Source organism: Bos mutus, chromosome 28 (assembly GCF_027580195.1).
Source record: "Bos mutus isolate GX-2022 chromosome 28, NWIPB_WYAK_1.1, whole genome shotgun sequence".
In the NCBI taxonomy this organism is placed as follows: Eukaryota; Metazoa; Chordata; class Mammalia; order Artiodactyla; family Bovidae; genus Bos; species Bos mutus.
The window spans coordinates 41,442,380-41,564,275 of NC_091644.1; the positions used below are offsets into that span (position 1 = coordinate 41,442,380).

Sequence of the window (121,896 nt, forward strand, 5' to 3'; positions counted from 1 at the left end):
AAGCAGAAATAGATGTTTTTCTGGAACTCTCTTGCTTTTTCCATGATCCAGCAGATGTTGGCAATTTGATCTCTGGTTCCTCTGCCTTTTCTAAAACCAGCTTGAACAACAGGAAGTTCATGGTTCACATATTGCTGAAGCCTGGCTTGGAGAATTTTGAGCATTACTTTACTAGCGTGTGAGATGAGTGCAATTGTGAATGTGAGCATTCTTTGGCATTGCCTTTCTTTAGACTGGAATGAAAACTGACCTTTTCCAGTCTTATGGCCACTGCTGAGTTTTCCAAATTTGCTGGCATACTGAGTGCAGCACTTTCATAGCATCATCTTTTAGTATTTGAAATAGCTCAACTGAAATTCCATCACCTCCACTAGCTTTGTTCATAGTGATGCTTCCTAATGCCCACTTGACTTCACATTCCAGGATGTCTGGCTGTAGGTCAGTGATCACACCAGTGTGATTATCTGGTCCTATCACTTCATGGCAAATAGATGGGGAAACAATGGAAACAGTGACAGACTTTATTTTCTTGGGCTCCAAAATCACTGCAGATGGTGACTGCAGCCATGAAAGTAAAAGATGATTGGTCCTTGGAAGAAAAGTTATGACCAACATAGACAGCATATTAAAAAGCAGAGACATTACTTTGCCAACATAGGTCCCATCTAGTCAAAGCTGTGGTTTCTCCAGTAGTCATGTATGGATGTGAGAGTTGTACTATAAAGAAAGCTGAGTGCTGAAGAATTGATACTTTGGAATTGTGGTGTTGGAGAAGACTCTTGAGAGTCCCTTGGACTCTAAGGAGACATATACAGTCAATTCTAAAGGAAATCAGTCCTGAATATTCATTGAAAGGACTGATGCTGAAGCTGAAACTCCAGTACTTTGGCTACCTGATGTGAAGAACTGACTCACTGAAAAAGACCCTGATGCTGGGAAAGATCTAAGGCAGGAAGAGAAGGGACAACAGAGGATGAGATGGTTGGATGGCATCACCAACTTGATGGACATGAGTTTGAGCAAGCTTCAGGAGCTGGTGAGGGACAGAGAAGCCTGGTGTGCTGCAGTCCATGGGATTGCAAAGAGTCGGACACGACTGAGTGACTGAACTGAACTGAAATATACAATACAGTGGCATTAATTACATTCACAGTATTGTGCAACCATCACAACAATTTACAGAATTTTTCATCACTGCAAACAGAAACTTTGTACCCATTAAACAAATCCTGTCCATTTCCCCTCACCTGAGAGCCTGGGAACATCTAATCTACTTGTCTCTGGTCTATTCTAGATATTTAATGTAAGTGGAGTCATACAATATTTGTCCTTTTGTGTCTGGCTTATTTCACTTAGCATAATGTTTTCAAGGTTCATCTATGTTACAGCATGTGCCAGTATTTCATTGCCTTTTATGGCTATATAATTCTCCACTATATGTATAAATTACATTTTCTTTATTCATCTGTTGGACACAGTTTTGCTATTTTGAATGATGTTACTATGAACATTTCGGTATACAAATTCATTAGATAGCCCTTTTTGATTCTTTTGCAAATATACCTAGAGGTAGTACTGCTGAATCATGTGGTAATTATGTGTTTAACTTTTTGGAGGAACCTCCAATCTATTTTCCACAGTGGCTGTGCCATATTGTATTCCCATCAGCAATGTATGAGGGTTCTTATTTATCCACAACCTCACCAATAGTTTACTTTTTTCTTTTTATTAGAGACATACTAGTGAGTGTGAAGTGGTGCTTTTCAGTTTGCATTTCTTTAATCACCAAGGATTTTGAGAAACTGTTCACATGCTTTTTGACCATGTGTACAGCTTCTTTGGAGAAATTAACCATTCAAATTTTTTGCCTAGTTTTTAATTGTTTGTCTTTTTACATTTCACTAATGTATAATGATGTTGAACATTTATCTTTTCATGTACTGTGTATATCTTCTTTGGAAATGTGGCTGTTAAAGTTTGTCCCCATTTTTTATTTGAGTTGTCCTTTTCAATTGAAATATAATTGATTTATACTGTTGTGCTACTTTCTGGTATATAGCAAAGTGATTCAGACAGATATAGATATATTCTTTTTCATATTCTTTTCCATTATGATTTATTACAGGATATTGAATATATTTTTCCTGTGCTATACAGTAGGATCCAAAGGATAATATAAAATGTATCCATTTTATATGCAGTAGTTTGTTTTCGGTGATTTACATCATACATATAGCAATGGACAATATATAGCACTCACTGTAGCACACACAAAAACACATTGTGTGTCTGTGTTTGTGTGTGTACACAGAAATGGCTATGGGAATCCCATACTACGTATATACATGCTGTAATTGAAGTCATCATACACTCCTATAATAGGATATACACATATATATCCCATTATATATATATTACATATGTACATCTAATGTGTGTGTAGACAGGTAGCTGTATAGCGTTGTACATGACTATATATACAATACTTACAGATGTATACACACACACACTATGCTGCTGCTGCTGCTTAGTCTCTTCAGTTGTGTCCGACTCTTTGCGACCCTATGAACTGCAGCCCACCAGGCTCCTCTGTCCTTGGGATTCTCTAGGCAAGAGTACGAGAGTGGGTTGCCATGCCCTCCTCAAGGGAATCTTGCTGATGGAGGGACTGAACTCTGGTCTCCTACACTGCTGGGAGAGTCTTAACTGCTGAACTGCCAGGGAAGCCCACACACACTCTATCTGTATCCATACAGTACGCACTACAGCAACACATGTCAGCTCCAACAGGGACGAAGTGTAAACATCGCATGTGAAAGTGTTAGTCACTCAGTTGTGTCCCACTCTGTGTGACCCCATGGACTAAAGCCGACCAGGCTCCTGCGTTCATGGAATTCTCCAGGCAAGAATACTGGAGTGGGTTGCCATTCCCTTCTTCAGGGGATCTTCGTGACCCAGGGATCAAACCCCAGTCTCCCGCATTGCAGGCAGATTCTTTACCATCTGAACCTCCAAGGAAGTAAACATCTTACATGCAGTTAAGTAATGCTGAAAATTCTCCAAGCCAGGCTTCAGCAATATGTGAACCATGAACTTCCTGGTGTTCAAGCTGGTTTTAGAAAAGGCAGAGGAACCAGAGATCAAATTGCCAACATCGCTGGATCATGGAAAAAGCAAGAGAGTTCCAGAAAAACATCTATTTCTGCTTTAGTGACTATGCCAAAGCCTTTGACTGTGTGGATCACAATAAACTGTGGAAAATTCTGAAAGAGATGGGAATACCAGACCACCTGACTTGCCTCTTGAGAAATCTGTATGCAGGTCAGGAAGCAACAGTTAGGACTGGACATGGAACAACAGACTGGTTCCAAATAAGGAAAGGAGTTCGTCAAGGCTGTATATTGTCACCCTGTTTATTTAACTTATATGCAGAGTATATCATGAGAAATGCTGAACTGGAAGAAACACAAGCTGGAATCAAGATTGCCGGGAGAAATCTCAATAACCTCAGATATGCAGATGACACCACCCTTATGGCAGAAAGTGAAGAGGAACTAAAAAGCCTCTTGCTGAAAGTGAAAGTGGAGTGAAAAAGTTGGCTTAAAGCTCAACATTCAGAAGACAAAGATCATGGCATCTGGTCTCATCACTTCATGGGAAATAGATGGGGAAACAGTGGGAACAGTGTCAGACTTTATTTTTCTGGGCTCCAAAATCACTGCAGATGGTGACTGCAGCCATGAAATTAAAAGACGCTTACTCCTTGGAAGAAAAGTTCTGACCAACCTAGACAGCATATTCAAAAGCAGAGTCATTACTTTGCCAACAAAGGTCCGTCTAGTCAAGGCTATGGTTTTTCCTGTGGTCAGGTATGGATGTGAGAGTTGGACTGTGAAGAAGGCTGAGCGCTGAAGAATTGATGCTTTTGAACTGTGGTGTTGGAGAAGACTCTTGAGAGTCCCTTGGACTGCAAGGAGATCCAACCAGTCCATTCTGAAGGAGATCAGCCCTGGGATTTCTTTGGAAGGAAAGATGCTAAAGCTGAAACTCCACTACTCTGGCCACCTCATGCAAAGAGTTGACTCATTGGAAAAGACTCTGATGCTGGGAGGGAGGGATTGGGGGCAGGAGGAGAAGGGGATGACAGAGGATGAGATGACTGGATGGCATCACTGTCCCTATGGACGTGAGTCTCAGTGAACTCCGGGAGTTGCTGATGGACAGGGAGGCCTGGCGTGCTGTGATTCATGGGGTCACAAAGAGTCGGACATGACTGAGCAACTGATCTGATGTGATCTGATCTGATAAAAGCAATAACTGAAAATAAGCATTACATAGTATGCCAAGGCTCTTTAACAAATGGACCATGATTAATTCTGAACAAAATCTTAATCACCAACAACAACCACATCCACAGCTGCTCTGTAGTACAAATTGTGGCTGCCCTCAAGAGATCACTTGCAATTTAATTCCCTCCCCTGCCTCTACTGTCACCCTAACATTCTGAGGTCACTGTTACTCATTCTTTTTATGAAGATTCCCTAGATCATTCTTATTGGCAAACATGTTTTTGCTCTCATCTTTCCGAAAATCCCTTGCCAGCTTCCACCACTCCCTTCAATTACTGCCCTATTTCTTTTCACTTCAGAGTGAAAATTCTATGCTGGTTCTCTCCAGTTCTCTCTTTCTACTCTCTCTTGAACCTACTACAATCAGGTGTGCATTGTGCCCAGTCCTAAACTGCTCTCCTCAGGGCACAGAATAATCGCCACTTTTTCAAAGCCCCTGGACACCCTCCAGTCTTTATCTTACTCCCCTATCAGCTACATTTGTCATGGGTGGTCACCTTCTCTTCCTTGAGTCACTTGAATTACTCAGCTCGCAGGACATTGCTTTCTCCTGGTCCTTTCCGCAATCTCCTGCCCAATCTTCCTCAGTATTTTTTTTTTTTTTCAGTCCTCCTCATCTCTCTAACCTGTAAATGTAGGAGTTCCCTTAACCACAGTCGTTAGTCTTCTTGTTTTTAAAAAAATAATTTTTATTTCTTTTCAGCTGTGCTGCATGGGCTTTTCTCTCATTGCAGTAGTGGGGCTTGCTCTCTAGTTATGGTGCATGGGCTTCTCAGCATGGTGGCCTCTCTTGTGGAGCACAGGCTCTAGGGCGTGTGGGCTTCAGTTGCTGTGGCATGTGGGCTCAGTAGATGCCACTCCCGGGCTCTAGAGCATAGGCTTAATAGTTGTGGTGCACGGGCTTAGTTGCTCCATGACCTGTGGGATCTTTCCAGATCAGGGATTGAAGCCGAGTCTCCTGTACCAGCAGGCAAATTCTTTACCACTAAGCCACCAGGGAAACCCCTCTTCTCTTTCTTATTTATACCCACTCACTTGGTGATTTTTGTTGAGTCTCATGTCTTTATATACCATCTATATGCAGGGGATTCCTAATTTATATCTCCAGCCTGGACCTCTCCCCAAGTTCTACCACAGTCCTTGATCCTCTTCTCTTTTTTCACCTTAAAAAAAATTTGTTTTTGATTTATCTATTTTCAGCCATGTATGTCCAACTGTATGCTTGACATCACCATTTAGAGTAGTAATACATATATCAAACCTTACAAGTCTAAAATAGATCTCTTGATAGCTGCCCCCCCGGAACAGCATCTCCAACAGTCCTCCTTCCCTCAGCTCATGGAAACTCCATTCTACTAGTTGCTCATGTTAAAAAAAAAAAATGTTGATGTCATTTGAGGTGAACTCAGTGTACTCACTCTCTTTCTCTCATCTCAGGGCTGATCTGTCAGTAAATCCTGTCAGTTCCACCTAGAAAACAACTGGGACACTTCTCACAATCTCATATTCACCACCATGGCTCAGGCCACCACTCTCTCTAGCCCAGATGATTGCGACAGCCTCCCAGGTGTTTTCCACATGTCTGCCCTTGCTCCTACAGTCTTTTCCTGCTAAAATGTGAGTCAGACCTTATTACTCCTCTGTTGTGAACTCTCTCTGATTTCTCATTGCATTCAGAATAAAAGCCAGAGTTCCTTATAACAAGCCACCAAGCCCTACATAATCCGGCTGCCTGTCATTGACATCTATCAGCTGATCTCCTATTAGTTTATCCCGTTTTCTCTACCCAGCTACACTGGCCTCCTCGAAACACCAGGCACAATTCTACCTGCTCTTTCCTCTTTCTGGGGTGCTCCTCATTAAATATCTGTATGTAAGCTCCTCACATACATAAATACATACATACATAAATACATAAATCCTTCCGAAGAAATGGAGTAGCCATCATGGTCAACAAAATCCCTCCAAAGAAGGGATCATGGTCAACATAAATCCCTCTGAAGAAATGGAGTAGCCATCATGGTCAACAAAAGAGTCCATAATGCAGTGCTTGGATGCAATCTCAAAAACGACAGAATGATCTCTGTTCAAATCCAAGGCAAACCATTCAATATCACAGTAATCCAAGTCTATGCCCCAACCAGTAACACTGAAGAAGCTGAAGTTGAACGGTTCAATGAAGACCTACAAGACCTTTTAGAACTAACACCCAAAAAAGATGTCCTTTTCATTATCGGGGAATGGAATGCAAAAGTAGGAAGTCAAGAAACACCTGGAGTAACAGGCAAATTTGGCCTTGGAATACGGAATGAAGCAGGGCAAAGACTAATAGAGTTTTGCCAAGAAAATGCACTGGTCATAGCAAACACCCTCTTCCAACAACACAAGAGAAGACTCTACACATGGACATCAGCAGATGGTCAACACCGAAATCAGATTGATTATGTTCTTTGCAGCCAAAGATGGAGAAACTCTATACAGTCAACAAAAACAAGACCGGGAGCTGACTGTGGCTCAAATCATGAACTCCTTATTACCAAATTCAGACTTAAATTGAAGAATGTAGGGAAAACCACTAGACCACTCAAGTATGACCTAAATCAAATCCCTTATGATTATACAGTGGAAGTGAGAAATAGATTTAAGGGCCTAGATCTGATAGATAGAGTGCCTGATGAACTATGGAATGAGGTTCGTGACATTGCACAGGAGACAGGGATCAGGACCATCCCCATAGAAAAGAAATGCAAAAAACCAAAATGGCTGTTTGGGGAGGCCTTACAAACAGCTGTGAAAAGAAGAGAAGCGAAAAGCAAAGGAGCAAAGGAAAGATATAAACATCTGAATGCAGAGTTCCAAAGAATAGCAAGAAGAGATTAAAAAAGCCTTTCCCAGCGATCAGTGCAAAGAAATAGAGGAAAACAACAGAATGGGAAAGACTAGAGATCTCTTCAAGAAAATTAGAGATACCAAGGGAACATTTCACGCAAAGATGGGCTCGATAAAGGACAGAAATGGTATGGACCTAACAGAAGCAGAAGATATTAAGAAGAGGTGGCAACAATACACAGAAGAACTGTACAAAAAAGATCTTCATGATCTAGATAATCATGATGGTGTGATCACTGACCTAGAGCCAGACATCCTGGCATGTGAGGTCAAGTGGGCTTTAGAAAGCATCACTATGAACAAAGCTAGTGGAGGTGATGGAATTCCAGTGGAGCTATTCCAAATCCTGAAAGATGATGCCGTGGAAGTGTTGCACTCAATATGCCAGCAAATTTGGAAAACACAGCAGTGGCCACAGAACTAGAAAAGGTCAGTTTTTATTTCAATCCCAAAGAAAGGCAATACCAAAGAATGCTCAAACTACTGCACAATTGCCCTCATCTCCCATGCTAGTAAAGTAATGCTCAAAATTCTCCAAGCCAGGCTTCAGCAGTATGTGAACCGTGAACATCCTGATGTTCAAGCTGGTTTTAGAAAAGGCAGAGGAATCAGAGATCAAATTGCCAACATCCACTGGGTCATGGAAAAAGCAAGAGAGTTCCAGAAAAACATGTATTTCTGCTTTATTGACTATGCCAAAGCCTTTGACTGTGTGGATCACAACAAACTGTGGAAAATTCTGAAAGAGATGGGAATACCAGACCACCTGATCTGCCTCTTGAGAAATCTGTATGCAGGTCAGGAAGCAACAGTTAGAACTGAACATGGAACAACAGACTGGTTCCAAATAGGAAAAGGAGTACGTCAAGGCTGTATATTGTCACCCTGCTTATTTAACTTCTATGCAGAGTACATCATGAGAAAAGCTGGGCTGGAAGAAGCACAAGCTGGAATCAAGATTGCCGGGAGAAATATCAATAACCTCAGATATGCAGATGACACCACCCTTATGGCAGAAAGTGAAGAGGAACTAAAAAGCCTCTTGATCAAAATGAAAGTGGAGAATGAAAAAGTTGGCTTAAAGCTCAACATTCAGAAAACGAAGATCATGGCATCTGGTCCCATCACTTCATGGGAATAGATGGGGAAACAGTGGAAACAGTGGCAGACTTTATTTTTGGGGGTTCCAAAATCACTGCAGATGGTAACTCAGCCATGAAATTAAAAGACACTTACTCCTTGGAAGGAAAGTTATGGCCAACCTAGATAGCATATTGAAAAGCAGAGACATTACTTAGCCAACAAAGGTCCGTCTAGTCAAGGCTATGGTTTTTCCTGTGGTCAGGTATGGATGTGAGAGTTGGACTGTGAAGAAGGCTGAGCGCTGAAGAATTGATGCTTTTGAACTGTGGTGTTGGAGAAGACTCTTGAGAGTCCCTTGGACTGCAAGGAGATCCAACCAGTCCATTCTGAAGGAGATCAGCCCTGGGATTTCTTTGGAAGGAAAGATGCTAAAGCTGAAACTCCACTACTCTGGCCACCTCATGCAAAGAGTTGACTCATTGGAAAAGACTCTGATGGTGGGAGGGATTGGGGGCAGGAGGAGAAGGGGATGACAGAGGATGAGATGGATGGCATCACTGACTCGATGGACGTGAGTCTGGGTGAACTCTGGGAGTTGGTCATGGACAGGGAGGCCTGGCGTGCTGCGATTCATGGGGTCACAAAGAGTCGGACACGACTGAGCGATTGAACTCAACTAAACTCCTCACTCCTCTCCACTTCTGTTCACAAGTCACCTTCACAGCGATGACTTTCCTGACCATTCTATTCAACAATTCAATCTTCCTGAATATTTGTTTTACTTTTGTTTAGCATTATCAGAGTGTAACATGCCATAATTATATTTATCTCTTTCATTGCCTTTCTCACTATGAGTCACATACAAGTGAAGATCATTTTTCTGTTTTATTCACTACTGTATCCCTTGTGACTAGAACAACAGCACATGCTAGGCACACACAAAAATATTTACTGAATAAATGAAAGAAAAAGTAAATTTAAAAAACATTTCACATACATTCAACCTTATATTAGCAAGTAGACCCACATGAGTGGGATTATAAAAATTATTGTAAAATATTCGTAAATATGTTTATCAAAACAATGACTACCCACACTACTGATTCCAGATCTAATTACACTTAAGGAGTAAAGTTAAATTATAAGTAATTGCTTTATGTTCTGCTTCAGAGCTTCTGAAACGTATAGCATTAGGATGTTGATATTACCTCCTAACCAATAAAATGATGTTGCTTCTTCATGTAAGTTAAACATAATTAGAATCTTTGCTGCTATGCTGCTTAGTCACTCAGTTGTGTCCCACTCTTTGCAATCCCATGGACTGTAGCCTTCCAGGCTCCCCTGTCCATGGGGTTTTTCAGAGAAATATACTGGAGTAGGTTGCCATTTCCTCCTCCAGGAGATCTTCCTGACCCAGGGATCAAACCCCACTCTCCTGTGTCTCCTGCATTGCAGGCAGATTCGTTACCACTGAGCCATTGGGAAAGCCCCAGATAGAATGTTTAGCAGGCCAATTTTGATGAAGCTGATTTTTCTCTTCTAGTATCAGATTCACTTAATACAAAATGACATTATCTTTATAGATCATTTAAATTTTAAATGGATTACCTTTATAAGATATTTCTAAAACAAAGTCATTTCATCATTACACCATTACTCATGGATTAGTCAAGATCCACTTGTTCAGTTTAGTTCACTCACTCAGTCGTGCCTGACTCTTTGTGACCCCACAGACTTTAGCACACCAGGCCTCCCTGTCCATCACCAACTGCCAGAGTTTACTCAAACTCATGTCCATCGAGTCGGTGATGCCATCCAACCATCTCATCCTCTGTCGTCCCCTTCTCCTCCTGCCTTCAATCTTTCCCAGCATCAGGGTCTTTTCAAATGAGTCAGCTCTTCCCATCAGGTGGCCAAAGTACTTGAGTTTTGGCTTCAACACCAGTCCTTCCAGGACTGATTTCCCTTAGGATGGACTGGTTGGATCTCCTTGCAGTCCAAGGGACTCTCAAGAGTCTTCTCCAAAACCACAGTTCAAAAGCATCAATTCTTCGGAGCTCAGCTTTCTTTATAGTCCAACTCTCACATCCATACGTGACTACTGGAAAAACCATAGCTTTGACTAGACAGACCTTTGTTGGCAAAGTAATGTCTCTGCTTTTTATTTTTTTTTTTTCTAGTATTGATTTCCCCCTAGACACACTATATTATACGGGCAAGGTTCTACTTTATGTAAATAATTAAATATGAGGAATGTCAAAGAAGAGGACTAGGGAGTAATTCATCAGTTGATTCATAAAATATTTGCTAAATGCCTATCTTACATTTGGACAAATTGCTTAACTTCTGACAGGTGAGCTTCGTTTCCTTAAACGTGAAGATAATGTCTATCACAGGGGGATTAAATAAGACAAAGTATGTGAAATTGCCTTGCATATCACCTGCTCAATATGGGATTTCAGTGGTGATTTTTTTTTTTTTATTGCCATACCTCATTTTACTGTGCTTTGCTTTAGTGAGCTTTATAGATACATGTTTTTTTTTTTTCCTTGTTAATTTTCTGTTTAGTTGATCTATCCATAAGTGTGAGTGGGGTATTAAAGTCTCCCACTATTATTGTGTTATTGTTAATTTCTCCTTTCATACTTGTTAGGATTTGTCTTACATACTGCGGTGCTCCCATGTTGGGTGGATATATATTTATAATTGTTATATCTTCTTCTTGGATTGTCTCTGCTTTTTAATATGCTGTCTAGGTTGGTCAGAACTTTCCTTCCAAGGAGCAAGCGTCTTTTAATTTCATGGCTATAGTCACCATCTGCAGTGCTTTCAGAGCCCCCAAAAATAAAGTCTGACACTATTTCCACTGTTTCCCCATCTGTTTCCCATGAAGTGATGGGACCAGATGCCATGATCTTAGTTTTCTGAATGTTGAGCTTTAAGCCAGCTTTTTCACTCTCCTCTTTCACTTTCATCAAGACGCTCTTCAGTTCTTCACTTTCTGCCATAAGAGTGGTGTCATCTGCGTATCTGAGATTACTGATATTTCTCTTGGCAATCTCAATTCCAGCTTGTGCTTTATCCAGCCCAGTGTTTCTCATGATGTACTCTGCATAGAAGTTAAATAAGCAGGGTAAGAATATACAGGCTTGATGTACTCCTTTTCCTATTTGGAACCAGTCTGTTGTTCCATGTCCAGTCCTAACTGTTGCTTCCTGACCTGCATACAGGTTTCTCAAGAGGCAGGTCAAGTGGTCTGGTATTCCCATCTCTTTCAGAATTTTCCACAGTTTGTTGTGATCCACACAGTCAAAGGCTTTGGCATAGTCACTAAAGCAGAAATAGATGTTTTTCTGGAACTCTTGTTTTTTCCATGATCCAGCAGATGTTGGCAATTTGATCTCTGGTTCCTCTGGCTTTTCTAAATTCAGCTTGAACATGTGGAAGTTCACGGTTCATGTATTGTTGAAGCCTGGCTTGGAGAATTTTGAGTATTGCTTTGTTAGCCTGTGAGATGAGTGCAATTGTGCGGTAGTTTGAGCATTCTTTGGTAGTTTGAGATCCACTTGAGGAAGTCTCTATTTCTACTTCCCTCTGAAATACAGCATTCATAAAACTTATCAGAGACCATGGGAAATGTCACACATATCTCAATGACATAAACATTGCTGAAGGGTTCTGAAGTATTTTGATTATTTTGAAAATAATTTTAAAATCCAGTTAATAAAGTGCATGCAACATAAGTAGCAAAGGAAATTCTTTTTTTTTTTAAGTTTCTCAATATACATTTTATTTATTTATTTGCTTTGACCACACTATACCAGGGACCAAACCTGTGTCCCCAACATTGGAATCGCAGGGTCTTGACCACTGGACAACCAAGTAAGTCCAGGAAATTCTTCGGAAAATTTTTTTTAAACACTTTGTTCAAGAAGTAAGTCTTGGGACTTCGCTGGTGGTCCAGTGGTTAAGAATTTACCTTCCAACTCAGAGGATGGAGGTTTGACCCCTGGTCAGGGAACTACGATCCCACATGCTGTGGGACAACTACGCCCGTGGGCTTCAACTAGAGAAGTCAGCAAGTTGCAACCAGAGAGAAGCACCCGCGAGCTACAGCAAACAGCCTGCACACCACACTGAAGACCCAGTGCAGCCAAAGAAAAAAAGGGACTTCTCTGCAGCAACGAATCTCTCATCATCTTCACTTGTTTATTATATTCAGGTGATTGGCATTAATCTTCCCCTTCTTTCTTTTCGCACCTTCATTTTAAAGTCTGAGTGGAAATCGTTGTGTACAGAAGATAATTTTATTTTCATTGAGACCTTTTCAGACTACAGATATCTGCAAAAAATATCAAAGGAATGATCCAAAGCTCCAGCTACTGCAAAGGAAGGCTCTTTGTTGGAAACCTGAATACAGAGAGCATCCAAAGCTATTAATCATTTTCTTAATCCTTTCCACATCCCTGCCAGTGACTCCTAGGATATAATACTAGTAATATTTACTCTAACACTGGCATTACTTTAACAAAAACTCCCTTTATATAATAACATTGACTTAATTGGGAGTCAAGCACTGAGAAATATTTTTGGAGGCCACTGCTTGCAAAAGTTTTTGAAATTGCCTTTTTACAGTTTTTGAAATTGACATACAGAAGCAAAATTTGATCAACAGGAAAGAAATTGTGATGGGCATTTTGCAAGGTCCCAATAGTTCTAACGGCAAGAGAGAAAAGAAATGGTCTAGTGAAAAAGCAATCTGCAGATCGATATGTAAGCATGTAATATCATATCTGTGAAAAATTCAGGTATGCAAAACTATATCCTTCTATCACCTACATCTAATGGTGGTTGTAGCAAGTACGTGGGTAGCAGTTTCCAGAAGCACGCTGGAATTCTTTTGGTACTCTTTTGATGTATGGGTTGGACATTATACATAAGCATTCACAGCATTAAAAGATGTAGAGATTATATATAAATCATTCAGATGATTGTAGAAGAAAAGACAAAATGGATCAAAACCCAAATCAAAACAAATTTTTGAAGGTGGCTCTAAGGAATTGGGGCTTCCCTGGTGACTCTGATGGTAAAGAATCTGCCTGCAATGTAGGAGACCGGATTCCATCCCTGGGTCGAGAAGATCTTCTGGAGAAGGGAATGGCTACCTACTCCAGTGTTCTTGCCTGGAGAATTCTATGGGCAGAGGAGCCTGGCAGGCTACAGTCCACGGGGTCACAAAGAGTTGGACAAGATTGAGTGACTAATACTTTGACTTTCTTTCACTAAGGAATTGATTTGGAAAGCCACTGGAGAGTGCTACAGAGCACTCTGAATTAGTTGTGTAAATTGCCTCTTAATTCTTACCACAAGATTGAGGCAGTAATATTATTTCCTCTTTATAGATGGGCAAACTGAGACTCAGGAAGGTGTCTCATCTTCAAATTTTGCATAAATATTAAGGGAGTTTGAATTTGAATTCAGTTCTTTCTCCAAAATCCATTCTTCTCCCAGTAGACCATCTAGTCAAGGCTATGTTTTTCCAGCAGTCATGAATGGATGTGAGAGTTGGACTATAAAGAAAGCTGAGCACTGAAGAATTGATGCTTTTGAACTGTGGTGTTGGAGAAGACTCTTGAGAGTCCCTTGGACTGCAAGGAGATCCAACCAGTCAATCCTAAAGGAAATCAGTCCTGATATTCATTGGAAGGACTGATGCTGAAGCTGAAACTCCAATACTTTGGCCACCTGATGGGAAGAGCTGACTCATTTGAAAAGACCCTGATGCTGGGAAAGATTGAAGGCAGGAGGAGAAGGGGATGACAGAGGATGAGATTATTGGATGGCATCACCGACTTGATGGACATGAGTTTGAGTAAGTCCCGGGACTTGGTAATGGACAGGGAAGCTTGGCATGCTGCAGTCCGTGGGGTCGAAAAGAGTCAGACACGACTGAGTGACTGAGCTGAACTGACTGAATCATGTCAATTCTCTTCTGTGACCATCTACTAAAACATCTTTTGTTTTTAAGTCTTCTAATCCTTTCATTATTTGAACACTGTTATTCTATTACAAACAAATGATTATAATATTGCTTTGTTTTTTTAGATCAAAACAAATGTATTTAATAAATGTTTTACACATTTATCATAGAATCACTGCAGAATAAGAAAAGATTAAAGAAGGAAAAGAGCTGTACATGTCATACCATTTAAAACTATTTACTGTTAACATTTTTGTAAACATCTTTTCAGTCTCTTGAAGATCAGGTTGCAGTATGGTTTTGTAGTCAGGTTTTAAGAATTACTCATTCAACAAGCATTAACTGAATGCTGAAATGTCTGATTATATTACAATATATTGTAAACATCTTCCCATTATTGAATATCTTCTATGGTCACAGTTGTTACATTGTAAAATTTTAAGATAAATTTATTTATTGGAGGATAAAAGCTAATATTTTTGTATTTAATGAGAAACTCCAGAGAAATTAAATTATTATTTTATGCTGCAGTCCATGGGGTCACAAAGAGTCAGACATGACTGAGGAACTGAACAGCAGAGTCTGAGTTTTCTACACAACCATCCATCATAACATTTGTAATTTCTCTGCTTTGAAGCTATTTCCTATGGGTTGCTATATACCAGTGGTTGGCAAACTATGGCCTGAGGGTAAGACCTGACCTACTATCTGTTTTTGTGATAAATGTTATAGAAACTCAGCCACATTCATTTAGTTGCTTGTCTTTTGCTATTTTAGTTGCTGGCCAACAGTTAATTATTAAATATATTTAATATCCGGGCCTTTACAGAAAAGATTTGCTGATCTACAGTGATCTACACCACTAATACTACAGTGGTGATTCCTGCTCAAAGCTTCTCTGGCCCATATGATCACAAATCACCATATGTTGGTACTAAGGACACAATTCCAAATAGAGCATCCAGGTCTAGAACATAATGTCAGATGCCCAGATCAGAATCAATCTATGCAACTTCCACCATAAAATCAACAAAATGCAAATAAAACCATACATTACCAGCCTTCAGAATTAGTAGGAGACAGAACAACTCACACTTCTAATTAACTGTAAGTTACTGTTGTTCGGTAGCTCAGTCGTGTCTGACTCTTTGCAACCCCATGGATTGCAACACACCAGGCTTCCCTTCCCTTCACATCTCCCTGAATTTGCTCAAACTCATGTCCATTGAGTCAGTGATGCCATCTAACCATCGCATCCTCTCATGTCCCCTTCTCCTTCTATCTTCAATCTTTCCCAGCATCAAGGTCTTTTCTAATGAGTCAGCTCTTCGCATCAGGTGGCCAAAGTACTGGAGCTTCAGCTTCAGTATCAGTCTTTCCAATGAATATTCAGAATTGATTTCCTTTAGGATTGACTGGTTTGATCTCCTTGCAGTCCACCCTCTAGAGTCTCTAGAGTCTTCTCCAATACCACAGTTCAAAAGCATCAATTCTTTGGTGCTCAGCCTTCTTTGTGGTCCAACTCTCACATCCATACATGACTACTGGAAAAACCACAGCTTTGACTAGATGCACATTTGTTGTCAAAGTAATGTCTCTGCTTTCTAATACACTCTTTAGGTTTGTCATAGCTTTTCTTCCAAGGAGCAAGCATCTTTTAATTTCATGGCTACAGTCTCCATCTGCAGTGATTTTGGAGCCCAAGAAAATAGTCTGTCACTGTTTCCATTGTTTCCCCATCTATTTGCCATGAACTGATGGAACCAGAGGCCATGATCTTAGTTTTTGGAATTTTGAGTTTTAATCCAGCTTTTCACTCTCCTCTTTCACCTTCATCAAGAGGCTCTTATTTCAATAGAACTCCTGATTCTACAAGCCTCTGGGGGCTAAGAGTAAGGGGACAGTGGCTTAAACAGCTCCATTCAAAAGAAAAGAGGGGAGCAAAGGACTTAAACAAAGCATTGACCAAAGTCACCCCAGGGAGAAATCATTCTACACTGAGTGTCAGAACTCAGGTCTGGGAGGTGATCGTTGATAGTTGTGGGTACTTGAAAGATGTTTGAAGGTGACAGGGCTAAAAGCAGCTGCCTCCAAACAGTGAGAGTGTCTGTGAAAAGAGAAGGTGGGGGGCACTTTGGAGACACCACAGTGAGGGGAATAAACAAAGCTAAGGATTTTAAAAATTAGGCACACCAACACTCCCATGCTCCTACACTACCATAAACTCATTTATTTAAAAGAAACTGTGTGTCCATATCCTTACTGAACTGGGTATTGACACTCGTGTTAAATGCCTCAGTTCAGTTCAGTTCAGTCACTCAGTTGTGTCCAACTCTTTGTGACCCCATGAATTGCAGCACGCCAAGCCTCCCTGTCCATCACCAAATCCCAGAGTTCACTCAAACTCACCTCCATCAAGTTGGTGATGCCATCCAGCCATCTCGTGCTCTGTCATCCCCTTCTCCTCCTGCCCCCAATCCCTCCCACCATCAGTCTTTTCCAATGAGTCAACTCTTTCCATGAGGTGGCCAAAGTACTGGAGTTTCAGCTTTAGCATCATTCCTTCCAAAGAAATCCCAGGGCTGATCTCCTTTAGAATGGACTGGTTGGATCTCCTTGCAGTCCAAGGGACTCTCAAGAGTCTTCTCCAACACCGCAGTTCAAAAGCATCAATTCTTCAGCGCTCAGCTTTCTTCACAGTCCAACTTTCACATCCATACATGACCACTAGAAAAACCATAGCCTTGACTACACAGACATTTGTTGGCAAAGTAATGTCTCTGCTTTTGAATATGCTATCTAGGTTGGTCATAACTTTCCTTCCAAGGAGTAAGTGTCTTTTAATTTCATGGCTGCAGTCACCATTTGCAGTGATTTTGGAGCCCCCCCAAAATAAAGTCTGCCACTGTTTCCACTGTTTCCCCATCTATTCCCATGAAGTGATGGGACCAGATGCCATGATCTTTGTTTTCTGAATGTTGAGCTTTAAGCCAACTTTTTCACTCTTCACTTTCATTTTGATCAAGAGGCTTTTTAGTTCCTCTTCACTGTCTGCCATAAGGGTGGTGTCATCTGCATATCTGAGGTTATTGATATTTCTCCCGGCAATCTTGATTCCAGCTTGTGCTTCTTCCAGCCCAGCTTTTCTCATGATGTACTCTGCATATAAGTTAAATAAGCATGGTGACAATATACAGCCTTGATGTACTTCCTTTCCTATTTGGAGCCAGTCTGTTGTTCCATGTCCAGTTCTAACTGTTGCTTCCTGACCTGCATACAGATTTCTCAAGAGGCAGGTCAGGTGGTCTGGTATTCTCATCTCTTTCAGAATTTTCCACAGTTTGTTGTGATCCAGTCAAAGGCTTTGACATAGTCAATAAAGCAGAAATAGATGTTTTTCTGGAACTGTTTTGCTTTTTCGATGATCCAGCAGATATTGGCAATTTGATCTCTGGTTCCTCTCCCTTTTCTAAAACCAGCTTGAACATCTGGAAGTTCACGGTTCATGTATTGCTGAAGCTTGGCTTGGAGAATTTTGAGCATTACTTTACAAGCGTGTGAGAGCAAAAACTTAAACCAACTCCATACAAAGAAACTGTAAGGACATAAAACAAAACAAGCAAACCAAGAATCACTTTTTAGTTGATGAAAACTCACTCCCCAAAACCAACCAGAAAGTAGTATGCTGTGACATAAAACTATGAATTATATATTCTCAAAAAATCCTGTAAAGAAAATTTTAGAAAAACAACTTAGAATCATAATTCAAACACTAATAAGAAATATGGACTCCTTATCCCTTACAAATAAACAAACCAAACCAAAAAAAAAAAAAAGAAGTGCAATAAGAATTGATCAAATTTAGCAAAGTAATTGAAGAAAAAAGCATAAGATCTAAAAAATGAAAGACTATAAAATGCCACAGAAGAAGGAATTCAAATAAAGATCTGATAAGAAACAAAACATAGAGAACAAATCTATGGACACCAAGGAGGAAAAGGAAGGATGGGATGAATTGGGAGATTGGGATTGACATATATATATACTATTGATAACATGTATAAAATAGACAAGTAATGTATGACACAGGAAACTCCACTCAGGGCTCTGTGGTGACCTCAATGGGAAGGAAATCCAAAAAAGAAGCTATATATATATATATATATATATATATATATATATATATACACACATATGATTCACTTTGCTGTACAGTAGAGATTAAGACAACATTGTAAAGCAACTATCATGTGTATATGCATGCTCAATCTTGTCCAACTCTTTGCAACCCCGTGGACTGCCCCCCGCCAGGCTCCTCTGTCCATGGAACTTTCCAGGCAAGAACATCAGAGTGGGTTTCCCTTTCCTCCTCCAGGGAATCTTCCCCAGTTAGGAATCGAACTTGAGTCTCCTGAGTTTCCTTCATTGTCAAGAAGATTCTTTGCCACTGGGCCACCAAGGAAGCCCCCAGAAAACAACTATACTTCAGTAAAAATTAAAAAAATAAAACAATAAAGAAACAAGAGAATTAAACTGAGGTCAAGATATTTTAAAAGGGATTAGAGAGAATATGATGGGAATGGAAAACAGCCACACACAAAATCAACATATACATAACTGGAATCTCTAAGAAGAGAAATGAAACAGTAGAATAACACTAGTGTTTAAAATGAAAAAGACACAACTTTGCAAAAGTGAGAACACTTAAATATAAACATTGAAAAGGTTCAAAACATATGTGGGAAAAATGACCTGTTATGATGAACTCTGAGATATAGCTTAGAAAAAATCAACAATGAAATACTCCAATGTTTAAAATGCATTTTAAAATGCAGTAAAAATTACTGTACACTAGAAGCTAACACAATATTATAAATCAACTATACTTCAATGAAAATTATAAATTACTAAAGAAGCAGGGAAATGTAATCCATAAACAAAGAAAAACTAATCCAATTGCAACATACCCATAAACAGTGTGGAACAGACAATCTTTCTTATTTTATTGAAGTATAGTTGATTTACAATGTTATGTTAGTTTCAGATGTACATCAGAATATATATGCATATTCTTTTTCAGAGTCTTTTCTCTTATAGGTTATTACAAAATACTGAGTATAGTTCCCTGTGCTATACAGTAGGTCCTTGTTGATTATCTTTTTTATACATAGTAGTGTGTATATGTTAATCCCAAATTCCTAACTAATCCCTTCTCCTCTTACTCATTGGTAACCATGAGTTAGTTTTCTATGAGCAGATCCAGTTGTACACTATCTCCAAGAAACATGCTTAAAATATAGAGACATAAGGAAAAGGACGAAAATAATATACCACATGTGTGTGCATGTTAAGTCACTTCAGTCATGTCCAGCTTTTTGTGATCATGTGGACTGTAGCCCACCAGACGACTCTGTCCATGGGATTCTCCAGGCAAGAATACTGGAGTGGGTTGCCATGCCCTCTTCCAAGGGATCTTCCTGACCCAGGGACTGAACTCACATCTCTTATGCCTCCTGTACTGGCAGGTGGGTTCTTTACCACTAGCGCCACCTTGGAAGGAATACACCACACAAACACTAACTGTAAGATAGTTGAAGTGGCTATTTTAATACCAAAGTAAGCTTTGGGAAAGGTATAGTTAGCAGGAATAAAAGGGGGCATTTCCTAATGATAAAAAGATCCATTCAGTAAGAAGACATACAATGTTAATTGCATATTTAACAGAGCATTAAAATATACAAGGCAAAACCTCAGAGAGAACAAGAAAAACCCATAAGTATAGCAGGAGATTTCAAAATCCTTTCTCAACATCTGATACTACATAGAAAGAAATTTAACCAAGGAGTTGAAAGACCTTTACATTGAAAACTAGAAGACACTGAAGAAAGAGATTGAATAAGATACAAATAAATAGAAAGATATTCCATGTTCTTGAAAGAATTAATGTTGTGAATATGTCCATACTACCAAAGACAATCCACAGATGCAGTGTCATCCTGATAAAAATGCCAATGGCATATTTTCACTAAAACAGAAAAAATAACACTGGAGAAGGGAATGGCAAACCACTTCAGTATTCTTGCCTTGAGAACCCCATGAACAGTATGAAAAAGCAAAATGATAGGATACTGAAAGAGGAACTCCCCAGGTCAGTAGGTGTCCAATATGCTACTGGAGATCACTGGAGAAATAACTCCAGAAAGAATGAAGGGATGGAGCCAAAGCAAAAACAACACCCAGTTGTGGATGGGACTGGTGATAGAAGCAAGGTCCGATGCTTAAAGAGCAATATTGTTTAGGAACCTGGAATGTCAGGTCCATGAATCAAGGCAAATTGGAAGTGGTCAAACAAGAGATGGCAAGAGTGAATGTTGACATTCTAGGGATCAGCGAACTCAAATGGACTGGAATGGGTGAATTTAACTCAGATAACCATTATATCTACTACTGAGGGCAGGAATCCCTCAGAAGAAATGGAGTAGCCATCATGGTCAACAAAAGAGTCCAAAATGCAGTACTTGGATGCAATCTCAAAAATGACAGAATGATCTCTGTTCGTTTCCAAGGCAAACCATTCAATATCACAGTAATCCAAGTCTATACCTCAACCAGTAATGCTGAACAAGCTGAAGTTGAATGGTTCAATTAAGACCTACAAGACCTTTTAGAACTAACACCCAAAAAAGATGTCCTTTCCATTATAGGGGACTGGAATGCAAAAGTAGGAAGTCAAGAAACACCTGGAGTAACAGGCAAATTTGGCCTTGGAATACGGAATGAAGCAGGGCAAACACTAATAGAGTTTTGCCAAGAAAATGCACTGGTCAAAGCAAACACCCCCTTCCAACAACACAAGAGAAGACTCTACACATGGACATCACCAGATGGTCAACACCAAAATCAGATTGATTATGTTCTTTGCAGCCAAAGATGGAGAAGCTCTATACAGTCAACAAAAACAAGACCGGGAGCTGACTGTGGCTCAAATCATGAACTCCTTATTACCAAATTCAGACTTAAATTGAAGAATGTAGGGAAAACCACTAGACAATTCAGGTATGACCTAAATCAAATCCCTTATGATTATACAGGGGAAGTGAGAAATAGATTTAAGGGGCTAGATCTGATAGAGTGCCTGATGAACTATGGACTGAGGTTCGTGACATTGTACAGGAGACAGGGATCAAGACCATCCCCATGGAAAAGAAATGCAAAAAAGCAAAATGGCTGTCTGGGGAAGCCTTACAAATAGCTGTGAAAAGAAGAGAAGCCAAAAGCAAAGCAGAAAAGGAAAGATATAAGCATCTGAATGCAGAGTTCCAAAGAATAGCAAGAAGAGACAAGAAAGCCTTCCTCAGTGATTAATGCAAAGAAATAGAGAAAAACAATAGAATGGGAAAGACTAGAGATCTCTTCAAGAAAATTAGAGATACCAAGGGAACATTTCATGCAAAGATAGGCTCAATAAAGGACAGAAATGGTATGGACCTAACAAGCAGAAGATATCAAGAAGAGGTGGCAAGAATACACAGAAGAACTGTACAAAAAAGATCTTCACCACCTAGATAATAACGATGGTGTGATCACTGACCTAGAGCCAGACATCCTGGAATGTGAAGTCTAGTGGGCTTTAGAAAGCATCACTATGAACAAAGGTAGTGGAGGTGATGGAATTCCAGTTGAGCTATTCCAAATCCTGAAAGATGATGCTGTGAAAGTGCTGCACTCAATATGCCAGCAAATTTGGAAAACTCAGCAGTGGCCACAGGACTGGAAAAGGTCAGTTTTCATTCCAATCCCAAAGAAAGGCAATGCCAAAGAATGCTCAAACTAGCACACAATTGCACTCATCTCACACGCTAGTAAAGTAATGCTCTAAATTTTCCATGCCAGGCTTCAGCAATACATGAACCATGAACTTCCTGATATTCAAGCTGGTTTTAGAAAAGGCAGAGGAACTAGAGATCAAATTGCCAATATCTGCTGGATCATGGAAAAAGCAAGAGAGTTCCAGAAAAACATCTATTTCTGCTTTATTGACTATGCCAAAGCCTTTGTGTGGATCACAATAAACTGTGGAAAATTCTGAAAGAGATGGAAATACCAGACCACCTGACCTGCCTCTTGAGAAATCTGTATGCAGGTCAGGAAGCAACAGTTAGAACTGGACATGGAACAACAGACTGGTTTCAAATAGGAAAAGGAATACGTCAAGGTTGTATATTGTCACCCTGCTTATTTAACTTCTATGCAGAGTACATCATGAGAAATGCTGGGGTGGAAGAAGCACAAGCTGGAATCAAGATTGCCGGGAGAAATCTCAATAACCTCAGATATGCAGATGACACCACCCTTATGGCAGAAAGTGAAGAGGAACTAAAAAGCCTCTTGCTGAAAGTGAAAGTGGAGAGTGAAAAAGTTGGCTTAAAGCTCAACATTTAGAAAACGAAGATCATGGCATCTGGTCCCATCACTTCATGGGAAATAGATGGGGAAACAGTGGAAACAGTGTCAGACTTTATTTTTCTGGGCTCCAAAGTCACTGCCGATGGTGACTGCAGCCATGAAATTAAAAGACGCTTACTCCTTGGAAGGAAAGTTATGACCAACCTAGATAGCATATTCAAAAGCAGAGACATTACTTTGCCAACAAAGGTCTGTCTAGTCAAGGCTGTGGTTTTTCCTGTGGTCATGTATGGATGTGAGAGTTGGACTGTGAAGAAGGCTGAGCACCGAAGAATTGATGCTTTTGAACTGTGGTTTTGGAGAAGACTCTTGAGAGTCCCTTGGACTGCAAGGAGATCCAACCAGTCCATTCTGAAGGAGATCAGCCCTGGGATTTCTTTGGAAGGAATGATGCTAAAGCTGAAACTCCAGTACTTTGGCCATCTCATGCGAAGAGTTGACTCATTGGAAAAGACTCTGATGGTGGGAGGGATTGGGGGCAGGAGGAGAAGGGGACGACAGAGGATGAGATGGCTGGATGGCATCACTGACTCAATGGACATGAGTCTGGGTGAACTCCTGGAGTTGATGATGGACAGCGAGGCCTGGCGTGCTGGGATTCATGGGGTCGCAAAGCGTCGGACACGACTGAGCGACTGAACTGAACTGAATATTTTTGTGAAACCACAAAAGACTCCAGATAGCTGAAGCAATCTAAAGAAAGATGAACAATGCTGGAGCCCTCACAATACTGGATTTCCAGCTCTATATTACAAAGCTAAAGTAATCAAAACCATACGGTCCTAGTCAACTAGTTTTTGAGAAGGGTGCCAAGAACACACAATGAAGAAAGGGTACTCTATTAAATACATGATGTTGGGGGAAATATTGACAGGCGAAAGAATGAAACTGGACACCTGTATTTCACCACTAATCATCAGGGAAATGCAAATCAAAACTACAATGAGTTATTACCTTACATTTGTTATGCTTTTATCAAACAGACAGGAGATAACAAACATTGGCCATAATGTGTAGAAAAGGAAACCCTTACTATTGGTGGAAATATAAATTGGTACTGCTGTTATGGAAAACTATATGGCAGTTCCTCAAAAAAATTTTTAAATTGAATTAACATAATGATTCAACAGTCCCACTTGTGGAGCACACATTTGACGGAATTGAAATCAGTATCTCAAAGACATCTGCATACCCGTGTTCACTGCAGCATTATTCCCAATAGCCAAGATACGGAAACAGCTTGTTTGTCCACCAATGAATAGATAAAGAAGTTATGGGATATATGTGTGTGTGTGTATGTGTATAATTCAGCCATGAGAAAGGAAAAAATTCTGCCGTTTGGAGGAACATAGGTGGACCCTAAGGGCATTATGCTAAGTGAAATAAATCAGGTAAGTCAGAGAAAGACAAATATTGTATGATATCACTTATATGTGGAATCTATAAAAGCTGAACTCATAAAAACAGAGAATAGTATGGTGGTTTCTAGGGGCTGGGGATGAGAAAATTGGAAAAATGTTTATGGATACAAACTTGCAACTAGCAAGTAATTAAGTTCTGTAGCTCTAATGCACAACAGAGTGTTTATGATCCACAATACTGTACTATAAACTGCAGAGTTAAGACTGCATCTTAGTTGTCCTCAACACAGAAAAAGAAAGTTCTGCCACGTGGTAAAGGTGTCAGGAGCACTAATCACACTGTAATATATAAATGTATCAAATTAACACACTGTGGGCCTCAAACCTACATGATGTTATATGTCAACTATAATTCAATACAAAAATATACGATGGATACAGAGCCCCTGTTTGAGTTTCCTGAACCATATAGCAAATTCCCATTGGCTATCTATTTTATACATTCATGTTGAGATTTGACAGAAAACAGCAAAATTCTATAAAGCCATTATCCTTCAATAAAAATAAATAAATTTAAAAATATATATAGGATGGATAAAGCAGAAAATAATAAGACTGTTTACTCACAGAGGCAGGGAGGTGAAGTAGATAGATGGAAGGAATAGGGAGGGATAGACACTTATCTGAATGTAACTTTTCTTATAGTTTCCCTTTTAAAACCATGTTAACATTTTACATATCTAAAAAATTAAATCAACAAGGAAATGTATGCAAATAGCAATGAGTGCAAACACAACCAAACAACCCCAGCAGAATTGCAAATTCATAACACAACTGCACTGAAGGGAATAAAAATGAAAACTAAATCAATAACTTTTGAAAATAGTACTTCGACCATTTTCAATCTAGGAGGGAAAAAAGAACTTCAAACAAATCTTGAACTCAATATTTGCTTTTATTTGTAGTAGTAGTAGTAGATGTGTGGTAATTACGAAACTATTTTACTTGTAGCAAATTGTGTTAACATCAGTAGCCACAGTTCACTCTACAGAAGAAAGAATATACAAATAAAGTACAGGGGAAGGAAAGGAAGGACCTTGTGGTATTACATGAGAACTGGAGGTATCAGTATGAACTCATGATTACCTAGATCTGTGGGCTGAAATGGTCTAGAAGCAATGATTCCCAGGCTGCAATAAGCACATTTAGCATCTGGATCTTGTTTTCCAGATACCATTACTCACTAAAATGATGCAGGGCTTACTGATGAAATGACTGGTACCAGGGTTGAGGCAGGGAACGTGCAAGTTGGGCCTGGAACATCTTGTTGAACCAGAGGGTAATAACATGCTCAAACCAAAAAAAACACAAACCCATGCAGCATGGAAAAGACACAGAAGTCAGCTTGAAGGGACTGCTGGGATATTTTGGGCACAAAACAAAACACCTGGGATACTTTGAGCACAAAATAAATAAGGATTCAGTTCAGTTCAATTCAGTCTCTCAGTCGTGTCCGACTCTTTGTGACCCCATGAATCGCAGCACGCCAGGCCTCCCTGTCCATCACCAAATCTCGAAGTTCACTCAGACTCATGTCCATGGAGTCAGTGATGCCATCCAGCCATCTCATCCTCTGTCGTCCCCTTCTCCTCCTGCCCTCAATCCCTCCCAGCATCAGAGTCTTTTCCAATGAGTCAACTCTTCACAAGAGTGGCCGAAGTACTGGAGTTTCAGCTTTAGCATCATTCCTTCCAAAGAAATCCCAGGGCTGATCTCCTTCACAATGGATTGGTTGGATCTCCTTGCAGTCGAAGGGACTCTCAAGAGTCTTCTCCAACACCACAGTTCAAAAGCATCAATTCTTCGGTGCTCAGCTTTCTTCACAGTCAAACTCTCACATCCACACATGACTGCAGGAAAAGTCCATAGCCTTGACTAGACGGACCTTTGTTGGCAAAGTAATGACTCTGCTTTTGAATATGCTATCTAGGTTGGTCATAACTTTCCTTCCAAGGAGTAAGCTTCTTTTAATTCCATGGCTGCAGTCACCATCTGCAGTGATTTTGGAGCCCAAGAAAATAAAGTCTGACACTGTTTCCACTGTTTCCCCATCTATTTCCCATGAAGTGATGGGACCAGATGCCATGATCTTCATTTTCTAAATGTTGAGCTTTAAGCCAACTTTTTCACTCTCCTCTTTCACTTTCACCAAGAGGCTTTTTACTTCCTCTTCACTTTCTGCCATAAGGGTGGTGTCATCTGCATATCTGAGGTTATTGATATTTCTCCCGGCAATCTTGATTCCAGCTTGTGCTTCTTCCACCCCAGCATTTCTCATGATGTACTCTGCATAGAAGTTAAATAAGCAGGGTGACAATATACAGCCTTGATGTACTCCTTTTCCTATTTGGACCCAGTCTGTTGTTCCATGTCCAGTTCTAACTGTTGCTTCCTGACCTGCATACAGATTTCTCAAGAGGCAGATCAGGTGTCTGGTATTTCCATCTCTTTCAGAATTTTCCACAGTTTGTTGTGATCCACACAGTCAAAGGCTTTGGCATAGTCAGTAAAGCAGAAATAGATGTTTTTCTGGAACTCTCTTGCTTTTTCCATGATCCAGCAGATATTGGCAATTTGATCTCTGGTTCCTCTACCTTTTCTAAAACCAGCTTGAACATCAGGAAGTTCACAGTTCACGTATTGCTGAAGCCTGGCTTGAAGAATTTTGAGCATTACTTTACTAGCATGTGAGATAAGTGCAATTGTGTGGTAGTTTGAGCATTCTTTGGCATTGCCTTTCTTTGGGATTGGAATAAAAACTGACCTTTTCCAGTCCTGTGGCCACTGCTGAGTTTTCCAAATTTGCTGGCATATTGAGTGCAGCACTTTCACAGTATCATCTTCCAGGATTTGGAATAGCTCAACTGGAATTCCATCACCTCCACTAGCTTTGTTCGTAGTGATGCTTCCTAAGGCCCACTTGACTTCACATTCCAGGATGTCTGGCTCTAGGTCAGTGATCACACCATCGTGATTATCTGGGTCGTGAAGTTCTTTTTTGTACAATTCTGTGTATTCTTGCCACCTCTTCTTAATATCTTCTGCTTCTGTTAGGTCCATACCATTTCTGTCTTTTATTGAGGCTATCTTTGCATGAAATGTTCCTTGGTATATCTAATTTTCTTGAAGAGATCTCTAGTCTTTCCCATTCTGTTGTTTTCCTCTATTTCTTTGCTTTGATCACTAAGGAAGGCTTTCTTATCTCTTCTTGCTATTCTTTGGAACTCTGCATCCAGATGTTTATATCTTTCCTTTTCTCCTTTGCCTTTCACTTCTCTTCTTTTCACAGCTATTTGTAAGGCCACCCTAGACAGCCATTTTGCTTTTTTGCATTTCTTTTCCATGGGGATGGTCTTGATCCCTGTCTCCTGTACAATGTCATGAACCTCAGTTCATCAGGCACTCTATCTATCAGATCTCGGCCCTTAAATCTATTTCTCACTTCCCCTTATAATCATAAGGGATTTGATTTAGGTCATACCTGAATCGTCTAGTGGTTTTCCCTACTTTCTTCAATTTAAGTCTGAATTTGGCAATAAGGAGTTCATGATCTGAGCCACAGTCAGATCCTGGTCTTGTTTTTGTTGAGTGTATAGAGCCTCTCCATCTTGGCTGCAAAGAACATAATCAATCTGATTTTGGTGTTGACCATCTGGTGATGTCCATGTGTAGAGTCTTCTCTTGTGTTGTTGGAAGAGGGTGTTTGCTATGACCAGTGCATTTTCTTGGCAAAACTCCATTAGTCTTTGCCCTGCTTCATTCTGTATTCCAAGGCCAAATTTGCCTGTTACTCCAGTTTCTTGACTTCCTACTTTTGCACTCCAGTCCGCCATAATGAAAAGGACATCTTTTTTGGGTGTTAGTTCTAAAAGGTCTTGTAGGTCTTCATAGAACCGTTCAACTTCAGGTTCTTCAGCCTTACTGGTTGGGGCATAGACTTGGATTACTGTGATATTGAATAAGGATTCAATGTATTATAAATTACTGAATTAAATAAGATCCATGAATCTATATTGATGATCAAATAAAGAAAGGAAGGCTTCTCCTTAAAGTAGAATGCTCACTAATTAGTGAGGAGGGAGTGGTGGTGTTGGATAAATACTATTTGGTTCAGGCAAGAATTACTAAGGAATGTTCTGTGTAGTTTGATGAGGTCTTAAAAAGTGTCTCCTCACAAATTACTTATTAGTTCCACAGAGGAAAGTAGTAACTGTACTAGTGGAGACACAATAGTGGAGACAATAGTGGAGATATCTTGACCATATGATAAAAATTAGTATTACAAGTTAACAATAGAACGACACCATGGATCTCCAAATACGATACACAGAGAAAGACATGACATTACTTCTTTAGTATTTTGACCAGAGAGTCATTTGGAACAAAATCTGAATCTAGATCGAGTCATGAGGAAGACAAATCCAAACTGAAGGACATTCTATAAAATAACGGACATATATTCTTTGAAACAATCCATGTCATAAAAGAAAGTTAAAAACTGAGAACAAAATAAAAATGCCTTTTAAATCTAACAACTGGAAAATCACTGACAACTTTAGTAGCAAAGGAGTTAGAAACGAGATCCAAGTGGGCTCAAAAAGGGAATTAAATGTGAACTAAAAACATAGCATTCAGATAACTCCTATGAGCAAAGGAAACAGGGTTAACAAGGTACACCAAGGGTTTATATAAATGGTTAATAATATACTTTTATGGGGGACCTATTAGGGGGACATATTAGGTTGAATGACATGAACATGCTTTCTTTATGGATCACAAACAGTCAAATATGAGAAATTTCAGGTGCAAATGGTGTTGAAAAACTATATACTTACATTCAAAAGAATAAAATTAGATGGATCCTTTGAGTCCTTTGCTCATAGGAGTTACCTGAATGCTGCATTTTTAGTTCCCATTTAGTTCCCTTTTTTAGGGAATGTTAGCTAGGAAATGATTTCTTATCTATTACACACAAAGGCTAAGCACCAAAAGCAAAAATAGACAGATGGCTCTATATCTCACTAAAAAGCTTCTGCACAGCAAAGGAAACATAAAATAGTGAAAAAGTAGCCTGTGGAATGAAAGAAATATTTGCTGGCTATATATCTAAGGTGCTAATATCCTCACACAAGGAACTCCTGCAACTACAACTCAATAACAAAAAAAGCCCAAATAACCCAATTGAAAAATGGACAATAAACTTCATTTCTCCAATGAAGATATATAAATGACCAATAGGTACATGAAAAAGTGCTCAATATCACTAACCATCAGGGAAATTTAAATCAAACCCACAATGAGATATCAACTCAAACCTGTTAGGATGGCTATTATCAAAAACAAAACAAAAAAATTAAAAGTGTTGTCAAGGATGTGGAGAAATTATAATCCTTGTACACCTTTGAGGAGAATGAAAAATGGTGATATCAGTATGGAAAACATTAGGGAGGGTCTTCCAAAAAATTAAAATAGATCCAGCAATCCCACTTCTGGTATATATCCAAAAAATTGAATCATGATCTTGAAGAGATATCTAGACTCCCATGTTCACTGCAGTTTTAACCATGATAGCCAAGATAGGAAAACAATCTACATAACCGTGGATGAGTGAATGGTTAAAGAAAATGTGATAAAAGCATACAGCAGAATATTATTCAGTCTTAAGGAAAGAAGTAAATCAAGCCTTTTGCAACAATATGGATGAACCTGGAGGACATGATGCCAACTGAAATAAGCTAGACACAGAAGGACAAATCTTACATGATATCCCTTATATGAAGTGTTTAAAATAGTTAAACTCACAACAGTAGAGGGGAGAATGGTGGTTGCCAGCGATTAAGGGGAGGAGGAAACAAGGAGGTATTAGTCAAAGGATACAAAGTTTCAGTTACACAAAATGAGTAAGACCTAGAGATCTACCATACAGCATAGTGAGTGTAGTTAACAATACTGTATCGTGTATTTAAAAATTTGCCAAGAGGGTAGATCTTAAGTATTCCATCATAAAATATAAAAGTAATAAATAATTAGGGAAGGAGGAGATTTTTGGAGATGGGTTTTTTTACAGCATAATCTTTGGTGATGTTTTCATGGATGTATACTTATATTCAAGCTCACCTTTTGTATATATGAAACATATACAGCTTTTTATGAATTAATAATACGTCAATAAAATGGTTTCTTAAAAATACATTATAGAATAAAAATCTATGTTATTTTTTAAATAAAAAGAGAAACTTTGGGAAAAAATTTGAAAATATTGAAAAGAAAGAAATAGTAAAATGCAGAGATCCAGTCCTGCAAAGTAAAAGGACATTGACCTCACCTCCCCTCATGAAAACATCAAAACTACATTACATATAGAGTGATCCTCACTGAAATTGATCTGAGGACTAGCAGAACAGCTCCTGTACGATCAAGTCTATAAATAAAGAGCCACACAGAGTCTGGTAGGAATGGAGGAAAAGTGACCTGATTGGGATCCACATCCCTAGTAGGAAACACAGAAGAGGAGGATGTTGCAAGCTCAGGGATCCTCCCTGGGGAGCAAAGGGTTTGAGGCATCTTCCCAGGCATCTGCATCTTCCCTGATGGCTCATCTGGTAAAGAATCTGCCTGCAATGCGGGAGCCCTAGGTTCAATCCCTGGTTTGGGAAGATCCCCTGGAGAAGGGAAGGGCTACCCACTCCAGTATTCTGGCCTGGAGAATTCCATGGACTGTATAGTCACAAAGAGTCGGACACAACTGAACAACTTTCGCACCAGACCTGAGGCCTGACCCGAGGAAGACAAGTACCCTTAGCTGGTTTGAAAGCCAGTGGGGCTCACCAGAGAAACCTGAGCCTCCTGGGCACACACAGCAAGGAGGCAACAGACTGAACACTGCCTGGGCTCTGGCTGGCCTGCCAGGACCACTCCAGTGCACACCGCACAGCTCACACCAGGCTCCTGCTCAGCCAATGCCCAATGCCCTTGCTCTGGCATTGCTGCCCACTAACCTTTAGCCAAGGCTTGCACACTAGGGAAAAAGTGAAACCAGCACAGTTCAGCCCTAAGCCCTTAAGCCTCAGCACATCACAGATCAAGGTGGAGACTACCATCACATCCAGGAAAAACCTAATTCCCTCAGGGTTTCTGTTCCTGACCTCACATCTGATAGGACTGGATTGACCACTGAGCACAGCAGAAGCACTGGCTAGCCCCTCTGACCCCAGCCCTACTTCCCACTTGACAAAGGCTGCCAGCACACCACACAGAAATATGCATCCCTGCTCACTTCAAATCCAGCTCTTTCACCAAAATTGCTAGGTACATGTAGACTGCACAGGGCCACTCACATGCAAGGACACACCTTCAAGACCAGAAAGGTGACTGTTTCAACTATTTTCATAAAGACAGAGAAAGTTAAACAGAATGGGAAGACAGAGAAATATGTTTCAAAGAAAAGCATAAAGAAAAAAACCTGAAAAGACCCTAATGAAGCAGAGATAAATAATTTATCTGATGAAGAGTTCAAAGTAAAAGTAATTAAGAATGCTATTGAACTGAGGAAAAGAACAGATGAATATAGTGAGAATGTTGACAAAGGACTGGAAAACATAAGAGAATCAGTCAGGACTGCCCTGGTGGTCCAGTGATTGAGAATCAGCCTGCCAAAGCAGGAGACACCGGTTCAATCCCTGGTCCAAGAAGATCCCACATGCCGCAGGGCGACTAAGCCCATGTGTCACCACTATGGAGCCTGCGCGCTACAGCCTGTGCTCTGCAACAAGAGAGGCCACCACGATGAGAAGCCTGCACACGACAACTAGAGAGCAGCCCCTGCCTGCCACAACTAAAAAGACCGTGCGGCAATGAAGACGCAGTGCAGCAATACATAAATAAGTAAATTTATTTTTTTAAAACAGCATTGGTCAGGCTGAGGAGTACAACAACTGAAATGAAAAAATACACTAGAGGAAACTAACAACAAGTTAGGAGATACAGAAGAACATGCTGATCTGAAAATCAAATAATGAAAATGATCCAATCAGAATAGCAAAAAGAAAAACAAATTTTAAAAATAAGAACAGTTTAAGGGACATCTGAAATAACATCAGCTTACTAACATTTCATTGTTAGGGTCCAAGAAGGAGGAGAGAGAAAAAGGAGATAGAAAATGAAATGATGACAGAAAAAGTCCCAAACCTGAAAAAGGAAACTGATATCCAGGTACAGGAAGTACAGGGAATCCCAAACAAGATGAACTCAGAACCATACCAAGAGACATGATAATTAAAAAGGCAAAGTTAAAGGGATAAAGAGAGAATTATAAAGGCAAGAAGAGAAAAACATTTATATACAAGGGGATCCTCATAAAGCTATCAGATGATTTTTTAGCAGAAATTCTGTAGGCCAGCGGGAGTGGCGTGATATATTTAAAGTACTGAAAAGAAAAAACCTGCAACCTGGGACATTCCACCTAACACTGTCATTCAGAATTGAAGGAGTGATAAATAACCACCCAAACAACCAAAAACTAAAGGAGTTTGAGACTTCCCTGGTGGCCCAGTGGTTTAGAATCTGCCTTGCAATGCAGCGAATATGAGTTCAATCCCTGGTTGGGGAACTGAGTTCCCACATGCCACAGGGCAACTAAGCCCAGGCGCCACAACTACTGAGTCTGTAAGCCACAACCAGAGAGGCTGTGCACCACCACAAAAGATCCCACATGGCACAGCAAAGACCAGGCATGCCGCAGCTAGGACCCAACACAGTCAGATAAGTAATAAATACCAAAAAGATAACTAAAGGAGTTCATCAATACCTAACCAACCTTACCAGATGTGCTGCTGCTGCTGCTAAGTCACTTCAGTCATGTCCGACTCTGTGCAACCCCAGAGACGGCAGCCCACCAGGCTCCCCCGTCCCTGGGATTCTCCAGGCAAGAACACTGAAGTGGATTGCCATTTCCTTCTCCAATGCATGAAAGTGAAAAGTGAAAGGGAAGTCGCTCAGTCGTGTCTGACTCTTAGTGACCCCACGGATTACAGCCTACTAGGCTCCTCCATCCATGGGTTTTTCCAGGCAAGAGTACTGGAGTGGGATGCCGTTGCCTTCTCCGACCAGATGTGCTAAAGGGTCATATTTAAGTGAAAAACAAAAGACTACTGTAAGAAAGAAGAAATCATAGGAAGGTTGAAATCCCACTAGTAAAGAAAAATATATAATAAAGGCTATGGAACAACTATTTATATAGCTTATACAAAAGTTAAAAGGAAAAGTTATAAAACCAACTAAAACTATAATAAATAGCTAAGGGATAGACATGAAGATGTAAAATATGACATTAAAAAAAACACAAAACGTAGGGGTGGGAGGTAACAAATGTGGAGCTTTTAGAATGTTGAACTTATATGATAACCAGTTTAAAAAGTAGATACAGGTCAATACATATGAACTACATAGTGACCACAAATCAAAAACCTATAACAGATATACAAAATCTAGAGAGAAAGGAACAAAAACATAACACAAAACATTAGAAAACCACCATGGAAGAGACTAAAACAAGAACAGAGAACTACAAAAACAACCAGAAAACAGATAACAGAATGTCAATAAATATACACCTATCAATGATGGCTTTAAATGTCAATGGACTAAATGCTCCAATCAAAAGACTAAGGGTGACTGATTAAAAAACAAAACTCATTTATATGCTACCTACAAGACACTCTCTTCAGAGCTAAAGTCACACAGACTGAAAGTGAGAGGATAGAAAAAGATGATGCATGCAAGTGGAAATAAAAAGAAATCTTCAGTTGCAATACTCATAACAGACAAAGTAGACTTTAAAACAAGTCTACAATAAAAGAAAAGAAAGACATTATATAAAGATAAAAGAATCAACTCAAGAAGAGTGTAAAACATTTATAAACATTTAGGAACCTAGTATAGGAGCATCTAAATATGTAAAGCAAATATTAACAGACATAAAGAAATTAACAATAATACAATCATAGCAGAGAAGTTTAATACCCCAATTCATTAATAAACAGATCTTCCAGAGAGAAAATCAACAAGGAAATAGCGGTTGTCTTAAATGACACATTAGACCAGCTTGACTTAACAGATATCTGTAAGACATTCTGTCCAAAACCAGAAGAATACACATTCTTGTCAAGTACTCATATAATGTTGTCCAAGATAGATCACAAATAGGCCACAAAACTAAGCTAAAAAATTAAAGACAGTAGAAATTATACCAAGAATCTTTTCCTTCCATAATGATATAAAACTAAAAATCAGTTATGTAAGAAAAATGGGAAACCAAAAACATGTGGACACTAAACAATATGCTACTAAACTAATGAAAAAATCAAAGGAAATCAGAAATAAAGAAATCAAAGAAGATATCAGAAAATACCCTTGAGATCAATGCAAATAAAAACACAACTTTCCAAAATCTATCAATCAGTTCAGTTCAGTTGCTCAGTTGTGTCCAGCTCTTTTGTAACCCCATGGACTGCAGCATGCCAGGCTTCCCTGTCCATCACCAATTCCCAGAGCTTGCTCAAACTCAGGTCCATTGAGTTAGTGATGCCATCCAACCATCTCATCTTCTGTCATCCCCTTCTCCTCCCACCTTCGATCTTTCCCAGCATCAGGGTCTTTTCCAATGAATCAGTTCTTCGCACCAGGTGGTCAAAATATTGGAGTTTCAGCTTCAGCATCAGTCCTTCCAATGAATATTCAGGACTGATTCCCTTTAGGGTGGACTGGTTTGATATCCTTGTAGTCCAGCGACTCTCAAGAGTCTTCTCCAACATCACAGTTCAAAAGCATCAATTCTTAGGTGCTCAGCTTTCTTTGTAGTCCAACTCTCACATCCATACATGACTAATGGAAAAAGTAGATGGAACTTTGTTGGCAAAGTAATGTCTCTGCATTTTGGTATGGTGTCTAGGTTGGTCATCGCTTTTCTGCCAAGGAGCAAGCATCTTTTAATTTCATGGCTGTAGTCACCATCTGCAGTGATTTTGGAGCCCAAGAAAACAAAGTCTGTCACTATTTCCATTGTTTCCCCATCTATATGCCATGAAGTGATGGGACAGGATCCCATGACTTAGTTTTTTGAATGCTGAATTTCAAGCCAACATTTTCACTCTCCTCTTTCACTTTCATCAAGAGGCTCTTTAGTTCCTCTTCATTTTCTAACATAAGGGTGGTATTATCTGTGTATCTGACATTATTGAGATTTCTCCAAAATCCATGGGATCCAGCAAAAGCAGTTCTAAGAGGGAAGTTTATAGTAACAGAAGCATACTTCAAGAAGAAAGAAAAATCTCAAATAAGCAACCTAATCTACCATCTTATGACCAACCTAGATAGCATATTAAAAAGCAGATATATTACCTTGCCAACAAAGGTCCATCTAGTCAAGGCTATGGTTTTTCTAGTGGTCATGTATGGATGTGAGAGTTGGACTGTGAAGAAGGCTGAGCGCCGAAGAATTGATGCTTTTGAACTGTGGTATTGGAGAAGACTCCTGAGAGTCCCTTGGACTGCAAGGAGGTCCAACCAGTCCATCCTAATCGAGATCAGTCCTGGGTGTTCATTGGAAGGACTGCTGCTAAAGCTGAAACTCCAATACTTTGGCCACCTCATGCCAAGAGTTGACTCATTGGAAAAGACCTTAATGCTGGGAGGGATTGGGGGCAGGAGGAGAAGGGGATGACAGAGGATGAGATGGCTGGATGGCATCACTGACTCAATGGACGTGAGTCTGAGTGAACTCTGGGAGTTGGTGAGGGACAGGGAGGCCTGGTGTGCTGCGATTCGTGGGGTCGCAAAGAGTTGGACACGACTGAGTGACTGAACTGAACTGAACTGAATCTACCATCTAAGGGAATTAGGAAAAAAGAACAAACAAAGTCAGCAGAAGGAAGGATATAAGATCAGATAGGAAATAAAATAGAGATCAAAAAAGAAAAGAAAAGATCAATGAAAATAAGACCTTTTTAAAAAAAAAAAGATAAAATTGATTCAGTCAGGTTTATTAAGAAAAAGGAATCAGAGGAACCAGAGATCAAATTGCCAATATCCATTGGATCATTGGAAAAGCACAAGAGTTCCAGAAAAACATCTGCTTTACTGATTACACTAAAGCCTTTGACTGTGTAGATCACAACAAACTGGAAAACTCTAAAAGAGATAGGAATAACAGACCACCTTACCTGCCTCCTGAGAAATCTGTATGCAGGTCAAGAAGCAACAGTTAAAACTGGACTTGGAACAATAGACTGGTTCCAAATTGGGAAGCAGTCAAGGATGTATATTTTCACCCAGCATATTTAACTTATATACAGAGTACATCAGGCAAAATGTCGGGTTGGATGAAGCACCAGCAGGAATCAAGATTGCTGGGAGAAATATCAGTAACCTCAGATACTCAAATGACACCACTGTTGTGGCAGAAAGTGAAGAAGAACTAAAGAGTGTCTTGATGAAAGTGAAAGAGGAGAGTGAAAAAGTTGGCTTAAAACTCAACATTCAAAGAACTAATATCGTGGCATCTGGTCCCATCACTTCATGGCAAATAGATGGGGAAACAAGGGAAACACTGACAGACTTTATTTTATTGGGCTCCAAAATCACTGCAGATGGTGACTACAGCCATGAAGTTAAAAGATGGTTGCTCCTTGGAAGAAAATCTGTGACCAACCTAGACAGCATATTAAAAAGCAGAGACATTACTTTGTCAACAAAGGTCCATCTAGTCAAAGCTGTGGTTTTTCCAGTAGTCATGTATGGATATGAGAGTTGGACTATAAAAGCTGAGTGCTGAACAATTGATGCTACTGAACTGTGGTGTTGGAGAAGACTCTTGAGAGTCCCTTGGACTGCAAGGAGATCAAATCAGTCCATCTTAAAGGAAATCAATCCTGAATATTCATTGGAAGGACTGATGCTGAAGCTGAAACTCCAATACTTTGGTTACCTGGTGCAAAGAACTGTTTCATTGGAAAAGACCCTGATGCTGGGAAAGATTGAAGGCCGGAGGAGAAGGGGACAACAGAGGATGAGATGGTTGGATGGCATCACTGCCTCAATGGACATGAGTGTTTGAGCAAGCTCTGGGAGTTGGTGATGGAGAGGGAAGCTTGGCATGCTGCAGTCCATGGGGTCACAAGGAGTCAGACATGACTGAGAGACTGAAATGACTTGAACTGATTAAGAAAAAGAGGACCTAAATAAATAAAATAAGAAATGAAAGTGGAGAAATACTAAGCAATATATCACAGAAACACAAACAATCATAAGAGAATACTGTAAAGAATTGTATGTGAACAAACTGGACAATTTAGAAGAAATGGATAAATTCCCTGGAACATAAATCTTCCAAGACTGAATGAGGAAGAAATAAATAATCTAAACAAATTACTAGCATTAAAATTGAATCAGTAATCAAAAAACTCCCAAGAAACAAAAGTCCAGGACCAAACAGATTCACAGGGGAATTCTACCAAACAGAAGAAGATGAGTTAAAAAGCTATCCTTCTCAAATTGTTTTAAAAAAATATAGAGGGAATACTCCCAGATTGATTCTACAGAGTCAGCATTACTCTGATACCAAACCAGACAAAGACTCTACCAAAAAAAAATACTAAAGGCCAGTATCCATGATGACCGTAGATGCAAAAATTTTTAACAAAATATAAGCAGATAGAATTCAATAATATATAGATCAGATCAGATAAGTCGCTCAGTCGTGTCCGACACTTTGCGACCCCATGAATCCCAGCACGCCAGGCCTCCCTGTCCATCACCAACTCCTGGAGTTCACCCAGACTCACATCCATCGAGTCAGTGATGCCATCCAGCCATCTGATCCTCTGTCGTCCCCTTCTCCTCCTGCCCCCAATCCCTCCCAGCATCAGAGTCTTTTCCAATTCAGTCAACTCTTCACATGAGGTGGCCAAAGTACTGGAGTTTCAGCTTTAGTATCATTCCTTCCAAAGAAATCCCAGGGCTGATCTCCTTCAGGATGGACTGGTTGGACCTCCTTGCAGTCCAAGGGACTCTCAAGAGTCTTCTCCAACACCACAGTTCAAAAGCATCAATTCTTCGGTGCTCAGTCCTCTTCACAGTCCAACTCTCACATCCATACCTGACCACAGGAAAAACCATAGCCTTGACTAGATGAACCTTTGTTGGCAAAGTAACGTCTCTGCTTTTGAATATGTTATCTAGGTTGGTCATAACTTTCCTTCCAAGGAGTAAGTGTCTTTTAATTTCATGGCTGCAGTCACCATATGTAGTGATTTTGGAGCCCAGAAAAATAAAGTCTGACATTGTTTCCACTGTTTCTCCATCTATTTCCCACGAAGTGGTGGGACCGGATGCCATGATCTTCGTTTTCTGAACGTTGAGCTTTAAGCCAACTTTTTCCTCTTCACTTTCATTTTCATCAAGAGGCTTTTTAGTTCCTCTTCACTTTCTGCCATAAGGGTGGTGTCATCTGCATATCTGAGGTTATTGATATTTCTCCCAGCAATCTTGATTCCAGCTTGTGCTTCTTCCAGTCCAGCGTTTCTCATGATATACTCTGCATATAAGTTAAATAAACAGGGTGACAATATACAGCCTTGACGAACTCCTTTTTCTATTTGGAACCAGTCTATTGTTCCATGTCCAGTTCTAACTATTGCTTCCTGACCTGCATACAGATTTCTCAAGAGGGAGGTCAGGTGGTCTGGTATTCCCATCTCTTTCAGAATTTTCCACAGTTTATTGTGATCCACACAATCAAAGGCTTTGGCATAGTCAATAAAGCAGAAATAGATGTTTTTCTGGAACTCTCTTGCTTTTTCCATGATCCAGCAGATATTGGCAATTTGATGTCTGGTTCCTCTGCCTTTTCTAAAACCAGCTTGAACATCAGGAAGTTCACAGTTCACGTATTGCTGAAACCTGGCTTGGAGAATTTTGAGCATTACTTTACTAGCGTGTGAGATGAGTGCAATTGCGCAGTAGTTTGAGCATTCTTTGGCATTGCCTTTCTTTGGGATTGGAATGAAAACTGACCTCTTCCATTCCTGTGGCCACTGCTGAGTTTTCCAATTTTGCTGGCATATTGAGTGCAGCAAAATTTTCAAATACCTTGATCAAGTGGGATTTATTCCAGGGATGCAGGCATGGTTCAATATCTGCAAATCAATCAATTAAATACCATGCATTAACAAAATGAAGAAGAAGAACAACAACAAAATCACATGATTATCTCAATCAGTTGAGTTCAGTTCACTCGCTCAGTCATGTCCAACTCTTTGCAACCCCATGGACTGCAGCACACCAGGCCTCCCTGTCCATCACCAACTCCCAGAGTTCACTCAAACTTCTGTCCACTGAGTCAGTGATGCCATCCAACCATCTCATCCTCTGTCATCCCCTTCTCCTCCTGCCTTCAATCTTTCCCAGCATCAGGGGCTTTTCAAATGAGTCAGCTCTTCCCATCAGGTGGCCAAAATATTGGTGTTTCAGCTTCAGCATCAGTCCTTCCAGTGAATATTCAAGACTGATTTCCTTTAGGATGGACTGGTTGGATCTCCTTGCAGTGCAAGGGACTCTCAAGAGTTTTCTCCAACACCTCAGTTCAAAAACATCAATTCTTCGGTTCTCAGCTTTCTTTATAGTCCAACTCTCACATACATACATGACTACTGGAAAACCATAGCTTTGACTAGACGGACCTTTGTTGGCAAAGTAACGTCCCTGCTTTTTAACATGCTGTCTAGGTTGGTCATAGCTTTCCTTCCAAGGAGTAAGCGTCTTTTAATTTCATGGCTGCAGTCATCATCTGCAGTGATTTTGGAGCCCCAAAATAAAGTCTGCCACTCTTTCCCCATCTATTTGCCATGAAGTGATGGGACCAGATGCCATGATCTTAGTTGTCTGAATGTTGAGCTTTAAGCCAGCTTTTTCACTCTCCTCTTTCACTTTCATCAAGAGGCTCTTTAGTTCTTCACTTTCTGCCATAAGGGTGGTATCATCTGCCATATCTGAGGTTATTGATATTTCTCCTGGCAATTTTTTTCCAACTTGTGCTTCATCCAGTCCAGCGTTTCTCATGATGTACACTGCATATAAGTTAAATAAGCAGGGTGACAATATACAGGCTTGACATACTCCTTTTCCTATTTGCAATCAGTCTGTTGTTCCATGTCCAGTTCTAACTATTGCTTCCTGACCTGCATACAGATTTCTCAAGAGGCAGATCAGGTGGTCTGGTGTTCCCATCTCTTTCAGAATTTCCCACAGTTTATTGTGATCCACACGGTCAAAGGCTTTGGCATAGTCACTAAAGCAGAAATAGATGTTTTTCTGGAACTCTCTTGCTTTTTCCATGATCCAGCGGATGTTGGCAATTTGATCTCTGGTTCCTCTGCCTTTTCTAAAAACAGCTTGAACATCTGGTAGTTCACGGTTCACATATTGCTGAAGCCTGGCTTGGAGAATTTTGAGCATTACTTTACTAGCATGTGAGATGAGTACAACTGTGTGGTAGTTTGAGCATTCTTTGGCATTGCCTTTCTTTGGGATTGGAATGGAAACTGACCTTTTTCAGTTTATCTCAATAGACACAGAAAAAGCACTTGGAAAAATCAATATTCATTCATGATAAAAAAAAAAAAAAACTTTCAACAAATTTGGTATAGAGAGAACATATCTCAACATAATAAAGGCCACCTATGACAACCCACAGCTAATATCATACTGAACAGTAAAAACTGCAAGCTTTTCCTCTAAAATCTGGAACAAGACAAAAATGCCCACTCTTGCCACCATTTCCTACTAAGAAGAGTCAGGACTCTGAAAAAATGACTGATTCCAGGTCAGGGACAGTAAATGCACAAGATAAGTCGGGCCATCTTGTGCCGGAAAGCAAGAAAGTTATCAAAAATTAAGGTGAACAAATCTAAAATACATAGGAACCAACTTAATAATTTTTCATTGGCCAAAATGGGACAATTTAATCATCAAAAATAATAATTAAAGCAATTCAAATATATGAAAATCAGTGCATTCACAATAATATTTAAAAGCCCTCATTTGTCACAACTGGAAGTTGCTGGAACACCAGTTCATTATTCTGAAAATTGATAAATAAAAAATAATCATTGATTCTATTTTCCATCTACAAATTGTTTTCAGGGCAACCAAAAAAAATGATGAAAAAGTTCTATACGGTAGGATTTTAGTTAGCAAATTCAGAAGGAATGATAGATTTAGAAACTCTTTTTTTTTTAACTTCTAAAGAAATGTTGACAAAATGTGGTCCACTGGATTGCCACTGAATGGCAAACCACTTCACTATTTTTGCCTGAGAATCTCATGAATAGTATGAAAAGGCAAAAAGATATGACACTGAAAGATGAACTCCCCCACGTCGGTAGGTGCCCAATATGCTATTGCAGAAGAGTGGAGAAACAGCTGCAAAAAGAATGAAGAGACAGAGCCAAAGTGAAAACAACAGCCAGCTGTGGATGTGACTGGTGATGGAAGTAAAGTCCGATGTTGTAAGGAACAATATTGCATGGGAATCTGGAATGTTATGTCAATGAAACAAGATGAATTGGAAGTGGTCAAACAGGAGATGGCAAGAGTTAACATCCATATTTTAGGAATCAGTGAACTAAAATGGACTGGAGTAGGTGAATTTAACTCAGATGATCATTATATCTACTACTGTGGGCAGAAATCCCTTAGAAGAAATGGAGTAGCCCTCATAGTCAACAAAAGACTCCAAAATGCAGTACTTGGATGCAATCTCAAAAACAGCAGAATGATCTCTGTTCATTTCCAAGGCAAACCATTCAATATCACGGCATCCAAGTCTCTGCCCCAACTAATTATGCCAAAGAAGCTGAAGTTGAACAGTTCTATGAAGTCCTACAGGACCTTCTAACACCAAAACAGATTCCCTTTTCATTACAGGGGACTGGAATGAAACAGTAGGAAGTTAAGAGATACATGGAGTAACAGGCAAGTTTGGCCTTGGAGTACAAAATGAAGCAGGTCAAAGGCTAACAGAGTTTTGCCAAGAGAATGCACTGGTCATAGCAAACACCCTCTTCCAACAACCCAAGAGACAATTCTACACATGACCATCACTACATGGCCAATACCAAAATCAGATTGATTATATTCTTTGCAGCCAAAGATGAAGAAGCTCTATATAGTCAGCAAAAACAAGACCAGGAGCTGACTGTGGCTCAGGTCATGAACTCCTTATTGCCAAATTCAGACTTAAATTGAAGAAAGTAGGGAAAACCACTAGACCATTCAGGTATGACCTAAATCAAATCCTTTTCCATTATACAGTGGAAATGACAAATACATTCAAGGGATTAGATCTGATAGACAGAGTGCCTGAAGAACTATGGAATGAGGTTCGTGACATTGGACAGGAGGTAGTGATCAAGACCATCCCCAAGAAAAAGAAATGCAAAAAGGCAAAATGGTTGTCTGAGGAGGCCTTACAAATAGCTGTGAAAAGACGAGAAGCAAAAGTGAAAGGAGAAAAGGAGATATACCCATCTGAATGCAGAGTTTCAAAGAATAGCAAGGAGAGATAAGAAAGCCTTCCTCAGTGAGCAATGCAAAGAAATAGAGGAAAATAACAGAATGGGAAAGACTAGAGATCTCTTCAAGAAAATTAGAGATACCAAGGGAACATTTCATGCAAAGATGGGCACAATAAAGGACTGAAATGGTATGGATCTAACAGAAGCAGGAGATATTAAGAAGAGGTGGCAAGAATACACAGAAGAACTACACAAGAAAGATCTTCATGACCCAGATAACCATGATGGTGTGATCACTCATCTAGAGCCAGACATCCTGGAATGTGAAGTCAAATGGGCCTTAGGAAGCATCACTACGAACAAAGCTAGTGGAGGTGATAGAATTCCAGTTGAGCTATTTCAAATCCTGAAGATGATGCTGTGAAAGTGCTGCACTCAATATGCCAGCAAATTTGGAAAACTCAGCAGTAGCCACAGGACTGGAAAGGTCAATCTTCATTCCAATCCCAAAGAAAGGCACTGCCAAAGAATGTTGAAACTATCACAGAATTTCACTCAACCCATGTGCTAGCAAAGTAATGCTCAAAATTCTCCAAGCCAGGCTTCAACAGTAGGTGATTTGTGAACTTCCAGATGTTCAAGCTGGATTTAGAAAAGGCATAGAAACCTGAGATCAAATTGCCAATATCCATTGGATAATAGAAAAAAGCGAAAGAGTTCCAGAAAAACATCTACTTCTGCTTTATTGATTACACCAAAGCCTTTGACTGTGTGAATCACAAAAAACTGTGGAAAATTCTTTGACAGATGAGAATACCAGATCACCAGACCTGCCTCCTGAGAAATCTGTATGCATGTTAAGAAGAAATAGTTAGAAATGTATGTGGAAAAATGGACTGGTTCCAAATTGGGAAAGGAGTACATCAAGGCTATATATTGTCACCCTACTTATTTAACTTATATGCAGAGTACATCAGGCGAAACGCTGGGCTGGATGAAGCACCAGCTGGAATCAAGATTTCTGGGAGAAATATCAGTAACCTCAGATACTCAGATGACACCACCATTATGGCAGAAAATTAAGAAGAACTAAAGAGCATCTTGATGAAAGTGAAAGAGGAGAGTGAAAAGTTGACTTAAAATTCAACATTCAAAAAACTAAGATCATGGCATCTGGTCCCATCACTTCATGGCAGATGGGTAAAAAGGAGAAACAGTGAGAGACTATTTTCTTGGGCTCCAAAATCACTGCAGATGGTGACTGAAGACATGAAATTAAAAGACACTTGCTCCTTGGAAGAAAAGCTATGACCAACCTAGACAGCGTATTAAAAAGCAGAGACATAACCTTTGCTGACAAAGGTTTGTCTAGTCAAAGCTATAGTTTTTCCAGTAGTCATGTATGGATGTGAGAATTGGACTATAAAGAAAGCTGAGCGCTGAAGGATTGATGCTTTTGAACTGTGGTGTTGGAGAAGACTCTTGAGAGTCCCTTGAACTGCAAGAAGATTGAACCAGTCACTCCTAAAGGAAATCAATCCTGAATATTCATAGGAAGGACTGCTGCTGAAGCTGAAATTCCAATACTTTGGCCTCTGATGCAGAGAACTGACTCATTGGAAAAGACCCTGATTCTGGGAAAGAGTGAAGGCAGGAGAAGCGGATGATAGGGAATGAGTGGTTGGATGGCATCATTGACTTGATGGACATCAGTTTGAGCAGGCTCTAGGAGTTGGTGACAGACAAAGAAGCTTGGCTTGCTACAGTCCATGGGGTCGCAAAGAGTTGGACTCAACTGAGTGACTAAACTGAACTGAACTGAAAGAAATGCTGGATCTATTCACAATTATCAATTGTTAAAACAGGTGAAAAGTTGATGAAAAATATTCTAAATAGGAATGAAGCTGGTATCATTTAAATCCATGAACCATATTTCATCATGAAACATGAAACTATCAGACATTATGTTTCCAACAGGTGATGAAATAGGAAATACATACCAAGCACTATGACGTATTCTTACATAAAATATATAGCCTAAATTTAATAAACATTCCAGATCTAACTATCTAAAAAAATAAGAGGAATATCATAAGGAAACAATCAGCTGTAAATTCAGGGAATATTCTACAGTGCAAGTGATATTATTTCTCCAGTAAATTAATGGTATGGGAAAAAACGGCAGGGTAGTAGTTAAATTGAGTAAAAGGAACTTAAGACATGACAGTCAAGTGCAAGGTGTAAACTCTGCTTAGCTCTTAAATAAGATAAAGCAACAGCAGAGAGAATCTGTGAGACAATCATACGAATTCTAATATCTGCTGGATGATGGGTCGTATGAGGAGATTTTCTTAATTTTGGTGTGTCTGATAATGATATGGGGATATGATTTTATTTAAGTCCTTATTGGACATGCATACTGAAATTGAGTATGCTTTATAATACTTTAGCCAAAAAAAAAAGGATAAAATTGGAAAATACTATGAATTAAATGCCAACAAATTGCACAACTAGAAAAAATGGACAAATTCCTAGAAACTGACAACCTACCAAGACTAAATCATGGAGAAATAGAATATTTGAACAGACTGATTATTTGTAAGGAGACTGAAACAGTAATCAAAAACCTCCCAACAAACAAAAGTCTAGGATGACATCTCCTGGTGTATTCTAACAAGCACTTAAATAAGACTTATTACCCATCCTTCTCAAACTCTTTTAAAAAAATGAAGAGGAAGGAACACTTTCAAACTCCTTTTATGAAGCCAAACAAAAACCACACAAGGATATCACACAAAAAAGAAAATTCAAGACCAATATTCCTGATGAACATAGATGCAAAATCCTCAACAAAATATTAGGAAACCAAACTCAGCAATACATTAAAAGTATACATCATGATCAAGTGAGATTTATTCCAGGGATGCAAGGATGGTTCATTGTCCACAAATGAATCAATGTGATACATTATGTTAACAAAATGAAGGATAAAAACCATAAAATCATATCAGTAGATGCAGAAAAAGCTTTTGACAAAATTCAACATCCATTCATGATAAAAACTCTCAAACTGGGTAGCAAGGGAAACATCAGTTCAGTTCAGTTCAGTTGCTCAGTTGTGTCTGACTCTTTGCGACCCCATGAATCGCAGCACACCAGGCCTCCCTGTCCATCACCAACTCCCGGAGTTCACTCAAGCTCATGTCCATTGTAGATGCCATCCAGCCATCTACATCAACATAATAAAGGCTTACATGAGAAGCCCACAGCTAACCAGTCAATCCTAAAGGAAATGAACCCTGAATTGGAAGGACTGTTGCTGAAGCTGAAGCTCCAGTACTTTGGCCACCTGATGCGAAGAGTTGACTCACTGGAAAAGACCCCAATTCTGGGAAAGATTGAGGGCAGGAGGAGAAGAGGGAAACAGAGGATGAGATGGTTGGATGGTATCACTGACTCAATGAACATGAGTTTGAGCAAATCCTGGGAGATAGTGAAGGACAAGGAAGCCTGGCATGCTGGAGTCCATGGGGTCACAAAGAGTCGGACATGACTTAGCAACTGAACAACAACAACAGTAACAGATAACATCATATTCAATGGTGAAAAGTAGAAAGCTTTTCTTCTAAGATCGGAAACAAAAAAGGAATGCTCACTCTCATCACTTTCATTCAGCAGAGCATTGGAAATCCTAGCCACAGTAACTGGGCAAGAAAAAGAAAAGGAATCCAAATCACAGAGAGTTCTCTATTTGCAGATGCCATGATATTATGTATATAGAAAACTCTGAAGACTCCACCAAATAACTATTAGAACAAAGAAACCAATTCAGTGAAGTTTCAGGATACAAGATCTATATACATATACATCAGTTTGTTTCTATACACCAATAACAAACTATCAGAAGGAGAAGTTAATAAAACAATGTCATTTAAAATTGCATCAAAAAGAATAAAATGCTTAGGAATAAATTTAACCAGGAGGTGAAAGACTTATACACTGAAAACTGTAAGATATTGATGAAAGAGACTGAAGAAGATACAAATAAGTGGAAACATGTTCCATGCTCATAAATTGGAAGAATTAGTATTTTCAAAATGTCCATACAACCCAAAACATTCTACAGTTTCAATGTGATCTCTATGAAAATTCCCATGGCATTTTCCCACAGACATGCTCCTCAGTCACTCACTTGTGTCAATTTGTGTCCCCATGGACTGCAGCACGCCAGGCTTCCTTGTCCTTCACTGTCTCCCAGAGTTTGCTCAAACTCATGTCCATGGAATCGGTGATGCCATCCAATCATCCCCTTCTTTTCCTGCCTTCAGTCTTTCCCAGCATCAGGGTCTTTTGCAGTGAGTCAGTTCTTTCCATCAGGTGGCTGAAGTATTGGAGTTTCAGCTTCAGCATCAGTCCTTCCAATGAATATTCAGGATTGATTTCCTTTAGAATTGATTGTTTTGATCTCCTTGCAGTCCAAGGGACTTTCAAGAGTCTTCTCCAGAACCACAATTGCAAAGCATCAATTCTTCAGCACTCAGCCTTCTTTATGGTCCAACTCTCACATCTATGTATGACTACTGGAAAAATCATAGTTTTGACTGGACCTTTGCTGGCAAAGTGATGTCTCTGTTTTTTAATATGCTGTCTAAGTTTATCATAGCTTTTCTACCAAGGAGCAAGCGTCTTTTAATTTCATGGCTGCAGTCACCATCCACAGTGAGCCCAAGAAAATAAAGTCTGTTACTGTTCCATTTTTCCCCCAATCTATTTGCCATGAAGTGATGGGACCAGATGCCATGATCTTAGTTTTTTGAATGTAGAGTTTTAAGCCAACTTTTCAGTCTCCTCTTTCACTTTCATCAAGAGGCTCTTTAGTTCTTCTTCACTTTCTGCCATAACGGTGGTGTCATCTGCATATCTGAGGTTACTGATATGTTTCCTGGCAATTTTGATTTCAGCCTGAGCTTCATCCAGTCTGGCATTTCACATGATGCACTCTGCAGAGAAGTTATAAGTCACTGTGCAGGAGGCTGCCATTAGGCCCACTATTGAGCCACCAGGTGGGGGATATACCAACTGCAGCACCATTACACCAAAGCAGTTCTCACACTGTTGTGAAAGTTCTAGGCTTCCCATCCTGGATATCTGACAAAGGGACTGGGAAGCCCCTGGGAATCTGACTTTGAAGGTCAGTGGGATTTGACTACACAACTTCCACAGGACTGGGGAAACAGAGACTCTTAGAGGGCACAAACAAAACCCAGTGTGCACCAGGACCCAAGAGACAGGAGCAGTGACCCCACAGGAGACTTCCATAGAAACAGAAAAAAACAAATCTAAAATTTGTGTGGAACCACAAAAGACCCTGAATAACCAAAGTAATCCTGTGAAAGAAGAACAAAGTTGGAGACGTCACAGTTTCTGATTTCAAACTATATTGCAAAGCTACAGTAAATGCCAACAACTAAAAAACAAACAGGCCTTGAGTGAAGGGGTCAAAAGGTAAAAGGCAAACAGATCTTTTCCCTGAAATGCGAAACTGTAGAGAAGGAAGTGGCACCCACTCCAGTGTTCTTGCCTGGAGAATCCCAGGGACGGGGGAGCCTGGTGTGTTGCTGTCTATGGGGTCACACAGAGTCGGACACGACTGAAGCAACTTAGCAGCAGCAGCTCCAGTCAATTTAACTGTATATCCTTGGGTTAGTTGTTCGGTTGCACAAAGATTGAATTTTCTCTTATGTAAAATGAAAGTCCTAACAACATCGAGAGCATCAAATGAGAATTTGTATGTGCAAGTCCTTTGTGAAGTGTAAAAAACTACATTAAGATTAGTGGGGTGTTTATTTACACAAGCTTTTGTATACACACATTTTGTGAGAGAAACGGGATTTCAGATGATCTTTGTTGAGTGAGTAGGAGTTAGATTTGCAGAAAAGAGATCAGTCAGCTGTGGGGAAATGGTATGATATAATAATGAGTAATTTAAAAAAAAGAATGAGCTGAGAAAATATTTTAATAAAATAAAATAATGACTAAATATTAATAAGAAGAAATGTAATGGAGGAAAAATCTTATTTTAAACTATGACTACTTTTGCCTCCTGAAGGTGGAGGAAGAGTGTATAAATACCATATGAGTAGGAATATAAATCGCATATCATTTTCTTCCATATGAAAGGGTGAAATTTCAAATTCATCCAGTTCTGGGCTACTCAAGAGAAAGTCCCTGAGTATACTGCCTTAGAGATAATGTTAGTGAGCAGCCTGATATCTGAAGGCCAGCCCAGAGCCCAGGGATTAAGCTATATAACAAGAAAGTTCCGTTTCCTGCAGAGTTTAGTGCGAAGGGTACCCTAAAATGGAGTAGCCAAAACAATGTGAAAAGACTCCCAAGGAGGAACAGAAGAAAAAGACCTTTAAAAAGAGTTGAGGTTTTTAAAAAATTATTTTATTATTATTTTTTAAATATAAATGTATTTATTTTAATTGGAGGCTAATTACTTTACAATATTGTATTGGTGTTGCCATACATCAACATGAATCCGCCACAGGTGTACATGTGTTCCCCATCCTGAACCCCCTCCCACCTCCCTCCCCATATCATCCCTCTGGGTCATCCCAGTGTACCAGCCCCAAGCATCCTGTATCCTGCATCGAACCTGGACTGGCGATTTGTTTCTTATATGATATTATACATGTTTCAATGCCATTCTCCCAAATCATCCCACCCTGGCCCTCTCCCACAGAGTCCAAAAGTAATCGAGGGTCTTTTCAGAGCAGAAGAAAGAGAACAAGGAAAAGAGTGAGAACTTTAGATTTATGAGAGCAGAAATTCAGAGTCAAGGATGGTTGTAAGAATGAAAACTGTGCTCCCCCTGCCCAACTTCCCCCATCTTTTTGCTCCTGCTCAGAGATTTGCAGACCCCTAGGGAGAGAACTGGACCTTCCATTTGATGTGGGTAGGACTGTCAAGCATATTTAAATAAGAATGTCTCCTGACAAAGAGATGGGATCAGGGAAAATGTATATAAAAGATGAAAAATACACACAAACATATGGTATTAGCATAAAAACAGACACATAGGTCAAAGGAATAGAACAGAAAGCCTAGAAAGAAACCCACATATATGGTCAATTAATTTATGACAAAGGAATCAAGAATATATAATGGGGAGAAGATAGTCTCTTTAATAAGTTGTGTTGGGAAAATTAAACAGCCACATACAAAAGAATGTAACAGGACTCCTATCTTACACCACACGCAAAATTAGCTCAAAATGGATTAAAAACTTGAATGTAATACCTGAAGCCATAAAACTCTCGGAAGAAAATACGGCGGGGGGGCGTTCTCTGACATTTGCCTCGGCAGTGATTTTTTTGGATTTAACACCAAAAACAATGCAACGAAATAAAGTAACACGTGGGACTGCATGCTTACTAAAAAGATCTGTACAGCAAAAGAAACCATCAACAAAATAAAAAAGCCTTTACAGAATGGGAGAAAATATTTGCAAATCATGTATCTGATATGCTATATATATTACAGAAAAAGAATAAACAATTCAACTAAAAAGTGGGCAGACGGTCTGAATAGCCATTTTCCCAAAGAAGACGTACAGTTGGTCACAGGTATATGAAAAGGTGCCCAACGTCACTGATCATCAGGGAAACGTAAGTCAAAAGCACCATGAAATATCATCTCACATCTGTTAGAACAGCTGTTATCAGAGACAAGAAATGCGTGTTGGCGAGGATATGATAAAAAGAGAACCTTTTGTGCACTTTTCATGGGGATGTAAATTGGTGCAGCCACTGTGAAAAACTGTATGGCGGTTCCCCAGAAAAATAAAAGTAGAATTTACAAATGATCTAGCAATTACACTTCTGGGTATTTATCTGAAGAAAAGGAAAACACTACCTGGAAAAGATATCTGCACCTTCGTGTTCATAGCAACATTACATAAAATTACCAAGATATAGATGCAACCTAGATGACCATTGATAGATGAATGACAAATAAAATGTGATGTATAACTATAAATATATATATGTGAATATTATTCATCCATAAAAATAAAGTATATTTTGCCTTTTGCAATAACACTGATGGACTGCAAGGGCATTATCCTGAGTGAAATGTCAGAGAAGGACAAATACTGTGTGATTCCATTTGCATGTGATTTCTAAAAAACTAAAATAAAAAACTGACTCACAGATACCAAGAAAAGATTAATGGTTGCCAGAAGTGGTAGGTAGAGGGTAGGTGAAATGGTCCAAACCTGTAAACTTTCAGTTATACATAAGTAAGTCTTGGAGCTCTAATGTACAGAATAGTGTCTATAGCTAACAACACTGTATTGCAGGTTTAAAAGTTGGTAAGAGAGCATGAGAAACGCTGGACTGGAAGAAACACAAGCTGGAATCAAGATTGCTGGGAGAAATATCAATAACCTCAGACATGCAGATGACACCACCCTTATGCTAGAAAGTGTGGAATGGAAGAGCCTCTTGATGAAAGTGAAAAAGGAGAGAGAAAAGTTGGCTTAAAACTTAACATTCAGAAAACTAAGACCATGGTATCTGGTCCCATAACTTCATGGCAAATAGATGGGGAAACATTGGAAACAGTGTCAGACTTTATTTTTTTGAGGTCCAAAATCACTGCAGATGGTGATTGCAGCCATGAAATTAAAAGACTCTTACTCCTTGAAAGGAAAGTTATGACCAACCTAGACAGCATATTCAAAAGCAGAGACATTACTTTGCCAACAAAGGTCTATCTAGTCAACGCTATGGTTTTTCCAGCGGTCACGTATGGATGTGAGAGTTGGACTGTGAAGAAAGCTGAGTGCCAAAGAATTGATGCTTTTGTACTGTGGTGTTGAAGAAGACTCTTGAGAGTCCCTTGGACTGCAAGGAGATCCAACCAGTCCATTCTGAAGGAGATCAGCCCTGGGATTTCTTTGGAAGGAATGATGCTAAAGCTGAAACTCCAGTACTTTGGCCACCTCAATTGAAGAGTTGACTCATTGGAAAAGACTCTGATGCTGGGAGGGAGGGATTGGGGGCAGGAGGAGAAGGGGACGACAGAGGATGAGATGGCTGGATGGCATTACTGACTCGATGGACGTTGAGTTTGAGTGAACTCCGGGAGTTGGTGATGGGCAGGGAGGCCTGGCGTGCTGGGATTCATGGGGTCGCAAAGAGTCGGACACGACTGAGCGACTGAACTGAATTGAACTGGAGAGTAGATCTTAAAAGTTCTCACCACACACAAAAAATTGTAATTGTGTGGGATGATGACTGTTAGCTACACTTACTGTGGTAATTGTTTCACAAAATGTACACATATTAAGTCATTATATTGTACATCTAAAATGAATACAATTGTCATATATCAATTATAACCCAAAAAAATAAATTTAAATAAAAAGATGAAATGGAGGGAATTCCCTGGCAGTCCAGTGGTTAGGACTCCACACTTTCACTGCCATGGGCCTGAGTTCAATCCCTGGTCAGGGAAACAAGATCTCCCAAGCCACACAGTGCAGCCCTCTCCCCAAAATAAAAGGCAAGGTAGGGAGGCCACAAGAGTATAAAAATGTTGATAATTGTTGAAGCTGATAATTATTGACCTAATTAGGACTGAGGTTGATTATACTATTATCTCTATTTTGGTGTATGTTTATGTTTTTCTACAAAAAAAGTTACAGAAAAAATGGAGCTGTTTTTAACCTGGGATGGTGTAAGTTACTGATTGGGACTACATTAAAAGGTGGTTCAACATTAAGGTAATGTTTGTTAACAGCAAAAACACAACTCACAGTGTAATTACATCAACCGATTATATTTACTCATATTTTATAAATAAATAAGTGAATGAAAGTGGAAATCACTCAGTTGTGTCGAACTCTTTGTGACCCCCTTTGGAATTCTCCAGGCCAGAATACTGGAGTGGGTAGTCTTTCCCTTCTCCCGGAGATCTTCCCAACCCAGGGATTGAACCCAGGTCTCCCGCATGGCAGAATTATAAATCATTATAATGAGCAATGGTTGTAAAGTTTCACGTTATATTTCCTGAGATGAGATGATTGATTATTAACTGGATTAGTGGGTAAGTTTTAAACCATTAGCTGATAAGGTGGGTGATAGATAAATTTTCCTGCGTATACAGAAAGTCTATCTAAATATTTTATTTTCATAAGGAAACAAGCCCGGTGAGCAGTAAAGCTGGTTCAACTACGTGGAAAAACTCATAGCTCATGTGTGCCACTGGCAGAACCCCCAGTACAGGGAAGAGCAGGTGCTGTTTTCCAACAACACCTCCTTGTGTGTGTCCCGATACTATAGTTAGAAAATGGCTCGAATTTTTAGTTGCTTTTCCCAGAACTCAAAGATCGCTTTCCTGTTTATCTTGGTGGGATGCCTATATTATACTTGTGATTTTTCTGCTCTCTGTAACCTATTAAAACAAGATTGTCACAGATGGGAAAACAAGAGGTCATTAGTTAATAATCAGATGTTTGATTTCCTGAGCAGAAAAGACACTCTGTTGTGCATTTTAAACATTTTTAAAGGAGAAATAGGACTAGTCCCTTGATGACAAAGCCTGTTCACTGGGTTTTCCTCAAGAGTCAACATAGTCGCTCTAAATTCATTTCCTCATTTAACTCTGTCCTTTGCATTTAACCTCAGCTCTGCCTCTTTTTTTTGTTTTTGGAAGACTCTTGTCAGTTCATAGAGGTTACTGCTTTGTAGTTTCAGTAAACATTGCCAGAAGAACACAGGAAAACCAAAGAGGTGTTGGTCCAAGTTGGTCTGATATGGTGATGACAGCAGTTCTACTTTTTTAATTCTTCCTTCAATTTTTAGAACAGTTGATTTTGATTAGGTTGGGGGAAGGGAATGAGTTGTACTAATTCCTGGCTTGGGGAAGACACAAGCTCTTGTTCTCCCCGAAGCATTAGGTAACACTTCTAGTGCTACTCACCTCATTGCCTTACTCGTTTCATTTTCTATAAATGGACATAAGAATAGTCATCTCATGGTCATTATAAAGATTAAATGAGTTAATACTTGTAAAATGTTTAGAACAGAGATTTTGGCACAAAGTACCCTCTATAGGGTTTATAACATAAATTCCTGCATGGCAGTGTAGATCTTCTCTATAATATTTGAATAAATGACAACAGCTACATTGTTAGGAGTTCTAGGATCTCCTTGGTGAACAGGTCATTCACTGGCTATTGCATGGTCAGCAGATAGTTTGGTGAAACTTCACTAATTTGGAATGAGTTCACAGATTATTAAACCCGAATAAGTGAAAACTCTGAAATCACTGATCTTTGCAAATATTTGAAACATTTTATATTCGTTCTACTCATGGAAATGTTGAAAGTGTCACATTTGACTAAGTATCTTCAACATACATACATGTTTATCAACATACATACATACTAAACATACATGTTTAGTTTGTGATTTTGTATACTTAATTGGAACAAAATGAAAGCTAATAAAGGTTTTGATATGGACAGCTATTAAGTAGATATCAGTGAAATATATGGAAAAAAAACACATCAGTTCAGTTCAGTTGCTCAGTCGTGTCCGACTCTTTGCGACCCCATGAATCCCAGCACGCCAGGCCTCCCTGCCCATCACCAACTCCCGGAGTTCACTCAAACTCAACGTCCATCGAGTCAGTGATGCCATCCAGCCATCTCATCCTCTGTCGTCCCCTTCTCCTCCTGCCCCCAATCCCTCCCTCCCAGCATCAGAGTCTTTTCCAATGAGTCAACTCTTCAATTGAGGTGGCCAAAGTACTGGAGTTTCAGCTTTAGCATCATTCCTTCCAAAGAAATCCCAGGGCTGATCTTCAGAATGGACTGGTTGGATCTCCTTGCAGTCCAAGGGACTCTCAAGAGTCTTCTCCAACACCACAGTTCAAAAGCATCAATTCTTCGGCGCTCAGCCTTCTTCATAGTCCAACTTTCACATCCATATATGACCACAGGAAAAACCATAGCCTTGACTAGACGAACATTTGTTGGCAAAGTAATGTCTCTGCTTTTGAATATGCTGTCTAGGTTGGTCATAACTTTCCTTTCAAGGAGTAAGCGTCTTTTAATTTCATGGCTGCAGTCACCATCTGTAGTGATTTTGAAGCCCCCAAAAATAAAGTCTGACACTGTTTCCACTGTTTCCCCATCTATTTCCCATGAAGTGATGGGACCAGATGCCATGATCTTCGTTTTCTGAATGTTGAGCTTTAAGCCAACTTTTTCACTCTCCTCTTTCACTTTCATCAAGAGGCTTTTTAGTTCCTCTTCACTTTCTCCCATAAGTGTATGTGTCATCTGCATGTCTGAGGTTATTGATATTTCTCCCGGCAATCTTGATTCCAGCTTGTGCTTCTTCCACCCCAGCGTTCCTCATGATGTACTTTGCATACAAGTTAAATAAGTAGGGTGACAATATACAGCCTTGACGTACTCCTTTTCCTATTTGGAACCAGTCTGTTGTTCAATGTCCAGTTCTAACTGTTGCTTCCTGACCTTCATACAGATTTCTCAAGAGGCAGGTCAGGTGGTCTGGTATTCCCTTCTCTTTCAGAATTTTCCACAGTTTATTGTGATCCACACTGTCAAAGGCTTTGGCATAGTCAATAAAGCAGAAATAGATGTTTTTCTGGAACTCTCTTGCTTTTTCCATGATCCAGCAGATGTTGGCAATTTGATCTCTGGTTTCTCTGCCTTTTCTAAAACCAGCTTGAACATCAGGAAGTTCACAGTTCACGTATTGCTGAAGCCTGGCTTGGAGAATTTTGAGCATTACTTTACTAGCGTGTGAGATGAGTGCAATTGTGTGGTAGTTTGAGCATTCTTTGGCATTGCCTTTCTTTGGGATTGGAATGAAAACTGACCTCTTCCAGTCCTGTGGCCACTGCTGAGTTTTCCAAATTTGCTGGCATATTGAATGCTTCTTTGAATGCCATAGACCTAATATGAAGTTTCAAAGATACAGCTGGACTACTTTTTAATATCTACAAAAAATTAAATTTAGAAGAATCAAAGTCTTTGTAGAATAATTATCTTAGTAAATGTGAGAATTGTTAAGAATCAGTTATCATTATTATGCAAAAGGAAGTCAAAGAAGTTTTAGATTTCACTTGTATTGAAATTATTTTATTTTTATAATTCACATACATCAAAATGTTTTAAAAGCTAACTTTTAAAAGCCATTTTTAAGACTTTCTAAATTAATCTATTTGAAATCTTGATTAGTGCAATGGCCAGGGCCCTGCTTAGTCGCTCAGTCATCTCTGACTCTTTGTGACCCCATGGACTGTAGCCCACCAGGCTTCTCTGTCCATGGGATTCTCCAGGCAAGAATACTGGGTGGGTTAACATGCTCTTCTCCAGGGGATCTTTCCCACCTAGGGATCCAACCCAGGAATCCCATGTTGCAGGCAGATTCTTTACCATCTGAGCAATTCCTTTTTCTTCTTTCCCATCCCACCCTACCCGGATCTCTCTCTTAAGGCATTTACTCTGAACTCCAGGTTGTCATTATTTGTTTACACTTCTGCCTCCTGCATTGAACTATATACCTCCTGAGTGTATGTAGAGTAGCTATTTCACTGGTGTGACACTGGACTCTCTGGCAGGCAGCATTCTCCTAGTACACTGCCAGGTTTCTCTGTACCTGGAATTCTCCAGGCAAGAACACAAAGTGGGTAGCCATTCCCTTCTCCAGGGGCTCTTCCTGACCCAGGGATGGAACCTGGGTCTCCTGCATTACATGCAGATTACCACCTGAGCCGCAAGGGAAGCCCAATACACTGTTAAACAGTCGAATCAGTAATATATGAAACAATGACACTTTATTTAATAAAGCTCTGAGAAAAATTGGATATACATCTGAGATAGATCCAAGTATTTATTTTTTACAGAGTTGGATTTTTAGTTTGGTTTGGAATTTGAAGCTGTGGACAAAAAAATACTTGAGTATTCCAAAGGTCAAGCTAATTGCAATTACTTTCACCAGATTGGATCCCCAATATACTGTTTACTTATACAGCAGAATTTAATGACAGTTTTAAGTTCTGTGTAGTTGATCAAGAGTTTTTGGATTCAGACCAGTTTTTCTAAAAATATTCTATAAAGTGAATTATAATTCCTTATGGTCTTCTGCTTTTAACCTCACACATTTCAGCTCTTGTGTTGTTCATCTCAAGGACTGCTGGAGTTACCTGCAGTCTATTCAAATGATACACAAGTCTAACACAGCACTTCCCACATTAGCATGTGCTCAAAAGACTGTAAAAATCTAAATCACAGCCCTTTTTATTCTAAAAATAAATGGCAGGCAGAAAGAAACACCCTTGGCTTATTTCTGGTAAGGTTTTTATGTTCTATAAAAGAAAGAATTGTATTCATCAGCATAGCAAATATTTTAGTAACATATTTTTGTTTAAGAAGTCGTAAATGTAGTAACGCCCGCCGCCCCCATCCACTTTTCAGGAGTCGTTGCAGCAGTCTGAGCTTCAGTGCCTGAATGTGGACACTGAAGTGAGCATTGATTACCTTAATTAACCAGGTAGCCAAACATTTTTTTCACGAGGTTTTAAACTCGGCAAGATTTCACAGGGCTTAAAAATGATTAAAAAAAAAAAAATCACACTTCAGTACCTTTAAATTTGGCTCAAAATGGGCACAGGGGCTTGGGTTGACACCACACAGATTGACACCATACATTTTTGCTTTTAACCATTCCAGGCCTTCTTGAAATACAATACACCTTGTTTTACATCTTGTTTACAATACACCAAGGAAAAGGAGCCTTGGAATCTTGCAGAATCTGATTCCTGGATTCAGTTTCAGTTCTGCGTGACCTTGGGCAAGTTTCTTTACTTCTCTGAATTTCCGTTTCCTCCGACGCGACACGACGATGGCAACAGCCACCTTGCAACCTAGTCTGGAGCGCGCCTGGAACACAGCCAGTTGGTCCCACACAAACAGCAGCCATATTAAGGCCGCCCAGCTCCGCGGCGATTCCGCGGCCGCGCTCTGCCCAGCAGGTGTAGGCACCGTGCGGGGCGCGGGCCCTGCTGCGGCGGCGCGGCCCCCACCCTTCCGCCGCTCGCAGGCCTGCCCCTCAGCGTCCCGGGCTCGCTCGGGGCGCGGTCAGCGGGGGCGGGAGGGGGGCCGGAGCCGGCTCTGAGGCCCGGCTGGCCGAGTGCGGGAGCGCGGAGGCGGCCCCGGCGCCGCCCGGGCCCAGGCGCGAACGCGCGGCGGCTGCTCCTTCGGCCCTCCCCTCGCCCTGCCCCGCCCCCCGCCCGCCCGGGTCGTCGCGGGGCCGTGGTGTACGTGCAGAGCGCGCCGAGCGAGTGGCGCCCGCACGCCCTGCGCTGCTCCGCCGGCCGGGCCCGGCCGCCCGGAACGCTGAGGCGGCGGCGGCCAAGGTGGCGGGTCTCGCGCGCCGGGCCCGCGTGCCCGAGCGGAAGTCGCCGTCCGCCGCGCAGGCCGCGCTCCCTCAGCCCGCGGCAGTGATGAGGCGCTGAGGCGGCGGCCGGCGCTGTGCGGCGCGACCAAAGGACGAGGAAGCGGCCGGGCCGAGGGCGCGGGCGCCGGTCTCCTGAGGCGAGGGGCGGCGGGCGCATGGCGCAGTGACGGCCCCTGCTGCTCCGCCCGCTCCCCGGCCCCAGGGTAGGCCGTCCGGCCGCCACCCCTCTTGCTCGGCCGCCGCCTCCACTGCCGCCGCAGTCGCCGCCATGGCCAATGACAGCGGCGGGCCCGGCGGGCCGAGCCCGAGCGAGCGAGACCGGCAGTACTGCGAGCTGTGCGGGAAGATGGAGAACCTGCTGCGCTGTAGCCGCTGCCGCAGCTCCTTCTACTGCAGCAAGGAGCACCAGCGCCAGGACTGGAAGAAGCACAAGCTCGTGTGCCAGGTCGGCGAGAACGTTCCTGCCCCCGGAACGGGCGAACAGCAGCAGCCGGGCCCCGCGCCGCTGCCCAGGGCCACCGGAGCCAGGGAGGCCAGGAAGGCGGCGCCGCGCCGGGATCGAGCCGTCGAGACCGCGGGCCCGCGGGCCCCCGGAGACGCGGCCAAGGCCAAGGCGAAGGCCAAGCCCACGGCCGACCCCGCGGCGGCCGCGTCCCCGCCCCGCGCGGCCCCGGGTGGTCAGGGTCGGGTAGCGGCGGCTGCCGAGGCGGAGCCCGCGAAGGAGGACCTGCTGTCCCGCTCGTTGCTTAGCACGCCGGGCGACGGGCTGAGCCACGGCGGTGGCCTGCGGCCCAACGGGCAGACGAAGCCGCTGCCGGCACTGAAGCTGGCGCTGGAGTACATCGTGCCCTGCATGAACAAGCACGGCATCTGCGTGGTGGACGACTTCCTCGGCAAGGAGACCGGGCAGCAGATCGGCGACGAGGTGCGCGCCCTGCACGACACCGGCAAGTTCACGGACGGGCAGCTGGTCAGCCAGAAGAGCGACTCGTCCAAGGACATCCGAGGCGATAAGATCACCTGGATCGAGGGCAAGGAGCCCGGCTGCGAAACCATCGGGCTGCTCATGAACAACATGGACGACCTGATCCGTCACTGTAACGGGAAGCTGGGCAACTACAAAATCAATGGCCGGACGAAAGTAAGTGTGTGCTAGGGGTGGGCGCGGGGCGAGGAACGCAGTTTGTGTGTGTAAAAGGGATTTCCTTCTTGTGCAGCAACCCGTGGAGAAAACGGATATCATCCACCTACTACCGGTTCACGCACTTGGTCTAATTGTCTGGTCTTCTGTCTAAATTTAGGCTCCCCTTGAACGCTGCTGTTTTGTCTCCTCCATTACACTGTTTTAGTCGCTTCAAACGTCGCAGGAGTTGTAGCCGCGCGATGGGGATTATCGGAGTGCAACCCAGAGCAAGTGCTGGGTTCTACCTCCGGCTGATGTTTGCATCGGCTCTTCAAGTCCCCATGCGCTTTGAACCACTCATCAGACTCTGGCTTACACAGTCCAACGTTGTGTGTTTAGTTAAGAATCTGCCAGCTGACCACAAAAAGGTACATTTAAAATAAGCATGTAGGCCAAAGACTCCTTGCATTCAGGAAGAGCTTGGTTTCTCCCCTCCCCCTCTTAGAGCTCGCATCCATCTCCCTGTCCCTACTCTTTTGAAACCCATTACTTAACAGGAGAAGAAGTATTTCCGTTTTCAGACCTCTCTGTGTAGGTAGGTTACATTTTTAGCATGGGTTTCCTTTATTTGCTTTTGTTAGTATAATCCCTTCTGTTGAAAAAGAACTGTTTAGCTTTCTGGAAAAAATACGGAATTGGATCATGAGGGAGGGCTCACTCTAACGTCTCAATTTGATGAAATCTCTTTGTTTTCTCTTGTAGATTTTTCCCTAACAGATTCTTTCATTCCTACCTGGTCTAATCCCTCTTCCCTCCTCAGTGCAGTAAATGATAAACTCTTTCCTTCTTTATACTCTCCGTTTGACTCCCCAGGTCTTAGTCTTTTCTTTGTATCCAGTTCCACTCCAGGCCACTCTACTCCACCTTCTTCCACCATCCATCTCTGTCCGATATTGTGAGTTTGAGGAGATTGTTTAAAGAGGTCATCACACGTGGGTGTTTATACACAGACACTGAATCTTCCCAGTAGTTCTTTTGTGTGTGTCGCATCATCTGTTTTGGCAGTCATTATGTGTGACTCAAGGCTGAGCATAGGCAATAAGGAAAGTTCTAAACATGAAAATTCGGTGAGAAAATACAATATAAAGTCGAATTTGTGAACTGCTGCTTCGCTGTTGGATGAAGGCACACGTCTTAATATCATACAGTCTCAAAGAAAAAAGTTGAACGCTTACTAAACTTTAAGCTGGAAGGAAAAAAGGGCCTGATTAAACCTCAACTGTGGTCTTTAATGAAATTTTCATTTATATGCATGTATATTTTTCAACTTTATTATGGACCAAATGTGAATATAGTCATGAACTCTAGAGCAGGAGCAGCTTGAAGGTGTATTAATGTAACAGTGCAAAACTGACCCAAGTATGTATGTGGTTGGGGCACAAGCTTAATGTGAAGTCATGAAAAAGATAGTGTCCTAAATCTTCCTTGAGCTGCTTTCCTTAGTTAATTTAGCTTTCCAAATTAAGCTAAATCCTCTTCTCTCCGATCTTCCTGTTTTTAACTGTCCTTCTCAGGGAAGGAATAGCAGTCAGCCCAGCTGTTACAAAAGTGTCTCCTAATGGGAGGCTGTTAGAAAAGAGCTACCCCCTTCCTGGGAGTGCTTGTGGCTGAAGGGCCATTGAGGTTTTAAATCACCTGACTACACAGATCATGTGAAGGAAGGATGGATTTTAAACTCTTGAGATTTGATCTTAGGCTTGCTTACCTTAATTTTAGAGACACAGTTTCAGGATCTGTGAATAGTCTCAGGGACTCCCTTTCATTGTACTTCTTGGATGAGAGAGGTTTTGGTAATCTTGTTGGTGTGTGATTTTAAGCATTCCTAAAAGAAATTGAAGATGCTTACTTTCAGGAATGGGAAGGTAGTCAAAGTACCAGCCACCATATAATTAGCACTTAGTGTTCTGTTACCAGATTAGGCTCAATACAGACATGGTCGCAGTAATTTTAATCCTATGAAGTAGGTAGTATTATTCTTACTTTATGTTTGAGGATGTTTTAGCTTCTAGCTGGTGAAGACCTACCACTTAAAATAACCTAGCTGGGATTCAAACTTAGGTCATTCAGACATCAAGCCTGGTGCTTTTTCTACCATACTGGATATGGGGAGGATATTAAATGAGAAGATACAGATTGCTTAGCACACTATTGGAACTAAAATTTGGTGTACATATTTTGTGAGAGCATTAGCCTTGTATGTGAATAATTGTAGTTTATATTAGCACTATATAAACAGTTTTAATAGGTGACTATACAGTATTTGTTTCAGGTAGTGACTGAAAAGCCAGTTAAATTTATCTGCCTCATCATGCTTATTTCAGTATCTCTCTCTCTCTTTAAAAAAAAAATAAGTTTTGGCTGTGCTGAGTCTTCATTGCTCTGCGGGCTTTCTCTGGTTGTGACGAGTGGGGGCTACTCTAGTATTCATTGCTGTGAATTCGCTTGTTGCAGAGTATGGCCTCTGGGGTGCGCGGGCTTAGTTGACCCATGGCATGTGGAATCTTTCTAGACCAGGGATCAAACCTGCATCCCCTGCATTGGCAGGCAGATTTTTTAACCACTGGACACCAGGGAAGTCTGTTCGGTGTAACTCTTAAGAGAGGCATAATATATATGGGTGCTGGATATTCAGAACGAATAACAACAACAATTTGATTGCAAGAGAGGGTCTTCAGTTAAGTATTTTATTATCCTTTACAACATTATGGTGACTCTGAAAGGTACTTGCCTCGAATATGTGGTATTTTTCTCAGATTTTCACAGCAGCTCTGTAAAATATTTAGGTTGTTGGTGTATTATACCTGTTTATAGATTAGAAAAGTGAGCCTCAGAAAAGTTAGGTCATTTGTTGGAAATCCTGCAGCGTGTGTGTGTGTGAGTGAGTCTCTCAGTTGTGTCCGACCCTTTATGATGCCTTGGACTGTAGCCTGCCAGGCTCCTCTGTCCGTGGGATTCTCCAGGCAAGAGTACTGGAGTGGGTTGCCATTTCCTTCTAATCCTGAAGCATACCAGGACTTAAATTCAGGTTTTCTGACCAAGATTTTATATTCTTCATTTACATTATCTGTTCTGTATGGTCTTTGTATATGTCAGGGCGTGCTGATGAGATGATGTATAACTTATAATTGGCTGTGGCTCTTTTGGTATTTTTTTCAATGTCTCCCAAGTTTCTGCTTCCGGTATGCTTATCTGGCCACTGTTTGTCCAGCTACTTTAAAAGAGGAACTGGAAGGGAAGGATGAAAAAAGTACAGGAACATGAAGGAGAAAAAAAGGAACATGATTGTAGTCACTGAGTTCCAGTTTCCATTTTCTCTGGTCCTTTCTTGGGATTTTCCTCCTTTCTGTCCTTAAACTGCCCTTTAATCCTTTAATTAATGGATTTTAATGCTTTTTCATACCCTTTCTTTCGTCAAGACGACTTGCTGTGGTGTCCAAGAGGAGGGAATCATGGCCAGCTGATTGTGAAGGGTAATGTTGTGTGGGCTACAAGAAATCATAGGTTCCTTTAACTTGTGGGGTAGAGGAAGAATAATTCAGAGGAATGCAAGTCCTGGGGAAACGAGGAACTGTTCAGTGGGAGCTTCTTAACCACTCTGAAGGAAACCATTTGCCTGTTAAAATAAAACTGCCAGGATCGTATACGTATTTTTCTAATTTTGTCTAAAGCTTACTCTAAGGAATGATAAAACAAGACCATTAACCAGCAGATTGTATTCCTGAGATTTTCCACCAGTCCCACAATTAATTGGGCAGCTCTAGCTGATGATGGCACCCCACTCCAGTACTCCTGCCTGGAAAATCCCATGGATGGAGGAGCCTGATAGGCTGCAGTCCATGGGGTCGTTGAGGGTCGGACAGACTGAGTGACTTCACTTTCACTTTTCACTTTCATGCATTGGAGAAGGAAATGGCAACCCACTCCAGTGTTCTTGCCTGGAGAATCCCAGGGACGGGGGAGCCTGGTGGGCTGCCGTCAATGGGGTCACACAGATTTGGACACGACTGAAACGACTTAGCAGCAGCAGCTGATGATGGCTTTTAGAGCAAAGGACCGACCTGATCCTTTATCATCACTACCACAGAGATGTGGTGTCAGTCCTTTTAGATACTACAAAGAAAACCAAACAAAACTGCAGTGTGTGGGCTCAGTAGTTGGGGTTCCCTGGCTCTAGAGCGTAGACTTAGTAGCTGTGGTGCATGGGCTCAGTTGCTGTGGGGAATGTGGCTTCCTCCTGGATCAGGGATCAGTGTCTCCTGCATTAGCAGGCAGAGTCTTTACCACTGAGCCACCAGGGAAGCCCCTGAAAGAATAGTCTTAATAGGTTATGACAAACAAGTTCAACTTTGTAGGAAATAGTTTTGTATGGTGAAGTAGTTTACATATAGGGTTCAGTTCAGTTCAGTCGCTGAGTCGTGTCTGACTCTTCGCGACCCCATGAATCGCAGCACGCCAGGCCTCCCTGTCCATTACCAACTCCCGGAGTTCACTCAGACTCACGTCCATCGAGTCAGTGATGCCATCCAGCCATCTCATCCTCTGTCATCCCCTTCTCCTCCTGCCCCCAATCCCTCCCAGCATCAGAGTCTTTTCCAGTGAGTCAACTCTTCGATTGACGTGGCCAAAGTACTGGAGTTTCAGCTTTAACATCATTCCTTCCAAAGAAATCCCGGGGCTGATCTCCTTCAGAATGGACTGGTTGGATCTTCTTGCAGTCCAAGGGACTCTCAAGAGTTTCTTTAATTCTAAAGGAGTTTCATTTTAAATTAACAGATTGTTGTTTAAATGTGTATAACTCTTCCCTTATCTACTATCTAATAAGCCTCAGAAACGTCCTGAAACACCTTAGTCACCCAGGAGGAGGCCATCTGAACTCAGAAGGATAGTGGACTTTGTGCTGCGATGACACCTGGGTTGGATCCTGGATCTGCCAGTGTTTCTGTGTCCTTGAGCCAGTTGCTTAAGCTTTCTGAGCCTCAGTTACTCCATTTGGAAAATAGTGTTAAATGATGCCTGCATTTTCTGTCTCTCAGGCTTCCTGTGAGGAGTGTGTATAATCAAGCCTGTAAAAGCACTTTTTAAATTGTAAAGCACTATGCAAAACTCTTTAACTTTTCTTATTAAAAAAAATTTCTCCTTTTCTGATTTCTTTCTTTAAAAGAGTTCTGTGCTTTTCTTGTCTTTCCCTCTTTAATAAGCTGGAGGAAAAAAAGACTTAGAATGATCACCCATTTTTTACTTCCCCCTACACACACACACACACACACGCACACACATACACACACACACTCTTTTTTAAAGAGAGGAAATAAGTCCCGGAGAGGTTAAGTGACTTGTTCAAGGTCAGAGGGCTGGTGAGTGACAAAACTGACTGACTTTTTGACTTACTTCATTCTTGTATCTGCAACTTGATGCCGCATCTCCTATAAAAGTTAACTATTCCCACTTAACTAATTTTGGCGTGTTTTGTGCCATTTTTGAGGCTATGCTTGAACATTTATGACTTCCTTCTCCCTTTTATTCCCATCACTCTATGGTTTGTTTGGCTTATCTTATAGTCTAGTTAAACTTTCCTCCTCTCTCTAACTCCTCCCTGACCGCCCTAGGTGTTCTTTATCCACCTCTTTTTTTTTGCTCTGCTGTTAAAGCCGTTTTCCCTGAAGCAGGCCTACTGTCTCTCACTTCCTTAGTTGGAACTGTCTTCCTGCTCTGTGTTTCTGATTTATGTGTTCATTCTCTGCTTTCCTTTCCCCCTTTTCCCCTATCAGGCATGAAATCTGTCTTTGTTCATCTTCTAGCACGTTTTCTGAAGCCTGAGCCTTCCCAGTATGCCTTTGGATTGATGTTATCAGCTTAGTTGTTTTTATTTAATTTTTCTCTTTAGGCTTTTAAAGCAGCACCCACTGTTTCAGTCTGCCTTTCATTTGCACACATTCCTGGACAGCGTTTCATAGATGCATTTTAATGCTGCGTTTGTATTCTACCTCCCTTTCCACTTTGCCCTGTGTCTGCACTTGAAACATTGTTTGTGACTACAGGATGGCCTTCAGATCATATTGAACCATATTCATAGCTTGTCTTTGACTCTTTCTGTTCCAGCTAAAAACTTTCCATTCTAAGAAACAGTTTAAAAAAAAACTGACAAATGATTAACCAAAGTCTTCCCTTACTTTGGTTTGTTTCATACCGTATTTCTTAATCCAGACTCTTTATTTTCAGAACCAAGTCACAGTTTTTATTTCTTTTTTAAAAGCGTGCTTATTTCTTTTTGGCTATGCTGGGTCTTGGTTCTTGCACCCGGGCCTTCTCCAGTTGTGATGAGCAGGGGCTTGTCGTAGCTGCGGTGCGTGGGCTTCTCACTGTGGGAGTTTCTCTTGCTGGGGAGCACGGCTCTAGAGAGAGTGCTCAGCAGTTGCGGTGCAAAGCTTCGTTGCTCCGCAGCATGTGGGATCTTCCCAGATCAGGGATTGAATCCATGTCCCCTGCATTGGCAGGTCGATTCTTAACCACTAGACTCCTAGGGAAGCCCCACAGTTTTATTTCTGAAGAGCTTGGATAGTATCTGTACCCTTTGTCTGTTTGCTCATAGAAATCACTATAAAATTTTCTTAGGTTTGGATTTTTCATTTTCTTTATTTAGTGTCCCCAGTCGTTTTCTTTTCCAAAGCAAAATACATGTACTCTTGGCTCCTCCTTGTCATATTCTCTGAGTCCCGTCTTGATAATCTTTTCATTTGTTTGTTGATTCACCAGACAATATGAAGTAAGTACTTTCTATGCACAGGTGCTATCCTCAGGACTAGGAGTACCTGAACAACGGGAACAAAAATGCCCCCATTCTCATGGAGCGTAAATTCCCCTTGAGGTGTGGGGTGGGGAGAGGGAGTTAATAAAGAGATGTGTAAGTAAGTACATGATATGTTAGATGGTAAACATTAAGACAAGAAATTGAACCGGGTAAGGACCGAGTGATGATCAAGGCGGGTATTTTTTTACGTAGGATTGATTAAATGATATATTTATAAAAGACTTGAATGAGGTGAAGGGGTCTGGGTTCTAGGGAAACATGGGAGAAGAACATTCCAAGTAAAAGTATTAAATAGCCAGAACAGTGACCCTGACGTGAAACGTGCTTGGTGTGTTTAGAAAACAGTGAGGAGAAAGTCACTGCAGTCACAGTGGAGGGAGAGGGGGAGGGGGCATGATAGACGTGGTCAGTGAAGAGGGGGCTGGGAAACAGGGTCATTTATGGAATATTTCGACTCTAAGCCATGGCGAGAGCCCTGGGTTCTATCCTGGGTGCTGTGGAAGGCCACTGGAGAGTTTGTTCTGGAAGATCTTGGTGGCTGCTGTGTGAGAGTACACACAGAACCAGGAAGGAAATTCTTGCAGTAGCCTTGGCTCTAGGAGGTGGTGGCTTTCGTTAGTAGCTGCAGACCTGCGAAGAATTAGTTGAATTCTGGGTGTATTTTGAAAGTAGAGTCAGTGAGATTTGTTTATGGATTAGATGGAGGAAGGAGAGAAAGGAAGGAGTTGAGGACGTCTCAGGTTTTGGCTTGAGCAATTGGAAGGAAATAATTACTGTTTTATCTTGCTCTGACTCTCCTGCATTTCTCCTCTTGCCCCACTTTTTAACCTTCCATTTATAGCAGAAATTGTTGACACTTATTTCGCAGCCAAAGCCAGAAGAAAAAAGTTCCATGCTCTACTCCACATTCCTTTAAGCTGGCTGTGCTCACTGCTACCGCTGCTGACCTCCCAGCGCCATCCTCCCCTTTCCAGAGGCTTTCTGGCATCTTCACCCTGTGCTCCACGTGCCCGCCCTGGGGCTGCTGTGGGATCCCTGCAGGACGTCTTGAGGTGCTTCTGGTGCTGTCCACAAGTAGGGTTGTGCTCACTCAAGATGGCTTGTAGATACAGATCCACGTAAAAAGAATTGTATAGATTCTGAAATTTAGGGAAAATTGTAGAAAATTGGATGGTTCAACGTGAGAGACAAGCATGCTGCTGCTGCTGCTAAGTCGCTTCAGTCGTGTCCGACTCTGTGCGACCCCATAGACGGAAGCCCACCAGGCTCCCCTGTCCCTGGGATTCTCCAGGCAAGAACACTGGAGTGGGTTGCCATTTCCTCCTCCAGTGCGTGAAAGTGAAAAGTGAAAGTGAAGTCGCTCAGTCGTGTCTCAGTGCGTGAAAGTGAAAAGTGAAAGTGAAGTCGCTCAGTCGTGTCTGACTCTTAGCGACCCCATGGACTGCAGCCTACCAGGCTCCTCCATCCATGGGATTTTCCAGGCAAGAGTACTGGAGTGGGGTGCCATTGCCTTCTCCGGAGAGACAAGCATAGATTTAGATTAAACTTCAGAATAAAATTAGGAACAGAACATCTTCATTTAAGCCTGCTGTTGGAAGTAAAGTCACTGTAGAAAATTGAGGGAGAATGACCATAAAATATCAAAAGTAATTCCTGATATATTGGTGCAAACAACTATTTTCTGCCTTTTTGCTTCCCTTCTCTCTCCTCTCAGTACATTTGTGAGTTCTTTGACTGCTTTATGCTCCCACAATTCAGATCTTCCACATTCCTTTGCATCTAGCTTAAGTCCCGTTCCCCATCCCCGTTGTCTCCCTCAACTCTGAACCTCCATTGATCTTGCTTTTCTCAAAAACTGTATATATCTTTTATTCCTGAAGTATCTTCTTCAGAAAGTTCTAAGGACAAGGCACTGTTTTATACTCTTCTGTCTTACACAAGACAGAAAACCTTTCATTGTTCTTGTTATTTATTACTCACATGTTAACATTCAGGGAATTGCCCTCAACCTGTACCTCTCTCCTCTGCTGCCCCTCTTTCCATGTCATCTGACTACAGTCAGACTTTTTGAAAGTCTATGAGCATTTTCAGCCTATTGTGGTCAACTCTCCTTTCTATGCTTACTATGCTATTTCTAGTCCCTATTTTCCAGATAAAAATAACCCAGGCCAACATGGCCTGAACTATTTTTAACTGCAAGTACTGGGAGAAAGTTCTGAAAGTGAAATGAAGTTATAGCCACTGTGGTAGAACCCTACACATCCATGAATCTCCTGGGGAAAGGCATGTACATCTCTCCTCCTTCAACCCCCAGTGAGAATCCCCAGGGAACATGTGTCACTTTAGAACAAAGCTACATAGTAGACGTGACATTGAAAGTGACCTGTCACACGCTCCTCTTGAAGCTTGTGCCTAGCAAGCTGACACAGAGCTCATCATGTTTATACCATGGGATTGATGTGCAAAATAAGTTTTTCAAGAGCAAAATTATCATAGTTTTGATTTGGTTTTAGTATTTGGTAATTTATTCAGAATTTCGGATCACATTAAAGGAGGTTTAAGAGTTTTTTTTTTTAACAAGAGAAGGCATGAGTGAGTTAAACAAGATGAGAAATATTTCTTTATGATCAGAAAATCTGTGGGTTTAGCCACGTTCATGTGTTTACTCAGCTTCGGGGAGACGGTTGATTTGCTTGTGTTAAAGGGGGCGGTGCACATGATAGAGACTGTGCGGTATAAAGGTCATTTGAGTTTGGTCTTGAAGTGCATTCATACATTTTATGCTTAAAAAGAATTTCACTTTCCAATTTTGCTTAACTGTGGTATTTAAAATGTATTTTCATTCTCTGAGAACAATTTTTTAGGTGGAAGAAAGAAGCCAGAAGATGTACTATTTCACCACAGATAATACGTGTGCAAAGAATGGGCATAGTTGTGGATGATTACATCCAGAGTATTTGGAATCAAATCTCTAAAAAAAAATTTCAGCTAAAAATCATGTACAGTAATAAAATAGCACCCTCTATAATAGTTTACAGGGGTTTTTTTCCCCCCAAGATAATTATATACACTTGTTTGTAGCTTTGTTTTGTATCTGGACCCCTTTAGGTATCTAATGGTAGCCATGCACCTTCTTATTCTAAAAATGAACATACATGCCTGTTTTGCTTATACTAAAGCCTATCCATAGATCCTATAGTAAGAATCTCTGTTTTAAGACGAGTTCTAAAGAACAAAACAAAACATTTTTAAGCATTTCATGTCTGGTTATGGTTTATTCGGTTGCTGTTGTTGCTCCATGTCCACAGAACTATGCTTTGAATCCCCTCACCTATCCCATGATAATAGTCAATTTAAGTTATGGAGACCCAGATAAAGGATCTATATTATAACTTAAATCTAGTGGTGTATTTCGGACATGACTGAAGCGACTTAGCAGCAGTATTGGTGTATATGTACAGACTTCTGAAAGATGTTTGCCTTGTACTGTCTGGCTGTAAAACAGAACAGAATTAACTGGTGTGTACCAGGATGGAAACCATGACCTCAGCAAGAATGCCTTCCCAGAGGACATACCTCCACAAGCACGTCTGCTAGGTTATCCTTGCTTTAGAATTTTGGATGTGCAGTTTTGGCATAAAAGACTGAGGTTATTACCAAAAAATAATACTGGATTATGATTCTTTCTCTTCTTCTTTCCCTTTACACTTTACACTGTCTTGTTTCCTACTCCCACTGAATACGTTCATGTATATTTCACTTTTTTTTTTTTAACTTGTAACTGGCATGTCAGTAAGATTAAATCTGAATTTTTTGGAAAATAGAAACTGTGGTAGTAATAGAGCACTAGGGCTGGGAGTGGGGAGCAGTACCCTCATAACAAAAGTGAAACTAGGACTCATATTGGTTGGTTTTGTTTTTATTAAAAATAGTTCCTATAACTGTTAGATTTGAAGGATCTCTTGATAGTTTTGGTAGAAAATATTTTAAAGATGTGTGAGAATAATTTGTCCATCTTGTTTTGAGGAACTGTGCTTTGGTGTTGCATAATAACTGTGAGCTTGGTCTCTGATATATAAAGATTCTCTCAGGTGTTTCTTTGTCTTAGAAGTGTCTGGGGACAGGGGTGACTGCTGATAGAAGCCAGGAGTGGGATTTGGACCTGCTCGCAAAGCAGTGCTTGTCATTGGGCTCTCTGAGCCCTGAGCAAGTCACTCAGCACCCCTCCCAGCCTCTTTGTCTCTGAAATGGGAATAATGCTGACCTGATTAACAGGAGAAATGTTGAATCATTGGTGATTGTAAGAAGCTTTTTTAAAAGGTGACTGACTATTTCGCTCTCTGCAGTGCCTTTTTGATCACTAAGCCTTGGTCTTGGCTCTCCTCAACTCTACACCTTTGCCCGCATTCATTGTGTTGGTAAACCTTTCTTGTTCATTTGCTTAGTCGTGTCTGATTCTTTGCGACCCCATGGACTACAGCACACCAGGCTTCTCTGTCCTTCACCATCTCCCCGAGCTTGCTTAGACTCATTTCCATTGAGTTGGTGATGCCATCCAACCATCTCATCCTCTGTTTTCCCCTTCTCCTGCCTTCAATCTTTCCCAGCATCAGGGTCTTTTCTAATGGGTCAGCTCTTCAAATCAGATGGCCAAAGTATTGGAGCTTCAGTTTCAGCATCAGTCCTTCCAGTGAATTTTCAGGGTTGATTTCCTTTAGGATTGACTGGTTTGATCTCTTTGCTGTCCAAGGGACTTAGCATCATCTTAACATCACATATTCAAATTCAGTTTTAGATTAACAATTCTTAACTTGCTTTTAATGAGATTCATACGTGCCTGCTAAGTCTCTCCAGTCGTGTCCGACTCTGTGGGACTCCATGGTCTCTAGCCTGCCAGGCTCCTCTGTCACTGGGATTCTCCAGGCAAGAATACTGGAGTGGGTTGCCATGCCCTCCTCCAGGGGATCTTCCTGACCCAGGGAGTGAACCCGAGTCTCATGTCTCCTATGTCATCTTCATTGGCTGGTGAGTTCTTTACCACTGAGCCACCTGGGAAGCCCTTTTAATGGGATACCAGAACCATATATTTAATTAAAAGAAATCTGTTGTTACTTAGGCAGTTGGCTCATAGCCTTGGCATTGTGAAAACAGACTGGTCAGTTGATAAGGGCACCTTGAACTGAAGGAAGTTCAGTTCAGAAGTTGTGTTATGTCATGGGTAATGAAATAACTCAGTCTGAAGACACCTGTATCAAAGGCTCTTTCTCTCCATGTTCTCCCCTTTAGCAGAATGAAGTCAAATGGCAATGGATATTTTATTTATAATCATTAACTGAGTCATTTAAGGTGCATTTAAAAAATTGAAACCTTTAGATGTTAATTTTAGAGGTAGTCATGCATACAAATGAGCAAGTGCCTATAAAGTGATTGGATCATGTCTCACACAAATAAATTTATACTTATTTTATAGTTATTGATATAAACATAGGTTAGATCATTTTGTAATTTGTTGACAGTATTTATCTTATTTGTCATATAGGCTATGGGGCTTTTAAAACAGTCTGAGAAGGTAATTCTTCCTTCTCTAAAATAATGAGGGGGGTTTTTGGAGTAAGCTATTTTTCAGTCATGCTTTATGTCTTTTTTACCCTTAGTAATATTATTTTTTGGCTATTATCATTTTGTAGAATTACTTTGGTGTCTGCACTGTTGAATTTGACTCATAATAATTGTGCTTCTAGTGAAAAATGCATTTTAAGAAGCTCATGTTATCCTCGATTTAAAAAATTGCTTATATTTTTCATATTTTTTCCTAAAATTGATCATTTTTAACAGTTGGAACATGAAACCAGTAAGATATGAACTATTCTACTTACATATTATAGGAAATAACTTTTTTATGTTGACACTAGACAAAATTATTTGTTTACAAATAAAATAAAGCTTATTTGGAATAGAGAATTGAGAGGAGAGTGAAGTTAAATTGCATATGTCCAATGCTGTACTTCTTTTTTAAAGAAACATTTGCTATCTAGATATAGAAGAGTGATTTCTTTGAATTTTACAGTACTTTTTATAATTTAATATATTTAGATTAAATACTTCATAATTCCGTGCTTGCTATCTTTCAGTTTAGAAATTGCTGTATATCTTAACTGTAAAGATCTTACATATGAAAGAAAGATTGCTGCTTTGGCACTTTATATGTTGTCTGATAATAAAAATAATGAATTGCTTCAAAATACATGAAGGCAAAACTAATAGAATAGAAAGGGACAGTAGATAAAAATTATAGGTAGAGATTTCAATACTTCGTTCTAGTAATTGTTAGAACCAAGCAAATAGATTATCAGCAAGCATGTATAAAATATTTGAACACTGTCAGTCACCTTGACCTAATTGACAACTATTGAACACCCCTCAAAATTACAGAATAAAATATTTGCTTTGTAAGCACACATGGGGAATAGGCCCTGTGCTGCTGCTGCTGCTGCTAAGTCGCCTCAGTTGTGTCCGACTCTGTGCGACCCCATAGATGGCAGCCCACCAGGCTCCCCCGTCCCTGGGATTCTCCAGGCAAGAACACTGGGGTGGTGCCATTTCCTTCTCCAATGCATGAAAGTGAAAAGTGAAAGGGAAGTCGCTCAGTCATGTCTGACTCCTAGCGACCCCATGGACTGCAGCCTACCAGGCTCCTCTGTCCCTGGGATTTTCCAGGCAAGAGTACTGGAGTGGGGTGCCATTGCCTTCTCCGATAGGCCCTGTGCTGAGCCATAAAACAGGTCTCAGTGGACCTGAAAGGATTGAAGTCATTTAGAGGCTATTCTTAGACCACAGAAGAATTAAGGTAGAAGTGAGATTACAAATCTCATATATGTGGAAATTGAAAAACATATTCCTAAAAAGTCTATAAGTCAAAGAAGTAATAGATGTAGACATAGAGGTCAGTGGGCAGGAATAAGAATCTAGAAATAGACTCACATTGAAAAACATCAGTTGGTTTTTTGTTGTTGTTTACAAAAACACTAAGCAGGATAGTATTTTTTTTAAATGAATGGTTTTGGAATAGGTGGATATCTATATGGAAAAAGTGAACATGACCTTTACGTCACTTCATGCACAAAGAGTTAAGTCAGAGTGAATCACTGACCTTAATGTAAGACAGATATTTTTAAAAGAAGATAAGAGAAAATCTTTATGACCTTGAGATAGGCAAATTTCTTAAGGCAAAAAAAAAGATGAACCATAAAAGAAAAAAACTGACAAATTGAACTTAAAACATTAAAGCAGTTTGCTTATTGAAAAACACACCAAAAAAAAAAAAAAGACAAGCCCTTTTAGGAGAAAAGGGTTTTATATAATATGTTTTATATATATAGAACATATCTGACATAAAATAATAATATGTTTTATATTTATAAAACATATCTGACAAAAACTTTTATCTGTAATATAGGAAACTTTCATTAAACTCAATAACAAGGAGGGAAACAGCCCAACAGAAAAATAGGCAAAAGATTTGAAGAGATAATCCACAAAAGAAAATATGGGAATGACCTAGTACTTGAAAAGATTCTCAACATCATTGGTTATTAGGGAAATGAAAATTAAGGCACAGTGAAAAAGCACTGTACATACACTATAAAATGGCTAAAATTTAAAATACTGACGATACCACCTTTTGGCAAGGATATGAAACAGCTGGAATCCTTATACACTGATCATTCATTCATCACTTGTAGGGATACAGAGTGGTATGACCACTTTGGGCAACAGGTCAGCCACTGCCCCAAAAGTTAAATACATATAGTCTCATCATATGACCTTAACTAAGTATCTAAGGATTTCACTTGTAAGTATCTCCTAAGAGAAATAAAAACATATCAAAAGATATGAGTATTATTCATTATCATCAAAAATAGGAAACAACCCAAAATGTCCATTATCTGGTGACTGGATAAATAAAATGTGGTACATCATACATTGGGATACTCTTCAGCCATAAAGTGAACTATTCTTTTATGCAACAACATGGATGAATCTCAGAAGCGTTGTGCTCAGTGAAAGATTGTACCATAAATTATTTAGCTCCTTGTGATCGAAGTTTGGGTTATTTCTAATTTTTTGCTATGACAATTCTGCATCAGATATTCTTAAGGGGAACCTTGTGCATTTTAGTAATGTTTTTATAAGAAAAATTTCTAGAAGTAATAGTAGAATTGCTGAGTTGAAGATTTTTATTTACTTACATTGCCAACATTTACTTAATGTTCATTATGTACCACACACTATTTTAAGTGCGTGGTACATAATACTCCTTCTACCCAGATTTTCTTGTTTAATTTTTACAATAACTGTATGAAGTATAGGTACTATTATTTTCCTTATATTACAGTTGAGGAAACTGAGGCACAGATTTAAAAAAAAAAAAAAGTTCCAAGTCACACAGCTAGGGACTTACAGAGCCAGGGCACAAAGTGGGATGGTCTGACTCCAGAGCTTGACCTCCTACATACGACATGTGAAGTAGTTTTCTATTTATGCATGTTTTAGGGGAGTTGTATTTACTTTTAGGTTTCCTGCTTGAACTTGCACTATGCATTACAGAAATTTCTTAATTTTAAAACACTGGGGATAAGGCAAGCCTTTCTTTTTCCTTACTGAAATAATTTCAGAAATGCACTATTGGAATGTTGTTTAAGATAGACAAAGTCATATTCACAAAAAATACCAATTGTTCACTTCAAGGAACACTGTTTTGATAGTGTACAAACATAACGTACAATTCTTTGGGCAGGTTAGTTTTTTCATGTAGATCATAAAAGATATTGGTCAAGTAGTAAAATTAACCTTTACTTAGATTTTTGTTCAGTCATGCTGCTGCTGCTGCTGCTAAGTCGCTTCAGTCATGTCCAACTCTGTGCGACCCCATAGACGGCAGCCCACCAGGCTCCCCCAGGATTCTCCAGGCAAGAACACTGGAGTGGGTTGCCATTGCCTTCTCCAATGCATGAAAGTGAAAAGAGTCGTGCTGGATGGTAGCACACCGGGCCTCCCTGTATCTCGCCATGGGGAGGCCTGGCGTGCTCCATTTTCAAATAGGCCATATATGCAGAAGATGTGGTTCCTTTAAGTGTGTAAGCTTTGCATTGGAATCGTGTTAATGTCAGCAACCCACTATAAATCTTCTGAATCAGAAATTTTGAATCCTAGGTGAAGGCCAGACAACTTCTTAAAACTGAATAGAGTTTCTAATTCATTTTTGGGTCCGAGAAAACTTATGTAAGGTATATTCTTGATCAGTAAGAGAGATTAAAAAAAATGTGACATGTCATATCTCAGATACCCAAGGGACATTTATTAACTATTCTAAATATCTCTTAACAACCAATATGTTAGCAAAGAAAAGAAGTCTTTTGTTGATGAGAGCAGCTGGTTTACATTTTCTTGATTATATTAATCCCATAAATTAATGTTCTCATCTTTTTTCTCCCAGGGCTTTTACAAGTAGGTGATGGTATCTGCCTTCACTTGGTCATCACTTATTTATTCCTTAACCTACTTGTAACATGACATGTGCTTTCAAGTGATGTTCTAAAAGGAAGGAATATTTTTAAGTTATTACTCCTCTATTATATGAGGACCTGTCCTTTGCTCTCTCCTGCGTTTATTCTCCTTTGTTACTCTGTAGCACTTGACTGGAGGGCGTGTGATATAACTGGTGAAGAATGAAGGGTTCAGTCAGAATGCCTGGATCCTAAGCCCTCCTCTGCCATTGGCTAGTTGTGGGATGCTACCAAGTTACCCACCTTGTTTTCACATTTATTTCATGGGATAACAGTAGTACTCATGTCGTGATTTTGGCGAGGACTAAATGAGCATTAAAGCATGAAAGCAAGAGTATCTCAAGAAAATTAGAGATACCAAGGGAACATTTCATGCAAAGATGGGCTCAATAAAGGACAGAAATGGTATGGACCTAACAGAAGCAGAAGATATTAAGAAGAGGTGGCAAGAATACACAGAAGAACTGTACAAAAAAGATCTTCATAACCCAGGTAATCACGATGGTGTGATCACTGACCTAGAGCCAGACATCCTGGAACGTGAAGTCAAGTGGGCCTTAGAAAGCATCACTACGAACAAAGCTAGTGGAGGTGATGGAATTCCAGTTGAGCTATTCAAATCCTGAAAGATGATGCTGTGAAAGTGCTGCACTCAATATGCCAGCAAATTTGGAAAACTCAGCAGTGGCCACAGGACTGGAAGAGGTCCGTTTTCATTCCAATCCCAAAGAAAGGCAATGCCAAAGAATGCTCAAACTACCACACAATTGCACTCATCTCACATGCTAGTAAAGTAATGCTCAAAATTCTCCAAGCCAGGCTTCAGCAATACGTGAACCATAAACTTCCTGATGTTCAAGCTGGTTTTAGAAAAGGCAGAGGAACCAGAGATCAAATTGCCAACATCTGCTGGATCATGGAAAAAGCAAGAGTTCCAGAAAAACATCTATTTCTGCTTTATTGACTATGCCAAAGCCTTTGACCGTGTGGATCACAATAAACTGTGGAAAATTCTGAAAGATGGGAATACCAGACCACCTGACCTGCCTCTTGAGAAATCTGTATGCAGGTCAGGAAGCAACAGTTAGAATTGGACATGAAACAACAGACTGGTTCCAGATAGGAAAAGGAGTATGTCAAGGCTGTATATTGTCACCCTGTTTATTTAACTTATATGCAGAGTACATCATGAGAAACGCTGGACTGGAAGAAACACAAGCTGGAATCAAGATTGCCAGGAGAAATATCAATAACTTCAGATATGCAGATGACACCACCCTTATGGCAGAAAGTGAAGAGGAACTCAAAAGCCTCTTGATGAAAGTGAAAATGGAAAGTGAAAAAGTTGGCTTAAAGCTCAACATTCAGAAAACGAAGATCATGGCATCTGGTCCCATCACTTCATGGGAAATAGATGGGAAAACAGTGTCAGACTTTATTTTGGGGGGCTCCAAAATCACTGCAGATGGTGACTGCAGCCATGAAATTAAAAGACACTTAATCCTTGGAAAGAAAGTTATGACCAAAAACTGTGGTGTTGGAGAAGACTCCTGAGAGTCCCTTGGACTGCAAGGAGATGCAACCACTCCATTCTGAAGGAGATCAGCCCTGGGATTTCTTTGGAAGGAATGATGCTAAAGCTCAAACTCCAGTACTTTGGCCACCTCATGCAAAGAGTTGACTCCTTGGAAAAGACCCTGATGCTGGGAGGGATTGGGGGCAGGAGGAGAAGGGGACGACAGAGGATGAGATGGCTGGATGACATCACTGACTCAATGGACGTGAGTCTGGGTGAACTCCAGGAGTTGGTGATGGACAGGGAGGCCTGGTGTGCTGCGATTCATGGGGTCGCAAAGAGTTGGACACGACTGAGCGACTGAACTGAACTGAAAGGAGCATGAAAAGTGTTGTAGCTGGCATGTGGTAAGCTATCAGAATTCTCACCTGTTGTTATCCACCCATCCCTTTTTCTTTCTCCTTCCTTGGCTGACTTGATACTGCACTGCCCTGGCTTTCTGTAATTCTCAAACTATTCCTTCTCTGCTGGCTTCCTTCTAAGTGCAGGTACTTCCCTCTCTTTGGCATCAGCATTCTTCTCTTTACCCGTAGTATGGAGATTGGGCGCTGGGTTTGCGATCAAATAGACCTGGGTTTCAGTTCTACCCCTGCTGCATATTAGCTGTATGACCTCCAATTTTAACCTGAATCCTTTCTGAGCTCATGTTTTTGTTCTGTAAATTAAGGGCAATTCCTTTTTTCAGGATTATTGGGAAGATTAAAGGTAACAGAATGTTCAGTATAGGGCTGAGCTGATGGATCTGCTGCTTCTGCTGTCATTTCTAGCTTGCTGAACTTTTGATTCTTAATTCTGTTTCCCAAGTTAGATTTTCTTCTCCCACTGTGTACTTTCTGTATGTCTTACTGGTATTTTAGAGTTTTCCTATCTGATATCAAATTACTCCTCTGTCATCTTCCCTGGGAAACTTGCTCTTTATTGTGTGTTCCATTTTTCGGCCATCCTCCCAGTCGTGGTACCTTAGCACTGGATTGAATCATACTTCGTTTCATTCTGTCTCTGCTTCCTCTTCCAGTTGGGGTTCCATTCTCACCAACACTGAGCTCAAACACCCATCTTTGGCTTTCAGTTCGCACTGTCTTTTTGTGTGTTCTTTTTCCTAATAGCCATATATGTCATCTCCCTGTTTCCAGTATTCCATGTTCTCCCTAATCTATCCTTTATTTTATCTTTACATTCATCCTCCTAAAGTGGGGGTCAGCAAGTTTTTCCAAAAGGGTTATGTGTTTTAGGCTTTGTGGGTCAAACATTCTTTGTTGCAGCTACTGAACTCTACTGTTTAACAGGAAAGCAGCCATAGTCAATGTGTAAATGAATGAGCATGGCTGTGTTCCAGTAGAACTTTATTTACAAAAATAGGAGGTGGGCTAGCTTTGGCCCTTAGGTCAGAGTTTGCTGATTGCTATCCTAAATGACAACTCAGATTATTGTCAGTGCTTGCTTATATGACTTCAGGCATTCTGTAGCTTGAAAAATAAAACTGAATTCCTTAGCTTAGTGCTTGAGATCCGCCGCCTCAAGTTAGCTTTATTTCCCTTTACTCCTTGTTGTACATTGTTTATTTTAGCAAACGGAACGACCTGTTCTTTGGACATGCCATGCTTAATTAGGGCATCTCGTGGTTCTTTTGTTGGTTAAGGTCTTAGAGTAAGCACTCTGTGTGTTCTTTTAAATTTTTCTCCCTCCCTACCTTTCTTTCTTGAAGTAATTTCCTTTAAAAAAATACTGCCAGGTAGAACAGTCTTCCTAGCGACCTACTTTCCTAGTCTTATCTAAAGTATTTTGGTTTTAAGTGTTTTACATCTCATTGTTTGGAGAAGAAAAATATGATGCAAGGTTTCAGAAATATTAATTCTCATACCAATTGCTCTGAATGGTAGTTCCTAATACTTTCTTAGTCATTCTAATGTGTGTGTAAGGGATACAGTGGTACATGGAAGTTCTTTAGGAAAATAGCTTTAGATCTGATGGGCTTAGAGCTCCCCTGGTAGCTCATCTGGTAGCTCATCTGGTAAAGAATCCACCTGCAATGCAGGAGACCCCAGTTCGATCCCTGGGTCGGGAAGATCGGCTGGAGAAGGGATAGGCTACCCACTCCAGTATTCTTGGGCTTCCTTGGTGGCTCAGCTGGTAAAGAATCTGCCTGCAGTGCAGGAGACCTGGGTTCAGTCCCTGGGTTGGGAAGATCTCCTGGAGACAGGAACAGCTGCCCACTCCAGTATTCTGGCCTGGAGAATCTCATGGACTGTATATAGTCCATGGGGTTGCAGAGAGTTGGACACGACTGAGCGACTTTCACACATAGTGAAGGACTTAGTGTCAGTTTCTTCAGAACCTGTTTTGACCTCTGTATAATAGTATTCTATTTTGCCTACCTCAGCCTTTGAGATCTTCATTTTTTTCTCTCAAAATATACCAGTATATTCTGAAATATTTGGAAATAAATTGCAGGCATGATACATGTTCCCTTAGTACATTCTTTTATATAAGCACACAACTATAATCAAAATTAGGAAACTAACACTGATATAATTCTATTATTTAATATACAGATCTTATTCTGATATGGTAGCTTATTCCAGTATTGTCTGTTGTAACAAATGAAAATCTTAGATCATGCATTGCATTCAGTTATCATGTCTTTTAAGTCTCCATTGATCTGAACTAGTCCCTCAGATCTCCTGTTTTATGACTAACATTTTTGAAGTGTACAGGCCTGTTATTTTGTAGAATGTCCTTGAGTTTGGGTTTCTCTGACATTGTCTAACCATTAGATTAGAGTTATTTGTCTTTGTCAGGAATATTACTCAGGTGTTGCTGTGTTCTTCTCAGTGCCTCTTACCAGGAGGCAAGTGATACGGATTTGTGCCTTTACTGAAGAACATCTGTTTGATCTTGTGTATCTTCTTTAGGGCTTGAGGGCATTCCATATCAACTTGGTGAACACACCCTTATGAGCCCTTGGAGCTCTTCCTAGCAACATTCTAATTCCTTCAGTTAATATTTTTTAGTACTTTCTCTAGACGTGTGCTGGGGGCATAAAGACAAGTAAAACACAATCCTCGTCTTAACTGTACTCATGGTGTAATGCAGGAGTCAGCAGATTTTTTTTTTCCCAAAGGGCCACATAGTAATTATTTTAGGCTTTGTGGGCTATGTGGTCTCTGTTGCAACTACTCGAATCTGTCGTAACACAAGTGGCTAACCATGGAATAGGTTGCAAAATGAAAATGACTATTTAAGATAAAATGGAGCCTTGCAAGAAATGTCTTGTTTATAGTGAGCTTCTAAGATCTATATCAGCAAACCCTTCTGCTGTTTGCTGGAAAACTTTGACAAGCACTGCTAGGCATTTGGAGCCATGCAAGGATTAGAGGCAGGCAATGACATTAGATTTGATTTTAGAAAGTTAACTTGGATGAAATATGGAGAATGATAGAGCAGGTCACGGCAGTCCTGGAGGCAAGGAGAGGAGTCAAGAGGCTGTTAATAGGAATCCAAGGAAAAGATTAAGGACCTCTTTTAAAATAGAATTAATAGAGGTAGAGATATCCATACATACATAGCAAAAGATGTTTGATCTGATTGATGATATAAGCAAGGGCAGTGGAGGAGAAGAAGTAAAAAATGATTTCTGAGCTTCTCTAGGGAAATTGGTTGACCTAGGACGCCACTTGGTAAAGGAAGGATATATGAAGAACAGCAACTTGAAGGCCAGGGAAGACAGCCAGGTAAGTTGTTTTGGAATTGTTGAGTTTAATAAGCCTGTGTAGATACAAGTGGAAATTGTTTTATAGGTCTAAGACTGCAGAGAGCCATCTAGACTAGGATGGTTAGCATATAGACCTTAGCCGAAGCCACAGGATTGATTGAATGCAGTCCCCTGGAGAAAGCATTTTTCACAGCAATGGTAGTGCTAATTACAGAAGCCTTGTGGGAAACAAAACTCTTCATTGGTGGAGAAAGGGCATGAGAGGAAAGTGTATTGAAAGAAAAGGAAGGAAACCAGAAGACAATGGTGTTTTAGAAACCAAGGAAGAATAGAAAATTGATAGTATCAAGTACTGCAAAGAGGGTTAATTAGGATTAGAACTGATGGCATGCAGTGCTTTTATTAAAAAGGTTGGGGGGCATAGTTTGGGACTTCACTTGTGGTGATTTCAGTGAGTTGAATGGTAAGTGAGAAGATGTAGGCAAGGACCAGTCTTCTTGAACTTGAATCAGTGAGTCATTTGAATATTTTGTTAAAGTAGAAATTCTGAAATCAGTGAGTCTGGGTGAATCCCAAGATTCTGCATTTCCAACAACTTCCCAAGCAGTGGAAATGCTGCCATTCTGAAAACTACACAGACTTACAGTTAACAGATTGTACATTGAAGGCATCCCAGGGCACTGTAGCTAACTCACAGGGGTGCATGACTATTTTTAAATTTCAAGGAAAGTACAGTAGTATCTCTTGGACACCACACTGTATTCCTTTTGGTGCTGTCATACCTTTGTGAAGCTGGGTTTTCAGTGTTTACTCTTATTAAAAAAAAAAAAGGAAAAGTAAGTACTGCCTAAAAATCAGTGTGAAGCAGGAAATGAGGCTGATTCCACAGTTTGAACAATTATGTAGTGCCCGACAGATGCTAAATTATTAGGGTTTAAGTACTTGCTAAGTAGTTTGGCCCGTATTCTTTAATAAAGTGAACCATCAGATATTTCTTTTGGCCTATAAGTGCCATGAAAAAATTACTGTGACACTAATTACTCTTGAACAAAAAAAATTTGGAAACTGTTGGTGTAACTGTTCTTCATAGAAACTTATTGTGGAGCAAAGCAACTGGAGATTGGATGGTAGCTGAGAAAGGGCTTTATTTTAAAGTATTGATAGAAAAGACAGGTATGTTACCTGCTGGGGGAGGGAGCAGCTGAGAGAGAAACAGATCTGAAGATACGGCAAATAAAGAAAGGTGTTAACTTGGAGTGAAAGTCTCTGAAGAGATGAGACAGGATGGAATCTGGACCCTGCTTTCCCAAACCTTGGAGAAGGAATGGCAACCTACTCCAGTATTCTTGCCTGGGAAGTCCCATGGACAGAGGAGTGTGGCAGGCTTATTAAACCCATGGGGTCGCAGAGTCAGACGCAACAGTGACTTCACTTCCACTTTCCCAAACCTTGCTCCAGACGTGCAGCATTGGTTTGCTGGAAGAAGTGCAGAGTCTCACATCCCACTCCAGACCTCCTAAATCAGAATGTGAATTTTCAGTAAGATTCCTAGGTGAGGAAATGCATGTTAAAATTTCAGAAGCACTATATAGGCAGGATTATCCCTCCATAGGAGAAAGAATGACCCTTTTTAAAATTCCATCACCACATGTGTGTCTTGTACACACCAGCCATTCTGACTGAGGAAAGTGAGTTAGTGAGGCCTATAGATTTACATACTTTCTAAGAAGCCTGAGACTAAGAAGCTGAAGTTTCTACCTGATTGCCTTAATTACCTCCGGTAAGTAGGAAACATCTCTGCATCTATTGAATTGAAAAGTTAGAGCTGAAATAATGGCTGGAAGAGGTGAGTTACAGAATAACCATTTTGAGGAGTGCAAACAAATTGACTAGGAATGTAGAAATTGGCAAGCAATTCTGAAGGTCTGGCTGAGGTCAGAGACTACTTTTAGTTGTTCAGGTGTTTGTCTGCATGGTTATAACCTTTTCCAGTGGTGCTGAATAGCTTGGGGTATAAATTTGTTCGTTTGCAGGGTGAGGTTAAGGGAAAAATAAAAGGGCTAACCAAAACTCTATCCTGGATAAAAAAGAAAGAAATCACAAGGAGAAATATGAGAAGGTGGGTAGAAGGATTGGAGGTCTCGAAAGCCAATGAAAAGGTCACACATCCTGGGTTTGGAGGAGTTTGGCCCTATTCCTGTCTACCAGGAAGAGGTAAATTCTTTTTTGTCAGGCTGTAGAGATTGATCAGGACTTGGTGATTGATTGGCTAACAGGGAAGAATGACTAGAATGACTCCTAGACTTCTGGTTTTAGAGACTGCTTTACAGTACACTTGTATTAATGAGGAATTGCTCTCCAGTGACATTGCTCTGCAGTGAAGCAGGTTTTTTGGATGGGGAAGTGTGGAGTCTACCCGTGTCCTTTCTGACTCCATATGAATTTGACTCTTCTCGGTATCTCATGTAAGTGGAATCATCATGCAGTATTTGCACTTCATGTAGATGGGAATGCATTTTTTCTTTTTAATTTTTTTTATTGAGGGATAATTGCTTTACATAATTTTGTTGTTTGCTCTCAAACCTCAACGTGAATCAGCCATAGGTATACATATATCCCCTCCCTTTTGAACCTCCATCCCATTTCCTGCCCTGTCCCACCCCTCTAGATTGATACAGAGCCCCTGTTTGAGTTTCCTGGGCCATATAGCAAATTGCCATTGGCTATGTTATTTTACATATGGTGATGCAAGTTTCCATGTTACTCTTTCCATATATCTCACCCTCTCCTCTCCTGTCCCCATGTCCACAAGTTTATTCTCTCTCTGTTTCTCCATTGCTGCCCTGTAAATAAATTCTTCAGAACCATTTTTCTAGATTCCATATATATGTGTTAGAATATGATATTTATCTTTCTCTTTCTGACTCCCTTCACTCTGTATAATAGGTTTTAGGTTCATCCATGTCATCAGAACTGACTCAAATGCGTTCTTTTTATGGCTGAGTAATATTCCATTGTGTATATGTACCACAACTTCTTATCCATTCATCTGTTCATGGACATCCAGGTTGCTTCCGTGTTCTGGCTATAATAGTGCTGTGATGAACAGTGGGATACATGTGTCTTTTTCAGTTTTGGTTTCCTCAGGGTATATGCCTAGGAGTAGGATTGCTGGGTCATAGGTTGGTTTTACTCTTAGTTTTTTAAGGAGTCTCTGTACTGTCTTCCATAGTGGCTGTATCAATTTACATTCCCACCAGCAGTGTGAGAGTGTTCCCATTTCTCCACACCCTCTCTGGCATTTATTGTTTGTAGACTTTCTGATGAGGGCCATTCTCACCAGTGTGAGGTGACACCTCTTTGTGGTTTTGATTTGCATTTCTCTAATAATGAGCCATGTTAAGCTTCTTTTCATGTGTTTGTTAGCCATCTGTATGTCTTATTTGGAGAAATGTCTGTTTAGGTCTTTTTCCCACTTTTTGATTGGGTTGGTATTGAATTGTATGAGCTTATTGTATATTTTGGAAATTAATTCTTTGTCAGTTGTTTCATTTGCTACTATTTTCTCCCATTCTGAGGCTTCTTTTTTCACCTTGCTTGTAGTTTCCTTTGCTGTTCAAAAGCTTTTAAGTTTAATCAGGTACCACTTGTTTGTTTTTATTTCCGTTACTCTAGGAGGTGAGTCATAGAGGATCTTGCTTTATGTTATCAAGTGTTCTGCCTGTGTTTTTCTCTAACAGTTGTATAGTTTCTGGTCTTGTCTTTAATCCATCTTGAGTTTATCTTTGTGTATGGTGTTAGGAAGTGTTCTAATTTCATTCTTTTGCATGTAGCTGTCAGTTTTCCCAGCACCATTTATTGAAGAGGCTGTCTTGACCCCATTGTATATTCTTGCCTCTTTTCTCAAAAATACCCATAGGTGCATGGGTTTATTTCTGGGCTTTTTATCTCGTTCCATTGGCCTGTATTTCTGTTCTTGTGTCACTACCATACTGTCTTGATGGCTGTAGCTTTGTAGTAAAATCTGAATTCAGGAAGGTTGATTCCTCCAGCTCCATTTTTCTTCTCAAGACTGCTTTGGCTATTCGGGGTCTTTTGTGTTTCCACATGAATTGTGAGATTTTTTGTTCTAGTTCTGTGAAAAATGCCATTGGTAATTTGATAGGGATCACATAGAATCTGTAGATTGCACTTGGTAGTGTAGTCATTTTCACAATATTCATTCTTCCTACCCAGGAACATGGAATATCTCTCCATCTGTTTATGTTGCCTTTGATTTCTTTCATCAGTGTCTTACAATTTTCTGTGTACAGTTCATTTGTCTCCTTAGGTCAGTGTATTTCTGCAATGGTGAATGGGATTGATTCCTTAATTTCTTTTTCTGATTTTTCATTGTTAGCATATACAAATGCAACTGATTTCTGTGTATTGATTTTGTATCCTGCAACTTTGCTAAATTCACTGATTAGCACTAGTAATTTCTGACACTATCTTTAGGGCTTTCTATGTACAGAATGATGTCATCTGCAAGGAGTGAGAGCTTCTTTTCTGATCTGGATTCCTTTTATTTCTTTTTCTTCTCTGATTGCTGTAGCTAGGATTTCCAGAACGATGTTGAATAATAGTGGTGAAAGTGAACACCCTTGTCTTGTTCCTGATCTTAGCGGGAATGCGTTGTTTTTCACCATTGAGAATAATGTTTGCTGCAGGCTTGTCATATATGGCCATTACTATGTTGAGGTAGGTTCCTTCTATGCCCATTTTTTGAAGAGTTTTCATCATAAATGGGTGCTGAATTTTGTCAAGGCTTTTTCTGCATATATTGAGATGATCATGTTTCTTTTATCTTTCAGTTTGTTAATATGGTGTATCACATTGATTGATTTGTGTATACTGAAGAATCCTTGCATCCCTGGAGTAAACCCAACTTGATCGTGGTGTACGAGCTTTTTGATGTGTTGCTGAATTCTGTTTGCTAAAATTTTGTTGAGGATTTTTCCATCTATGCTCATCCGTGATATTGGCCTGTCGTTTTCTTTTTTTATGTTGTCATTGTCTGGTTTTGCTGTCAGGGTGATGGTGGCCTCGTAGAATGAGTTTGGAAGTGTTCCTTCCTCTGCAATTTTTTGAAAGTTTCAGAAGGATAGGCATTAGCTCTTCTGTGTTCGATAGAATTATCCTGTGAAGCCATCTGCCCCTGGGCTTTTGTTTTTTGGGAGACTTTTGATCACAGCTTCAATTTCAGTGCTTGTAATGGGGTTGTTCATAATTTCTATTTCTTCCTGGTTCAGTCTTGGAAGATTGAACTTTCTAAGAATCTATCCATTTCTTCCAGGTTATCCATTTTATTGCCATATAGTTGTTCATAAAAGTTTTTTACAATACTTTGTATTTCTACATTGTCCATTGTAACCTCTCCTTTTTCATTTCTAATTTTGTTGATTTGATTCTTCTCTCTTTTTTTCTTGATGAGTCTGGATAAAGGTTTGTCAATTTTGTATATCTTCTCAAAGAACCAGCTTTTAGTTTTATTAATCTTTACTATTGTTTCTTTCATTTCTTTTTCATTTATTTCTGCTTGGATCTTTATGATTTCTTTCCTTCTACTAATTTTGGGGTTTTTTTTGGTTCTTTTTCCAGTTGTTTTAGGTGTAAACTTAGGTTGTCTATTTTATGTTTTTCTTGTTTCTTGAGGTAGGATTGTATTGCTATAAATTTCCCTCTTAGAACTGCTTTTGCTGTGTCCCATCGGTTTTGAGTTGTTCTTTCATTGTCATTGGTTTCTAGAGATTTTTTTACTTCCCTTTTGATTTCTTCAGTAACCTCTTGGTTATTTAGAAACGTCTTGTTTAATCTCCATGTGTTTGTGTTTCTTACAGTTTTTTTTCTTGTAATTGATATCTAGTCTCATAGTGTTGTGGTCAGAGAAGATGCTTGACATGATTTCAGTTTTATTAAATTTACTGCGGCTTGATTTGTGACCCAAGATGTGGTCTATCCTGGAGAATGTTCCATGTGCACTTGAGAAGGAGGTGTATTCTTCTGCATTTGGATGGAATGTCCTGAAGATATCAATGAGATCCTTTTCATCTAATGTATCATTTAAGACTTGTGTTTCCTTATTAATTTTCAGTTTTGATGATCTGTCCTTTGATGTGAGTGGGGTGTTGAAGTCTCCTACTATTATTGTGTTACTGTCAATTTCTCCTTTTATGTCTGTTAGTGTTTCTCTTACGTATTGAGGTGCTTCTATGTGGGGTGCATAGATATTTACAATTGTTATGTCTTCCTCTTGGATTTATCCCTTGACCGTTATGTAGTGTCCTTCCTCATCTCTTGTAATCTTTATTTTAAGGTCTATTTTGTCTGATACGAGGATTGCTTCTCCAGCTTTCTTTTACTTCCCATTTGCATAGAATATATTTTTCCATCCTCTCACTTTCAGTCTATGTGTGTCTTTAGGTTTGAAGTGGGTTTCTTATAGACAGCATATATATGGGTCTTGTTTGTATCCATTCAGCCAGTCTGTGTCTTTTGATTGGAGCGTTTCATCCATTTACATATAAGGTAATTATTGATATATATGTTCCTATTGCCATTTTCTTAATTGTTTGGGGTTGATTTTGTAGATCTTTTTTCTTCTTTTGTATTTCTTGACTGTATAAGTCCCTTTAACATTTGTTGTAAAGCTGGTTTGGTGGTACCGAATTCTCTTAACTTTTGCTTGTTTGAAAAGCTTTTTATTTCTCTATCAATTTTGAATGAGATCCTTGCCAGGTACAGTAATCTTGGTTGTAGATTTTTCCCTTTAAGTACTTTAAATATATCCAGCCATACCCTATTGGCCTGCATAGCTTCTTCTGAAAGATCAGTTGTTAAACGTATGGGGTTTCCCTTGTATGTTACTTGTTGCTTCTCTCTTGCTGCTTTTCATATTCTTTCTCTGTGTTTTGTCTTTGTTAGTTTGATTAGTATGTGTCTTGGCATGTTTCTCCTTGGGTTTATCCTGTATGGGACTGTTTGTGCCTCTTGGACTTGATTGACTGTTTCCTTTTCCATGCTGGGGACATTTTCAACTGTAATCTCTTCAAAAATTTTCTCATACCATTTCTTTTTCTCCTCTTCTTCTGGGACCCCATGATTCGAATGTTGGTGTGTTTGATATTGTCCCAGAGGTCTCTGAGACTGTCCTCAGTTCTTTTCCTTCTTTTTACTTCATTCTGCTCTTCAGAAGTTATTTCCACCATTTTATCTTTCAGCTCAGTGATTTGTTCTTCTGCTTCAGATATTCTGCTATTGATTCCTTCTAAAGTAATGCTCAAAATTCTCCAAGCCAGGCTTCAGCAATACACGAACCGTGAACTTCCTGATGTTCAAGCTGGTTTTAGAAAAGGCAGAGGAACCAGAGATCAAATTGCCAACATCTGCTGGATCATGGAAAAAGCAAGAGAGTTCCAGAAAAACATCTATTTCTGCTTTATTGACTATGCCAAAGCCTTTGACTGGGTGGATCACAATAAACTGTGGAAAATTCTGAAAGAGATGGGAATACCAGACCACCTGACCTGCCTCTTGAGAAATCTGTATGCAGGTCAGGAAGCAACAGTTAGAACTGGACATGAAACAACAGACTGGTTCCAGATAGGAAAAGGAGTTCGTCAAGGCTGTATATTGTCACCCTGCTTATTTAACTTATATGCAGAGAACATCATGAAAAACGCTGGGCTGGAAGAAGCACAAGCTGAAATCAAGATTGCCGGGAGAAATCTCAGTAACCTCAGATATGCAGATGACACCACCCTTATGGCAGAAAGTGAAGAGGAACTCAAAAGCCTCTTGATGAAAGTGAAAGAGGAGAGTGAAAAAGTTGGCTTAAAGCTCAACATTCAGAAAACGAAGATCATGGCATCTGGTCCCATCACTTCATGGCAAATAGATGGAGAAACAGTGGAAACAGTGTCAGACTTTATTTTTGGGGGCTCCAAAATCACTGCAGATGGTGACTGCAGCCATGAAATTAAAAAACGCTTACTCCTTGGAAGGAAAGTTATGACCAACCTAGATAGCATATTCAAAAGCAGAGACATTACTTTGCCAACAAAGGTCCATCTAGTCAAGGCTATGGTTTTTCCTGTGGTCATGTATGGATGTGAGAATTGGACTGTGAAGAAGGCTGAGCACTGAAGAATTGATGCTTTTGAACTGTGGTGTTGGAGAAGACTCTTGAGAGTCCCTTGGACAGCAAGGAGATGCAACCAGTCCATTCTGAAGGAGATCAGCCCTGGGATTTCTTTGGAAGGAATGATGCTAAAGCTGAAACTCCAGTACTGTGGCCACCTCATGCGAAGAGTTGACTCATTGGAAAAGACTCTGATGCTGGGAGGGATTGGGGGCAGGAGGAGAAGGGGATGCCAGAGGATGAGATGGCTGGATGGCATCACTGACTCGATGGACATGAGTCTGAGTGAACTCCGGGAGTTGGTGATGGACAGGGAGGCCTGGTGTGCTTCGATTCATGGGATCGCAAAGAGTCGGACACGACTGAGTGACTGAACTGAACTGAGAGTATTTTTAATTTCAGTAATTGTGTTGTTTGTCTCTATGTTTATTCTTTAATTCTTCTAGGTCTTTGTTAATTGATTCTTGCATTTTGTTCATTTTGTTTTCAAGGTTTTTGATCATCTTTACTATTATTATTCTGAATTCTTTTTCAGGTAGTTTGTCTGTTTCCTCTTCATTTATTTGGACTTCTGTGTTTCTAGTTTGTTCCTTCATTTGTGTAGTATTTCTCTGCCTTTCCATTATTTTTAACTTACTGTGTCTGAGGTGTCCTTTTCCTAGGCTTCAGAGTTGAATTCTTTCTTCCTTTTGGTTTCTGCCCTCCTAAGATTGATCCAGTGGTTTGTGTAAGCTTTGTGCAGGGTGAGATTTGTGATCAATTTTTGTTTGTTTTTCCTCTGATGGGCAAGGCTGAGTGAGGTGGTAATCCTGTCTGCTGATGACTGGGTTTGTATTTTTGTTTTGTCTGTTGTTTAGATGAGGTGTCCAGCACATCTGGAGGTTGGGTGATGCCGAGTCTTGTATTCAGGTGGTTTCCTTTGTGTAAGTTCTCACTATTTGATACTCCCTAGGGTTAGTTCTCTACCCCACTCCAGTACTCTTGCCTGGGGTCGCTAAGGGTTGGACGCGACTGAGCGACTTCCCTTTCACTTTTCACTTTCATGCATTGGAGAAGGAAATGGCAACCCACTCCAGTGTTCTTGCCTGGAGAATCCCAGGGATGGGGGAGCCTGGTGGGCTGCCGTCTATGGGGTTGCACAGAGTCGGACACGACTCAAGTGACTTAGCAATAGCACTAGGGTTCGTTCTCTAGTAGTCTAGGGTCTGGAGTCAATAATCCCACTACAAAGACTCATGGCTTGATCTCTGGTCAGGAACAAAGATTCCACAAGTGGTTTGTTATGGCATTTAGTGAGATTAAAACAAATATCCAAAAACGAGAAAAGGCACTTAAAATCAGGCAAATAATAATTAAAACAATGAAATATCCACATATACATATACACCCTTTTACATATACACTGTTTTGATCAAAGTGAAAACAGTCCAGCAAAAATAAAGTACAGTAGATTGACCCAGTGAACAAAACAAATCAAAAATTATATTTATCAGTTACGAACAAAACTAAAGCACAAACTGGAAAACAAAACTAAAGCAAGGTGCTAAGTGGGGAATAAAGCAATGAAAACAAAACTAACAAATATATTGAGAAGAAAGGAAAGAAAGAAAGGAAAGATATGCAAAGTTAAATAGAGGTAAATGAAGATTTATATACATTAAAGATTAACTGCCAGGAGAAAAGGACAGTAAGAAAGGCAAACAAAGGAATAAATTTAGAAAAAATATAATAGGTTTAAAAATTAAAACTTAAAAAGGAAAAAAATGGAAGAAGAAAGAAAAAAGGGGGAAAAAAAGGAAAACTCCACAGAATCGCAAAAGCCCAACGTAGAGGCAGAGGTTTAAAACAACAATAAAAACTGTGACTGAATATACACATATACATATACACCCATATGCAAAATTAAAACAGTCGAACAAAAATAAAGTACAACAGATTGACCCAGCGAACAGAGGAAGCCAAAAATGACATCTACCAGAACAAAACTAATAAAAGCACAAACTGGAAAACAAAACTAAAGCAAAGTGCCAATTGGGGAATAAAGCAATGAAAACTAAACTAACAAATATATTGAGAGGAAAGGAAAGAAAGAATACATATGTAGAGTTAAATAGGGGTAGATAAAGAAGATTATATACACTGAAGATTAACTGCAAGGGGAAAAGAAGAGGAAAAACAAACAAAGGAATAGATATAGAAAAAATAATAATAGATTTAAACAATTAAAAAAGAGGAAAAAGGAAAACTCCACAGAACTGCAAAAGCCAAACGTAGAGGCAGAGGTTTATAACAACAATAAAAAATGTGACTGAGGGGAAAAAGAAAAAAAGCTCAAAAGCTTAATTAGATTTCATAGTGCCAATAAAATTGACAACTACAACAGAGGCGGGGAAAAAAATCCAAAAGAATCTACAGAACAAGTCAAAACGTAAGAATAGTAAATGTTTTTCTTGAGTCACTGCCGTCAGAGTCCTTCCCCTCGCTGGGAGTCACAGTCCGCCTCACCTCCCTAGTAGGACCAGCACTGTGCTAGTCTCTGGACCTGCTGTGGGGGCAGCTCAGATTCTAGTCTGGTCCTACTTCTGTGTGTTCTTGCCTCCAGTGTCTGCAGCTATCAGAGCTAGTGCAGTTTCTTTTCTGGAAGCTCTCAATGGCCTTTTATATATTTCATAGACACAGAGTCTGCCTAGTTGATTGTGTGGATTTAATCTGCAGCTTGTGCAGCTGGCGGGAAGGTTTTGGGTCTCCTTCCTTAGCCACACTGCCCCTGGGTTTCAATTGTGGTTTTATTTCCACCTCTGCATGTGGGTTGTCCACTGGGGTTTGCTTCTGAGGCTGCCCTGGAGGACTCAGGTTTGCCCCTGTGGGGGCCAGGTGTGGAGATGGTGCAGCTGCTTGGGTTGCAGGGGTTCTGGCACCATCAGACATTCAGGGGAGTTGGCGGCTAGGGCAGGAGGAAATACAGTGCTCTAGAAGGGTATGGCAACCAGTATTGGCCCATACACTCCAATATCCTTGCCTGGAGACCGCCCCTCCCTGACAGAGAGGCCTGGCAGGCCACAGTCTACAGGGTCACAAAGAGGTGGGCATGACCAAAGCGACACTGTATGCATAGATTGCAAGTCTTTTTCTGCCTGTGGCAGCACTACCCCAGTTAGAGTTGAGCATGAAGGTGGCACAGCTGCTTGGCTTGCGGGAAACTTGGTGGCACCAAGTGTGCAGGGACACGGACTGCCTCCACCACAGGAGTTACGACCCTATCAGAGTCTTTTCAAGCCTCTTGTAGCTGGCCATCACAAGGCCTCTTTGGCCAGTCTTTCTCCGTAGCTCTGCCTGTTCAGGTACTTAGAGGGCTCCCTTGCCTGGGGTCCTTCTCTGTTGTTCGGTGCATCAGGCACATAGAGGGGCCCCCCTGACTGAGGTCCTACTCTGCAGATCGGTGCATCAGGCACTTAAAGGGGCACTCTGGGTGTGGTCCTGCTCTGTAGTTCAGTGTCATCAGGCGTTTGATGGGGCCAGCCTCTCTATTGTTCCCCTGCCAATGTTGGTGTGTGGGGAGAGAGGCTATGGTGATGGCTCCACCCTCTATGTGTGACTCAGCAGTATCGCCTTGCCCCCATGGCTGCCCAGCTTTCTTCCACAGGTATTTCCCACCACAGTCTCCTCCCTGACATCCCCTTGATCCGTCTCTCCGAAGTCAGTAGCAGCCCTCGCCCTGGGATTGCTCCACAATCCCCAAACTTCAGCTCCCAGCTGCTGCTCCTTATAGAGGACCTGCATCCTGTCCGGGGTATGTATGGCTGCAGCAAGGACTGTCTGATTCTCATTCTATTAAGGCTGCCACAGATCAGCTGTTTCAGTCTCAGCCTTGAATGTTTCTCCTCTGACTCAGACAATTGCCCTGATGTGGGGATTGGACCCCTGCTTCAGTTCCGCCACCCGCCAAGGGCAGGTCCTGTCCTACAAACACTCCTGTTTTTCTCCCTAGTTCCTTCCTCCTACCGAGTTTTGCATGATCCTACACATTCTTTCCGCTGGTCAGGTACTCCTGTCTGCTCTCCGCTGGTGTTCTGAATGCACTCCCGTGTCTGAAGGTGTATTCCTGATGTGTCTGTGGAGAGAGATGTGCTCCACGTCCACCGCCGCCGCCATCTTGTTCCCTCTGGAATGCATTTTAAGGTTAACTTAATATATGTCATACAAACAGATTGTACTTTTTTTCACTCTGGGCTGTACAGTAGGCTCTTACTAGCCATCTGTTTTATGTGTCAGTCCCATTCTCCCAGTTTATCTCTCCCTCCCTTTCCCCCGTTGGTGTTCATATGTTTGTTCTCTACATCTGTCTCTACTTCTGCTTTAGGCTTATCTGTATATACATTTTCTTTTTAATTCACCCAGTAGCCTTTTGAGATTATATACAGACACCCCTCCTTATCTGCAAGTTCCCCATACATGGATTCAACCAACTGTGGATCAAAAATATTGGGAGAAAAATCCAGAAAGTTCCAAAAGCAAAACCCAAATTTGCTGCAGTGCTGGTTACTTAGAGTTGACCATCAAACAACACAGGTTTACACAACACAGGTCCACTTCAGTGCCCTTTTTGTCATTAATAAGTATTGCAGTAGTGTACCATTGGCGGGCTTCCCAGGTGGCCTAGTGGTAAAGAATCCACCTGCCAGGCAGAAGAGGCGAGTTCAGTCCCTGGGTTGGGAAGATCCCCTGGAGAAGGAAATGGCAACCCACTGCAGTATTGTTGGCTGGAAGATCCCATGGGCAGAGGAGCTGGCGGGCTACAGTCCATGGAGTTGCAAAGAGTCAGACACGACTGAAAGGCTAAACTGCCGCCACCACCACCATATTGTCAGTAGTTGGTTGAATCTGTGGATGTGAAACCTCGGATATGGAGTGCTGACTGTAAGTTATACTTGGTGTTTGGCTGTGTGAAGGGTTGGTGCCCCTAATCTCTGTTCAAGAGTCAGCCATGTTTACATAGCGTTTACATTGTATTAAACAGTATAAGTAACCTAGTGAGTGAGTGAAGTCACTCAGTCATGTCCAACTCTTTGCAACCCCATGGACTACCAGGCTCCTCCGTTCATGGGATTTTCCAGGCAAGAGTTCTGGAGTGGGTTGCCATTTCCTTCTCCAGGGGATCTTCCCAGCCCAGGGATCAAACCCCGGTCTCCTGCATTTTAGGCAGATGCTTTACCGTCTGAGCCACCAGGGAAACAAGTAATCTAGAGATGATATTAAATGTATGGAGGATGTATAGATTATTTGTAGATACTATGCCATTTTATATAACGGGCTTGAGCATCCATGATTTTTGTATCCGAGAAACAAATCACCATTGATATTGAGGGACAGTTATACTGTTGGTGTCTCCACATGTAGCTCCTAAGTAGTGGAGCTGAAACTTGAATACAGGTTGGCCAGCTGCAATCTTAATATACTTAGTCATTATACTATAAGTTTTTTATCTCCTCTATACTACCATAATATTTTATTTGTGTTTTATTTTTCATTGTATTTTTTACATTTTGTCTACTATCGTTGGGGAATTACAGCAGTTTGCTGCTGCTGCTAAGTCGCTTCAGTCGTGTCCGACTCTGTACAACCCCATAGACGGCAGCCCACAGGGCTCCGCCCTCCCTGGGATTCTCCAGGCAAGAACACTGGAGTGGGTTGCCATTTCCTTCTCCAATGCAAGAAAGTGGAAAGTGAAAGTGAAGTTGCTCAGTCGTGTCTGACTCTTAGCGACCCTATGGACGGCAGCCCACTAGGGTCCTCTGTCCATGGGATTTTCCAGGCAAGAGTACTGGAGTGGGGTGCCATTGCCTTCTCCATTACAGCAGTTTAGAGTATAGTGAAGACCTAGGTTACCCCATTCTATACATTAATAACATGCTTAATAAACATTTGTTAATGTGACTTAACATTTACCTTAAATGTTATAGTGGGGGTTGCTTGTTTTTTAAAAAATTAAGTTCTTATTTTTAAAAATGTTTTTGTGATGTGTGTGTGTGTGTGTGTGTGTGTTTATTTTGGCTGTGCTGCATGGCTTGTGGAATCTTTGTTCCCCAACCAGGGACTGAACCAGGCTGCTTGGCAGTGAAAGAACAGAGCCCTAGCCACTGGGCTGCTGCGGGATTCTCTGTGCTTTCTATTTTAATCTCACACGTGGCTTTTTACAATCAGCCCCAGAACACTTTCTTTTTTTTAAGACTTTTTATACCATTCTTGACTATGTAAAATTCTAGTTGAATTGTTGCATTTTAGTGTATCTCTAGAGATAATGAAACTTTTTCTGTTAATCTTGGATAAACCTTTCTAACAGTAGTTTCAGCATCTTATCAAGTATTTCTATAAATACTTTTCAGAAAACCAAAGCAAAATAAAACTAATAGTGCTTCTCCAGGGCTTTTGTTATCAAAGTAATTTATTTGAGGTCACCCTGTTTTTTATTACAATTGGGTATTCACAAAACTGAGACAGTATCCTAAGGTGTCCTTGTGTGAGCTGTGTATTTTAAGCAATGAGTGTTCTGTACTAACAAGGTTTGCATTTTTAGAGTAATAAAAGTTATCAAGTACTGTTTAATTTTGGCATCCATTGTTCCATGCTTTGTTATGCCAGTTATATTTCTTTTAATCCCATCTATTTAAAATGTTTGCTGTATGTCTTTATAAGAGATGCAATGTAGGATTGGAAATTGGGAGACCCAGATTTTATCCTTTGGCTCTCTAGTTAGATGAATCTAACTGAAGAATTTGGGCCGGATCTTTATGGTCTCTTCATTTTTAAATTCTGGAGTTTATTTATTTTAAGTCTCTGCTGTATCAGAAGTAGTGCCAGATGGAACACAGTCTTCAAACTAGATTGGAAGGTTATGGCAGTCCAGATTCCTAGTTCCAGAGACTGAGAACCCTGGCACGGTGACGTGGCCCATGAGCTCCACAGCTAAGGGGGAGGTGTGGCGGGGATGGGGCTTTCCCATCTCTGCTGCTCCACACTTTCCTCAGAATAGTGGTACCTGGTGTTTATTTGATTAAAGAAACACTGGTTATCTTATACAGCTTCCCTGGTGGCTCAAATGGTAAAGCGTCTGCCTGCAATGCGGGAGACCTGGGTTCATTCCCTGGGTTGGGAAGATATCCTGGAGAAGGAAATGGCAGCCCACTGCAGTATTCTTGCCTGGATTATTTTATACCTATGAGGCATTTTTATTAGGAATGTTGCTAGTTGCCAAGATGCATAAATGAGGGAATATGGAGCCCAGCAAATCTGGGTCCACAATCTAGCTGCCCGCTTAGTTCTGCGTCCTCAGGTAAGTAGTTGTAAGGATTAAATGAGCTACTAAAGATTATACTTAGCATGGTGCCTGGTATATAGGAGGCCATTGTAGAGATTATGATGGAGGTAGAAAGGGATTAAGATTTACAGAACTCTTTCATCTGTTGTCTTGCTTGGCTCACATCCTGTGAGAGGGATAATTCTGAGTTCTCCAGTGAGGCAGCGGCTCTGAAGGTGTGGGGCTTCTCCTGCGCCCTGCAGCTGTTGGTCTTAGCCAGCACTGTTGACGCTTTGTGTTTCCCAGGCAGTGTTTAAGTAATTTTTGTGTCCTAGCTGATTTGCCATGTAAGTCAGGTGTACTGTTGTTATTTTTACTGTACAGACAAGAGAAATCAGGCACACAAAGGTTTGGTTAACTTTCCAGTGACTGAGCCTGTAGAGTTGGGATTTGAGTGCAGGCAGTTTCTGTGTCGTTCCTTTATTTTGTGTGGCCTTTTGGGATGGTAAAGAGCCATGTTGCAAACTGGAAAGCTCTATGTACGATGCAGTGCTGTTTTATCTGATGTGGAGATTACAGTCCACTGGGGATATGTCTTCTCCACGCTAAACCTCCTCACTTCTCCCATCTGCTAGACGTTGCCCTTAGCATTTCCGCCTTTTTTTTCCCTTGATAATACTGCAGCTTGTCAGTAGTCTTCCTCTAATGTATCCCCAGAAATGGATACAGTAGATCCATTATACTGCTTAGATATGGCCTGAGTAGTACAGAATCTAGGAACCATTTAATGTTGCTTACTGTTGTAGTGGCTTTTTAGCAACGTAGTAACTGGTTTAAGTTTATGGTCAACCTAAACTCCTGGATTTGGGGAGGTTTTTTTTTTTTAAAGCCATCTTCTGGAAATTGTCTTATCCCCATTTTATAGTTTTACTCTGCCTTCCGGGAGTTACTAGAATTAAATGAAAGAGTGAGTATAAAGTTCTTGGCACAGTGACCATCAGGTGGTGATACCTCAGTAAATGGTGGTGGTTTTCCTGTTACATATATTTATCTAAATTTTTCCTAGTCAGAAGTTATATGGATAGATTCTTCTGTTTTTGTGATTCAAGATCATTGGTAATGATAAAAATTTGTGATCAAGTTGCTGAGCAGCTATATTTGAGTAGAAATAAATGTAAGTGAAGTTAAGTTTAAGGAAGGATTGTAGAGAAATGGGAAGTAACATTTGAGAATCATATTCTCATGCTTCTGCTCTTCGTTTTAAATAATATTAGGTAATTTTGGTCACTGTCGTTTGGTTTTACATGTTACATGTGTGGGAGAAGAAAAGTTTGTATTATTGCAGTACTATCCTTTGCAAAGCCTTTTGAAATATATAATGTCTAGGACTTCCCTCATGGTCCATTGGTTAAGAAGTTGGATTTCCACTGCAGGGGGTACAAGTTCAATCCTTGATCAGGGAACTAAGATCCTGCTTGCTGTGTGGTGCGGCCAAAAAATAGTGTGATGTTTACACCACTCCCCCCAAAAAAAATCATTGATAAAAATATAGATTAACTAGAGGCTGAGACATAACAGAATCTCCTTCCAGGCAGACGGAGACTTAGATGTGGGATTTTATCTCACATCTAGAGATGGGGGAGAAGCAGTCTCTTAGGTTTGTATAGCTCACGTCTCGACATCATATCAAATACAGAAGAAGGTGTGTGTGTGTATGTAATTTTTGTCATCCCTTGCAAGTGGAAAGCTATTGAACTTCAAATTTATTTCTTATAACCTAACAATATTTCTGTCAACCTTTAGCATAGATGGTAAAACTCAACTTCTATTTTAAATATGTTATTTACATTAATCCCACCACCCCCTTAGTCATTAACTAATTTATTCAACAGATAGTTGAGCACTTGTATTTGGCACAGATTAATAAAGCCTGATTCATACCCTGTAGGAATCCAGAATCTGATTGGGAAAATCCAGAAAATAAGTATTATAATGGTGTCTGGATACGGTAGTTCATAAACAATTAAGCAGCTATCTTTAGAATGAGTGAAGAACAGTAAAGAACATAACTCATTCAAGGTGATGAAAGTAGAATAGAGATTAAGATTATTTGAATTGGGCCATTATTATTTTCTAAGACCAGATCTGGCTCTTACACTGGTTACACTCTTGGGCAGTGGTTTGGAGAGGCAGAACTTAAAACAAGGCCCAGATAGATTTCCTTGTAAAATGTGGATAGTCACTGCCTGACTCACGGAGCCGTGGCAGGACTGACATGAGATGTCCTGTAGACGGGGTTCTCTCCCGGGAACACTTGTCCTCTCACAAAGCCTGCAGCCTGAGTCTCTGTCAGTCACACCACAAAAGCTTTTCAGAAGTGCTTGATTGTCTGCCTACAAAGAGAGTTGCGCTGTTATTGAAAAAATCAGCTCGTTATTGGAGTTATTGATCTCTTAAGTCTTGAGTTATATATTTTTATAACCATGCGTTACATGTTCTTATGAACAGAATGCTGACTCTGTTAAGTTTTAAAATGAATAAAGCATTTAGTGACTACTAAATATCTCTCTAAGCATTAAGGCTCAGGCTAAGTTTAAACATTTAAGTACTGCATTTGAGCTCATTCATTTTGGAAATTTTCTTTAAAAAATCAGATTGTTGTTGTTACTGTTGCATTGATTCTACATCAAGAAAATTAAAACCAAACATTTTGATAAACCATAATGAAAAAGAATATGAAAAAAGAATGTATGTATGTATATAACTGAGTCACTTTGCTATACAGCAGAGATTGGTACAACATGGTAATTAACTGTACTTAAAAAAAACAAAACTACAGGATTTGTAATTAAAAAATTTTTTTAAACTGTTTTTTCTCCTTTATCGAGTAACACAAAGAGGAAATGGCTAACTGTGTACCAACTCTGGTAAGAGAAGCAGACTCATTATGTTGCAGTTGTACTTTGGTGCTACTCTGTCACCTACTCAAGTGAATGAGAACCTGCTGAGCTGATCGTGTCACTTCGTCACTCAAAACTCCTCGGTGGCTCCATTACCCATGAGATAAAACCGAGTTAATTTAAAGAATGCTGACCTTCTAGGAAGCAACTTCGGATGTGTCCAGCCCTGTCTGTCACACCCCTTGCTCACACTTTGGGCCCCCCTGCCCCCAGTCGCAGTTTATACAAAGCGCACACCTGAGCACATTGACCGTGCTCTTCCTCGTCTTTGTTTGTGACTTCTTTTCCTGGAATAGTCTCACTCTCCTCTCTGCCTGGTCAATTTATATTCTTCTTTCAAGACCCATTTATCAAGAAGCTTTCCCCGATCCCAGCTTCCCCTAATGGTTGGTTGATTGAAATGGTGAGTTTTCCTTTTCTGTTCCACTGGACTATACATTCTTCACAGACTGTCTTCCTGCCTCCGAGCAAGTGAACTCTTTAAGTCTCAACATGTTCAAAACTGGACTCCTCACAAGGCCCCTGCACTGAGGCTGTGCCACCTGTTGTCTTTGTCCATTTAAGGTAATTTCAGTTTTTCAGCTTCTCAAGCCAAAAACCTTAGAGTCATACTCTCTCTCTTACTCTGTACCAGTCCTTCTGGGAATCCTGCTTATGATTCCTTCAGAACAGGTTGAGGATCCAGTCACTTCTTAAGACTGTGATCCAAGCAGTCAGCATACTTCATCTGATTTATTGCGGGGAAAGCTTTCTCATTCATCTTCTGCCTTCCACTTGTGCCAGCCTTGGTCTGTTTTCCACATCAGGGGTTGCAGACTTCTGCGAAAGGCCAGGTGGTAAAAAATTTGAGGCTTTGTGGACCATACCCTCTATCACAGCTACTTAATTCTTTTATTGCCTGAAAACAGCCATAGATAATAATACATAAACAAACGAGTGTTCCAGTGAAACTTGACTTACAAAACCGGGCAGTGGGTAGTAGTTTTCCAGCCACTCTCCACATGGCAGCCAGGCTGCTCAAAGCCCTCCAGTGACCTCTCTCTTAGTCCTTTCAGTGGTGTCTAAAGCCCCAGCTCTTCCCCTCTCTGACCTCATCTTGCGCTGTCCACGGCTTTGCTCTCTCATCTCCAGGCACACTGACCCTCCTTTTCCTCACACAGGCCAGGCCCACCGCCTGGAACATTCACTCCTCATCTCCTTCAGGTCTGCTCAGATGGGTCTGCTGGACCCACCCCATTAACACCCCAGCGTTGTGTTCCCCATTCCTGCCTTGTGTTTTCAAAATACTAATCTTCTCACATACTATTTATTATGCTCTGTGTTAACTTAATTTTTTTGTTTGTCCTTTCTCCTCCTACCAGAATATGTTCCCTGAAAGCAGTCACTTTTTTCTCTCTTCATTATTGTATCCCTAAGATCTAGAACAGTACCTGACATATGCTCAGAAATGCTCAGAAAAGATGTGTTGAATGAATGAACAAATAGTGGATATTTTTGAGGTTGTTGTTTTTTAATGCACTCTTCCTTCTCTGTCACTGCACCAAGTCCTGACTGTTTCACAGTCTTCATTTTGCCTTAATTCCCTTGTGCTTCAGTCCTGTGCCCCTCATCCGGGCTAGCATCTCTTGTCTATGTGTCAGTAATCTCTAATTCCAGGTCATCCACTCCATCCCCTATGAGTAGCCTAAGTGATGTTTGGAGAGTTGAAATATTTTTTTGCTACTGTTATTTGAAATTTATTACTGTTGTTCAGTCACTCAGTCATGTCCAACTCTAGGCGGCCCCATGGACTGCAGCACACCAGGCTTCCCTGTTCTTCACGATCTCCCTGAGTTTGCTCAGACTCATGTCCATTGAGTTGGTGATGCCATCCATCTCGTTCTCTCTCACCCCCTTCTCCTCTTTGCCCTCCATCTTTCCCAGCATCAGGATCTTTTCCAATGAGTCATTTCTTTGCGTCAGGTATCCAAAGTATTGGAGCTTCATTCAGCACCAGTCCTTCCAATGAATATGCAGGGTTGATTTCCTTTAGGATTGAGTGGAAATTTGGGCCTTTGTTAATCAGAATCCTATGGAGTGCTTGTTTAAAATTCTGAGATCGCAGGCCTCATCCCATACTTACTAAATCAGGATTTCAAGTATGGCGTTTGGAATCATAGTTTAAGAAGAAGACCAGGTGATTCATTTAGCTTCACTGACTTGTAAAAAAAAAAACTGAACATCTGGCGAGAGCCTTTCTGCTGGCCCCTGCCCATCTGTCCTTCCCTGTCTCCCACAGCCCTGGTGGGGACTTCATCTTCCAATGGTACTTACCTGGTTGTGGTCCTCTCAGGGTGCCATATTTGTTCATGGTTTTTGAAAATACTGTTTCCTTTACTTGAAAACTCCCTCTACTCTGGAAAAGTTCTATTACTATCCTTCAAAATTATGCTCATTTGTCACTTTCCCTATAAAATGTTTTCTGATGCCCCATTCCCATTAAAGCATTAATCATCTTTGCTGTCTGGGTACCTTGTGTAAGACCCTGCTTTGTTTATTACACTGTCCTGGATGCCTTTGCGTGACTGTCTCCCTGTGACGACCTACCTGAGCCAGTTCAGTTTAGGTATTAGCTTCTCTTTGAGAGATAATGCTCAAGTTTGCAGCTTCAGATAAATGAGCGGTGTTGACCTAGTCCTGCTAAATAGCTTCTAGATGGCATGTTACTATGAAAACAAAACTCAGAGCTCTGCTACACCCACAAAAGTAGTCTTAGAGACTCTCCATTTTAGAAAGCTTAGGAAAGGTTTATTCTAGGCAGAAGTGCTAATCTGGTTTTAGTATTCATTTTAACATAGGTAGGATCAGACAACAAAATTCCCTTGTAGGGGACTTATCACAGAACCTGTAGGAATCTTAAGCCCTAGGGAACCATCCCAAAGAGAATAGGCTCCTGGGTTCATTAGACTCCTATGCATGTACTCATGTAAGAGCAGTGGTCCCTGTGTGGTATCTAACCAAACCACATAGCTTATTCACCGCTCTTCTATACTGTCATCATTTCTAATACCTGTTATGCTAATTACCAACATCTGTCGATTTGAAAAGAGATAAGGATCGAGGGCTTACCTGAGGTTTTTGATTAGAAGCTTTCATCATTAATCAGTAACTCTGTCCTGGAGTGGTTTTGCAGATGTTCACTAATGATCCAGGATGAATAATAGGACCCTCTAATTCAAGTCCTCCATTCCATCAAAGCAAATCAACACTCTCTATGCTGAAATAACTTACATAGTTTAAATCACACCTCTCTTCCAGACTCTGGAATTTCAGGAAGCAGGTGTTGAACTTTTCATCTCTGTATCCCCAGGCTTAGTGCACTGCCTGTTCTGTGGGCCTTAAGAGGTGCTGAAATTATTGTTGGTAATGTTCAGCAGCTGGGGGTTTTGTTTGTTTTCTTTGTTTGAATGCTAAATTGCAAGCTTGCCGGAGAATTATTTTATTAATAAAACAAGTTTGCCACAGCTGTCAGAGACTGTGTCTTAGCAGAGCGCCTTCCTGCCGGGGCTGGAATGCAGTAGTGTCTCTCCTGGAGATCAAGCTGAGGCCTGCCTGGACCCCTGCCTCCTTGTGGGGAGAGGTTGCTCGGTCCTCCTCCTCAGGTGCTGTGGGTGAATGGCATAACTGCAAAGCCTGGCCTGGGGACCTGAGGAAGGGCTGTGCAGAGCTGGTGAGCTTGCAGCCGAGGCTGACAAATCACAGGTCTCCTCTGACAGCAGAGCCAGGCAGCCCAAATATAAACTGCTCCACAGACCAGTTCCTGACATGTAAAGTAGAATTTTATCAATTCCTTGCTAAAAGGGAAGAGTGCAGTAAGGCCTCATTAAAGATGAATACACTACCTGTTGAAACTTTGCTCTTAAGTAAGTTGATTTTTAAATGTATATTGGAGTTGTTTTCTCTCAGGCTAGAATTAGGGCCCAAGAAGGAAAATAGTGTGTCTGGTATTGAATTAAACAGCCTATCATTCTTGGGCTATTTAAGGAGTAATTTGTAGCAATACTATTGTATTATCTTTCCTTTTTCCCCCTGCATTTCATTCCGATGAGTATGGTCAGAGGAGTCTCTTGGACTTTTTAAAACTTTAATTTATAATTAATATGATTATACTCGGCCTTTGTATACAAATTATAACTAGCTCGTATTAAATATTCTATAGGAATATAAAAATGTTGAAATTGTTGTTTTATCATATGATAGAAGATTTATACTTAAAGATCTCTCAAAGATCAAGAGAGAAGTGATGAATAACCCATTAGGAAAGTGAATAAAGGATGTGAGTAAGCAGTTGACAAAAGAATGAAACAGCAAGTAAAAATATGAAAAATCTCATAAATTGGGATTTCCCACCAGTTCAGATGGTAAAGAATTTGAGAATCTGCCTGCAATGCAGGAGACCTAGGTTCAATCCCTGGGTGGGGAGGATCCCCTGGAGAAGGAAATGGCAACCCACTGCAGTATTCTTCCCTGGAAAATTCCATGGATAGAGGAGCCTGGCCAGCTACAATCCATAGAGTTGTAAAGAGTTGGACACAACTGAGCAACTAACACTGTATGTTATTTATAACATTAAAGTTTAGCAAATAAGTCAAGAGATTTAAATTTTTAAATGCCTATGGATTGTCCTTCCTTATCACCTCTGTTTAACAGGCTAATTAATACAGTGAACAAAATTCATAATTTTACAAAGTTTTTAGTTATATCTTTTAGGAAATGAGATTACCTAAACAAGTATAATTGAAATCTGCAGTTTAAGGAATAAGATTATAGTAGATACCAACTCGTTTTTAGTCTAGTTCTTGCAATGATATGTGTCCCCCCATATTTGAGCTAGAGTTGCGTAAACCCGAATGATAGTGCTCGTGGTGGGTACCTGTGCTGTGGGAATGGAGGAGGAAGAGACTTCAGAGCAGTAATGCAGAGTTGGAGGAGACCTCCCAAAGCGCGTGGGAGAACTGAACCTCGTGCATGCACGCGTGTGTGCGTGCGTGTGTATGTGTCCGTCTGTTGTTGTGGCCGGTAGGGAGTCCCTCAGGACCCGGCTCCTGGTTCACCTGAACTCTTCACTCGGACTGAACACAGCCTTACTGGAAGCAGGAACTGAGGAGGACGTAAAGCAGGCGGTTTTCTCCTCCAGACTCCTTAGCATCTCTGTGACGTTTGGCAAGGTTTTCATTCTCATTATAGCTATGTTTTCTAATCTCCAAAATGAAGAGATTAATTGGACCTACCTCATAAGTTTGTTGTGAGGAGTGAACGGGATGATCCTTGCCTGGCTTATGGTGAGTGCTTACTAAACGTTAACTGTCTGTGTCTGCAAAGGGCAGAGGGCTATAGACCTGGGACAATATATTTTAATAGAATAAATTTTCAAATAGTAAAGCTTTTCCCCACATTCCAGGTAAAAAATAATACTTTGTTAGCCATAAAATTTTACTTTTCTTAGCTTTGAATCAGTGTTTTAAAATAATTCAGTTCAAGAAGGAAAAAAAGTGAGTTTCCTGGTTCAACTTCATATTGAATACAAGCCTTCCAATGCCAGAAATAAATGTCTTCAGATTCCAGAGAGGTACCACAAACCTCTTCCTTCCTTTTATTCTTAAGAGTAAAAAACAAATTTATGGTTTTTCTTATCCTAAGAACATCTTCAATCATGTATATTTTCATGTCAAAAAGGGAAAAAAATAGCATTTAATTGTTTTGCTTATGTTTAAATAGGTTTTTCCCAACGAGAAACTGAAATGTTTAAAATTGGTGTCTCAAAGACATGTCAGATTAGGAATGTGCCTCAGAATGGTAGAGCAGGCAATTGCATTGTTTCTTTTTCAGGCAATGTCGAGTCTTTTCCACTGTCTTCCAGCCTAGCCCTCATGGGAGTGTGAGGTCATGTCTGCTACTCCTCAGAAAGGATAGAAGAATACCCAGGGAGTAGCACTCCAGTCCTCATCAAATCTCTAGAGATAGCTGTTTTACTTGATAGACTTCAGTGACTTTCCTTATCCTTAGGACCACTATATACAGTGTAAATCTCTTGAAACAATTTTATCCTTTATAGGTATGCCTTCTTCCTCTGCTGAATTTTCTGCTGTCTTTATAGGTATAGGTATGTCTTAATCCATTTGGGCTGCTATAGCAAAATAACACAGACTGAGTAGCTTATAAACACGGAAATGTATTGCTTACAGTTCTAGAGGCTGGCAGGCTCAAGATCAAGGTGACCATGCTCGCCACTGTCTGGTGAAGCCCCTTTCCTGGTTCATAGCCACTTCTGGCTGTGTCCTCGCAAGGAGGAAGGGTCAGGGTTACTCTCAGAGCCCCTTTGTAAGAGCACTTATCCATTCATGAGGGCTCCCTGCTTGTGACCTCAGTGGCTCTCAAAGGTTCCACCTCTTAAATATTCGGGGCTTCAGAGTTTCAGCCTATGAATCTATGCAGGGATGGAAACATTCAGATCATAGCAATGTCCTTTATCTTACTTACATAATCTTTCATATAAATTCTAGAATAAGGAATCTGCCTTCTTCAAAGCTTTCATTGTAGCCATCCCTGCACAAGGACCACAGTGGCTCACTGTTGCTCTTCCTCTGCTGAATTTTCAAGATTTCATCTTATTTGTGCCAAATTAACTTTACCTGCTTAATTAATTATTAAGTGACAAAGCAGACCATTATAAACGACCCTGCTGTCACTCAGCTGTTTCCTGTGTTTGCCATGCCCGTACTGTTGGTTTTTTTATCCCTTTACCTTTCCAAATCACACCTGTCCTTTAAAGGTGAGCCAAGGTCACGTGTAGCTCAGAGCCTTGTCCTTTTATTTTATCCCACATGAATAATTCCTTTCTTCCGAATTCCTTTTCTGTTTCTTATCTGCACTATTCAGTTTTTCAGTTGATTTGCAAGTGCCTGGTGTTTTCTTTCTTTCCAGCTAAGCCCTTTCAGACATACCATACTGACCCTTTTTGTAGTGGGATATTGTAGGTATTTCATAATACTTTTTAATACTGCTAATGACTTCTAGACTAATAATGGTCTCAAGCAGGTAAAACCAGGTGTGGAATGAGCTGTTATTGTTTTACCAAGAGATTAAGAGAAGATGAATTTATTAAAAGTATTGTGAACAAGAACCTGTATATTAAAAAAAAGTCAAGAATAGCAATAGTCTTTTTTACACAAATATATATATATATAATATACCTAGAAAACAAAATTACCAATTAAGACATAAAGCATAAATGTTATTTAAAACCTATAAGCACTGTGTAACATTTAAGAAACTTAAAATTTTGATAGTCCAAATTGTAGCTAAGGATAACTTTGTTTAAATTCACATTTGTTTAAATGTGAATACTTATTTTAAACATAACAGCTTCTAGATTTCATGAGATTTTATAGAAATGTCTTTTTATGTTTTTTAGACTCCAAGTGGGGAGGAGTTTCAGGACATGCGTGAATTGCTCAGTGCGTTTCATTGTGTCGTGTTTAGGCCATGCGGATATTTGAATGAATTCATGACCCTCCCAAATCTTTGCATGTTTCCTGCAGTATTTATCTTTCCCCAGAACCTCTAGGAGTTTGACTCCTTCAGGTTTCAGGTTTTCCAAGGTGATCTGCTTTTTCTGGCTGTGCTTGGTTTTCCCTTCTCCTCTTAGAGTCTCTAGTTGTAGGCACAGAAGGGCTTGTCTGTCTTCTGGGAGTAGGATCCTCTTGCTTCTTTCTCTTTTATACATTACTCGTTTTATAGCCACCTGCATTTAGCTCTGATTATCAGTAGGCCTTCTAGTTTGCTGGGTTGTGGTGGGGTTTCTCATCTTATCCTTTTTACAGTTGTAATAATGTCCTGCTGCCTTTGCTATGGCTGCTATAGACAGGCTGAGTCAGCAAACAGGCAGGCCCTGTGTAGCACTGACTCCCTTCCCTGCCTTCCTTTCTCTTCACTCCGTGGTGTCCCTGTCACCAGAGCAGAGCTAAAGGGCTCTAGGGAACAGCAGACAAGGCTCCGGTGATAATGGCCCCTCAGATAATACATTTAGGTGGAGGTAACTGAGCTACTTCAGGATTATAAAATTTAATTAATACAGTTGTTTAAAACTTTTATTACATCTTTTATTTTTTCCAAAAAGTCTCGCTTGGAATTCAGTGGAACCAGATAAATGGTATCCCAGTTGAGGGTTGGGGCAAGACCTGTTTGTTTGGTCTCTTGTCATTTTATGGGTCTCTGGGGTTGCAAAGAGTCGGACATGACTTAGCGACTGAACAACATTTTTCTGGACTGCCTATCAGTCACCCCTAGGTACCGCCATAGAACCCTAAAGGAGAACAATGTAGAAGAGCCTAACACAAACTTCTCATTCTGAAGCATAATCATAGTGTCTTCAGTTTTGTTCTACTCTGGAATATCTGGCTTATCAGGACCCCTGCTGGGAAGCTCCTCTTGTACCCTGTGCATGGTGTTAACTCTTTCACCTAGTATTTCTGGGGTTTTTTTTTTGTTTTTAGTAAATACTCCATTCATTCAGTTACATAGGCTGGAAACAGCAGAATCCTCCTTCACTCTCCTTTTTCTCCACTTCCAGTCCATGAGCAAACCCTGTTGGTTTTCTGCCTTCACAATACATCCTACCTTGCCACCTTAGTCAACCTGATTTTTGTTTTTCTCCTGGAAACAAACTGCAATAGCCAGCTAGCAGTCTTCTTTTTTCACTCTCTACCCCCTGACCCCCAACACACACGAGTATAGCGGTGTGTTACATGGATAACATAGTGTAGTGTCAGTAACTTGGGTTCTGAAGCCAGATTGCCCACATTCATACTTGATCTCCTGTCATGTGTCATTAAGAACATTAACCGTCCTGGGCCTCAGTTTCCTTAACAGAGGGGCGTGTTACATGCTAATTTGTCATTTAGTCTCATTAATATTAAATGAGTTAATGTTCAGCATTGATCTTCTAAATTGTGTCTTTCCAAATTGGTTCCACTCAGAGACAGTGTTGGAGGTGGTTTGTGACTGTCAAATGGTAACATAGATGTTCTGTGGTGAGCTCAGGGAGAATGGCCATCTTCCATGGAGCAGGACAAAGCCCACTTGATCTTGATTATCAGCATGAATAAAGGTCACAAAAGAGAGGCCTTTCTGCAGTCTCTCTGATCCTTCCATGTCAGCTCTTCCCATCACTGTGAGACAGTTCTCCAGACCTTGCATTGTTCACCAGCCTACCCTGTGCTTTTTATACACATAAATGTAGAAGGTCTTTACTTCTTCTTATCTACAAACATGATTTTTTACTAGAGAAAGAATTTAAATGTAAGTCAGAATAGCCAAAAATCAGAGATCTTTGTTATAAGCTGTTTTCCCTTTTTACTCATAGTTGGACTATTAAATTTATTATTATTATTATTATTATTATTGTTACAGGCCATGGTTGCTTGTTACCCTGGCAATGGAACAGGTTACGTACGTCATGTCGATAATCCAAATGGAGATGGAAGATGTGTGACATGTATATATTATCTTAATAAAGACTGGGATGCCAAGGTATGCCACCTAATTGAGCATTTATTTTTTATCTTACAGGTGTTCTTTTCTCACAAATAGTCCTCATAGGTGAGACTGACTTTAAAATGTGGAACAGTTAAACATTTCTCCTTAGATATGCTTTACTGTAAGGTATTAGGGGTGGATCTTTATTAAAATGAAACAGATACTAATATAGCTCAAAAAGTAGATTCCCTTATTTTGGATATTGAAGCATTCATCCAAAATTTAACTTTTACAAAAGTATCTTTTGTTAAAATAATACCCAAAACACTTATGAGAATTTTTTGCTCTATTACGACTTTTGAGGGAGATTATGTATAAATGATTATTAAGAATTATTTGCTATTTAACTCCTACATTTTATTTTTTGCATTGTTGCAGAGATGTTGTTTGGCATTGAGTTGTTAGACTGTTGGAGACAGGACTTCTTTCTCTGATTATGAAGTTTATCAATACTGACAGATTCTATGGTACAGTCAGAATGTACAATACAGCTAATCTCTGTTGTTTCAAAAATATATTCCCTGAATATCAGCCTTAGTTTCACTTAAGTTTAAAAGATTTAAACTTCAGAAATGTGTCATGTATGATTGCATTGGAGATTGTATAAACTAATTTTGGTTGATTTCTTTAAAATCTTTTTTATTTACATATATTGAAGCAAAATAGAAAAGTGAACATAATATATAGCCCGGTGGATTTTCACAGAGTGAACACACTTGTGTAGCCATGGTAATTTTTAAAAATCAAATAACCTTTAAAACACCTTCCTTCGCCACACACACATATGCATAAATGAAAATCACCAGGTCCTAAATGTCCAAAAACTTGGTCCTGTTCTAAAAGCATATCCTAAAACTTAGTGATCCAGTAATCTTTCTGTACCATACTGATTTAAAGAATATCCTCTGTCCTTGATACTCTTATAGAAAACCTTAAAGACTCCATACAAAAACTATTAGAACTAATAAATGAATTCAATAAGGTGGCAGGGTATAAGATTGATATATAGAAGTCTGTTGCATTTCTTTATGCCAACAGTGAAAAGAGAAGGTAGAAAAAATCCTGTTTAAGATCACGTCAGAAAATACGTATCTAGAAATATACCTAATCTATATGCTAAGGCTTATAAAACTCTGATTAAGGAAATCAGTGATGATGCAAAGAAAAGGGAAGATATCCCATGCTCTTGGATTGGAAGAATTAATATAGTTAAAATGGCCATACTACCTAAAGCAATCTACAGATTTAATGCAATCCCTATCAGATTACCCATGACATTTTTCACAGAACTAGAACACGTAATCCTAAAATTTATATAGAATTGCCAAAGCAATCTTGAGGAAATAGAACAAAGTTGGAGGCACAGCCCTTCCAGACTTCAGGCAGTGCTGTAAATCTATAGTAGTCAAAGCAGCATGGTATTAGCACAGACACAGACATGTGGATCCATGGAATAGAATAGAGAGCTCAGAAATAAATCCACACGTCTACAGTCAATTAATCTTTGACAAAGGAGGCAAGAATTTGCAATGGAGAAAAAAACAGTCTCTTCAGCAGATGGTGTTAAGAAAGCTGGACAGATGCATGTAAATCAGTGAAGTTGCTATATTTTATATATACACACACACACACACACACACACACACACATAATAGAACACTCCTTCACACCATACACAAAAATAAACTCAAAATGGCTTAAAGACTTAAATATAAAACATGACACCATAAAACTTAGAGAACATAGGCAGTATATTCTCTGACATAAATTGTACCAGTGTTTTCTTAGGTCAGTCTCCCAAGGCAATAGAAACAAAAGCAAAAATAAATACGACTTAATCAAACTTAAAACAAAAATACAACCTATGGACTGGGAGAAAATATTTGCAAACAGTGTGACTGACAAAGGCTTAATTTCCAGATACACAAACAGTTCATACAATTCAATAATGAGAACAAAAACCCAGTCAGAAAATGGCAGAAAACCTAAATAGGCATTTCTCCAAAGAAGACATTCATATGGCCAATAGACGAGTGAAAAAATGCTCAACATTACTAGTTATTAGAGAAATGCAAATCAGAAGTACAATGAGGTAACACCTCACAAAATGGTCAGAATGGCCATCATCAAAAAGTCTACAAATAATAAATGCTGGAGAGGGTGTGGAGAAAAGGGAACGCTCCTACACTGTTGGTGGGAATGTAAATTGGTGGAGCCACTCTGGAAAACAATATGGAGGATCCTTAAAAAACTAGAAGAGTTACCATATGATCCTGCAATCCCACTGCTGGACATATGTCCAAAAAAGATGAAAACTCTAATTCAAAAAGATACACGCACCCCCAGTGTTCCTAGCAACACTGTTTGCAGTAGCCGGGACATGGAAGCAGCCTGAGCATCTACCAGCAGATGAATGGGCAGAGAAGTCCTTACAAGGGAACGCTATTCAGCCGTGAGAATGAAACTGCCATTTGCAGCAACATGGATGGTCCTAGAGATTATCATGCTAAGCAGAGTAAGTCAGAAGAGAATGACAAATATTATTATGTATGATTTATGTGTACAATCTAAAAATACTACAAATGAACTTATTTACAAAATATTTAGAAATAGATTCAGACTTAGAAAACAAACTTGTGGTTAACAAAGGGGAAGGTGGGGAGGGATAAATTGGGAGGATGAGATTAAGAGGTATACACTACCATATATAAGATAAACAAGGATTTACTTTTAGTAGAGGAAGCTGTATCCAATATCTTATAATAAACTATAGTGGAAAAGAATTTTCAGAAAAGAGTATAGGAAAATACATATGTATGTGTAACCAAGTCACTTTGCTGTACCTCTGAAACTATTACAATATTGTCAGTCAACTATACCTCGATAAAATGAATAAATAAAGAACAAGTAACAAGGCTTTCCTGGGGGCTCAGCGGTAACAAATCCGCCTGCCAATGCAGGAGACACAGGTTCAATCCCTGGTCTAGGAAGGTCTCACGTGCCGTGGAGCACCTAAGCCCGTGCAACTCTTGAGCCCTTCCCCTGGAGCTGGGGAGCCACAGCTACTGCGCTCATGCGCCCTAGAGCCTGTACTGTGCAAGAGAAGCCACTGTAATGAGAAGCCCATGCTCCATAACTAGGGAGTGGCCCTCACTCTCCACAGCTGGAGGAAGCCTGTGCACAGCAGCCAAGACCCAGCACAGCCAAAGATAAAAAGAATGAATTTTTTTTTTTTAAAGAGCAAGTAACAAATGCAAGAATATTATAGAAGCGTGACAAGCAGTTAAAAATAAAAAATATTGTTGTTTTTTGAAAAGAAAGAATTTCCTCTGTCCTATACTCTAAGTTCAAAATGGAGGTAAGTTTTATTGCTAGTATATTTTGAGGCCATATATCAACAAACACGGTTTTTTTGTTAAAACTTTCAAAGTTTGAAATCAAGAAATTGTTAATTCACCTTGAGCTCAACATACAAAACAACTGGTGTAAATTTAGTTAAAACTTAACGTTTTTTTTTCACATTTTGTAAATCTCTAGAAAATTAGAAATATGTTTGATCAACTCTTCCACATTTTGTTAGAGTCTAGGTTCTTTCTAGGCTGATCCTTTATATGACCTATCGAAGGTCATCAATATATAATTTTTAAATTAGTACATAAGCAGAGAAAAGTCTTCAGTGCTTTTATATGTAAAACTGAAAACTTTCCTTGCAAGATTTTGCTCTGAATAAGTACACCGTACCAGAGGGTGCTCTGGGCACTGGAAACCGAGCAGAAACGGAGCTCTCCCTCACAGAGCTGGGCTCCAGTGGAGGGTGCAGACCAGATGGACTGGTGATTACAGTTGGTTATACCAAGTGCGGGACAGATTGCTGTGGGAACACATGGCAAGGCTACCTGATGCGGGAGTCAGGGAACGCTTCCCAGAGGAAAATCAGTTCAGTCGCTCAGTCGTGTCTGACTCTTTGCGACCCCATGAATCGCAGCACACCAGGCCTCCCTGTCCATCACCAGCGCCCAGAGTTCACTCAGACTCACGTCCATCGAGTCAGTGATGCCATCCATCTCATCCTCTGTCATCCCCTTCTCCTCCTGCCCTCAATCCCTCCCAGCATCAGAGTCTTTTCCAGTGAGTCAACTCTTCACATGAGGTGGCCAGAGTACTGGAGTTTCAGCTTTAGCATCATTCCTTCCAAAGAAACCCCAGGGCTGATCTCCTTCAAAATGGACTGGTTGGATCTCCTTGCAGAGGAAGATAGGAAGCTTTAAAACCTATCTCTATTCCCATTGACTCCAGGGGAAGGACAGAGAGAAGCAGGAAGAGAAAAGAAGGTACGCTGTCTGTCACAGTCTAGACCCCCTTTAGATGTTCACAAGTGCCCTGGGAGCCTCTCAGGGCAATGCTTGAACCTGCAGAAGGCGGGCAAGGGCACCAAGTAGCTTGAATCTAACTCACTTGACTATGAGCCTGGTGAACAGCTTCTCTGACTGTTGTGGAACTGAGGAATAGGCTCAGCCTCCAGTGTCTTGATCAAGTATCAACATTCCGTTCAATTCAGGAGTCTGCTTGTTAGGAGTTTAGTTTTTCAAGAGTAAAGAGTTACTCAGTTGGGTGGGGGTTACCTTGCTTAAGTCCTGCCAAGATTATAATCACCACAATGACATCTGTCTGAATTGTTCCCTACTTGGGAAATAGATGGGGAAACAGTGGAAAGAGTGTCAGACTTTATTTTGGGGGGCTCCAAAATCACTGCAGATGGTGATTGCAGCCATGAAATTAAAAGACACTTACTCTTTGGAAGGCAAGTTATGACCAACCTAGATAGCATATTCAAAAGCAGAGACATTACTTTGCCAACAAAGGTCCATATAGTCAAGGCTGTGGTTTTTCCAGTGGTCATGTATGGATGTGAAAGTTGGACTGTGAAGAAAGCTGAGCACCGAAGAACTGATGCTTTTGAACTGTGGTGTTGGAGAAGACTCTTGAGAGTCCCTTGGACTGCAAGGAGATCCAACCAGTCCATCCTAAAGGAGATCAGTCCTGGGTGTTCATTGAAAGGACTGATGCTGAAGCTGAAACTCCAGTACTTTGGCCACCTCATGTGAAGAGTTAACTATTGGAAAAGACCCTGATGCTGGGAGGGATTGGGGGCAGGAGGAGAAGGGGACGGCAGAGGATGAGATGGCTGGATGGCATCACCGACTCGATGGACGTGGGTTTGGGTGAACTCTGGGAGTTGGTGATGGACAGGGAGGCCTGGCGTGCTGCGATTCATGGGGTTGCAAAGAGTCGGACACAACTGAGCGACTGAACTGAACTGCACCAAGGGCCAGCAACAGATCCTGGAAGAGTCGGTATCAGAATGCATGGGGAGTCCCTCTGGTCTCCCGTAGAGACAGATACCTACTGGGGTAAATGGTAGTGGCCCTCTGTGGACGAGTTCAGTTATATAGGCCCAGTGCTGATGATAAATGACACTTTCTCCTGATAGATTGAGTTCCTTAAATAAGACTGCTCTATTAATATTATCTGTTGAACTTTTAAAATATGATGAACTATTTCTTTGACACAGTTAATCATTTGTAGTAATTTTCTTCAGAATGATTTGAAAAAAGAGTAGGTAAAGCAAGTCATCACCATACATAAATAAGGAATGCTTACTAGTTTTTCAGACTTTCAAGTGTCACTTTAAGACTTTTGAGTTCAGAGAATATTCATCTGTTTCATCAAATATTTACAAAATTCCCTAAAACAAGGAATGAATTTTTCCTTGTATCTCTGCATGTACTTGAAATCTCAATTCCAGACATTATTAATTGAGATGTTATGTGAACAGTTAAGACTCGATTTACTGAAGTGGTCTTTTCCCCCTAAATTTAATTTTGTTGCATTCTTGGTTGCTCATATTTACATATTTGGCTCCTTTCCTAGGTAAGTGGAGGTATACTTCGAATTTTTCCAGAAGGCAAAGCCCAGTTTGCTGACATTGAACCCAAATTTGATAGACTGCTGTTTTTCTGGTCTGACCGTCGCAACCCTCATGAAGTACAACCAGCATATGCTACAAGGTAGTATTCCTTTAAAGGAAAAAAAAAATTGGTAAAGAGCATAGTAAGATAGGAGGGGCTCAATAGCATAAACGTGAACATTTTCTAATGAATATCTTCCTGTCCTTCAGTTACCTTTATCATAAGGCTTCAGTCATGATTGTTTTAATCTGAATGATTTTATAAGGGTGTTCACAGTTAGTCCCAAATGTCTTTGAGTCTCTTTGCAGCCCCTCCTTGTCTAGGGTGAGACGGGGAGGCTCAGGGTTCTTGTCTTTCCAGGCCTGTCTCCTTGGTTTGTGCATCTCTTAACTAGTATCCATTCTCAGACCTGGTGAGAGTATTCACGTGGGGAATAAGGACTAGGCAGAGAAGAGAAAGGGCAGCTTTGTTAAAGGGGGTCCAGCAGAAGTGGGGGGCAGAGGGATGGTATGGAAAAATGATACAGGGTAGGAAAATACATAATCAGAGAGTGGAAGTGTAGAGAAAAAAGAATACAGCAAAGAGAAGTAGAGAAAAGGTGTGTTAAAAAAAATTACCCTTCTGCTTTAATATACAGCATCTTTTAGGCTTATACTGTTTTTTACATTTTCTGCTTTATACTCTTTCTACAAGGTTTCATTTTCTAAACCAATTTTTTACTGTATTCTTAAAGTTTTTTTTTTACCATTTACCATGACCTAATTAAAATATGTAGACTATTAAAATGGAAGATGTTACATTGTTAGCAAAATATATATTTGTTTTAAAAAAAAAAAGCTGTACTTTTTCAATACCTGTTTTTCATTATAGAAGGGATTTGGGACATTATAGTGAATTACTGGCACACAGTGGCTTAGATCTGGTGGGATCCCTTAGAAACACAGGAAGAGCTGCCTCTTGACAGTGATGTTGTATTATTTCATGAGGTTCAGACGGTGAAGGTTTTGTCACCTGTCCCTCCTTCCTTCTTTCTGAGCCGTTTTGCCTCAGCCCTTATGCATCTTAGTGAGTAGCGGGCTGAGTGGTGTGACTTGAGGCCGTAAGAGCTCTTGGGTGGAACCCGGGGATCCCATCACATCGCAGACTCTGTCCTGGATCCTGTCTCTCCTTCCATCACCCCAGTGCCCATCTCAGCCCCAACTGCTTCTTAAAAATCATTTCTGAACTTGAAACTGCTTCATTGATCTTCCTTTGTATTGAGTCTTGAATGTGATGTGGTGTATCCTTTCTCAATGGAGATAGAGTGAACATTTTAGGTAATGAATAGGTGCCATGCAATTATGGGTCGCTCCAGGAGTTTGGAGGAGGAAAAAGTGGTCTTACATTGGAATCGATTGGTCTTGTAGCTGCTGGGCCTGGAGTGAGGAGAAGCAAGGAGTAGACAGTATTGGCAAGGCTGGGAGGAAAGGGCGAGGCTGTGGAGTCAGAGCAGAGGCAGATATATGGAGGAGGAATCTAAAGAGATAGGGGATGAGGCAGGAGAAACAGTGATGTGTGGTGGTTTACAGCTGTCTTCTGGGAAGGCCTTGGACAGTGCAGGGACCTGATGCAGATAGCTGAACTCTGGTTACTGAGGAACTAAGAGTTTGGGGCGGGTGCAAAAGACAGAGGAAAATATTTGTGTACCTTCCCCATTGCCATGGCCACCTGTGTGATAGGATAGGGGCTGGATCTCTGGAGCCGAGCTTGACCTCGGCTCTGTCCCTTTCCAGCCTCCCAGGCTCTGCCTCTGCTCTGCCTTTGACTCTTGACTGCAGACAGTTTGCTGGTTCATTTGATCAGTATTGTTTTCTCCCAGTGAATACAGGCCAGAATCTGCAGGACACTTTACTGATTGCTGCATTCTTCTAAGGAGCTGATCCTTTCCAACATGCTTTCACTCCCTGTGGTGTTTGCAGATTTTCTGCATTTTTTGTACCAAAAAGTGTAACTAAGCGCTTTGTGGTCTTTATTAAACGAGAGTCTTCATTCATTTGTCAAATGAGATGTTCCAAATGATTGAAATTTTCAGAAAAATGAAACAAGACATAGTACAATTGTTTTGATTAAAATCCTAAAAAATTCTTCGCATGATCGAACTTTCTTGATGACTCCAGGTTGTAAAACTATAAACGCCTGTCATGACTCTCTGTTGTTACGAGTGTAGTGACACCCTCTGATGTTGCTGAGAGTGCCCACTCTCCCCTGCTCTGCAGGCCTCTGCTCTGGTGTCCTCCTCCTGTCTCTGTTCTTTTCTTCTGGAACGCTATTGATAACATGCTTTTTCTCTGACAGCCACTCTTTCCTTCTTGGTGTCTGTTTCTAATCTGCTGTAGGCTTGCAAAACAGATAATAAACCGGTTATGTAGGTACTAAGAAAACCATAAAAAGTCACAAACTCTGCAGTGTTAATTTGAGCTAGTCCTGCCTCTGTGTTATGCTCTTGACCGTTGGGGTTCTTGGATAAGTGGGTTATCCAAGTGATACTGTGCCCACGTATCACCTGATGTCATTCACTCCAAGTTAGGTGTTGTTTTGCCATGATGAGTTTTACTAGATCTTTGCAACAGCATTCCCTTTTTTCCTCCCAGTGTGATCATTCTTACTTACCCTGTTCTAAATTTTCTTTTAGGTACGCAATAACTGTTTGGTATTTTGATGCAGATGAGAGAGCACGAGCTAAAGTAAAATATCTAACAGGTAAACATTTGGGGCCTGGGTACACTAGAAGGAAGAGACTCCGCAGCCAAGCGGTGCTGTCCACGAGCCAGAAGGCTTGCTCTTTGTTTTTGTCAGATTCTTAATTCCTCTATTTAGAAGAAGGCTGCTCTTAAGTCACCTTTAACCATCAAAATTGCCCAAAGGTGAGGCAAGTTTGAAACAAAGCAATCTGGGGAAATGGTTTGAGCAAACTGAGTTTTCTGTGATTATCCTTCTCAGTCATAGGCTGTCTTCATCTCATTCTCCCCATGGAAGAAAGGTAATATCCTTTCCTCTTTAGATGTACATGCTCTGGAGAATAATCCAGGTCTCCCATGTTAAATGTGGATATGAAGAAAATTAACGCAAAGGAGATGAATTGAGATGCTGTAATCAGTGAATCTGACAGGCATGCAGAGTCCAATCTGCAAGTGGCGTCTAGTCACCCCCACTTGTGGATGCCCTCCTGGAGCACTTGGGCCTGTGGTTTCCAGCAGATGGACTGCTGACCTGTCTTTTCTTTAACCCCACTTTGTATCTCACAAATCTGCTCCAGTTCACATTACTGATTTGACTACCTGTACAGTCACCAGCCATGGATAATCCCACATCAGCCTTCTATAAAACTATAAAAATGGAATATTCATGAGTTTCTGTTTATTTTCAAAGTCACTGTTTGTGACAGAAGCCTAGTAGTGTGCTTTCAGTGAGGCTGAACACACTGCTATTAATATTTTATAGCAATTCAGTTTGTTTTTCAAAAAAAAAAGACAAAAATCATTATCCCTGTGTAGAGAGTGGTTTTTCCCATTGAAGGTTTACTAGTCCAGAGTCCCTGCATTTACCGTAATCAACCCTGAGGGTAACTTTTGGGAATCTGGGTGTGATCACTCTCAAATGATGTGTGTTTGCAAGTTGAAATGCTGTGCACACTGTTAGGAGCTCAGTGGGATGCAGGAACAGAAGCTCTCTGGTACTTAATGAATGAATTTTTTTTTTTTTACTTTGCAGGTGAAAAAGGTGTGAGGGTTGAACTCAATAAACCTTCTGATTCGATCAGTAAAGACGTCTTATAGAGCCTTTCATCAGCAATACCCCACTTCACCTACAATAATTATTGACGCTCTTTGTTAACTTGTGAATACAAATAAATGGGATAAAGAAAAATAGACAACCAGTTGGCAGTTTAAGGAAACAGAAACGACTTTTTTGTGTTGCATCAAAACAAAGATTTTGACTGTGTGGCTTTGTACTGCATGATTGACTCCAGACCTGTGATGGGAGGAATATGAGTTACCAACTGAAAGTGGTGTTTACATCTGGACATGAAATAAGTGCCCTAGGTAGAATTTTTTTCATTCTTATATTTTACCAGATCTGTCATCTAGCTGAGTTCATTTCATCTCTCCCTTTTTTTATATAGTCAAGTTTGAATTTGAAATAATTTTTGTATAATCAGGTACAATTTATCAAAACTGAATTGAGAAAAAATTACAGTATTATTTCCCAAAATAGCATCAATCTATTTTTGTAAACCTCTTCGTACTATTAAATTTTGCCCTGAAAAGCCTCTTATAATGATTGTTGCCAGTGACTAATGATTAATTTTGTTTTTACTTAAAATAAGAAAAGGAGCACTTTAATCACCAACTGAAAAATCAGATTGTTTTGTAATCCTTACACTAATTTGAACTCCTAAAAGACTGCTGCTGCTGTTTTTCTGACATTGTTAATAGTGAAACATAACAGTAAAACCGTCACTGTTTACTTTACCATTTACTACCAGTAACTTTTAGTTCATGTTTTATAAGAAAAATACACAGTAAAAAGGTTTTATCTTTTAAGTTACATTAAAAAAAAAAAAAACACAAAAAACTACAGTGACTGGCACTAAATGAACTTGAGGTTCTCCTCAGCATCAAGTTCCCAAGATAAAGGGCTTTCTTCTGCTTTCAGGTACAGCCTATAGATGTAGAACGTACTGTCCCCTTTCCTAGACTATTCCTTGTGCTTCCCGTCAGGTTGATTGTACTTTTGAGTTTTGCTGTTTTCTTCCTACTTCTGTGCCCATCTGGCCAGCAGATCAGAACCTCATTCCTGTTGGGTAGCGTCAGGGGGAGACTGTGCCTCCAGCCCGAATGGTGTTGTTACAGACTTAACATCAGTGACTCCTCAGGCCACTGCTGGTGCACTCCCTAGAGGCGGTGCTCTCCGTCAGTACTGAAAGATGGATGTTCGGCTTAAAAATCAAAGCACGAAGCAAAAAACCAGATAACTTCTATGAGTCTTCTTTTTTATTTTTCAGAAAAAAGAGGGAATCCTACAAAATCACGTAAGTCCTCCCAGACTTGAGTTACGTAACACCTCAGTTAGGATGGATGTCTTAGACTTGAGTTTCCTAGGCTGTTTAGCAAAGCCCAAAAGGTGGTATCTGTATTTTGCATGAATTATGGGTGTAAGACCTTGCCCACTTCAGTTTTCTATCTCTGTCCTTGATCTTCTTTGCCAAAATAATGTGAGTGTACAGAAATATTTCTGTATATTTCAACCTATGACAGTTTTAGCATCTGTATAGTTTGTATTCAGTTAGAGACCTTTTCTATGGAAAGCTCAGTAATTTTTATTAAAAGATTGCTACTGTTCATGTAAAACATGAAAAACAGTTGTTTAGTGAACTGGCAGCATGGATTTAGGGTGGGATTAAATATTCAGTACTGTGATCTCACTTCGGAGAACTTGCAGGAGACAATTGTAGTGATTGCTGGTTTTCCTCACCCACTGCAGTTCTGTTCTGCTTCCTTCCTAGTCCCAGATAACATTAGTGCAATGCAGCATCTCAACAGCAAGTGCCTCTGCCCCCGCTCTCCCCTCCGCCCCAGCCTGGGCTGCAGTGCGGTGCGCTGCCTTAGGCCACAGCTCAAAACCGCTATTATTTTTAGGTTGAGTAGAAATGATGTGATGTTGGTGGGAGGTTTGTTTGTCAAGGTGTACAATAACAGCCTTTTAATCTGGGAGCCCCTGTGTCATTCAGATATGTATTTCTGCAGTTGTGCAAAGTGTCCGATTCTACTGTCTGTGGGTTGTGCTTGCCTGACAGGTTTTAAATTTTGTTGTGGGTTTTTTTTTGTTTGTTTCTGGAAAAGTTTATAATTTCTTGGAGATTGTTGTGAAAGGATGGAGAAATCAGGATAGCCATTTCTTTTAATATCCATTTAAAATCTGTTCTTTTCATGTTAGTGGGACTGTTAACTTGTCACCAAGCAGGACTCTATATAAAACAAAATTTAAAACTATTTGTGGCCTATATGTGTTTAATCCTGGTAAAAGATAAAGCTTCTAATACTGTTTTTATTCAACATATTAACCAGCTGTAAAACACAGACCTTTATCAACAGCAGGCAAAGAATTTCAGGATTTACATACAGATAGACTATAAAGTCATGTAATTTGAAAAGCAGTGTTTCATTATGAAAAAGCTCTCAAAATGCTTGTAAAGCTAATCTAATTAAACAGATGTATAAATGTTCTTGAAAAAAATTATGCTTATTTCCACCTGTCTCTTGTTGTTTTTTGATTCTTTATCATATACTACTGACTTTCTTAATGGGCTCCTCCATCAGATACTGTGTTTTTCTCTCACTCATCTCTGGCTTAGCCCAGAGCATTTGGTACTACTTTTTATAAATGATAACAAGGGAAAGAGAACAGCAAACATGGAGTGTGACAAGTTCAGCAATCCTGGGAGTAGCTGGACTGTCCATGGGATCCATGAGCTCTGTGTTTGTATTCTCAACATTTAGGTTCTTGCCCTTTTGATAGGATTTTTTTTTAATGACTCTAATACACTATTGAGCCAATCTGTGTTGCTCCTCTGCTGCAGAAACGAAGGGCCATGAGGTTTATCTCTTAACTGTCACAGGTATCCTGTGTGTATATATGCAGAAAAGTATAATCGGTGTGGTCATGAACTAAAGAGCTGTTTACAACATGAGGTCAATATACATATTCATTTACCTCTTATTTAAAATATTTTTTGGTGTGGTGTTTTTGTTATGTTTCAACCTATCTTAG

General features: G+C 40.4%; 1 protein-coding gene across 1 annotated transcript; it reads left to right on the plus strand.

Moving 5' to 3' along the window:
• Positions 1-57,828: 57,828 nt before the first annotated feature.
• On the plus strand, positions 57,829-121,377 carry EGLN1 (egl-9 family hypoxia inducible factor 1). Its single transcript, XM_070364821.1, has 5 exons — positions 57,829-59,404; positions 108,992-109,111; positions 115,049-115,185; positions 117,758-117,825; positions 118,837-121,377. The coding sequence occupies exons 1-5, from the start codon at positions 58,532-58,534 to the stop codon at positions 118,899-118,901; spliced, it is 1,263 nt and encodes a 420-aa protein (XP_070220922.1). The 5' UTR covers positions 57,829-58,531; the 3' UTR covers positions 118,902-121,377.
• The last annotated feature ends 519 nt before the right edge of the window (positions 121,378-121,896 follow it).

Coding starts and splice junctions, on each gene's coding strand:
- EGLN1 (XM_070364821.1), top strand. CDS start 58,532: ATGGCCAATGACAGCGGCGGGCCCGGCGGGCCGAGCCCGAGCGAGCGA. Junction 59,405..108,991: donor AAATCAATGGCCGGACGAAA/GTAAGTGTGTGC, acceptor TTATTGTTACAG/GCCATGGTTGCTTGTTACCC. Junction 117,826..118,836: donor TAAAGTAAAATATCTAACAG/GTAAACATTTGG, acceptor TTTACTTTGCAG/GTGAAAAAGGTGTGAGGGTT.